This window comes from Oreochromis niloticus, linkage group LG12 (assembly GCF_001858045.2).
Source record: "Oreochromis niloticus isolate F11D_XX linkage group LG12, O_niloticus_UMD_NMBU, whole genome shotgun sequence".
Taxonomy (NCBI): domain Eukaryota; kingdom Metazoa; phylum Chordata; class Actinopteri; order Cichliformes; family Cichlidae; genus Oreochromis; species Oreochromis niloticus.
In genome coordinates this window covers 30,511,329-30,655,507 of record NC_031977.2, presented here as the reverse complement: position 1 = coordinate 30,655,507, position 144,179 = coordinate 30,511,329, and the positions used below count along the sequence as shown (strand labels likewise).

At 41.7% G+C, this 144,179-nt stretch overlaps 4 protein-coding genes across 6 annotated transcripts in view; 3 read left to right on the top strand and 1 right to left on the bottom strand.

Annotated features, from left to right (window-relative positions):
* The window catches only part of kremen1 (kringle containing transmembrane protein 1), a 79,495-nt gene extending 31,431 nt beyond the window's left edge, over positions 1-48,064 (top strand). For 2 of the 3 annotated variants that reach the window (XM_025912039.1, XM_005473626.4), the window contains exons 4-11: positions 8,952-9,114; positions 17,666-17,757; positions 36,260-36,384; positions 37,884-38,037; positions 38,858-39,190; positions 43,558-43,839; positions 44,400-44,484; positions 45,132-48,064. In XM_025912039.1, the coding sequence (XP_025767824.1) occupies positions 8,952-9,114; positions 17,666-17,757; positions 36,260-36,384; positions 37,884-38,037; positions 38,858-39,190; positions 43,558-43,839; positions 44,400-44,484; positions 45,132-45,291 (1,394 nt within the window). In that variant the 3' untranslated portion in view covers positions 45,292-48,064. The remainder of the gene's footprint in view (positions 1-8,951; positions 9,115-17,665; positions 17,758-36,259; positions 36,385-37,883; positions 38,038-38,857; positions 39,191-43,557; positions 43,840-44,399; positions 44,485-45,131) is intronic. The other variant, XM_005473627.4, reaches the window with a different exon arrangement.
* Positions 48,065-51,863: 3,799 nt separating this feature from the next.
* coq5 (coenzyme Q5, methyltransferase) lies at positions 51,864-57,811 on the top strand. Its single transcript, XM_003454183.4, has 7 exons — positions 51,864-52,082; positions 53,371-53,520; positions 53,610-53,834; positions 55,590-55,696; positions 55,857-55,945; positions 56,899-57,010; positions 57,438-57,811. Exons 1-7 carry the CDS (start codon positions 51,902-51,904, stop codon positions 57,537-57,539), a joined length of 966 nt encoding a protein of 321 aa, XP_003454231.1. The 5' UTR covers positions 51,864-51,901; the 3' UTR covers positions 57,540-57,811.
* Positions 57,812-57,969: 158 nt separating this feature from the next.
* Positions 57,970-125,071, bottom strand: znrf3 (zinc and ring finger 3). The gene is given in 9 exon segments (XM_003454145.5): positions 57,970-60,673; positions 60,676-61,530; positions 61,643-61,745; positions 64,236-64,403; positions 65,741-65,851; positions 66,783-66,914; positions 69,590-69,664; positions 89,157-89,279; positions 124,548-125,071. Coding segments are annotated over 9 exon segments (2,685 nt in total). The 5' UTR covers positions 124,779-125,071; the 3' UTR covers positions 57,970-59,786.
* A 15,519-nt stretch (positions 125,072-140,590) lies between these two features.
* xbp1 (X-box binding protein 1) lies at positions 140,591-143,249 on the top strand. Its single transcript, XM_013276886.2, is given in 6 exon segments — positions 140,591-140,951; positions 141,458-141,554; positions 141,736-141,852; positions 141,952-142,032; positions 142,035-142,118; positions 142,214-143,249. Coding segments are annotated over 6 exon segments (1,179 nt in total). The 5' UTR covers positions 140,591-140,727; the 3' UTR covers positions 142,790-143,249.
* Positions 143,250-144,179: the final 930 nt, after the last annotated feature.

Below are 144,179 nucleotides of genomic sequence, written 5' to 3'. Positions count from 1 at the left end.
TATTCAGTATAGATTATGTCCATTTTGTCCACGCTGGCATCCTCGAGTAAGCTCCTTGTTGTCCGCAGTTTCCAAAGCACGAACGAAATCCAGTTTTTGTCTGTTTTAGCTACATATAATGACAACATGTGGTCCTAAGCTTCACTCAAACACTAGATTAACTTAAGCCCAATTTCCAGTAACCATGTTGTTCCAGTTCTGGAGGCCACACTTACTGAATATCTACACTAAGTGGCAGACAACATATTTTGTTTTCTACTTTTCAGAGCAATAAAAAGAAGCATTTTGACAGCTCATTATCCATTTGGGTGAGCTTTAAAACAAAAACATTGTGTCTATAATTGCAGCTTCTTCAATATGAGAACTATTTTCTTTTCAGGAGGTTTTTTTTGTTTCATATCAAAGCAGGACTTGGAGTTAGCGAATGTTTCTTGGAATTTAGAGATTTTTCTGACTAATCTGTTACTTTAAGAATAATTATATAGAAAATAAATGAAAGAAACAAAGCACAATAAACATTGAATAAATGACCCAGTTATTCAGATGTGACAAATGTCCTTAGCTTATAAAGTCTTTTATTGGCAAGAAGAAAAGGCTTGTTTCAGATATTATGTAATAATACTATATAATAATATCAAACTACTGGAAAAAAAAATAGAGACAATAACCACCTGTTTAACTACTCTGGTCTCTCAGCTTTATCTGAAACAGATATGAAATATCCCTCCCCGCTTACTGGCATCGATTTCTACAGTCCCCAAATTAAATTTTTGTGTCATGTATGACTGCTGGCAACAAAAATGTTCCACAACAGGAAATGACCAATCAAAACAGTAGAGCAGAAATCTGTAAACTCTCTTCAAAGCAGAAACAAGTAAGTGTTCTGCCAGAAGAAAGCTGGATACTGTCCTAAAAAAGTTCTTCAAAACATAAGGGGATCCAGCTTCCTCTTGCTTTATGTCCCGATTCACTCAACGAGAGATCAGTAAACATTCTGTTTTAATAATGATGTCTGTTAAGGATAAACAGGAAAATGGGCTGTGTTTTTGATCTGGATTCGCAGTTGTTTTTTTTCCATTTGGTGTTTTTGGGTTTTTGCATTAGCCAGGCCCTGTCACATTGATCCCTCTCCCTGAACCTGAGACATTTATTTATCCGAGTCAGACCTCGTCTTCTCTGGACCCTGTAATCACACAGGACCTCTGAGAGTGTGTGTGTTGGGGGATCACTAATGGCTGCACACAAATCCCTGCAACAGCTCTGACAGAACCTCAGCTCAAACAAAAACCACATATAATTTACATTCCTCGGATGCCAGGTAACCTGAGCACAAACAGGACGATCGAAAACAGGTGTGTTTAGAGGCAACCCTCCCCATATTCCTTCAAGGTTCACCTTTCTTTCAGGTGTAGTCATCTGGCTTTCATGTTACCTTAAGGTGGCATACCTTACAGTGCAAAAGGTATCCCCAAATCATACTTATATATTTTCTGACTCTTTGCGCTCTTTATTAAACTAGATTGTTTTGGTGTTTTAAAGTTATAATTATATGTTATATATATGTAGAGGTCTCTGCTTTCTGTTGAATAAAATATAAAAACAGATGGTACTTGCTTTTTGGAGCTAAAAAAAATACCTATGAAAAATTCAGCAGCAGTATCTCTTTGCACAAATCATGCCCCAGTTATTTAAAGAAATCCACAAACCTTGTTTTGAGAAAATTTCTACAGGAACTGTTTTCTTTCTCTTGTCTATATTATCCAGATAAAATAAGCCTGGAATCAGCTAACAATACATCTCAACCAAGGGGGATGCCTTAGTCTGCCATGGATAGGTGAACGATACCTCAGATTAGATCAGATTAGCAGCTCAGTTTAATTAGTTTAAATACAAATTTAGTGCCAAAACAATCACAACAACAACAACAATAAGCTTTTTCAAAATATGAATTTTTAGGCCTAATCTAAAAAGTAGAGAGGGTTTCTGTCTCCAGAATCCCAACTGGAAACTGGTTCTGTGCAGAAGAGGGACCTGAAAGTTGACGAGTCTGCCTCCCATTCTACTTTTATGTTCCCTAAGAACCACAAGCACTCTGCAGTCTGATAGCAAAGGGCTCTGTTGGGTTGATATGGCACTATGAATCCATTAATATAAGATAGGGCCTAATTATTCAGGATGTATATAAGGATTTCATGGTTTGTGGCTTTTGTGCAACTGCGTCATAATTTCTGGAAAGAGATTATGCTCATTTTTTCTTTTTTTTAAGCACAACTAATCACGTGCCATAGCAGTCGATGGTCAGCACTAAGGCCAGAGGACTTGAATTCGAGGTAAACTGGCTCTTTAATGAGCTGAAGCCGCACTGGCCGCAAAGCTTACACAGTGTTACTGCAAACCGATTACTGCCTTTGAAAGATTGGCCTATTGTGAGCAGAGGCGTTAGGGAATTGACAGACGTGCACTCAAACATGCAAACATGTTAGCTCACACACACACACATGCACACCCTCAGTGGGCGATATCTACAGTACAGCGATGAGTGGGTGAGAATGGCATCGCCACAATGACACTGGCCCTACCACTGAAGGAACAAAGGAGCCTGTGTGCATGTGTGTGTGCAAGTGTGTGTTCGTCCTTCCTTCCCTCCACATCGGATCCATCTTAAAATACTGCGGCTGCTCGACTGATGAAAATTGCTCCCTTTCATTCTTACTGTAAGTGCATGTGGGGGGAAAGTAGGGGTATGGGGGGGGGAGCGGGAGAGAAGAAGGACTGGAATGATGTGGGTAGGAGCTCAGATTAATGCATGTTTTGTCACTGCATATGTTTATCTGAGCATCTGACAGTACAAGTTGACTGGGAGATCATTTTACCATCCATTTACAGGCAAAACAAAAAGAAGAGAGGGAGCTTAAAATACCCCCATGTGAGTCAAACATGGCCATTAGCAACAGTGAGCCATCATGACTTGAATCACGAGCCGTAGATCCTCTGGTTATCAAAGGCTGCCTGCAACGAGGAACCCATATGGGTCGTGTGTTTTTCTTCATCGAAGGCACGCATTAGAGGGACATATTTTCTCTCCCTTAAGCCCTGCATCAGTTGTTTGTTTGCTGGTAAAGGGCCCCAGCACGCAGCTGCACCACAGAGCTGTTCTGGAATGAGATTTGTACCTTGAAACTCAGACCCCTGGCACTGGGGTGTGTGTTTGCTGTTAATTTTACAAGCCTGGGCTTTGTCAGCCCTGTCTATAACACGGGGAAATGCGAAATAAACCAAGTGTTCACTTCACTGGTGCAGTGGAGAAGAAGAAGAAAATTAGAGCCTGGGTTAACTATCTGTGGTATCATAAAAGCAGTCTTTGTCCCACCCTGATTTACTCTGTGTTTGCCTGTCTGTTTTTCTCTCTTCTTTCTTTTCTGCTTAATTTTGCTTCCCTTGCCATCGCTCTGTCTTTCACAATCCTTCCTGCTGTCTCAGTGCTCTGCTCTAATTTGCAGTTTCGTTTAATTTAAGATGGATCGATCCCAGACGGCCTAATTGTGCACCTTGGAAAGCTCAGCTTCTCTATCTCTGCTTCCTCTATGTCCTCACTTAAAGTGCTTGCTTTCTTCTGACTGCAGAAGTCATGTTTACTGTGATGTCTGGAGCTGGTTTAGAGCAGGTTCAGTGGCATGTGTTGAGTATGCAGGAGATTTCCCCTTCTGTTTGTTTAACCCTGTAACCCCTGTCTTCTCATTGTATGGAAAGGGAACCAAACTATAGACAAAGTATTGAAGAATAGGCAGTGTTAGAGTAAGTACGTTTTTAATGTTTAGAAATATTGACTCTTTTTTTTTCTTTTGGCACATGTTGACTGTGATTAGAGGAAACGGTAAGGAAGTCCCTGGGGGAGGTAATTGAATAAAACACCCTATCCACCCTCATGTCAGCCTAGTTGACAGGCTTCTGATCTCACTATTTTGCTAGCAACTTCCCCCAAGGGTTTCAGCGAGACTCCAAATGTCCTTTACGTCACTGACAGAGTTTGTAGCCCATCCGTCACTCCCTGAACGTCTGCCAAGTGAAACTCAAAATCGTCCCACATAGTTCCATCCTTGTTCATTTCCAGAGCCAAAGCTAACCTCGTCAGTCTGTGCTGTATTTTATCAGATATTATTTTGGCCTCTACAGGAAACCCTGAAAAGACGGATGCTTTATCTTCTTCACTAAGTTTGTTGATTGATTTTTTTCAAAATTACTTTAGACATAACACTAAGTTAGGGGGCCACTGAGTAGATTGTGGTAAAAAAAAAAAAATACTTGTATGCTTTCCTTTTTTTTGCCTCAAGCAACTTCAAACAAAGGGGATTTTGGCAGAACACCCAACCCACCAGCAGATTACACTCTTTCCATTACAGAACTAAATAATAGGGGCTGTACAAAAATGAGATGGGGCCGCGTTTTATAGGTGCTACCCAGAAACTTTGGCAGGGAGTCCTGTGGGGCTGTGGCTACTGTGGTAGTGAACACGGGGGGTGGTGCATTGGCGGGTTTTTTGCAAGAAAAGTGGTGGTGGAGGCTATTTTAGGAGTGAACGAGCTTTTGGTTTATGACCTGGTTATCTGAGGCTACAACCTATGAGAAAAGCAAGGAACGAAAAGGGGGACTGTAAATACCATTTAGAAGTCATTGTCTGCAGATTTACCTGCTTAGAGGCATCTGTTCTCATCGCTTTGCTTTTTTTCTTTGCACTTGCATTGACCCTTGCATGAGGGTGCTTTTAAAAGAAAACCCTCTGAAGCAAGGAGGTGAGGTGTGGTCCATTAACCGCTGAGCTGCCTCCTCTTAGAAGTCAATGACTTCTCCGAAGCATCTTCCAACTTCATTAAAGCAGCTGTACTTAACGTGCGACTGTCTGTGAAACCTGCAGAGTCAATTTGCCTTTCTGTGATCTTCTGAAATTTACATGTGGATTGCGGATGCTGTTGTACAAAAGGGGAACCACACTTGTGTTAGCACCAGCTGTCCCCTCTGAAAAGAACTCTGTAACCCCATACATCTGGCCCAGTTTGGCCAACATTAATGGCCACCAGTGCAATGCACTGTATTAATCATGTGTCATTTCTGTCATCTTTGTTTGCAGACTTTGAAACAAAACTTTGAAACATTGCACACATTCTGCGGGCTGCCTCCAGTTTTTGAGTCTTTGTTAGTGCCTGAACAAATTGGTTTTAGTCCGTAATACTGTACATGCTTACTTCTATCATAAACTCATTTTGTGTAATGTTGTTATAGGGGAAATGTTGCTCACGCAGTAAGCCTGTTTTGCTGTCCCCTGAGTCCAAAGCATGTAATAAAGATGGAAGGAAGCTCTTTATGTCAGCCCTCTGTGAGGAAGCAGTTGTCTGTAATTATCGCTGCTTTTCATCCCTCCTAGCAAACACAACAAATAAGTGCTCTCGTGTGACCGGGCAACATGTTTCAGAGAAACTATTTGTTTGTTTGTGTTCTTGAGATCACATGACCACAGCCCCATACTGTTTTTGTTGCTTTTCTCACCCATCTTTTTGGAGCATCAAGTGGATTTCGAGTTGCAATGTGGAAAGCATTAGCCTCAGATCCCAGCAAATATAATAACAGGGTGATTAGTTCTCTCTCTCAGTGATTTTCTCCAGTTTGTGTCTTTTTTTTTTGCCTCTCGTTGCTGGGGTGGTGCTGTATTTTGTGAGCACAGGGCTTGGTCAAGGGCGAGTCCTCCTCTTCCCTTTCCCGGACTTTTTCTATTTGTAGATCTGCATGTATTTTATTGGAGTTTTTTCCCCCCATTTTCTCTCGCTTTTATGCGGTGGTGGTTCTGTTTCCCATCACAGTCTATGATGAAACCACAAGAAAGCCCGGGGCCTTGTGACGAGAGCGCAACAGTTGCTTGGTGACAAGTAAGAGGGTGTGAGGAAAGGGCTGGGTGTGTTTGGAGGGGAGTGGGCCTGAAGTGGCGATGAGCCAATCAGTGGATGAGCTCTTCCTTTTCTGGAGGACAAGGATAAAGGGTCCATACCTACGCCGTTCCAATGCAAAATTGGCCTTTTCTCTTTAGTGTGATAGATGTGTGGGCATCCGCAGGGCTTTTAAATGGGCCATTCATCTTTACGATGGCCTCACTTATCTCAGAGTCCTTGCAGATCTGTTACTTCCCATTCCCACCACAAGCAAATGATGCCTCGAAACCACATGGATCAACCCCCTACCCTCCCACCCCCATCTCTGTAACAGTGGCAAAACGCTGCCATATTTACCCTCTCATCCTGGAAAGCTAACTTGGCCACAGTGGTGCGGGATGTTTGCCAGCGGCAACCCATTCCAAGCGGACCATGTGCAGACAAGCAATGCTTCATCCTGAAACTCAAGAGGAAAGTTTCCTGAAGGAGGAGAAGAGAGAGAGAGATGGAAGACATTTGCAAAGTCATTTGGCTCTTTCTTTTTGATACAGTGCATTGAGCAGCTCTGCATGCAGCCAAGTTCGGTCAGTTTAATGCCCACTCTGTTTGAGGAGAAGATATTTGAAGGACGTGAGCTCATTTGGGATGCAGTCGGTTGCCCTGTCCCTCCTGATGTTATCCTCTTTGACTTGTGGAGTAACAGCCATGATTGCTTTTGGGGAGCAGTGACTCATAATTGCACTCGTCCTGCTGCCAAAGTCTCAGAAGCAGTGTTTCCCTGTCTTTTTGTTGCTATGACTGCCAACATCCAAAAAATTGTAAATACAACATAAAATCATCATATGAGTCCCATTTTACCAAATGAGGATACGTTACATTAAGAATAATTATCATGATAAGTGTTGAAGCAGAGCAGCCAGCATTAATCCTGATAAAAAGACCAAAGTCCCTATAAACTCTGCATCTGTTTGCAGGTGCATCTTTTGAGACCTGAGAAGTGAGTATTATTTAATATGCCTCGTCTGTCCTCTGGATGTCAGCCTGATGATAACTTGTTTCCTCCACTCATCTCATAGCTCCCCTATGTAAGGTTGGCAAGTGCATGACCCCCACTGAAACACCATTAAGCTGTTTTTCCAATTTTATGGAGTCGTGTTCTGCCTCGGCCGCTCTCAGGTGGATTTACGATCTGCTGGTTGATATCCTTGCATGCCAAGACAGTATTAATTTGCTAAGAGAGAGGGGAGCCATTTACAGACAATAGAGTGGCATCATAATTGCAGGAACCTGACACCCTGCAGCTCCTTGCTGCTGTTGAACTGCTGTCAGCCAGACGATGAATAGCTGATAAGCTTGACTGAACAACACAGCCGAAACAACTTTAATTAAAATCAACTTTGGCTGACGCACTGAGAGCAGTCGGGGCCGCTGATTTACTCTAAATTAAGTGTTAGCACTACTTTGTGGTGGATGCAAGAAGCTGGAATTCATGTTTGCGTGCAAACTAACTGCTGTAAATATCGCACAGCATGCTGCAGAGTATGGGAAGCTAATTATAAAAGATATGAAACTTTAACAACACTTAGTTTGAGTTTAAGAAACTTAATCGTACATTTATTTACCGCTTCACGTGTACCAATAACACGCAGAGGGTTAACTTGGGAGTTCATTGATCTACCACAGAAAATAACTTTTTATCAGTGCTGCCCAGCTCTCCTTATCTGTGCAACTAGCTCAGAGAACCAGCAAAGAGCGAACCTGGCAACTGACCACAGAAGTCACGTTTAAAGTCTGTGAGGGTAAAGCATCCCCAAAGAAATGCTTATCTGTGTGAGTTGAAAGAGAATGACAGAAAAGCAGTGAAGAAGCGAGTAGACGATAGCGAGAGAGCAGAACAGATGACAGCACACCAGAGAGGAAGTTGGGGAAACTTTGGATTGAAAAGAGAATATGAAAGAGCCTTGGAGCACAGCTGGCTCACCAAGGGGTATAATGACTGTCATATTGCAGTGCATTAGGTCATACTCAGCCCAGACAGCTTAGTTTGATAAAAGGGGCCGGTCATTGGCGAACCACATACATAGCAACAAGACCCCATGGAGACGAGCCAAACAACAAAGTATTGTTTGCTCCTCATTAATGTTTGACTGACAGGCAAGAAGTGAAACTGTTGTGATATTTATGTGATATTCTTCTTTGTGGAAATGTCAACTTGTTGCTCTTGCAGCATCTTTTGCACCTACTGTTTGCACAAAAATGAATGCCATACCTGTACACTGAAAAGCCTGCTTTGATCCCCACTTATTAAAGAGAACGGGTTTCCTGATCTATCAGCCGTTCAAGTAATGAGCATTTACGTCATCTGTAATCAAAACAGTCACATAATAAATTAATATTTTCCATTGTAATGCAATCAAAAGAGGAATTCAGTTGTAGCTGTTAAAGCTCCTTTGACAGGATCCCCCCCGAGGCTCACTGTGATGAGCGGTGATAGCTCATCATCGTTCCATCAGCCGTTGTTTATTTGAATTCCCTTTTCAGGGAAGAAAAGCTCTCTACCAGCCATTGTTTGCCTTGGGAACCCGGCTTTCTCTTTTTTTCTCACTCTCAGCCAGATGGTTGTTATACACTTCCTGAAAATTCAATCCATATTTGCTTTTGCTACATATCTGCAGGGTCTTTTCTTTATGCTCGTCTGTTTGCATTAATTGAAACAATGTTGTCATTGATCTCGCTTTAAGATTTTTTTGGCCAGAGTTTAAAATGTATGGAGCCTGGGCAAAGAATATAATTATTCCAAACTTTTCGTCTATAATCATTCCAAAGACATTAAAAAAATTTAATAGCACAAGTAAATTTCACAGTCCAGATTCTCAATAAAGCAGGACACATGTGTGGCTGAGTTTTACGCGCCTGTTTAAAAGCTTTCTCCAAGTGTTTGATTTTCATCTTAATACATGGCTAATTCCTTACTGCAAACATTAGAGGCTGCTTTATGATCATAGTTCACGTTCTCTCTCTCTCTTTTTACAGAGTGTTACACGGCCAACGGAGAAGACTACAGGGGCTTCCAGAACCAGACCAGCCTGCATGGGGGTAAACCTTGCCTTTTCTGGAATGAGACCTTCCAGCACCCTTACAACACCCTCAAATACCCGAATGGAGAAGGAGGTCTGGGCAGCCATAACTACTGCAGGTGAATATTTTACTTTCCACAGAACCATGGAGCCATAACTTTAATTTCAGTGGTCACTGGGACATAAAAACTGCAGATTCACCAACAAGACCCAATGAAAAATCCCTCAAAAGTTGGTCGATTTTACCTCAAATTTGAAGTTTATATAGCTTTTACAGTAAGTTGGTCATCTGCTGTACATGTGCACAGTTTCACAACATAAAAGCTTCGTTCGTGACGCAATCCAGAACAGTATCTGTGTTCAACTCAACAGAGCACTGAGCAAATGTTGTGCTAATTCACATTGTGGGTAACAAGAAAAAGTTAAAAAGTAAATTTTTACAAGATTAATGACATGTTTGCCACCATCCACACAGCTGAAACGGTCATAAACCGCAACTGTGTGTAATAGTTGATTGAGTCTTTGAAGTCATGGGTGGGATAAACACAACGTTTATCATTTCAAAATTCTCCTATATATCTATATTTATGATGGTGTCTGTGATTTTATGATTATTTGTGACCATTTAAAGCATTTTTACACTACAAGCCACCTTCACCCATTCACTCACACATTCATAAATGGATTTATTTCAAGTGCCTTTGCAACACAGTCACATGCTGATAGACCTCAGATTGGGAAAACATTGTGGCATGAGGGCTGGAGATGCAGGGTGTCGGAACACTGCTGGGATGATGCTGTTCTCATGAGAACAATCAGACTGGTTTATTTTATTTATTTATTCTGTACGAGGGAGCAAAGACATTCAAAATTTAGTTCATTTAGTGTCCGATCTAACTGTGTCTCCATTCTCATGTGCAACTCTTTAGTGTAACGTCTGAAAAATAAAACACTGCGATATGTTGATGCATAGAAGTAAGAACTTAAACTTCAATATATCACAAGATACAAATGTGAGTAAAAAGCCTGAAGGAAAGGGATGTGCACAGTCGAATTTGTCTTCTTTCTTATCTCTTTGCTCACAAGCTCTCAGATTTCACATTTTCAATAGTATTTAGTTAGAAGAGAGTGGCATTGTTGTTTTCATCACAGAATATGAAGCTGCCGCCAGCAGCTGTCAGCTTGCTAACTGGGCTTAACACAAAGACTGGTAACAGGTGGAAACAAGTGGCCTGCCTCTGAGCAAAGGTAGCAAAAACCACTAATGAACACGTTGTATTCTGTTTGTTTCATCCTTACAAAACCGAAGCTCATGACCAGTAATTTCCTAGCCGGGAACCACTGCTCCAAAACTGTTTCTGTTCAACCTTTTTTCTTTTTGTACCTTTGTTACTCTAAATCCAGGATGGAATCACTTCCCTCAGAGGTCACACTCACCTCAAAGTGACCTGTGCATCCATAAATTCATATAAGTGATTAATAAATAAGGTCTGATTTCACAAATGCAGTTTCTGATCTTTTGTTGACAAGGATTTCAGCGTCTAGATGTAGAGCTAAGGGCAAATGTTCATTTAGGCATTTCTCTGCAAGCTTCACTCGTTTCCACACACAGCCTTTTGAGCAAGCTTTACTGGCGGTTGCCTGGAAGAATAACAAATTTTTCCCTCATGCTGTTTGTTGTAAAGCAATCTTCTTTTGTGTTGCAGATCCATCAGATTTACCACAAAGTCCTAAGCTGTGGCTCACAGTTTAGGCCTGCCAATTATATAAGCACTTATCTTGTTTTTGTTTATGATGATGATGATCATTTGTTATTGATTAGTAGCGCCTTAGAAAGTTTCTTTTCAATACTGCTGTTTGAGGGAGCTTTGAACTTCGTGGACAAAGCACTTGACTTTGTGAATAATTTAGAGTCATGTTGTTGTTGTCTTGCAAAGGGTTTAAACACCAGGGACCAGCTAAGACATTTGCCTCTGAATATTTTATATGTAGTACCAGAGGAGAACGTTTAGCCCTGTCATCACAAGGACGCAAATACGCCCGAAGAGTTTGTGTAAGCAAATCTCTATTCCTCATCCCTGGAATGTGAAGGGACACGGTGGCTTTGGGTGTCTAGCAAGCCCTTTCTCTCCGTCAGTCACACTCCAAGTACAACTGTCAGTATTGCATGCACAACTGTCAAACTTGTGTATTTTCAGGGAGCCACACTCATTCGTGAGTCAGTTCGAATTCGCAGAGACGTCCAGAACAGTGGCTTGGCCCGGATCGCCCGGCCATAAGAAACAGAACACCCCTTCCTCCTCCTCCTCCTGGGCCCAAAGCCTCTGAAACATTTCTCTATGTCATGGTTGTAAACTCATAACGGAACAATGCTTTCAAGTGGCACTGGACAGATTTGTTTTTACTTCAGCTGGATGGGAATTCGGAAGATTTATGAGCAGGATACATGCAGAGGATGGAGAAAAGCTTTCCTCCGTATTAGAAGCGCATTATGTCCAACACACCATTCAAAATGGACATCTTCATTTTTTGGATTTGGCTGTTTTCTTGGCCCTGAAGCAGTAAGCAGATTTTCTAACTCACTGATAGCACGTAGCTTTGCTTCACTCACGACAGAGGGATTTCTGTCACTTAGGGCTGTAGCAACAACCGTTTCCAGACTTTTTCAGAGACCCTCCTTGTAAGGAGTCACCCATCAGCATTGCTATGGGATGCAAAGTGGCCTGTTCATTGTGGAAAGATGAGGGATGGCATTTTTGTCTGTACAAGGTCAAGCATTTGTGAATGTCTGTGCATGTTGTTGACTGCAAATGTTATGAACATACCCGCAGAAGAGGGAGTTATCCCACTGCATAAAAATGTGTAATGCTTGATTTGTTTGATCACAGAAAGCTGGCTCATGAGATGGATTTTTCCAGCCATGTGGGAAAGTGTCTTGGACATTGTTGCCCAATTTGAATTGTAAATCTCCTTATTTGCATGTGGTGCATCTTGCAATTCAAATTGTTTCCAGTGTTTCTTTAACCCCCTTTAACCTTCAGATGCTTTCTCATCTCCCTGCCCTACCCATGTTTGTCTCTCCTCTAAGGTTTAGATTTTTGTCGATGGTTCTGGCTTGAAAACAAAGAGGTGGTAATCCTTGGACAAAAGGAGAAGTACCAGCAGGAAAATGGAGTAAAATGAGGAGAGCCAGGGAAATGTTGGCATGTCTGACTGTTAGGCCAATTGTAGTGTTAAGAGGTGAGAATTGAAGCCAGGGCCCAGGTGGAAAGTGTGAATCCAGGAATCATCACACATCTTAATTTTAACACACAGCTCCAAGCAAATATCAAGTGTTGTGAAGCAGAGAAGTAGAGGATTACAAACTGACTTTTAGTCCCATCATTGGCGTTTTTTCTGGTAGTGATTTATTGGAGAGGGCACCAGAGTGGTGCTGAAGAAAGAACCCTAACAGCCCCCACATTTCATTTTTATAGCCCGCTATAAAATATCCGAGCGAAAACAGGGGGAAACTGGGCAGAGGGGAAATGTCACATTATTCCCCTGCAAAGAAAGGAGCACAAAGCCTCAGGAAAAGGACAAGAGCTCTCATTTCTACGCTGAGACTTAGCAAGGCTCATTTTGGAAGTGAATATCACATCGCTAATTATCAGCCTGGTTGGATTTTGAGCTGATTTCTTGTTATGAAATAGATGTTAATTCTAACTCTTGGTGTTGAGCTCGGATGTTGCGTCCTAATAATTATGCAGTTTTACGCTTAAAAAAAGACACTTTTTTTCAGACCTGAAGCACTTCTTTGACATTTTGGTAATACTTTGTGACATTCATAAGAAGAGCATCACACAAATGGAAATCCTGATTTATATTTCATTTCTTCCTTCTAATCCACTGTTCCTAAAGGGCTGCTATTGGACTGCATTAGTATGAGGGTGTGAATTGCTTGAAGGTTCAGTGGGTGGTAGAATAGCTTTGCCATCCATTTGATGGCTATATATATGCAGGTGTGTGTGTACTGTAGGATTTATGAGTGTTCGGTATGGCTTCTAATGCTTTTCCCTTACATAGATGAGATAATGGAAATGCCAGAGTGAAAAGTGTTCCCCAAGTTGATTGTAATTGAATCTCCACGATGTCAGGTGCAAATTTGAGGTCAGACAAACTGCAGCCAAGTTGTCCACTGGTGGTATTACTTTATTATGATCCCAAGGTGCTGCTTTGTTAAATTGAGGAAGTTAATAGAAGTGTCCTGCAAGAAGATGTACAGTGTTGCAGTAAAGCATCTCCCATCAACATTATAGTAATATCAGAAGTATAGAAGGAACAAACTTCCTGTACTAAAACTTACTGCTTATTTAAGCAGGTTTTTGTGTTTGGTTTACAGATGGTTTGGTTTCTTTCGTCTTCGTTTTGAGATGTTAAGAGATTTCTGTCTCCATTCAGTGATGCACACCACTGCTGGATATGTTTGGGGAACGATAATGATCTCCTGATTGTATAGTATTATATTATAATGCACATTTTATCATTTTATCTGTGTCTCCAAGACGTAATTTGTTCTGTTCAGACCACTTTGGCTTGTGGTCCTACGTCCGGGTTAAATAATATTTAATCATGTTGTGATACTTTGTTTTCTTAAACCATAATCTCTAGTGTTTTGCTGCATTGCAGATCGCAGCACGTTGTTGTCCTTGAAGCAATTAACTTCTGCCTTATACAGACTGATATTGACTGACTGATCTTTGCTGATGCCGGTGTTCATCTTTTGCAATGCTTTTGGAGTTTGAGTGAATACAAATAGTAGATTGGTCAATCTGAGTTATTTTGAAAAATCACTTTTGGAGCTAGGCGGTTTTAAAGTATTTCCTGCAACTTGGTTTGTGGTGTACAAAAAAGTTAACAGTGTGATCAGCAGCAGTGTCCTGTTTCCTCAAGCCTCACTGTCAACAGCTTTCATTCGGGTATGTTTTGTGCTGAAGAAATTGTTTAAACAAAAACTGATCTGCTGATTACCCAAAGCAGTGAGGACTGTTTATCTCAAAGCATACACCAGTCAGCCACAACATTAAAACCAATGACAGATGAAGTGAATAACACTGATCATGTGGTCGCAATGCAAATTATCTGCTGGGAAACCTCAGGTCCAGGCAGTCATGTGGATGCTACTTTCACACGTACCCCACCCCCTCCTGCCACGCACTGGGACAATGCTCCCAGCCACACTGCGAAAAATGCTCCGGAATGGCTCGAGAAACATGGCCCGGCCTCCAGAATCCCCGGATCACACTCCGATTGAGCATCCGCAGGATGTGCCATAACAGGCCAGAGCCACAGTGGCCCCACCCTGCAACCCACAGCACCCAAAGGATCGCGTGCCAACATCCTGTTGCCAGACACCCAAAGGCGATCCTGTGTCCATGATCCAATCAGACCGAGCTGTTTTTGTGGGCTCACATCACCTACGCATTATAGGCAGGAGGTTTCAATGTTGTGGCTGATCAGTATATAGTTTCTGTTGCTGCTGTGAAATCATTTTATTTCCCTTAAACATATCCTGGTGGAGGCTCAAATCTCAGAAACTGATATTTTCCAGGCACGTTTAAACCAAGATTATTGACATATAAGATATCAATAAAAGTAAGGTAAAAAGTATGAGGCTTGTTTGCCAGCAAGGCAGGACACAGGAAGATCACAACTTCACATTTAGCACAAGTAGACCATGAGAGAGCAACAATAGACAGTAGACTATACATATCAGCCTACAACTAACAAGCCCTCTTCTTCAATACATGCATTCATGGAGCACAGCAGCGGGCAGCAGTTTGCATGCTAAATCATCCAAGTCAATTAAAGAGTCTTCTCTCAGGCAGTAAATTGCCAGACTCTGATCTGCTGTTGACCTCAAATCCCTATCCAGACAAGCCTCTCGCCACCACTTTGCAATCAGCATTTCTCCACTCTCCAATTCGGCAAAATGATGAATGTGACTCTTTCAAGTTTTTTTTTTCCATATCTTCAATTGTTTAAACAAAAGTCAGTGTAGAATCTCGAGTTAAGTTTATCTCATGAAAAAAAGTTAGGACATTCCACAACATAGTCTGAAGTGAAGGATGTTTTTTCAGTAGTTACGTGCAGTTTCCGTGCCAGGCATCATACATTTTGGGCTTAACGTAAAGGAAACCTTTTGAACAGCAGCCAGCTAACAACAGCTGTTTTTCTCAGTCTTCGTCTGTAAGCCCCTCTTTCCTTCAAATGCGGAGCTTCGGAGCCTTTGAGGCAAAATGCAATGTGGCTATAATTGGCTCAGTACCAAAGTGTGTGGCTCACTCTGAGCAAAATGAGTCAATCAGCGTAATTGTGCCAATTAAATGTCCAAACATCTTCTGTGATCTACCTCTGGGTATGGGAGTGTTTCAACAAGCTCATCTACTCAGAGCCAAGCAGGCAATCTGTGACGCACACAGAGGTGAATGCAACCTCAGACACACACACATATACACACACACAGACAGACACACTTTATGCAGTATATATACATAAAATGGATTTCCGCATTAAGGTTTCTGCCGATCTGCCCTATGCTACCTCAGCTGTCTGCTTTCCACCTTCCATTTTGACCCTCACACACACTCTGTATGTGTGAAAGCTGGCAGCTCGAGGCAGGATTGATTATATTTCCCAGTTATTTGGGCTTGCCTGTTCATTTAGCCCCGTGGATGATGTTCTAATGCTTTTACTGAAAGGGTGTGTGCAGGTGTGTGTGTGGGTTAGAAAAAGGATAAAATGCTATCTGGGCTCCAGGCTTTTGGTGAAAGCTCAGAGAGGGGGAGCACACTACATCATGTACTGTTCAAAGATGTCAGTAGGTCAGATTTGGGTTGGGTGGTCTGCTGGATGGATGTTTTTTTAATGCTAATGGCTGTAATTCATGCCTGACTTTTGGAGCGATGATTAAGAAAGTGCACTAAATTACATAAGTGGCAGCACTATCTTAGGTTTGTTCTTGGAGTCTTATTTCAAATAGGACTATTATGTGTTGACAGGCGCAGAAAGGAAAGAAGAGGAAGAAGAAATGGAGAAAGGGTGTATACATCAGTGGTTTTATGCTTGGACCCAGTTTTTTTGCTCTTTTCCGCCATTTTAACAGTAGCCTCGGGGTAAACAAACAGGTGTCTGCCTCCAATTTGGGTGGAGCGACAGACAGATCTGGACTCATGATATCAAGTCCAAATTTACTGGCAACTAAGGCTGGTTTCCTGTGAACATGGGAAAATTTTAGGTTGAGAGAGATGATCGTGACTAGATGAGCCTTTTCTTTAAGACTCCCATGGCTAACAGGATGCAATAAAGAAAGCCATGTTTGCTAGGAATTCAGAGTAAAAGCTTTAAGGAGCTTAAACTTCAGTTCAACTCTGAAAAGTCTTCTTTGTCAGTACCTCATTCTCAGTGTGAAAAGAGAGGAGGAAACTCAGGATAGTGTGTTAGATAGCAGAATAAAAGACATGGAAACGCCCTTCACAACTGTGCGCACAAAAGGTGAAACAGGATAGTGCAGCGCTGCAGGGCTTTGTCAAGATGCTACAATGAGGTGTGTCAAAAGAGATGAAGAAAAGGTTTTTGGCAATTACCGTCAGCGCTAAAAAATAGCGATGTCATCTTAGAAGGCTTCTTTAGTCAGCACAGAGTGTATTTTTCCAGTTTGGAATAATCTTGAAATGGAGCTTAAAGAGATGAAGCAGACCAAGTTGCGCTTCCGCTGCACACTTGCTGCTTTGACTTTATTTATTGACAAATTAGAAGTTACTGTAAAGGTCATGATTTACAAAGCTGGATGATTACCCTGGAGATATGGAGCCTGCACAAGGCTTTTAGGTATTTCTATCTACAATCCCACATCTCATCGCTTTTGTAAGTGAAACTGAAAAGGAAAGGCACTGAGGGGCCCATCAGCCTTATTCTCATGGGTTTAAAAGGCCTTGATGAGGATCAAAAGAGGCCATAGCCTCAGACAAAAGCTTGGCCCCATCAGCCATCCTTTTTTTTTAGGTCTGTGTCTGGCCCAGAACAAAGAGGCTTTCCCCCCAACCTCTAACTAGACCAATTGGACTGGCTCTTGACTGGCATGCAGGGTCGAGCCTCCAGAGTACAGAGGAAGGGGTGAAACCAGCAAGCACCACTGGGTGCTACTAAGGATGACTGACACAGCTGAGATAATCTCCTTCTGAAACATAGTTGAGTATTCAGTCGATAGCCGGTCTTTGTGTTGTTATGTTTTTGATCTGATGTCCCACTATCAACTCTTCTTCCCATTCACTTTCCGTCTTTTTCTTTTCAGCTCTCCTCAATCTTTACTCCGAGAAACACCAATCTAATGCATTCACCCATCATTTTTTAATAATAGATATCTCAGTATGTGCAAAATTTCCTCATTTCCACTTTTCTTTAAACAAAAAATGTGCACAACAACAAACATCTGGCAAAGAGCAGGGCAAACACCAACCAGTTTTTAAATGAAGCTGGTTGTTAAACAGGGAAACATGGCAAATTATGTGCTGCTGTACTGCCAGATTATAATTTTATAATCACAAGAGGAGCTTCAACTATTCTTCCCACTATTTGTTTCTTGTTTAAAATTATCCAATGCAGGCAAATGATTGTTATAATTTTCTGCAGGAATCCTGATGGGGATGTTCAGCCATGGTGCTACATTGCAGATCATGAGGACGGGATCTACTGGAGATACTGTGACATCCCTACATGCCAGAGTAAGAGACTGCCACTCCTTTATCTCGCTCTCTGTCTTCATCCCTTCCATGCCCTCAGGGGCAAATCTTGGGCATACGGACCAACCACTTTCATTGCTATGCTCATCTTCTCGCCTGCTATGAATAGCTTTTATAGACTGCGGTGGCTTGTACACAGCTATTATCATCTAAAAAATGTCTCTAATTGCCTTCCGTCACTCCTCCTCCTGCCATGCCTGGGCCTGTCTTTACTTTAATGCAAGCTGTCACTGCCTACTTGTGTGTGTGTGAATGTGTGTGTGTGCATTTTTGTATATATCTATCTTCATAAGTTTCCCCCTTTGGTTTTGCAGCTTGTTTTGACATGCTTTTATGATGTGAGCAACTATGTGCATCTACCAGTTTGTGGATGCTTTTGTGTGTTTTGTTCGCATGTGGGTGTGAGAGTTTCCCTGTCCAGTAATTCCGGGATTAATATGTGTGATGGACTGTTTACACAGGGAGATTTAGTGCTTCTGTGTGTCTTCTCTGCTAGTTTGGCACATATCTAGAAAGAGCTGCCTGTCTTTAATCCCGGTGCTTTTGTTCCCTCCACCTTTTTAATCGCTCCTGTTGAAAACAGACTCTGATGGATCAGCCTAACACTGTTTTTGATGCCAAATATCTGAATACCCGCAGAGGAGATTCAGATCTAGTGATTTACGGCAAGTAACTGGTGCACATGCTGATGTTATTAAATGCAAACAATGTGTTGTTATAAAAGTGCCAATAAAGTTGGGAAACAAATATTATTTTAATAACTAAATGAATCTGATAAGTGAACACAATAGGAGAGATAAAGGCAAAAAAAAAATTTACCAAGCAGAGCTTGACTGATTTGTTTAACTTACAGAAATATTCCATTTTCCTCTTCAGTCATGAATAACATTCCATTTAATCTAATCAAACCCTACTTTATCACTGTGTGCCTGAGATTCCTTCTCTATCTTTATGTATTTTTCTATTATTATTTTTCCAAATCCTTATCTATTGCACTTCTCCTGTGGCTGCCTGAGATTTTCATTCCTTAATATTTAATGTGTGTAGTGTTTCGTTATATCTGCAGTGGTTACCACTGTCACCCCATAGCATTAAGGGTCTAACCTGTTGTGCAGCTGGGATCTTTCTGTGTGGAGTTTGCACGATCTCTTTGTCCCACCACGGGGTTTCTCTGTGGTTCTCTATAGTGTGAAAACTTGTCTTTTTTAAAGTGTCAGCCCCATGTTTGCCCCCGTCTCCTTACTACCAGCTGAGCCTCTGGTCTTTCCATGTCTTTAAAAAACATAAGCAGGTATAGCTGATAGATGGATGGGTTAGTGGGTTTTAGCTTTGATGCTCTAGTCTGGAAATCCTAATTAAACAAAAAAGAGGTAAAAAAGAAGAAGAAAATGCAGCCTGTCTTGGAACTTGAGGTAAAACAGTAGAAATAGTGCAGGTGCAAAGCTGCAAAGCTTGCAGTAGGTACTACTAGGCACTACTAGGCCTCAAGAACCTCCCAGCCCCTCTAGCTATCCCACCATTATCCTGTCTGAGTAGCATGCCTGACTAAAGCCTGCTGTTTGAATGGCCCGGAACCCATTAACCCGTCTAATAATGCCTGTTGGCTGCACGGCCTGTGTGTATAGCCATAGTTATCCTCAGTATATTATGCATATAGGAGCTTGTCTGTATCCCATTAGAGTTTTGACTGACCTATTTCAGACAACTGTCCATTTAGCACAGTGTGTTTTTCCTCCCAAACCACAAAGGTTTGCAAGAGCAGTGTGTACATTGAGAGCTTGTCACTGTCTTCGGTAAAATTAGGCCAGCTTTTATTCCGTATGGGTATACCATGTGCTGGTTGAGCCTTGTTTTTGTTTGGGATCCTAGTACTGCGTATGTAACCCATCCTTGTGACATGTGGCCAATTTTCAGCTGCCCAGAGCTTTGCCCATATCAAGTGCTGCCTTACATGATCGTTCCCTTTTTTGTTTGGCTGTTGAAAGTTAGATAGAGCAATGAAACATAAGAAAAGGAGATGGGGTGTGCTGCGAGCCAGGCATTCAGTGTCATGAAAACATGCTTGTTTGGTGGAGACGGTTTCTCCCTGCAGGGGTACGAGGCAGCTTTCAGACACGAATGCTCTGTCTCATCTATTGTAAAACCACAATCGCCACGTGGTGCCTCACCTTCTGGCGCTGCGTGTTCTCAATCTTCTGCGTTTGAAAGCTTCGGCTGCCAAGTGAGAGAATGCTGATGTTCTTTCGGTGTCAGTGTTCTCAGTCTGCGGCTGGCTACAATAGCCTCAAAAACACTGTGGTGTGCCAGAGGAAGGGCAACAGTGGTCTGTGTTTTCATTTTGTCTCACTTTTGTTTTGTCTGTGCTTTCGTTTTGTCTGCTTTTTTGCTTACGTTTGATGTCGTGTGGTTGGTAGTGGGTCGCCACTCGCTGAGCCACCTGCCGCAGCCTTGCTAGTGGTTCGTCTGTGATCCAGCTGGGTTTCCTGTCATCTAGGGTCATGCCACCCCTGTTGAGGGTGACACACCCTGATGGAGCATCCACAGACAGGCAGGTCACACAAGGCCAGGAACACATCATCTGACAGTGTGGATTACAGCGTAGGTCAGTACATTTGTTGATCTTAGTAATCCCTCATGGCAGCGTCATGTGGTGGAATTGTCTAAACATTTCAAAAAGGCACGCTGTCAGTGCACGTCTGTACACAATGACAGCTGCGCAGCAAGTTATGTCTTAAAGGTAGAGCCCCTTCTCGTTGCCAGATCGGTAAATGCTCGCTGTCATTATATATTGAAGTCCAGATCTTGCTTCCAACATCAGCCTTGCTCTTCTGACAGCAGTTCTAAACACTTACACATAACTAAAATCTCAATTCCCCTAAAATTATCTCATTATTAAACTTCACTGAATGTTAAGAGTTCTTTTGAGTAATGTGACTCTTTCATTCATTGTGAAATAATTTTCTCAGCGTTGTAGGTGAGTTGAATGCTGATGCATTTTAACCAGGCTTTTAGTGTGCCGAGAGGACTGTATGTTTTAGCAATGAGCTGTATAAAGCAACAAGTCCACTCAAGTCCTCCGACTAAGTGATCATATCTGTCGTGTCTTCCTAAACCCATACAAGTATTCCTGAAACAACATACACAACGTGATAACATGCACGTCAGAAGACCTCAACACACCCATTTTTTGACCCAGAGACTGGAGGTTAAAGCTTGTCTGTGATGGGTTTGGGTTGATATGCACACTTTTGATAAAGTTAAACTCAACGCGAAAAGCTCCCTTTTGCAGGGTGCCAAGTTAAAGGTGACGGCACTCATTTTTTACATGCAATTTTTCACGCGTTCCACAGAGGCCATACTGTAGATCATAACAGCTTGTAAAGTCATTTTCTGAGGAAGGATATATAAAGGATGGACATGGCAACACTGATGTCACAAGTAAAGTTGTAAATTCCTGTTGTGACACCTCAAGCTGAGCATTTTGATCATGGCTGTCTTGTTGTCTTGACCGTGGGGTGAATGTGTCAGAGCAACCGTCCTGCCTGCTCGTGTTCTAGTGACTCGACAATGACAAGACGAGTCTGCCCTAAATAATAATATCAGTAGAGACCAGAAGTTCATGAGGAAAGTGTTTGCTGAAGAGACTTTTTTTAACCAAAAGAGTCACTGCTGGGTATTAGAAAGAATGCATTTTAAGGAACTTCAGAACTGGTTTTACATTTCAGACTTAAAAGCTACATCCATCCTTTACATACAGTCTGTTGGGAGGATGGAATTTTCTAATGAGGTGGAAGGAAAACCTGCGACCAAACCAGCAGGTTTATTAAATTTAAAACAAAGCCAACTGCTAAATCCATTAATTCAAAGTGAGACAGTAAGTGGGAGGTAAAAGAAAAATGAGTTTGCGGTTACTTGCATTGACAGCAGATTCATCAAACATTAGCTCAGTTTGAAAATATGCTTCACTCACTTGTTAAAACATGCAATCATATTAGTGATTGATAAGATGACAAAAAAAACACACACAAAAAATCTGGTTAAAATTATAAACCTAACTTTTTACAAAGGATTCTGTTGCTGTACGTCTCTGTTGTGATGTTCTGAAATGCTTGTTTACATGACCACTGACAGTGTGATGGTTCCTTCCCTAAAGCATTCCATACTGCAGAGACATTTTCTTTTGGTGTGGCTCCTTGAAGCTGACATGCATTTGCTTGATGCTATGCGCTGACTGGATTTGACTGACAGAGTGAAACTGTCAGGGTGAAGTCCTCAAGCGTTTGCCAAGATAAAGTCGCTTTGATGTGCACATTGGAAGCTCATCTTTCAACAGCATATAACCAAGAAAAACTTGTTACGCCACTGTGTTCCTGTAGTATGGAGATGTGGAGCATTTGAGTTTTCCCCTTGGTTTACTTCACTAGAATAGTTTGAAAATACATTTTTCCATGACCAATCCTAGGAATAATACGAGTTGATAAACCCCCGCTAAGCTTGCCCATGTTGCCGATTTATTTCAAGTTATATAGACTATGTGAGTGTGGTGTACAGTCTCTGACAATACCTGCTGGGTGGTGTTAGGATGAGAGACGTTATCTTTATGCCAATATTCCCTTAAGCTCTGTGATACTTTAAGATATCATTTTGTTACAGAGCTGTCAATGTGTTTGCACCTCACTTACAGTAAGTTATTCTTTTATCTGTTTAAACAATTGAGTGAATGTCTGACTAACGCTGCCGGTCAACATGCAACAATAGTCTCAGTATGAGCGGCACAACACTCGTCTGGCAATGCTAAGCAGTCACACCTTAAAAAGCATTAAAACAAAGCAGTAATGTGTTTGGTTCAGGTTTTATTGCTGAACGTTGAGGTAAATATGAAGTGTTGAGATAAGTGCCTTCATTTACGGTGATTTATGATGACGCTAAATGCCACTTTGAAGTTGCGGATCACCTTAGTAAACCCTGACGTACTCTTGAGTGAATGCGATCAGGTGTGCTTGTCCTTATTGTTCTTGCTCAGTGTTTTGTGAGGAAACTGAACACTGTGGATGTCAGAGGTTTATAATGTCTGACACAAGTGTTTCTTGGACTTAACTTACTTTTGAAGTTGCCATAAATGTCCATCGTCACTGCTTAAGTACAAGCTGTAAACTTTAATGAAACCCTTTCCTTGTAGTGTAGATTATTTTTTTTCCCACTATATAGAAAGATGCAGTAAACCACATCCTTCCACCCAGTTAATAATTTGGATTCAGTTAATAACAAAATGTAGAACCACTGGGTTTGTAAGGCTGTGATTAATAAAAAAAAAAACTAAAGGGCATCAACCAGGTTTTTTGACAGTTTATATAAATCTACTAAATACAGGACAGTTCAGGGTTCACAGGTGTTTTTGATTTTATATATTTATAATCAAACTATTTTTATATGGAGCTCTAATATATTTGTATATATATATATATATTAGAGCAATTTTTTATGTTTTGTAACTTTTTAATGTATTGTATTATTTAAATCAGTTTATCAGTTACTGTTCTTACTGCCCTGGAGCAACTGAAACCACATAGGGATTTCAGGGATTAATAAAGTTTTCCAATTCTGATTCTGATGGTTTTTAAAAAAGGTTTTACAGTGCGGATCCTTTTTCATCATTCCCTGATGTCCACTACTGTCCACTTTTTAGGAATAAAATGTTCTGTAAATGAGGCTCTGCTTGGTTTATGAACACAATTCTATAAAGACCTTCAGATTTTTATATAAAATTGACTTTAAACCTTTATATTGTAAATCTGTGTGTTTTATAGGAATCTACAGTGAATAGGTAAAAAGTCAAAGTAGCAGATATTGTATTAAAACGTCCGTACAGTAAAAAATGTGTTTTAAATTAAGGATTCATTTTTGAATTTTTCATTTTGCTCATTAAATATGCACTGATTTGCATAAAAGCCCAACACCTAAACTGTGTTTTGCTTTTAATGTCTTGCATTTGTTTTCTTCATGTTTTCCAAATTAACAACAGGTCATGTAGGGGTGTAGGTGAGACTCATCTAGAGGTGTCTAATGCAGGCTTGTCTTTATGTTTTCATTTTTATGTCAGAGTTACTCCTAATGTGACACCATCCAGCGCTGAGTGATTACACATGGGTGGTGTTCCTTAAGTTTAAGCTCTGGGAAAAAGGGAACGGGTTGAAGAAAGTTTTTATTTAGTATGCTATGATTGACAGGAAAACTCAAGTAAATGGCTGAATGAGTGTCTGAGACGAGGACAAGTGCGAATCAAAATAAGCAAGAGGTCAAGACAAGTTGGACATGTGGTTTGGAAGCCCAGACTGAAGCACCACAGCCCTGCCTCGTGGCTGCTGTGGTTGCCTAAACCAGGGATGCCTTCAGGTTTTGCTACTGCAGTATTTTTCTCACTCTGTCATTGTTTTTAGAGGCAGAATATTTCCCTTAGGTGGTCTTTTACCAGCTCTCACCACAGCCAGCTTTACGGCCATAATACTGACACAGGTTCAGGCAACATTGTGTGCGTGTGTGTGCACGTGTGTATGCACGTGTGTGTGCACGTGCGTGTCCCTGCACTGTTACCAGTGCAAAACCCAGTGAGATATTTAGAGTCTCAGAGAGAACATTTAATGAAGTGAGCTAATTTTGGCCTTTCCTTATTTCTTTAATAAGCTCCAGTATGTAAAAAATTATAAGTACTGAAGTTGAGGTAAGGTCGGTCATGCTGTACTTATGAGTTTTAGCTGGAGATTCTTCCCCCCACACAAACACATTTTATAATGGAAAACTGAAAATATGAGTCATTCTGTGTTGTTAAAACACAAAGAAAGAACATAACAGATGATCCGAGAGAGCCTTATAATGTGGTTTCCCTTAAAATCATTATATTCACAAAAGGATGCTCATTTTGTTAAATGGAGGCTTCTATTAAGGATGAAATAGTGTAAGTGCGTGCATGTGTTTGTGTGTGCGCGTACCCAAATGCAACTAATGCCTGAATTTAGATTTTTGACTTAAGTGCCCAGAGAGTATAAATTAAAAAAAAGTTACCTGCCAAGATTATTGTCTCCCAGCCAAATTAATTGCACATTTTTCACAGAAACTTGCCAAACTCCTTCTTTTTAAGGCAGTTTTATGTATAGTGTTCTCGCAGGTGCTCCGTGACTAGAATTAGATGTTTACTGCTTTGCAATAATGCCTCGGGAATAAAACTTTGTGCCATATATTTGGTTAACTATTCACAAACTGCAAGAAGTGAAGTGACTTTTTAAATGTTTTTAGCACTAAGCTTCACTTCTTTATGGTGTTGACATGCCCCTTTCACTTTCATTAGGCCTGTCCTTACCTGAAGAAGTGGGCGGAGGAGTTTTGAACTCACTACTATTAGCTTATTGTGACCTCTGACCTCCTTAAAGCTCACCTCCACCCACACCTGCCCTCAGGGAGAATGCCTGTATGCAGTGTTACGAGGAAACTTTTAAATGGAATCTAGAAAGTAGAGACACAAAAACAAACCAGAGGAAAATCGGATAAATATGGTCTCTCAGCCCCCGTCTCTGGCTCCTTCCCTTTCTCAACATGTCTGGGGTTAAATCAGTCAGGACCATTAGGGAATTAGATGTATTGATCACGAGGTGAGTTGGCTGTGTAGAATGTTTGCTAATGAGTAGATGGCCATTGTTTAGTGTTTCTCTTGGGAACGAGGAGGAGATGAATAGCAGGTCAGCTACTTTAGGGCTCACGAATGAGGGCTCGCTGCCAAATGTAGATCAGCTCTGCACAGGTATAATATATTTAATTTTATTTAGTGTCTGTTGTATGGCAAATGGCATTCGATCGCCTAGTGTATTTACCTGTTTTGTGTGTGTAAGTGTGTGTGTTTTGCAGGTTTGCCCATTTTGTGCTAAATTTGATCAAAATGCTTTATCATAGTCAGTCTAAGTTTTAATATTGGAAAGTAGTGACAGTGACAAAATGAGTCTGCAGTGTGTGCAGACAGTGTGTCTCACTTAATTTGGTGTTTTTAAAAGAGTCATTCTGGGAATATACTAAAAGAGTACATTTAAACCTAATTTATCAAGTACTCTGTACAGTTTTTACTTTATTACTCAAACTATAGGATATGTAAGTGTCCTGCACCCTTTGGTAGTACGACACACCCATCCCATATTTCATTTTCAAGGCAATTGCTTTTTATGCTTTTTTTAAAGGTAGGGTTAACTGACTAGAACTCACATTACAGCAGTTCTGTGAGTCCGTATAAAGACGCCCTGTAAGCCAAGTAAAAGTAATCTCCACTAATATTCTGATGTTAAACTGCTCTAATATTTGGGTTGTGCAATATTTCATTTGGCAAATGCAAATATTTGCCAATTCTCTCTGAAGCCAATGGGCCTGATCTAAATGAAGTGGGGATAAAGTTATTGTAATTCATCCCAAGCGGAGTGGGGGTGGCTGGGGGGGATTTCATGGCAGTACATCCATTAGTTGCTGAGATATTGCACTTGAAATTACAAATAATAACCTAATTAGTAGAGTTTCTTCTGGGGCACGATATATTTGGCTGTTTTTGTCTATTCGTGATCAACTTTTCTCTAATTGTAGTTCGGGCCTTCTCAAACGATCAACGAAAAATGCAAACATTTTTGGCTAAATTCCATGAAGCACAATGAATTAAATGTATTTATGGTCCATGATAATATGTGTTTTTGGTAACCACCTGATGAGTGCAGGCATGCAGACCTCATTCTCCTGCGGCACATTTATGCCTCCCAGAGGATTCATTTCAGTTTTTCTTTCAGTTTTTCGTTCATCATTGTTCTGTGTTACCCTTAAACTAAAATATCAGCTGCGTGGTCAAAATGCAGTATTTAATTATCTAATGGACAAATATCCCATGAATTTTATGGATCACATTTAAACTCCCTCTTTAATAAGGCTCTTTGATTAATGACTGCATGTTTTTTTCTCTTGCTTCATCCTCAGAAAAAAAAAAGTTGTGTGTTTAAAGGGACCATTACTGGTGCTTGTAGCTGCTAGTCTTTTATTACCTACTCTCATAAGGTTTCAAAGGATGTCTGGAAAAATGCTTTTTCCATCTATCTTTCCATTGTTGTGTTTTAGTGTCCTCTGCGGTTACACAACTTCAGCAAAACTGTTGCTGATGCCAATTGGACCAAATAAGTGATGCAAGAATGATGCACTTACTGTTTTTGCCTGATGCTGATAGAAATACTGCCAATGAGTGAAAGTGTCACAAGTTTGAAGTTCTGCTCGTGTGTCGTTTTTATTGAAATTGATAAATAAAGGAGCCTATTTAACATCTGAGGTGGTCACAGAGCGTCTGCTTCTCTCTTCATCTCCCAGCTGCTCTGATATCAAGTCTCATAAAACTCCTCAGGACACAGGCTGTTTGGTTTTGTGAGGGGAGGCAGTGATGTGGTATGGTGGTCATTTTTCATCTCTTCCCTGCATTGTTCTTCTCGGACTCTGAGAGCACTAATTATTCATTTAAAGCTTTGGCTCCTGCTTGTTCCCTCTAATTAGATGGTTAGTCAGTATCCCAGGCCCCTGGGATGAGACATTGATCTCCTCCATCACAATCACATTGTGACACAGTCGCCACTACACTACAGAAATGTTTAAATGGGATAAGAAACAGACATCATATACAGTAAACATGCGCAATATGCAGTGCATTTGTCTCTCTCTCTGTCGCTCTTTCACACACACACACACACACACACACACACACACACACACACACACACACACACGCAAAGTAACGTGCTTTGAATGTCCAACTTGCAAAGTCACTCTGCTGGATACAAATGCTTCTCTCATTCTGTCCAATAATAAGTCCTTTATTGTATAACTGTAAACTGTTCCCATTTACAGGCTGGAGAATTTATGATCTCCATACAAAAACAAAGCATAAACGCAGCAGAAACACATAATGGCAACACCCACCTCCTTACAAACAATACTGAGTTTCCAGAAATGATTCTCCTGGGGGAGTTTGTGGCATATTTCTCGATTTCTCTTGTGTTCTCGTGGGCTGTGGTGCAGTCGACAAGACTAATCAAAGGCTTGATGAAATGCAGCAGCTGTATTTGTTTATGTATTGAGCATACTGTACTACAAAAGGGGTAATAAATGGGGCCGAGACACAATGAAAGGGAGACAGAGCGAGGAATGAAGGCAGAGAGACAGAACGGGATGGAAAGGAGAAAAAAACAGCACATAAACACCAACTGTGATAAGTGTTGTTTTCTTGCTTTGTTGCAGTTAGCATTCCTCAGAAGGCAGTGCATGTTTCAAGCGGTGTGTGTGTGCACCTCCGATTTGAGTGGTTAACCTGCTGGTGGTGGATTAATGGGCTGCCGGGAGAGTTTCCAAGGCGTCGACATACCTGTGTTTTAAATTACTTCAATTGAGCCTATTAGCACTTGAGGAATGTGCCTTTAAAATCCTGCTTCTGCTTTGTGACCACACATCTATAACGTCCCGTTAATCTGAATGCACTAATTCGCTTTTTGTTATGGTGTGATTGGATGATAATGAAGCATTGGTGCTGCTTAAAGAATCATTTCAAGGTTTATGTTTTTTGAGTAAATGTCATTTACATGCTGTAAGCAGTGATACTTACCAGCGATTTTCTCTTATCTAGAGTGTTATCGAAACTAAATCTCTCGAGATGTCAGATTTGATGTGAATATAATAAATTAAGCTGTCAAGGAAACAGGTGTCTATAAAAATGTTTGAGGGCAATGATTCATAAAAGGAAAACCTGATGACTCTTTCTCTGTTCACAAAACATTCAGAAGAGGAGGAAATCCTATAGGTTTTGCAATTGACATCATGCGCACATTGCTCAAGAGCTGTCCGCCATATTGGACGTGACATCCGGTAGTGATCACGTCCAATAAGTCATGCATTGTTTACATAGAAATTATCACTGGCTGTTGAGTGTCGCAATCATCAAGGACACAAAAGATTTTTTTTATTGCTGATTTGGAAGGTTAGAAGGTGAAAAAGACAGTTTCTTTGATAAATAGTAGGGTCAGTTATAAGTTAGTTGAATTTTAAAGTTTACCAGTATCTGTTTCAAAACATATTTGACGATTTAACACTCTTACTTTTATATATTCATTTCTCTTTATAGTTTTTTTCTTTCTCATCTTCTTCATGTGCCTCCTTCACCACTACGCTCCTCCTCGTCTCCATCTCATCCTCTTTCTCCTCAACTGAAGCCTCGCTCCTGAACTGAAGTTGGGGTTCTAACATAAGAAATCCTTATGTTAGAAAAAGTTGTCAGCAGATCAGACATGTGACCCTCATGTTTCATGTTTCTGGACAGCTAAACAACAAAATGTTACATGCTAACGTTAAGCGAGCTAAGATTAGACTCTAGGATCCCAAAACTCTCAATCACAAATGAGCTGCATTGACTTGTCGACGGTGTAAGGGATAATGCACAGAGACACATCAATATCAAAATACAATAAAAATCAGGTAAATACCTGAGCAGTGACTAGTGGCCGTGGCCCCCTTGATCCAGTCACTCAGTTCCAGGAAGAGTCCAGCGACTGAGGTTTGTTACCCATCTTCACACAAAATAATAATAAAGATCCAAACTTTTGTAGGCCTTCATATCTTGTCCAGTGTAATTTGATGGGCTGTTGATAACATAATGATATAAATCGTTTGCTGTGAAGTCAGGGAGAGTGCCAGGGTTGCACTTTAGAGCATCAGTAAACTCACTCAGAGGGAGTAAGTAAACATCCATCTTTAGCTTCCCCTTTGCTCAATTTCTCCACATAATGAGCAAGATGCTTGCCATGAAAGTGTTTGACTTCCTCTGAGAGAGTATATACACTAATACTTATAGTCTATATCATCTACATAATGTTTAGAAGGTTTTTTACTCACTTGGCGTTTCAGGATTGTTACACGTCCAAAATGGCTGACAAATTAATGTCATGTGGTGAGGGGTCACATGTCTGCAAAAGCTCTAAAGTGGGAGCTTGAATGAAAACAAAAAAAATTATATTGTTATTTATTGTTTTTATACCCCAAGTTGAGCCGGCACACAAATAAAATAACTGAAATTTGGCATTTTGATCTAAAAGTATGAATGTGTTTTACATTTTTTCTACATGTGTGTGTGTATGTCTGGTTCCCCACTTGTCATCACGACGTCTTTATCCCCATACATCAGACACGGCCCTGATTAAGTTGAGCGAGCTGGTATAGCTGTATAGCTTTGTATGTCTGTCACTTATTTTCTAAGGATGGCTTTTGAAGCATTGGTAGTCAGAGCCAGATGTTATAATAATGGATTTTTTATTCTCTCAAAAATTGATATCAGCATTGGCTGAGCCCAGCTGGGCTTTGTTCTGGGCTCTAGTCTGCATGAGGATGTGGAAAAGAGAATTTGTTTCCTACAGTGATGCTTCCTCATTCCTCACACCTTTGAACTTCTTACACGTTGCGCATTTTCCTGGTGTTGAAGGCTGTGTTTCCTGAAATCTGGTGCTTGTATTCTCAGGAAATCGGTTCTTTTTTGTAATATTTTAGAAAACTATTGGACATTATGATATATATGTATTTACTGTAGTTCAAGGTGATATTTTCTTCTGAGCCAAATGTGAAAGTTAATCAGTTGTTCAGTGTGTTTGTGCATCAATTTTGTTTGTACTGGATTAGTCTGGCGCATGAGTTTTTGGAGAAAGTGAACAAAAATTTCAACACAGTTATTTAGAGACCTCGTGCCATCACCCACAGAGTGAAGCCACAGAGCGACATCATTCACCACCTGAGTGGGCATCGTCAGCCATCTCCTTTTGACATTAAACTTGACATTTTATGTTCCCACGTCCTGAATTCTTGAGACGGTAACTCACAAACCATTCAGTGTTTTCTGACAGAAAAAGAAACTAAATAAAACAAATGTCGGGATTTGTTTTTGCCAGTTCAAATCATGAATAGAGATACTTTTATATGTCAGAGTCCATTCAGAACAGCTAAGTTAGGTATAGAGCTATGTGTCCTGTAAGGATTCTTTTTGTTACCCTGCTTTCATAGAAAGAAAAGACTTAGATGTCTCAAATTATTTTCTTCTCTTCTAGATTATAGGATTAGGTCAGACTGCAAGAATAACTTTTCTACCAAATTCTCCAGTTTTTCAGTGATTATAATACAGAAAAATCATGTTATCATATTTAACTTCAATGTCTTGCCTCATGTGGAGCATTCTGCTGGGTAGTGCAAGCGAACGGGGTCGAGTGTAAATCCAGTTTGAAATAAAAAGTCCTACCCAGAGTCCCATTAAAAGAAAACATTTCTTTAACTCTCTCTCACCCTCTGTAGCTTATTCTTATACATATCTTCAGTTCTTTACCCTCCACATGTCATAGAAATGTACAACTATAATTATGTTTGCTTAATGCCATGCTTGTCCCTCCAGCTCATCAACCTGCTTGCATGTAGTGCTTGCCAAGCGCATTTGCCAAAGCCTGCTGCACATGTTTGATGTTGTTTGTCATCATTCTGTGTTGGAGCTTTTCTCTTTCTCTCCCATGTGTTTTAGGTCAGTGGTGCTGTTGCGTCTGCTGCCTGGCAAGACCTCCTGTTAGACAGACACCCATGAACTTTCTAGCTTTGCCCAGTGCCTCCTGTCTGCAGTGCATTGTGGGAAGGCTGGCTGACTGCTCTTTAGTGAGCTGAGGCTGCCAGGTTGGGATGAGTGTGGCTGGGTTTTTTAAACATTGTAGGAGTCCCCCCCCTTTCCCCACTGTGATCTCCCAGGGTTTTCAGAGGTCTGGTGTGGGCTAACTGGAGCATTTATACACCTTGTGTTTCCTCCATTTCTCCCCTCTGGCTCGTTAAACTCTAAATTCCAGCAACAGCTTTGAAGTGTGTTGAGTGTGTTTGTGTGTGTTTTTTCTTTTACTGTACGTGAAGATATTTGCACTTGTTGCGCCTGCAAAGCAGATGTTTTTAAGCGCGACGCTGCTGCGCTCAGGAGTTTTCATATAAGAACAATTCTGTGCTTTTTGTGGATGCACACTACAGGACGGTGCACAGCAAAGCAACCATCGCTGTCTTCAGTTATGCACAAACCTCCAGTGCTCCGGTGTACGATCTGAACACCTAACGCTCCTCAGCCAGTACTTCTCAGCTAAAAGGAGAAGAGGACAAAGAATGATAAATCAACTGTAGTCTGCAATCTTCTTGTCAAAGCCACGTTGAAAAAGAGCATTTGTGCCTTTAATCTAGCTCCTGAGCACAGCAGTAGCATTTCTTCCTCTGCTTTTCAAAAACTCTATTGAAGTGGTACCTGCCTGCCTTGCTCGGAGGGAGGTTGCTGGTTCCCTACCAGGTGTTTATCTCTCTTTTCTTCTCTGCTTCCCTGTTGCACACCTCACCGCTAGTGTGTACTTAAGCAACTGATAAAAACGAAACTGCTTCTATAGCACCGTGGAAAATACGAGGGACCTCAAACATTCTAACTGTCATGTTTGCCTTTAACCTGTCAAATAATCTGGTGCTTACTTTTGCAAGTGTGCACCGTGGAGTCTTAGTAAATGATCCCCCCCCCCGACCACATTAATCTTTTCTAAAGCTCTGGCATGTTTGTTGCTGAAAAAGGAATATTGCACATGATTTATTGCTGGTCTGAGTGTGTCTGAGGACTTTGTCTTCAAGTGTTGAGTCATTTGTCAAACACAGTTCTTGGCTGCAGCCAAAATTTCGCCGGTCACTTAACGGTCATCAAATGTGAGCGAAATGCAGGGAGTGGCTGCCTCTCTGCCAGTCTGTTTCAGCACCATTTTTCTTTCTATTCGCCTTCATTTTCCAGTCTGTGGGGGACATTCTTGTGGACAACAATTTGTGAAGAATCTAAAACATGTCACACTTTTTCCCCAAAGAGTCTTTGTGCCTCAAACAGAGAGAATCTACAGATTCTGTTGGTGCTTTGTGCAAGCCAATAAGTTAACTTTGGCAGCAGCTGGCACGCCAGTGACAATGCACATGTGTGGTCTTTATTAGGGTCACTTCAGTTCATGGAGGCAGTTTTGATTGATGCTCTTCTGTAGTAATGTTATAAACATTCAAACAGAGTTGTATGCAAATCCATACCCCCTTTTTTTGTTTGCACAATACCAATATATTCCACATTTCATGACAGGCTTGTAAAAATAGATGAAGTGTTTTTCTGTTTCTTGCTGGGAACTGCTTGTGCACTGGTGGAACTTACTGTCATCAGCCGAGCTGTGTCTGCATGTTTGATGACAGGCAGAGCTCAAGAGATTCTTATTTCTAGGACAGTGTTGGTGTACAGTATCAGGGGACTTTACAGTGTCTGAGCATGTTGTCAGACTTTGGTGTATCCGCAAAGCAAGACAGTGTTGTTGTACAAATAGACAGGAATTGCTATTGTGTAATGTATCAAATGAACGTCTTGCTCTCTTCTCAATTCGTGAGGAAACTCTTGCGGGGAGTTCTCTGTGGGATTCTATTTGCATGTCGTTAGAGAAATAAATAAAAAATCAATACAAATGCTATTAAAGCCTCACAGGCCATCAGTGACCATAAATGTGCGAGTGGTGGCTCGCATTTGCTGTGAAATTGAATGCGAAAGCCCCATTCTTGCAGGCCTAGAGACCAGTTAATGACCGCCTGGTAACCACCAATCCCTAGGGAAAAGTGTATATTCTGTGACCAGTAAGCAAGCGGTTACTAGCAATTGCTAGTGTGAAATTACTCACAAAGAGAAAACCTCTATGGGATTTCTTTGGTTGCCAGCAGGTTGCCGTGGTCAACAGATTGCAAATCATTACCAAGCGATAACGAAACTGTGAACAATGTGACGCAAATCGAAAGCAAAACATTTGCTTTCAAAGTAAAAGTCGTGTCATTTGAAATGTGCGGCTCAACTTTTACTGTTCTTGGCAGTCATCTTTTTTTTTTTTTTTTTTGCAGACAACTCAGTGTTTTCCATGCAGACTGAGATCAACTGCATCAATCTGGTAGTTGAGCAAAGCAATTGCGGAGGTTTTTGGTGCAGCACCCTCTTTGCATCTGATCTCACATCACTGACCATTTGGAGAATGCCCGTTTTTTCTGGAAGTCTCCAAACTATGATTGTCCTGCATTACACAAAAATCTAACAATGATCTTTGTGTAGTGGTTTGATTTCCAGTTATAGGATTTAAGCCGTTGTGCTTTTCATGACTGTATGAAATAAGAAGCAATCAGACTTTTACTAAAGGTCATTTGAAACTGGAAATTGTAAATGCTTTAATACAGACCACAGTGTCACATGCTGTTGATTTTAGCATCCTTGTTGTATCTCACAGCAGACTTGACAGCTATTTTGGACGCAGTCTTTGCGCTTGTCTTTTCTATCTTTCCCTAATGATCTCTTTCACACCCTAAGGCCACATGACACCACTTCCAATTACACTAAAGAGACTTTTTTTAATACTTCTCGTAGAAATTACTTTCAGGGTGTGCATTTACTTATGTTTGTCAAATTCATTTTAGCTCTGAACATCAAAATAAACCACTTTAAGCCCATTTGAATTTAAATGAAAAGCAAATCACAAATAGGATATAGATTGCTGGAGGCTTTATTGGCACTTCCCAAGCTATTACATTGAATTTAAAAGCTTTGCAGTGTTTAATCACTGTACTAGATTTTGAAAGATTGCATAGTATTTGATGAATACATAGTGGATTAGGGCAGACAGTTTGATTCATCTGCACGAATGTGATCTGGAAAGGTGTCAACATGCATCTTTCATCTATCTGTCTGGTCAGAAATCCATCTGGCATTGTTGGCACATTTGTCTCACATATTGTAAAATCTAACTTGCATGCAGAGAAACACTTTGGTGCACACGAGAGGCTATAATAAAAGTATCAACAAAATAATTCAAAAGTAATGTTTTTAGTGTTGGTTCTGTTCTGTTTAGTCAAAGAGCCTAAATTCACGAGATTAAAATTGTGCTTACCTACTGTTTGATGTCAAGTGGCTGCTGTGCAAAGATCTATTGTTCAGCTTAAGCCTGTCTGAGTTTGTCTGAGTGTAAAAGCACAGAAGTATTATTTTTTTTATAACACTTCCGTCAGGACAACTCATTTATAAATGGGATTTCAGCCTCCTCATATGGGGACCTGAAAAGTGAAACCAGCATAAGAGTGATGTGATTTCTGTAATCTATAATTTTAGTAAACACTATTCTGTGGTTTTTAATCACTAGCTTTAAGTCATATTTAAAAGATAAAGGTAATTTTTTAAGGATTACCCACTTAGCAACTTGTCAATGAAATGCAGCCAGTAAGCATTTTCACAGTTTGATCAATGACAAAAACACTTAGCTTGGGTCTTCGTAAATAGACTTTATTAGCCTTCTGTGCTGTCTATGTGTAGAAGTAAAGCAGGCATCAATGGCAATGACTGGGAAAAAGTCAGACGTAGGATAAAAATGAGGAGCTGGTTTAGAGATGGGTTGCAAATTGGCTTGCAGAGGCAGGACTGACTGAAGACAATGCTGAACAACTAAAGCAACAGAAATATTGTGCACTTTACTGCAGGCTGTTGTAACCAGCTGTTGCAAGTTTATACACAACGATTGCTGGCGAAGCTTAATTTTGGAACGTGCCAAAACTAATGCTGCGCTTAATTTTTGTGTTTTTAAATATAATACTGAGTTTAATAAATCTGAGTTTAATAAAGGCCCAGGTGTTGGACTTCTTCCTGTCATGTGACAAATTCCACATGGAACCCCCCCTCCCCTTTTTTTTCTTTGTACGTGAGACTTTAAAAATGCATTTTCTCTCTCTCTCTCACACACACACACACACACACACACACACACACACACACACACACACACACTTACACAGTCACGCATTTAGAAAGTGTTATATTCCTAATCTGATGCAACAGCTCTCAAATCTGACAGGGTACATTTTCTAAATTCCAGCTCTATGTCGCTATGACTCAAACATCCCTGTCCTCTTCACCCCTTTTTCTTTTCTCTCCTCCTCTTCCTCCATTGCTGCTCCTCTTCTCGTTTTCTCAGAAGCCAAATAGTTGGCTTGCCTCTTGGCAGTTCAAGCTAGAAGTTTCAAACAGAGTTCTGAATACTTGACGAGTGTGTCATCACTGATTGTTCTTTGGGCTGGGTTTTTGAGATTAAGCGTTAATCATAAACATGATTAGAAAATTGAAACAGCATATAGACCATGTAAATAAAGCTTTGAAGCATGTTCTGTATGATATAAACCATTTCTTTCCATATCTGTCGACGTGTTTCTAACACCTGCTGTACTTTAATTCCATTATACATTTGATCTTCCCTAATCATGTGAAAACCTCGCCTTACTGTGCGATGCAGACTGCATCTAAGATGCTGCACATAACTAATCGTTTTTTTCCCAATCTCGTCTGCTCTCCCTACAGTGCCTGGAAACTTGGGGTGCTTCAGAGACAGTGGTGACCCCCCCACCCTGACTGGTGCCAGTGAGACCTCCAACAAACTCACTATCCAAAACTGTATCAGCTTCTGCAGGAAGCAGAGATACAAGGTTAGATTTGGAATTAAATTAAAAATATATCAAACAACAAGAAAACGTGAGAAATTTTATTTTAACTGCAATCAAACATGGCAAGTTCTGCAAAACTAAAAGGAAAAAAAATCCAAAATAAAAGAGGAAAAAAACCCTAATTGGTTTATGGTTTGTCCTCTGTCCTATCACTTCAAATCTCTCCACTTATTGGATGTAAAAACAGAGTAAATTGCTGTGTTTAAAACGGGTGCGCGCAGTCTTTTTGCAGTAGTCAGGCTTTTATGTAAATCATCTGCTTTTATGGGTAGTTTTCTGTCAGTTATCTAGATGATGCCCTCTTTATTCTCTCATCACACTTCCTGTTTTAAACCAACCAGCAGATGACAAATCATCACAATAATCAAGGCTGACAGCTGGAAATGAATGGTTATTAGCCCACTGGGTTCCTCCTCTTCACTGCATTTTCCCTTCTCTCTGTTTCTGGCGTGCCATTGTCCCTGCTACAAACAGTGCCAGGTGTTAATTTTCTGTCTCAGCAGATCCACTTCAGCTCAGTATGCATTGACAGATACTGACAGGCACCCCACTCCCCTCTCAGTTAGGCAGATGTTACAGGAACATGGCAACAGACTGGCATCATCTGCCTACCCTTGGACTGTCACTGTCCTCAATACACATGTGAAACATCAGTGCTCTGAAGTATGGATCCCGCGTGACTTTCTGACAGAGAGCATGCCTGATGAGTGAGACAGCAATCCATCACTTGTTTACTCTGCCAAAAGTATTTGTGTACGTGTTCTCAAATGTAACCGCATCAGATAGAATAATACAAGAAGGATAAAGCTTGATACATCTGGGTGGAAGCAGAGGCTGCGTGAATTCTTATTCCATGAGTAGGAAATTATACAGTACCTTCAGTTGCGTGTATTCATTTAGAGCCTGAAAATCGAACAACGGCGTCCTTCTGAATGAAGAACAATAGCTCTTTTGACAGCGAGTGGCCAGCAGTGGCGAGGTCAAGATGTGTGAAGGTTTTTGACGTGTCACATTCCTGCGCTGACACTTTCTGGAATGGTTTACTAACAGTTTTGATTTGAAAGACAGATAGGTGTTATTCCTGTACGGTTTCTTCTGTACACCCTGTGTGCAGCTGCGTGTTTGAAGGGAGTCTTCTAATCAGCTGAGAGGCCACGGTTATACAGACTCAGATTACAACATCTTGTAATCACGAGAGAACGAGCAATTAGGGCGCTTTAGGCCGAGTCACTTATTTCAGAGGGAAGTAGCTACATGTAGTCAACAGTTTACCCCATGTTTACACAATTCCACATAAATCGAACATGAAAAACATAATTGGTCCTTTTAAAGTGAAAAAATGTTATGTAATCAGGTCTTATTTTATGGGAAAACAACAATCTTTATAGTTTTAGAGAACTGAAAGAATGTGTGTTTGCAGTCAGCAGAATGACCCCCTCAGTGTTTTCCTCAGTTGCACAACTCCTTTTTCTGTTTTGCAGCTTGCTGGTATGGAGTCGGGATACGCCTGTTTCTGTGGCAACGATGTGGACCTACAGAAACGTGGCGAGTCACCTAGCATGGAGTGTAACCATGTTTGCTTCGGTGACCACACTCAGCCCTGCGGCGGAGACGGCTGGGTCATCATATTCAGCAGTGAGCACTGACAGCTGTCATTCTGGATCTCATTCTTTAGTCTTTTCACATCTCTGCTGTAGTTTCACAGACATTTTCAAACATTTAGTCTGGTTTTATTTTGTACAAATCTGATTTGGGGACAGGTCATTTCTTTTATCATCGTAAAGCTGTAAGAAGTCAGAACACAACACACCTACAATTTTAAAATTAGTAACCCTCTGTCTGCAGCTCCCTCCTCTTTATTCTAAACCCATACCACCACGCCATCAAAGACAGGATCTGCTCTGAAAAGACCTTTGACTGACAAAATCTGCTATCAATGATCAGGTTTTCTACAGCCTGAAATTAAAGCCCAAAGGCTCAGCAGTCTAGTTTTCTCTCAGACCACCTACATTTCAGTGTCCTGAAAAGGTTTTTTTGGTCCAGTGAAGTCAAAAACATGTTTCTTGCATAACATTTATTAATATGTTATGTCCAGTTAGGCTCATTTTCCAGAAGCTTCGTTGCTGGTTATGCGTGAATCCTATTTCTTGTTTTAATACTCGCATACTCTTCAGTTAAGCCACATTCTCCTTCAGGCTGTTTTTAGGCTGAATCTTGTAAAGATGCTTTGAATTAAATTCTGAATCTAAATCAGCTTGAGTTTAATGAATCAGATACCACAGCAATGGTGTTTTGTTGTGGTGCTAAAAATCAAAGGACATGTCTGTCCTTTGTGTCTGATCAATCACACAAAGTCATGTACAACATGCTCACAAGACCAGATGTCAACCATTTCTACAACTTTTAATCTTTAAACAAATAACACAGGCTTTTTTTTTTGCTGCTCTTATTTCAGCCCGAGTGGGGGCCTGTGGTGGGAACTACACTTCTCCATCAGGAGTGATCTACTCCCCCGACTTCCCTGACAAATACGGGGCCGGGCGTGTTTGCTACTGGACTATCCAGGTCCCTGGATCCTCGGCCATCCTCTTCAATTTCACCTTCTTTGACATCTCTGACCAGACCGACATGGTGGAGCTACTGGATGGCTACACAAATCAAGTGGTGGCCCGCTTCGACTGGCGAAGCCCTCCACGGGAGCTTGTAAACATCACGGGCGACTTTGTCATACTGTACTTCTACTCTGACCGAACCAACCAAGCCCAGGGATTTGCTCTTCTTTACCAAGGTGAGATCTCACCAGATTTTCTGAAATTTCTCACCTATTGTGATGTTTTCCTTCATTATCGCTTCTCTGCTCAGCCTGCCTTCATTCAGAACACTTTGAAAACAAAGTAAGAACCCCATTTGCGTGGCTGGCTGGCTGGCTAGCACTATGATGGAGTTTTGCATAGCATCCCTAGTTTAGTAAAGTAACACCTGTTAGTTGTGGTTAGGCAGTTGTCACAGCTTTGGCAGGCCCTTTTCTCTTTTCATTTGCTAGTCAATGTCTCACAGCCCCGGGTGATATTGCATATTTAAATGATGTTCTGTTTTTCTAGGAACTCAGTCTCTTATCAAGCTGCTGCAGACTACTTTGCTCACCCAGAGTGTGTTCTCTGCTAAATTCCACTGAAAGTTTTTATGCCACCTACATAAAAATACGACCATCATGTGCATTACGGCTTCTGATATGCTGATTTCATTGTCTAGTGGATGCATTTCTAAGAAACTACAGCTCAGAGGACTTCAAAGTAATTTTATTCATCCCAGGCTAATGTGAAGAATGTATAAGGATTCATTTGGAATAAAAAAAACTTGTTTTTCTGTGTTATGTTCTCTCATGAATAGTCTGAAAGCACCAGAAATGATGTAATAGATTAATTTCTGCAGGAATGAGCAAAGCACACCCTGATATAATTCACTGTAGGTGACATTCAAGCTCACAGTAAGAGGCAGTCCCCTCCCTCTCTCCCCCCATCTGTAATTCTGTGTCATTTTTCTTTGCCTGCTGGCATTACAGTAAAAACAATATTGGAAGGTCAAAATCCTCTGACCCTCAGACAGGCACGATCCTTTCTCATGACATGGATCTTGTTTTGCGGGAGGTATAGTCTATTCCAGAAATGCAGTCCGAGATGGGTTATGAGAAAAGGTCACCTCCTGAATTAAGTAGTTGGGTTTTTTTGTTTTTCAAACAGAACTATATAGATAAAAACACATAGTGAATGAGGTACAAATAGAAAGCAGACAGTGTCAGCACCATATACGTTTAATATCTCCTTGGTGGCAGGCTGAGCGGTTGGATCTGTAACTTGAGGATAAACGCTCTCAGATGACAGTGACAGCACATTTCAGCTGTGACTGGGTTTGAAGCATGGTATTTTGTTTGCAAATGGAAAACATGTGGGCAGTTCTGGGAACATCACAGCCAGGTTGAGCAATTACGTGAAAAAGAAAAAAAATAACCCATGCTGGTTTAACATCCGACCAGCATTCATGAAAGAGTGGAACAGTCCTGGAATAATCGATATTTGAAAGTAGTTCATGCAGCTGAGAAACTCGAAGCACGTCAGCAGTGGAAGAGGCGAGGTGATGTGCAATAAGATAAATAAGTGTGCAGAAGATTCATGAGAAGCAATATAAAAGAAATGCACAGTATATGTCATGTGTTTAATGTAAAGTTAATCATTTGTTGAACATACTGGGGGTATTTAAAAAATAACTTAGCCTTAGTTGGTTAGTTGGAAGGCCACAAAGTCAAGCTTAACTGCAGTTCCCAGCAAATAAGTTGACGTCAGTCCCAACCCACATGCCAGCAGCTGATGGCTGGTCTGATACCCTTCACATCTGAGCTGTCGTAGCCCATAGTTGCTGCATATCTGCAAGCCTCTTTGCAACCCATCTTAGGCCCAGCTTGTGTTTTATTTCTGACTTAATTAGTCTCCAGAACATATCCATGCCACCAGATATAAATTTCTGCAGTTGAACACTAGTATTCCCGAATGAAATATGCTTTTGTTTTGACCATTACTCACATACTGGAAAATTTAATCTGCACTGCCGACGGAGCAGTCAGTGGAGAGTTGTGGAAACTATCATCTCCACTGGACTGTTTCAAATTGTTAGAGATGGCTAGGTCCTTACTTAGTCGCCTGAAGTTAAATATGCTTTAAAAAAATGTTTTTTCTCAATTTATAACTTAAGTCATTTATTCTGTTTCTTCATACGTGCTCTTAATCTTTTGATGTTTTGTGACTGTGTCTAAAAGTTTTAATTCTTTAAATCTAATTTCTGATGTCTACTCCTATTCACAGACATCTGCTCTAAGCATCTAAGTAAAGCACAATATCTCATCTGTGGATGATTACAATTGCAGCATAATGACTGAAACCTTAACACGTAAGAAAAATAATAAAAGACCCAAGTGACACTCATAAATATCAGTGTGAGGCTGAAACACTGCGCAGTTTGTTTCTCAGCGGCAACATTTCACACGGAGGACGAGAACATTTCTTAAAATCACACAGTGATTTTAAATAAATCGCAACTATGTTTAGGAGACGTAAATGAAAGGCAGAGGAGATCTCATTTAGGATATTGCTTTCCTCTGGGAGCCCATAAATGAGTTGAAATAGTCCATGCTCCCTGGCACTGTTGTTTTATGAAGCAAACTCTGCCCATCTGGAGCTGTAAGCAGGTTAAAGCAAACAGAATTTATTGCAAACACTTTTTGAATCATGTCTTGAATTTAAAAAAAAAGTTCTCAGCACCACATGTTTATAGCACGCTTGGGTGTTTTTGCAAACTCCATCTGTTTCTTAACAAATGCAGTTAGTATTAAATATTCACTCGTGCCTCTGCTGTATATACTTTCAACAACATGATCAGCATGAAGTAGTATAGTATTACCTCATGCTTGCTGCAGCCCAGTTTATACAATGGAATAATTAAAGGAGTGTTAAGTGATCTATGCCCTTAACTTGTAGAAGTTACAGCGACATGGCATAACATTTCCCTCTTCTGCATTCGACGCTACATTCATCACTTCATTGTGAAGACACGGTATGTCACATTGCACAGAGCTGTAATCTAGTAAGGGCAGTAAAGCTAAAAGAAAGTTATAATAACAACCAAGGAGTAATTTTACTGCTAAAACTGAGAAATGATTTATGTATTTCCAGATGAATAAAAGATTTGCTTGAATAATGAAAGTCGTTTTCCTCTCCTATCTTATCAAAAGCTCCTTCTAGCCTTTTCTTATTGTGGCTAAAGGGTGACATTTTCACAAATGATTAAATGCAAATGATAGAGGACTTCATAAAAACTTGCTGATATAGCGAGATGTGATCTGCCTTCCGATAACGTTGTTTGTTTTGTTGCTACTGACAAATTAACTGTGTCAGATCAGATTTGTATTATATCAAAAAGAGCTCATCAGTGTGCAAAACAGCAGCAGCGTGATCAGAAATCACTGTGTCGAACAAATTCAGCAGAGTGATTTAGTTCAGACAGGCCAAAAGTCAAGCTTAGTCACAGACCTAGCAGATCAGTTGATCTCAGTGTCACTGATACCCTTATTCATTCAATATAGGACTTATTCAGTCTTCCTATAGTTGCTACACAGCTGCAAGCAGCTTTGCAACCCGCTTTCCACCCCACCGCGTCTTTTTCATTCTGTACCTAACATAATCAATGCCATATCAGTGTAATATGTCATTGATCCCTGCTGTGTTCTGTTCTGCATTTAGCTGCTCCACCCTGCTCTCCTCTGGCTTTAAATGTATGCACATGAACGGATGGGAAGGTCGCAGAATCGAGCTGGGCCATCAACTAAAAACTGGATATTGAAATCCCAGTGCTCTTCTGGCTGTAGTGGTCCTGAATGAAATGAAAGTTTTTACCATAAAGAGCATGCAATCATTATTCTCCCTGACAAAAACTGAAGACTATACTAAAAATTGGGAAAAAAGTGTCAGTTTACAGACAGGTGTGCTGCGATATTTTAAAGTTGAGACAATGTAATTTAGCCACCACAAAATTAATGTGAGAGAGGAGATAAATATTGGCCACTGAGTCCATATTAATCCTGTCTGAGTTTATATCTTCTCCCTGAGGATGTGTTAGTTCCCTTCAGGTGCTGCAGTTTCTGCCACAGTTTAAGACCTGGCGACCTGTCCTAGGTGTAATTCACCTCTTGACCAAAGTCATCTGGGTTATATTCCAGCCTCCCCATGACCCAAGGCGGATAAGCATTTAGGAAGAAGGATGGAAATAATGCTGTTGTATTGTATTCATGCATTATTTTCTTTTGGGACTGAGAACTAGTTTTATTGCTGTTAAAGTTGACGTCTCTGCTTTTACCTCAAGGATAGAACAATCATTCATGTCTGAATAGTTGGAAAGTTGCAGTTTTCTTTGGAAATGCCAGTGCTGTGAGACACATCACTTCAAAATTGAATATTCTCAGCACCACACCTGACAAAGTAATCTTTTAGTCACTGAAACAACCAAATCAACTTGGTGCTGTGGGATAGTAAGCTTTTGATTTGTTCCATGTCTCCACCTGATAGTTTAAGGAATAACATTCAGCTGTCTGTTTCTTTTCCCCCCCAGCACTCCGAAGCCAGGACACTAGAACAATAGAGTCTGAAGGAGCACTTCAAAGCCAGGACACCAGAACAATAGCGTCTGAAGGAGATGACGAGGATGAAAACGAAGACGTGTCTAGTACAGCAGGGCCCCAGCTGGCTGGCGGAGTCACAGAGAAATCTAACGGTACGACGAATGGACGTTCGTCTCAGATCCTCTACGTGATCACGTCCAGCCCCGGTAAACCGGAGCACAACATGCCAGGTCAGTGGGCTGGACGCGGCGAGACCACCGGCCACAGCGCTAGTATGTTAACACCCGTCGTACACTGCACTTACCGCGCCTGTCTCTGCCTCTGGTGGGACGATGTTGGAGGTTTCTTAGCAAGAACTCCCACTTAGCATGACCTGGTTTCTCTGAAAGTTTGAAAATTGTTCTGGTTTGTTGAGATGCTTCTAGAAGCTCTGGCCCAGAGTGACTCCCTATGATCGTAATTGAAGTAATGCTACATGACGCTTGTTTTCGCTTGTCATCGTCTCCGAACTCCCTGCTTTTCCCAATCAGCCATCTAGTCAACACTTTGCAGGGTGGACTGATGTGCTCTGCGCTTTTCTGCTTCCTCCAAATGTTATTCTTTCCAAGCCCTAATTCTTTTTCTCAAACAGCTAGCTGATAACAGATGTGCACTGATAATGTATCACCATTTCCTGACAATTAGCTGGCTGAAATTCTCACAGGTGTAAGTTTGAATTAAGCAGCGCTTGAATAGTTCTTGACTCGCTAATCTCTTCAGTCTGCTGCGGTTTGTTTTAATTACCGTGATCGGATGTCTGATGTCTTGTTAATGTGCTCTGCTCTCTGTCTAGTGTGGACCATCTACGCTTTAGCAGCCCTCCTCATACTGACTGTCATCGCCATGGTAGCAAAGCTGCTGCTGCACGTCACAGTCAAGTAAGTATGAGGATGTTCGAGGCGTGGTGGATCAACCAAGTATCACGTTTCTAAGCTTTTACCCGTACACCACGATATTCATACAATACTGGTTGAAGATGAAAGAACAAGTCCGTATGTAAAGAATTTTTATCTGGAGCCACAAAGTCTGTTTTTTCACGTTGACTAAAGCCAGAAATTTTCCGATCAAAGAATCTCGTAGCATCAACACAAGAAGAATAGAAAATTGAAAAATAAGAAAACTACGTTGTTTAAACATTTTCTTCCAGTAGAACATAGTTTCCCTTTCCCTTCAGTGAAAACACAGAAACATTTATATAAAGATTTTTCCCCTGAAAATGGATCCATTTTCCTGGAAAATGAATGCAATAAATATAATAAGTTAAAGTTTGTTCAAAGCCAGGTTTTACCAGTAATTACAATACTTTTTAAACAAGTACCCAAAAATTGTAAAAACCTACATAAGAGCTTTGATACGACAGTTTTAATGGGTCTGTGACATTAATCGAGCTTTAGGACACATTTATGACTCTCTTTGTTAATCTCTGTTCATTGTTTTCCATCTTTTCTCCTTTCCCTCTCTCTCCTTTGTGTAATTCCTTTCTGTCTTTTCTTTGTCTTTACTTCTTCTTCATTTCTACTCTCAGGTCTCCAAACATCCCAACCGTCAGTGGTTCAGACACCTGCAGCCAGAGCACAGCGTCTTCTGAGCCTTGGATCATCCTGTACCGCCCCTCTACCATCTCCCTGTTCAAGAAGAAGCTAAAGAACCACCACGGTGACCTCAGCCCCCTGGTGGGCAACTAGTGCTCCTGCTGCGTCCTGCCGTCTAACCAAACAGTACCGCCACCCGCCACTATTCTGTTCAAGGGCCGTCAGATGCCAGGCCCTCAGACAATGAAACTCTTTGAGGCGCTACGCAAACAAGCCAACAACTGAGTGGCTAATGACAACTGACTGAGTGAATGCTACTAAATGGTCCGTGTGCCAAAGTGGCCACGCCTTCCTAACCTGCTCAGCACCGAAGAGGAGCGGGAGGGCAGGCAGGACTGTAAGTGACTGCACTCTTGGAGAGGAGAATAAAAGATTGGATAGAGGAAAATCTCAAAGATGCTTTTTTCATGCAAGAAGCTGTTTCCATCACCCATGGATGACCCTACCAATCAACATACCTCCAAAAACCCGTCTGGACAGCAAGCTCACTAGTGAAAATATGACAAAGCTGGAGTGCAAAAACAGCTCAGTTCAGTTTCAGTGGCAGCCGAATCTTCATCAGCATCAACGAGAAGATGAAGAAACTGAGTCTTTAATACACATACACATATGACACATGCTGTAAAACTTCAGTTTTTTTTAATAACTTAACTGCCTCATGCGGATGAACATTTTCAGCCAAAATCCAGAATCCTCCCATCCAAAGACTTGTTTATTCATTTGTGTTTTTAATTCTGTATTCAAACTGCTAATGTTTTTTTTTTTAAAAATATATGTTTTACGTGACACCTGGCTTGCTGAGGAAAGGGAAACAGGACGCGGAAATGTCACACGGAAGGTAGATATGACAGCACTTTGGGGACGAATCAGTCACCGCAAAATGAAAAGATCAGCGAGAAAGAGAGCTTGTTCGCCCACTCGTTCACTCAGCGCTCATGGATTTGTGTGGCGAGGAGAAGTAGCTAGCTGGCTGGGGGCGTGGGGGTTGGTGCAGTTTGCTCACAAACTGCCATTTAGGGAGGCTCGGGAAGATCTGAGGGCTTTTTCTGCTCGGTTGTGGGTGGGAGTCTTTCCGGTTTGATGGTGTTCAAGTGCCTTAAGGATCTCCTCTTCCCTTGACTCAGTTCCTCACATCTGTTTCTTTCACAAAGTGGACCAGTGTCCCTCACAAAAGTCTGCACTTCTTAAAAAAATCCATGTAGATATGAAGAGTTTCATTCCAAAATAGGGTTTCCGCCACTTAAATGTCAAAAATGCCTCCCGGTCTTGTGCAGTGATTGAAAGCATTAATCTCAGACTGGATCTTTTACATCGTTTTTTTTAACACGACTTTGTTGATGTCGATTTATTTTTTTGCCACACTTAGCCTTTTGGGATAGAACTCTTCATATAATGACAGACGAGGCTTTAAAAGGCTTTTTTGTTTCTTATTTGTGTATCTTATGTGTAGTCTTGGACATTTACTGAACATATTGTTCACATTATGTTGTCTTTTGATTACAGGGGGATGAATATTGTTGTATATTATGTAATTCAGTGTGGGAATGATGATATTTATGACTGCTCTTTCATTTTGCGTCTCGGCAAAGCATTTAAGCAACTTGTCAAAGTGCTTTTGTGTTACTTTAGCTCAAAGACGGAGTGCTTTTTTAAAAAATTTCTAATCTTCGATACCAGTAAATTGTCTAAATTCTGCAGAATGCTGCAGACCTTCAAGCTTTTACTTGTCATATAGATTTCAGGCCAAAAGGTTGAGTGCGAACAATATAGTCAGACAGAAATATAACCAAAAGCACCCCAAGGTACTATCCACAAGCTGACAGAAGGTTTCCAGCTATAATGGTTTTCTGTGACATTTTAACTACTTGTGAAAGGTCAGAATCTACTAATGCACCAACGGCATAGTAATTGGCCTTTCCTGATGCGAGACTGGATGTTCAAGGTTTCTGCAGAGTGTCGCTGAGTTATTTTCTCACTGACAAGAAAAATAAAAAAGATCCTAACTTTGAAGCACTTCATTTTGGTTCAGCTTACAAGATGAAACGGTACTTAATCACTTACAATTCTGTTTTAGTGAAAAGACAAAAAAAAAAAGAAAAAAAATACGCACTTGTACAGCAACCTGAGCACTTGAAAGAAAGGTTATATTTTATGCATGACACAGCATTACAGTGACATTCAAATCAAAAGATTTATGGTTTTCGAGAACTCAGACAGAATTTAATACCCATAAAAAGATGAATAACTTTTGTTTCCCAATCAGAAGTTTTCTAAAATGTTACTCTCTGCTATGTTTTGCCTGTCCTCTCAACTGTAACTCATGTTAATTATTGCAAGACAAGAGCACATGCCCCTGGGTCTGTGATGTTCAGAGCTGACCAAGCGTAGAAAGAAGGGGAGAAACGGAGAGCAATGGGAAATTAATGCGCGTTCAAATCAAACACAAGCTAACGAAATCTGACAGTTAAAATCTAACAAGGGCATATTTGTTTGGATAGCCTGGTGAATTATGCAAACTTCCATTTTCTGTCCGGTCCTCCAGTCAGTCGGAAAATTCCACGCCGTCTTCTGAGCGGTGGAAACAGTCTTTTTCTTGTCTCCAAAACTGTTGTTGTTGATATGAATGTCCTGTAGTGCTCGATAACATGAAAACAACACCAGAAGCCCTGAGTCATCACGAGAGGCCAAAACATTGTTTTCATCAAATTGTAAATAGCAAAATAGTGAAAATTTTAATTTATACAGTAAATTATTGTTATTTTGTATGTGAATGGGATATAATCTATCTTTTGTATAAGTGAAGTATCTTTGTAGTTTTATTTAATGTGTCCTGGTTGCAAAATAAACACTGTATGCATGTTTCTTATACCTGTGTTGTGCTTACTCTACTGTTTTCTTCTGCCCCAGCAGTACAGTTTATTTCATCATCAAACTCAATTTCAGATACCCGAGTTGCTGCAAAGCATATGAGCTGCAAGTATCAGATCGAGCTAATCCCATTCTCCCCGTTTCCATTTGAAGTCTTTCTGTGCTTTGTGTGCGAAAATCAAAAGGTGCAGAGTGTGATTTTCTGAGGTCTGTTTGTCTTGATTGGATTCAGGCTCGGGACATGTGCACAGGCCTTCGCCTTTTCTTCCATGAAGCACAAAACTTATCAGATATGCGAAATGACTCCCAGATTGTTTGGAGATGCATGTGCACACACCGAGAGTGAGGATTTAGAGTGCCATGTGTGAGCCATTGGCTCCCCTGTGGGATGAGGTCAAGCATGCAACCTGCACATTTTAGAAGGAACAGCAGGAGGCCAGCTTTACAACTGGAACACTGCGAGGAAAAAAAATCGGAAAACAAAACCAAACACAGAGGGGCGTTTAATAAGCTGGAACAGTTGCGACATTTACAGCATTGATTTCTTAATTCATGAAAGGTGTTTCTGTGTTCCTTTCATCATTGCTCACTTTGAAACTGCTTAAAGCTTGGCTTTGCTGAAATCTGGATTGTATATTTGGTGGTTAGTCTCGTGCAACTCCATGGTAAAGTCATTCTCTCAGTGCTAAAGGGGAACTGTCCTGTTTTTCTGACTAATGTTTGAGAGTAAGAAAAACCTCCTCTGAGGCTTCTGAATGAAGCAAATTTTAAAGCAAAACACTTGTGCACATAAAAATAAGCAATTTTAAGCCTGTCAATGGTCTTAAATATGGAAAGCCCTCTGGAGATCAGCAAGAACATTCCAATACATCAGACAAAAAAGCAATCTGTAGACAATCCTCTTACTCCCTCTACTGGTGATAAGATATCTAAATGATCCTAGCTTTGGTATCAGCAGCATCCTTTTTGTTTGCTGGTGTGTAAAATAATCTTTCTACACCACAGATAATCTGAAATGTTGCTAAAGTTGTTGGACGAATGTATTCATTGAAAGTGTTTTTTTTCTCCCAATAGCCGTAGTGCAGATTAAGCTTTATTTTCGCTCCTCTGGGTCCCAATGAAAAGTCTCAGCCTGGTCAACAGACAAGGAAAAGAGACTTGAGTAAGCAGATCCCTCTGAACCCAAGTCAACCAGTAATTAAGACAACAATGGGACAAAAGGTGACAGTGTCTGGTTACTGTAAGAACGAGAAAGTGAGAAGAATAGGAGACAATACCTGCCACTTTCTGCACTCAGGGTACTGAAGTCAGGTTAATTTGGAAGGATGTAGTATTAGAGGATAAAGGAGCTTGTCTCACTTGATAGATCTGAAAACGATCCCTGTGAAAGAAGTTTACTGGTCATGGAGGAACCTGCCTGTTTGACCCACTTCACTCTGCAGTACTAGCTCATGAACGTCAATGAATAGGTATGCTGGCCTGTTTAATGCTTTACATATTTTTATTTTTAAAGCATTAAATCTCACAAAGTGCATTACAACAAAAATGGTTGAACATCCAAACAAACAAATTTACCCAAAAGCAAGTTAAAAATGGTTTCGTAGCTGCTTTTTGAAAGAGATCACTGATCCACAGAACTCAGGGAGTCTGGGAGGCCACTGTTGCAAAAGCTCTGTCTCCTTTAGTCCTCAGCCTTAAATGCTGCACAGCCAGCAGGACCCAATCACATGACCTGGGGATGTAAGGATGTAACATTTCATGATGTATGCTGGCGTTTGTCCATGGAGACCTCTAAAAGTCAAAACCAGAATTTTAAAGTGAACTCTGAAGTTAATGGGAAGCCAGTCCACCTGAAAGGTGTGACATGTAAGTACAAACAACCTGCAGACGTTCCAGAGAAGCTTTAAGATTTCATAGGAGACATGAACAATGAATTGCAATCATCCAGACATGAAATGAAAGCATGATTTCTGATTTCCAGCTCAAAGCGTGACACAATTGAGCTCAACAATTTTCCCTAAATGATAGAAGCAAGAGTGAAACAGAGATTTGAGTGAGTGTCTAAAATGAAAGCCGACTCAAAACATACTCTGAAGTTCCTGATGAACTATTCACCATTACTTTCTGCATAAATCTGTTGGGGGCACAAACAAGGACTTCTGTTTGCTCTTCATTAAGTTAGAGACAATTTTCATCCACTTTTAATAGAGTCTAAACACCTCTGCAAAATCTGCAGCTTAGAAATATCTGGAGACTTAAAAAAGAGATATATTACTGAATGCCATCTGCATAACAGTGATAAGAGACAAACTTAAAAATGCTCAAAATGTGCTGAAGAAGGAATGGATATAAGAGAAGCAACAGCGATCCCATAACAGAATACACTGCAGGCAAGAACAGCTTAACTTAGAAGCAACAACAGAAAAGTAAAATATTACATTTCACCCCTGATGATTTTTACAAAAAGTAATAAAAAACAATAACCAAGCAGATTTAGTAAAATCACTGACTCATCTGTTGAATGGATACTGGGAGGATTAGTTCCCTGCCAAACTGACCTTTGAGAAAGGCCTTGCTAGCCAGAACAATCTCATGAAACAAAAACAATAAAACAAGCTTTCAAATAAATTAAAATCTTGAGCTTTATAATATTTATCAACAGTCTATATATATTTTAGATTTAGACCTATGCTGCTCCTTGAAAGACAACATTAACATTGAGATATTTCACCGGGAGAAGTGAATCAAATTCATAGCAAGGAGTTCCAACCTAAATACAACTTAAATAAATCATTTTATTAAGCTTTTGTATAGTTATGATAATGTTGCAAGCTAGATAGATAAATAGATACCACATAACCCCCACAACAAATAATGGTGTGGGGGATATTTTATTGGCACACTTTGGGCCCTTTAGTGCCTCTGAGCATTGTTTAAACAACATAGCCTACCTGTGCATGGTTGGTGACCATGTCCATCCCTTTATGACCACAGTGGACTTCTGCTTCCAGCAGGATAATGTGCCATGTCATAAATCTCGGATCAACTCACACTAGTTTCTTAAACATTACAATTAGTTAATTTGTACTCAAATGCCCTCCACAGTCACCAGATATTAGCCCAGTGCTGCTCAGTGAGCACTTTTGGGATGCGGTGGAAAAGGAGATTCACATCACAGTTGCGCAACAAACAAATCTGCATCAACTTTGTGATGCTGCTGTTTCATGTTAAGACCAAAATCTCAGAGGAATGTTTGTAGCACCTTGTTGAATCTATGCCACAAATATTTAAGGACGTTCTAAAAGCAATAGGTGTGACTATGAAATGGCCGGTGAGTGTATCCTTGATTTTTACCTACCGTTATGATTCTTATTTGAGTAATAATTCCCCTTTTTAAGCAAGTAACCAAAAACATACTGTAGAGAAAAAATATCTAATATCAAATATTTAATAAACTGTACTCTAAGGACACAGTCTGATACAATATCCTTTCCATAAAAAAGGTTTAGCTGTTACAATTATACAATACAGCAAGTTACATGGAGAACCCCACAGGACAATAAAATGCAGCTAAATAGAGCATGTAGCCTCGCCAGCTACCATAAAAGTTCCAATTTATCTGTGTTACACTTTATTGAAAATTTCACAAAACCTGCATTAAACTTTATTATTGTTGTTGTTGTTGTTGTTGTTGTTATTATTATTATTATTATTATTATTATTATTATTATTATTTACTTATTTAGATTTTTCTTTGGTAATAATGCTGCTTAGAAAAAAAGACTACATTGTCGCTTACGAATGACGACATCCCGTGACATAACTGTCAGGCAACATGGCGGCGTCCGTGAGGTTGCTTGTCCGTCAAGCGATCCGACTTTCTCATAGAAACATCACCGTTACAGCCGCCGGTGTTTCTGCTCGGCCGCCCTGTCGATGTTTCAGCGAATCAGCTGAAGAAAGAAGTACGCATTTTGGTTTTGAGACCGTGCCGGAAGCAGAGAAGGCGAAAAGAGGTGAGTGACTGTGGAACCAGTCTTCATATAAAAATCTCTCCATTTAAAAGTTCGTTGCCTCTCTAGACACGTACAGACTTTTGAAGCACGCGATATGAGGTCATTTTAGAGTCGTGAGGAACTGCTAGATAATTCGGCTAACCATTTATGTATGAGGCAACATTCAGTAAACTTCTAAGCGTTTAAAGTGCGAGGCCGTCAACTTTATTTATGATTATTTTCATAGTGACACCTTTAATATTATCAGGTAGCTCAAAGGGCTCATCCTGTCACACCAGCCCATATAAATTTCCTCCTTCATAACATCCATGAAGCTTCCCTGTGGCCTTCCTCTTGTCCTCCTGCCTGGGTGCTCCATATTTAACATGAAACCATCTCAACCCTACCTCTATAACTCTCCAAAATTCCAAAAAGTCTCCATATCATTTGACCTGGGCTGACTTAGCAGAGCAATTTTATCACAGTCAACTGGAACTAAACTAAAACTAGATGTGAAAACAAACTAAGCTAAAATAAAAATGTAGAGGTAATGTCCTTAGTTTAAGTGTCTGTTAGTTTGGTAACTTAGCCTGCCAGTCATTGAAAGACATGTTTATTGAGATGTCTACAATATTATAACACACTATGAGTTAGTCTTGAGTTTTTATTGTAATATCTGCACTAATTTTCCTAAATCTTGCCTCCAATACATGCCTTCAATAAAATAATAATTAAAAAGACTCAAACTAACACTTAACAACTAAATTAAAACTAAACGTGTATTAAAAAAATAAAATAAAAACTAGACCCGAAACAAGAAAATCCACTCTGAAAAATAACTAAAACCTAAACTAAATTTAAAAACTAAAAGTTCAAATGAAGAAAAAAAAAATCTAATTAGAAAATACGAAACTAACTATAATAACTCCTCTAGCAGTCAGTAACTCCTCACTCCACACTCAGCTTGACATATTAATAAGGGTAAATATAAAAAAATACACAAAATGAACTTGAAATGAAGAAGGAGGAACTCACTCACATTGAGCTGCAGCATTAAAACGAATAACTGTGATACACATACACACTAACGCTCTGCTTTATAAACTTTTTGGAGATATTTTTTTCTTTCATTTGCACAGATTACTGATATTTCATATATGGAAGATGACTAATTGCATTGTAGCACTAAACCACTGTATCATGTCATATTTGATATCCGGGGTAGCTATGATAATATTATAGGTTACTCCATAAATCCTACCCCTATTCTATACCTCTTTCTTATTGTTTTTTTCTTTTTCTTTTTCAGTATATAAAGTGTTTGAGAATGTGGCACAGAAGTATGACATAATGAATGATGCCATGAGTTTGGGGATTCATCGACTGTGGAAGGACATGCTGCTGCACGCGATGCATCCGCAGCCTGGTGCTCGGCTCCTGGACGTGGCGGGTGGAACAGGTAAAACCGTTTTTTGCGTGCCTCTGCAAAACATCAAACTGAAACATCTAGTGGCAATACACATCTATATTCCCTGTGACGATCTTCAGGTGACATTTCTTTCCGTTTCCTGGAGTACGTTCGTTCTCAGCGGGAGCGGCAACAGAGGCGGGCGGTACGCTTCGGCCAGACATTGTCATGGCAGGACATTTCCAACAGCTACTCCACGATAGAGACGGACGGGCCCCGGGAGTCAACGGCTGTGGTCTGTGACATCAACAAAGAGATGCTCAAAGTGGGAAAGGAGAAGGCTGAGAGCTTGGGCATCATTGCTGGTAATCTTCTAAATGCAAAACTGCTTCAAGTGTCTTCAAGCTGGACACTCGGTCCCTGTGATTCTGTGCATGTACAGATCTCATCAGTAATAGGAGCCTTATGCTGTGTCACGTAGCACAAACACATTATCCAGAAGCCCCAGATCCATTATAACTGAGAAATCAAAAGCTTTTCATTGATGAAAGCTGGCTTTGGTTAGTTCTCCTTCTGTCAGACACATTCAGAATCAAAAGGTTTATGTGGAAAATACTGTTTTTTAATATAAGATGTGCAAAAGTGTCACTAATACGTCTATAACATATTGTCACCAGTCTGGAAATAACATTTGAAATGCCTACAGACTGTGAGATTTCAGAAATGGCTCTTGTGGAAATGAGTATTTTTTTTCTGCACAGTTTCCAATAGTCATACCTTCTGATTCATTGGGTCTGATGCATAGCAGCAGTTCCTCAAATATTCATTCAAATGTGGTCCTGATAATAGCTAAAGTAGTAGATCACGTATACAGATCAAGTTTTTGCTACCACAGCTCAATTAGATTTTCTCCTTTCTTGAAATCAGAAACGTCTGTTTGGGTTTGTTCTTCTCCACAGTGGTGCCAGTATCGAGTTGATCGGTGTGGTAGTTAAACAAAAGTTTTGTTGTGAATCTGTGGTGCCCAGTATAGGACAGATTCTATGTATTTCTACCAAAAAAAGATGTTTACCACTGCTGTGGCTCAAACATGAACCTGGAGTTGTTAGTGGCTTTTGGGCTAAGTCACAATAAAAAAAAACACAAAAAAAATATCAGTGATTCAAAGATTCTCTTCATCATGATTTCCTTCCCACAGAAATTCCCCTACCTTCTCCTTGTAACTCCACATAATAATCGGTTCTCAAACCTGTCAAAATATCGTCTGGTTCTCAAAAGAAACCCTGCAGAACTGGTAGAGCACCAGCAGTGACACTGCATTATGGGAAAAAGGAGTTGTTTGAGAACGCTATCCAATCATTATACGTGCTTAATTGCAAGTTCTGATGCAAGGCAGTGATTCCTGAGATATTTATCCCACCTGCGTCCTCTCTGGAGCCGTAACAGGTAAAAACCCTTGTACAGACCAAACTTCTGCATCATACTGCATTATATTGGTTGGTTTGGAGACGTGGGATATAGCATGCTCATTGTTAATTTCTACACGGTCAGAAAAATATCGCTGCCAGAACGTTGTTACAAAAGTCAACTCGCTTTTTGGAGCGTTTCTTTCACGTTGGTCGTCTTTCTTGTGGGACAGCCACAATTGCAGTGTATACCTGGCTTACGTCAGGGGAAAAAAGTTCTTTGATTGTGAAATCTTGACAACAATGTCAACCTGACACCAGAGCAGAGGAGACTATCATGCACGTAAATGTGTTTAAAGAAAAAACCTGCGTTCACTGATATCAGATGTAGTCATCCAGCTTAGTGGTGGAAACACTGCAACTTGACTGTAAACACTTGTAGATCAAATAAAACAAAATGTAAATTAAATTTGTGGCACTATTCAGCTTGAAACATTCTGCAAGTCATGGCGGTGGGAACGGCACACAGGATACAGGAGATGCAAACAGTTTAATTATAAGTGTGGGAGATTTCTGTTCAGCCATGCATGACCTGAACAGATACACTGTAATTATGGCAGAGCTATTGGCATAAACTGTCACGAGGAATTGCAAACTGCCAATAACCCACAGAATTCATGCTTGTGTGCGTTTTCCTTTGTCACTTTGTGTCAGGTCTATCATGGGTGGTTGGAGACGCAGAGGAACTGCCCTTTGATGATGACCAGTTTGATATATACACCATCGCCTTCGGCATTCGAAACGTTACTCATATAGATCAGGTAAGTTACTTTTAAAGGTCTCTTTATTTTCTGTTTCCAGTCAAACTTTATTCTTTACTAATTTATTCTCAGTTTAAATAAGAGATGAATCCAGCAGCTATGTTTTTAGAATAACATTTTTTGTGTCCTTTGACATTAAATTAATAACTGACTGTTTCAGGCACTGCAGGAGGCTCTGCGGGTCCTGAAACCTGGCGGCAGGTTTATGTGCTTAGAGTTCAGCAAAGTGACAAATCCCCTGTTGGCGAGGTGAGGAGGAGATGGTGGCTTAGAGTGCGTATGTAATATAAATCCATACTGTAAAAAAATAGTCTTCTTGAAATGTTCATTTTCTCTATAAGAGAAGCTTTGTGGTTTTATAAGTTTATATAATGTGATCAATATTGCTTTCTGACAAGTCAGTTGACTTTTTCTGAAACTGCAGATGTAACAGACTAAATGAGCTCCTGCTGCCCCCTTCTGGTTCTCTTTAATATAGTATACATGCACTTAAGTAGAAATGGAGTGTTTGGATATTTAAAAAGAAGTCAAGAATCATCAGCTGATCATTGATCAGTTTGACTTGCAGACTGTTGACTTAAAGTGCAACAGATTTCAGCACAAGGTTGAATGAGGCACTAGAACTGTGATTGCATATGTGATTTAGAGGTTTTAGTTTATTGAAAAGTGAATAACATTTAATTCACAAATGAACTCTGGAAAATAATATAAATCAAGAGTAAAGGACAAAGTTCATTAAACATCTATGAAATGAATCTGGTCAAGTAACAGCAAGTAGCAGACGGGTTTGTTAATCACCCCTGCTCATACACCTGAGTAGCTTTCATTACCCAGGCCACTTATGCATGGACTCTACTCAAACCAAGTCCTTGCACTACTTCCAATGATAGATACCCTGACTGCCATTAGGTATCAGGATTGAATGACTGGACCAGTGTCAGACCTCACACTGGTGCAGTGGTTCCTGGCTTTCCCCCTGGTGACGAAAAAGCTCAGTCTCATGTGGTGAGAGTATCGAGGCAGTTCCTGGAGGAAATGATACTATTGAGTGGCCCCATGCTTACCTGACGTGATTTGGTCCATCCAATTCGGCCAGGCTGCACCTCAGACTGTCCAGGAGCTCAGTGAAATGTGTAATTATGGGAGTTATTTGAGACTAACACTGGGTTCTAGTTCTGAGAGATTTCTGTTTCCCTTTTCAGGCTTTATGATGCGTACAGTTTCCAGATGATCCCAGTGTTGGGAGAGGTTATTGCTGGAGACTGGAAGTCCTATCAGTACTTAGTAGAGAGCATCCGCAAGTTCCCCAGCCAGGTAAGGCAGTTTTGTTCTGTATCTTACAATGACAACATTGCTGCTCTTACTGATTACAGTTCTCAATTTCAAGTTCCCTTCTTAGATCTTTCATTCACATATTTTTTTTCTGAAAGAGAGAGATTTGATTCATGATAAATGGCGCGAATTTGTTTATCTGATTACTCAGTTGTACTAGCAATTTTTGCCACAATGTTTCTAAAACCTTTTATTCTAACAGAAAATTAACAGCATTTTAATGAGGTTACAGTGTCTTTAGTACACATCAACTGATCGAATCTATATGCACAGTGACAGTATTAAACATCCACTCTGAAAAAACAACTCTTGAAGCTTGTTATGTATTCACACTGTACTGCTGTGTGCAGGTCTGTCACTTTGTGGATTCAGTGTTAGTCATTGACCCCCTGTTCTTCTTCCTCTGCAGGAGGAGTTCAAATCCATGATTGAAGATGCAGGTTTCTATTGTGTGCAATACTACAATTTCACAGGTGGAGTGGTGGCTCTTCACTCTGGTTTCAAGCTGTGAGATGCACTCCGAATGCCTTCTGTAAAATATCGAATAAGTAAAAAGTCTGGCACAGAGTTTTCAGACTTGGAGTTTCTAGCTTGAGGCTTCAGAGCGCCTTCCCTCTGCTCATTGCAGAATGACCAAAGGTCAGAGGACATTTATTAAATCCACAGGAATTATTACGAAAACTGCTGTTAATAGATCTCATTGTATGTGTACTTGTACAAATGGCAAGATGACTTTTTTTTTGGTAATGTGTTTTTGTGACGAATAAAACCTACAAAAGCTAATCGTAGTATCTGAATGGATTATTACCAAAGCTGCAAAAGGCATATTAATTACTCCTAATAATGAAGCCCTTAGAATTCAAACCACTGACTTTTTGCACAAAATACGAACACATTAATATAGAGTGCAAATGATGAAAAGCAGGACACCACAACATTAGTTACTTGAATAAAACTGTATATTTTACATATCTTTATACACTTTAATTACAAAACTGTATGGTACTAAAGTTTTAAAATCAGTTTTTTGGTCAGAGAAGATTTAATCGTCTTTTGTGCAATTACCATGTATATACAAGTCTCATGTTAGTGATTTTCCTCAAAATAAAAAGCAACCAAATAACTCAAACGTTCATACACTCTGAACATAAGACATGGCTTAAAGATAAATATATTAGTAAATAAATATTCAGAGAACATATTTCCATTTATGAAATGTGTTTGCTATACAGGTACAGAAATATACACAGATTGATTTCTAGCCTTTTTTTAAACATTTGTAATGGTAATGACAGAAAATAATTATATTCTTAAAAAATATTAATTTTTGTACACATTTTTTAATCTTAAGTGCTAGAAACAATAAAAAAAAACAAAACAAAAAAACTTAAATAGTGACTCAAGTACCCCAAAATGTTATATTTGCAGTAGGTACATATCTCTATGCAAAAGGCAAGATTAGATTCTCACTTGATTACAGCACTGGGTTAACTTATAAATAGGGTTATTTCAGGTTTTCCTCTGTGTAGAGAATGTGTATATTTCATAGAAACAGTATAAAAACAGTCTGCAGGACAAACAGAAAGGCATGAATGACAAGCAATGATATCGCAAGTATGTATTATGCACAGCACGATTCAAACGGATACACTGCGGTACTTATAACTGCATCATTCAAAAAGAAAAGTCACAGTACAAATAAGGAACCCTTTTAAAAGATGAGTCTTTCCAGCTACTTTCCTTTGGCCTTTTGATACATGCTAGAACCTTTAAAGATATTTAATAGAGCATGTTTCATTGTGGAAATCGGGTAAGTGACAAAAAAATACACTTTTAAGGGCTTCCAAACATTAAGTAGAGTGCTACACTCTACGTTTGAATCTATTGACCCCGAGACACTCGCTCTGGCCTGAAGTTTAACGAAAACCTGTGCAGTGTCTAGATATTGCTACAAATAGCTTCCCAGCCCAGCGTAAGGCTTGCCACGTTGCTCTGGCATCTCTCATACAGGTAGGCCACAACTGGACAGAAATGCAATGCATAAAACAAATTCTGTATATTGACCAGTGTCAGCCTTGCATTCACATTTCTATGCAATTTTCTGTAGTTATATATAGCTTTTTTTCTCCATGGAGAAATGAGTGGGTCACAGATACCTAGAAAGACCCACTTCCCTGCTTGAAAACAGTTTAAAATAAAACAACAATCATGTCTTTCTGTTTTGGTATTGGTAGCTAAGTCCATAAAATCTACTTGACTTGGTGGATGAAGCTTTAAAGGCAGTGGTCATGTGCACAAATATGCAAAATGTATATGTAGATGCAGATAGTGAACTTATGTAGAAAAAAATATCAGATTTCTAGAGCTGGCACCAAAAAAAAAAAACCCAAAACAAAACTGAGTTGAGATTTAAAAAAAAAACAAAAACTGGGCCCAGATTGCAAACCCTTCATGGCAGCAGGAAGTCTTCAAATAGATGCCAATACCAACCCAATTGAATTTTCAGTTAACAACCTCCATCCATGTGTGTAGTATCATTTGTGGCCACAGGAATGAACTTAATACATTGTGTGTATATATATATATATATATATATATATATATTTAGAAATGACAGGCCATTTCAGTAGAAATCCACACGATCTACGATGATAACATTCAGTGCTCAGAGAGCAAGGTTAGAACAAGGCAACTGAGGGTTTCAATGATTGACTGACACGGTACCACATACATTGTCCCATTATTTCTGGACTCAAGTTCATATGCCCAAACCTCCCTCATATGTTGAAGTACTGCTTCCCAGTGCAGTGGGGCTTGCAGAGAGCTGAGGGTGAAACAAAGCCCTGGTCTCCTCCTCTTGAGGGTATGGGTGACCTCTAAACTGTCCTGAGGTGAAGTACCTGTCCGTGGGCTCACGCTGCTCCCCTGTCCGCAACTCCATCTCCACTGTGACACTGACTGGTAATAAACTGCTCTGGGTCTCTGCCCCTGTGCCCGATTCACAATCTGTGTCCTCAGGAATAATGGGTATTCTCTGGTTGAGTTCGCAGCAGCCCTGTCCTGAGCAGGCCTCTGAGTCTGCATGTGCATACTGCACATTAACAGCGTAGTCCTCAGTATAACGCCCTGCTGTGGCCCTGTGGACCTTCATCTCTTTGTAGAAGCAGCAAGGCAGCCCTTCATAGCTCACCTGCTCAGAGGAAGGGCACAATTGCTCAGAGGCAAAGTAGTTCTTGGAGGTTGACCCCTGGAAGTCCATTTCCCTGTGACAGCGTTCGGAGGCAAGATGCCCTGCTTGGTCCAAGTCCTGCCCTTTGCACTCAACATTGGGCGGAAGCACCTCAAAACAGCAGCTACAGGCTGCGGCCCCGAGCTCCCCCGACTCCTCTTGTGCCCCTTGTCCCCTGTCACCTCCGGCAGCCTCTGAAGCCCCGGCTGAGGTAGTACTATTGTTGCTGTTCTCCCTGGGTTCCAGTGATGAGCGACTGCTATAGTTGGGCTCCAAACTGCAGTTGGAGAGATGGTCCCCTGTGTTATATCCCGAAGCTCCAGCTGGGAGCTGGAGGCAGTCATGTCCCAAGGGTGCAGGGGAAGATGAGTCCTCAGCTGAAACTGTGTTGCAAGCCGTAGCTCCCGCTTCCCCCCGGAGCCCCGACACGGGCTCTTGCTCCGGTAAACGTAAGGATCGTAGTCGCTGCTCAGTGAGCTGCGGAAAGTAGAGCAGCTACCGTAGACCCCCTGGTTGCTGACTTCAGTACAGTCCAACATGGAGTCACTGGAGGAACAATGGCACTGGCCAGAGCTGCTGCTGCTGCTATCACTGCCAGGACAGTCAGCGAGGTAGCCGCTGCACACTGAGCGGTGCCCGTGATAGCAGCTAAGGCCAGAAGTGCTGCCGTTATCAGCTATCCTTGAAGAAGAGGCAGGTGCCATGTGTACCACCGTGGGGTACAACAGCCCTTGCTGAAAAGCCCTGCTGTGGTGGCTCTTGTGGACCCCTCCTCCACCAAGCTGCCCTGGCACAGCAGATCCTTGGCCACCATCAGGAGGTTGAGGGAAAGTCAGCCCCTGAAAGTAGTAGTGCTGGTACATGGTTTCATACTGAGAAAAACAGGCTGCCCGGGAGAAGTTGCGATTATGGATTTTAGGTCTTTTAAAAGTAACATGATGAGGCTGTGAAGGGTAAGCAGGGGGTCCACGGTGCTCTAATCCGCAGTGGTGAGGGTTGATTGAATGCTCCAGGAGAGTGGGGTGGTAGCTCCGGAGAAAGGCAGACGTCGATTGGGGTGGGTACAGACCTTGGGGATCTGGGTGCTGGTCCACAGTGAGCACAGTGATGGGGTTGCCATGCGGGTCCATGCTGGTTCTAGTGGGGTAAGCTGTCACCTGACCAGCACGGTGCACCCTTCCCGGGTAATGAACTGGGAGGACCACTCGTTGCCTGCCATGGACTGGGTTGCCGGGGTCCATGCATGCCGGTCCTGGATTTCCCTTCTTTTGCTCTGTGATGACAAATAAAACAACATTAAGAACCTGAAAAATAACTCAAAACATTTAGAAACATTTCTAAAAGGGACCCTCAGCAAAATAGCCAGAGGTTGAACATCAACTCACCGATTATGTTGTGTCTGCAGTGGGGACAGGTGTGATGTTGGAGCAGCCAGGGGTCGACACATTTCTTATGAAATCTGTGGGCACAAGGGATAACCCGCAGCTCCTGCAGGAGAAAAAAAAAGATTCAACCGTTAATCTTCATGCACTGTCAAAGCACAAACAGCAGCAAATACAGCAATGAAATATATCAAACACATGCTCTTATTTTTAATTACACTGACATACTTTTTTTTTTAAAATCTCATAATACTGTCCGACAAATAATTCATTCTGGAAATTAAAAAACAAAACATTCAATATATCTCCTTTATGTCAGTGGTTAAAAAAAATCAAATGATTAATGTAAAAAATAAATAAATTAAATTAAAAAACTCAAACACCCAAACAAGTCATTTAGTTTTTTGTTTTTTTTTTAAAACCCAGCTAAGACATTTTCAACATTTTCAAGCCACTTAATTTCTTACCAATAAGTCATTCATATGCATATTGCATTAAAGGAGTCCCAATATCTTGATGCATGCTCATGTTCGTAGTACTTTACACAGAGAAATGTTTTCAGTCTCCACCAAAGAAAGAAAGTCACATGGATCAGTGACAAAACGTTTCTCCGACAGAAAACACACAGAAAACATCCTGATGAGCAGAATCAACTTTCAGGGCTTTCAAGCTCCATATGTCCATGCTTGGTTACTAAAAGAGTGACTGCAGTTCAAAGGAATCCTCATTTTATCTTATACTCGGCTTTGATGCAGGAAACAAGCCATTTAGTTCCATTTACCCACCCTTTAAGCCAGCTTTCCTCTGATTCCTTTAATACAGCTATCATCTAATTGGCTGCCCCTTGCAAACAAAAGATTTGAATGGCAGGCGGGTGGGGCTGTTGTATTCATAGCTCTGTCCCTAAGATGACCATATTAGCGATAAACCCATCCTCTCTGTCATTATACAGAGCCTAGAGACAACTTGCACATACTCTGATAACGTTATTTAAAAATTCCCATGTATCCAACAGGTCTCCTTTAAAAACTTCTTTTATATGTACAATTTCATAGTTGTAGTTGTATTATGTATGCAGAAAAGTTTAAGAAAGGGTGAATTAATGTGAACTTAAGAGAAGTGTCCAGAAGGTGGCAGCAAAGCTACACTGAACTGTTATTGGTTGATTGTGAGTCTAATTGACTTTTTAACACCAACTTGACATCATGGGACAAACACAATACTTAACTAGACTCACACCATAGTAAAATGCAACTTTAATGCTCAATGAAGCCAAGTTTTCAAACAAAGCAGGCTTTTACTCATACACCCTTAAAAATGATAATTTTCCATTCAAAGAATTCCAAAGCGTTAAACCAGGAGCACTGGTTTTCCAGCGACAACTCTTTCACTGCCACAAATACTTTACTGTGTGGCTTAATATGACTCATCTTTAGGCTCTTTTCCACCAAAGCTTTTGTTGCTTGGTTCACTGCTCAAAAACAGCTTTGATGCCATTCAGTCTTTTATATCGCCACTTCCTCTGTGCAATCCTGGCGCCACGCTTTGTTCTGTTTTCTTCTCCTCCTTACCGAAGACACACATAACCACAAACTCGCGCGCACACACACACACACCACTACGTCCCCTCTGGGCACTGGGGTTTGTCCCCCCCATCGTCCTTGAACGAGGATGAGCAATGCTCTTACCGTAAATCTACAAAGATTAGGATACATAATTTGACAATGACTCCTTCAAGGATTAAAGAAGGCCACAATGCGAAAACAGGAAGCCTAATCACAATCCAGTGCACTCTGGGTACCCTTATCTCTCCAGGTGCTCTGAAAGACTGAGCTAAACATCTAAAAAGGTAGCGGAAAGTGTGTCACTAAAGATCGCAGGACTGCGGTCCCCGAGCACATCAGGGGGACTTCCATTCCATTGTCCATAAAAACTGCATTATGTTTCATGTCAACAGAATATGCAATGAAAAGAAAACAAGCGAGGCGGGTGGATGACCACTTTAGCACGACCAGAGTTAAGCATTCTGACTCCCATATGGTTCACTTATGCCTGCGTGAACCTTGAAACGTTTAAAAGCATCCATCTAAATGCAGATGTTTTACGTTAGTCCTGCGTTTGTGTTGAACTTTTCAGTGTTACGCAAAGCGTCACTCAAACTGTTAGTCTGGACTGCATTATTATGCATTTTGCTTTAATAGTTTAAAATATTCTCATAAAAAAAAATCTGATTAAAAGAAACAAAACGTGTCGGCAGTTATTAAATAAAAGTGCTTTGCTGTGTTACGAGCAGACAACATTCAGCACATAGTCATTCCTAATCCAGCTTTGCCTTATTTTCTTCCCTTTCATCCATGGTCATCTTTTTATTTGTGCAGATTTATAACATTTTGCTCGGTTTTATTACCAATTTCTCCATTTTAAAAGACATTAAACTGCCTGAACGGTGCTATACGCAAACAAAGTTTGATTGATTGATAATATGGTCTGTCACGAAGGCAGCCAAAAAAAAACCTATGTGAAGCTTCAGAGAAGTGAAATATCTCCTTCATTCCTTCCAGATTTCAGGGTACCCCGGGTAAAAAACTCTTCTTACCTCACCATCGATGTACTTCTCCAGACAAATGGCGCAGTCAGAGGTGGAGCTGCTGCTCAGCGAATCAGAGGCTCCGCAGCTGCTCTCGCGCTGTCCCTTGCCTTTGGCCTTGAACTTTCTTGTCTCCATCTTTTCTAGAGCCTGGATGGCCATTCTGTTCATCGAGCTCTGTGGAGGGGAGGAGGGTGTGGCAAAGTGTCAGAGGGGGATAGCAGCACATTTGAGACCAACATCTGACTTTTGCGTGACCTTTCGAAGCAAAGTTGACATAAAAGCTGAGATGAGCGATTTCAAAAGAAATTCCAGTAAAGTGTCTACACATTACTGTTGGCAAGTGTGCGTTTTGGGGGGCTGACATCATGATTTAAGACTTCTCCCTCTGACACAGTGCATCATTTTGCAATGTTTCACTGATGCACGAGCAGCTCTTTCTGGTTTTAATTCCCTGTCCTCGTTTCATCTTTTAATTTGCTTTGCGTCGCCTTAAAATTGTTACTTATTAGGAAATGTTGACTGATAAGTCGGCACGTACAGAACTGCCTACTAGGATTAAACTAAATGATTCGTGTGTAGCAGACATTGTGATTTATAGTACTTAGTGCCTAAACTGATGGTGCATCACTTGTTTACAAGACACAGTTATTTATGCTCAGGCTTAACTAAATCACGTCTCCACAGGGTATTATCCCAGGTCACAACCCACACCCTGATTAGCAAGAGAGCAATGAATTTGGGATGAAAGGAATTCCCATCACAGGGTTAACAAACAGAAAACACGAGGACTAAAGTTCAGGATTTTCCGTCTGTTAATTAACGAGTCGCATGAGGACAATCCCTTGAGGAATCCTTCATTAAAACTAAGAAAGTAACGTAATGGATTTACGGTTACTGTTTAAGCAATATTTACACCACAAGCAGTTCATTAATTCTTCACATTTTGAGAAGGAAATGGTTGTTACGTGTGATAAATCCGCCCCCGGTGCAAGGCGAGTTCACTTAATTAACCACCAAAGAAGTCACGACCACGTCATCTGCTGCTGCGACACACACCCCCTTACACAGCCACACATACACACGCACATAAAAAAAAAAAAGTGTGCACAGCCTGCGAACGCAGACACAAATGTCTGCTGGCAGGGTTACACCTGTCTCAACGAATGCCGCTACAGGTTTTATGTGCTGTCATGACATCTCTGTACGCTTGGCTCCTGCAGCCAGCCTCGCATCAGCATTAATTGAATGCTAATCCTGATTCATGCACCCGACGTAAGCCTCCACCGAGAGCTTTTTGTCGGCACAGAAGAGGAATCAATCAGCGGCAGAGCTACTGTCGCCTGACGCAACGCCTCCAACTCCCACTAAAGTCGTGCTGACTGGAAAAACAAGGCACGGCGTTGTGTATCTGGGTGTGTTTTCAGCACGAGGCGGGCACACGTTTGGTTGTGACACAGTCAGACTGGCATATTATGAAACAGATTCTCAAGTTATTTGAGCTCCTCACTAACCTGGCTTCTTCTCTGCTTCAGTTTGATCTTGATGAGCAAAATGAGGCAAACCAACGACACCACCACGAAGAAGGCCAGAAAGATGCCCATGTCAAAATACTCTGTGGGCTGCTGTGGAAAAAGGAAAGCAACAGAAACACATGTGGCTCATTAAAAGGGTTATTTCATCGTATAAAGACTTGCATTTAAAAGAAAGAAAATTCCATTTACTGGCATTTCGACATGTTTGATTATAGTTTTGTTACTTGCTCAGCAGACCAGAACATGCACAGCTGTGACTCATTCACCACTCGTTATGCAAATAATATAAAATGTGACCTTCATGCATAATTCAGTGGCGCGTTAAAGAACAGATACACGGATGATTATACATGCTGGCCAGTTCACTTTGACATGTGCATCACTGTCTTCTCACTGTGTCAGTAATTTGCACAGGTTAGAGCTACAACTACACAGTTGAGACCATTCTGCAGACTAGAGCTTGAGCAACAAGTCAGTAGCAATAATAAGAAGTTGTTTTTTTTACTACACTGCTACTGCAATTCTAGTGTAATAAAAAATATTTGGAAATTTAATAATAATAACATCAGCATCTCTACCTTAAACTACAGAAACTCACTGAGTAAGCACAGGTTGTTTTATTCTTTGGTCCCTGAAAAGTCTCTCTCATCACCAATCCTTTCTCTTGAGGTTTCATTATGTCAAGTTATTTGACCTCAAAGTGTGCAGGTCTCTTATCAAATATTCCAAGCAAACAAACAGCTCTTTGAACGGCTGATATTAATCTCTCAAAGTGCTGCGAAAAAGTCTTTGGCCTCGGGGCAGCAAAGAGCAGAGAAGAAAGGAAAGGGGTCAGATTTCACAGCTGGAATTTTCGTTTGTCTTCACATCCAAAGCTTCTCTGCGCTGTTTTGCCGCGTGGGCCTCACAAACATGTTCACCTCATCCCCAAGTTCCTCACATGTGCCTAAGATTTGTCCCACACACATGCACTCCATCTACACTGAGCAATTCGGAGGTTTTTTTGTGAGTAAGCACTTACCCTCGGTGGTCTGTGTTGTATCCGAGCACGGGCCACTTTCTGCTTGTTGACGATGTTCATCAGTTTGACGGCGTCGTTGCCCTTCACGTAAACCACCGGCCGCTTCAAGGGATCCTCAGCAACCTGGTTGAGCTGAAGAGGAAACAGAGAAAGAAGACACGTGAGACACAGGCCTCTTGTTAACTAATTTAGACTGGTTTTGAAATTTTGGCACAAAAGCTGTCATGTTCAAAAGAGACCTGTTATGCACGGCCAAGGTTTTAAATAATGCGGTCCGTCTATGTGTAACTCCACATTTACAGTTTTTTTTGTGACCCTGTATAAGCACCGATGCCCCAGCCACCTTCTTCTTGCAACGTGCAGCCAATCAGAAGAAAGCTGGTTAAAGGGAGGGGTAAAGTAACTAATATAGCTTTTTTCCATTAATATATGAACTGAGAGGGTGGCACCAAAGCACTATGTCACACACAATGACAACTTCAATGTCCGACCCCGTGTGCACCAGAAGACAATGAGAAAAACTCACATTAGCTGAACGTTACTGTTTAAGGCTTTCTTATATCTAGGTTATTTTTAGATGATCAAAAAAATCATCTTTCTTTTTATCCATAAATCATGGACGTAGCTTTCCAGTCTTGTTCGTGGCGACAGCTATGGGTCCAATAAGAGCTCTGGTCCTAAAGAAGTGTGAGTGAACATCTTTCTGTACTGACCCTGTAAACACTTTACTGTTGAGCTTATGCGCTCAGTCACTAGTTTTCAGTCTGTTTTGTAAATCTTGGTTATTCTGTTTCATAATGGAGGATTATCTGTGGTATCTGTCAATCACAAGTTAACCAATAAGTTTGCGCTTTCACAGTCAGAACTACCCTTCCTCCTTAATTAGTGGAAATAGCGGATCCCTCGTCACCAGGGGACGCCACAGCGGGTCGCTCCGCATGTTTTGATTCAGGCAAAGTTTTAAGCCAGATCCCCTTCCTGTCGCAAACCCCAGGGGAGATGTGTGTGTTTGTCTGGAATCAAAGCAGACCAGTGCAATATGGAGGTACGGACAGGTTGAACCTTTGTTTTTTAGCTCCATTATAGTTTTAATTTCAAGCTGTTTTTATATATGTACAAACAGTTAATGGAAAGGGTTGCTTGAGCTGAAGTTTGGTGGCGAAAACTCTATGGATATTAAACCTTGAGCTCAAATGCATTTGTGTCAAATATGCAAAAATGAGGCCTTTTTAATTATGCCCAGGACTGATTGTTCTTCTTTGTATTCAAATGCAACAATTTTAAACCACTCTCCGGTGGATTGTTCTAGACCAATTAACGTATGCAGTGTGAGACAACGAGGATATGAGGCAAAGAGAAACCGGTGACCTTTGTGAATGTGAAAAGTTTTAAACTTTTCCCAGCTGGGAAAAATGACCTATAGGCCCGAGACATGGAAACTGCGGCCACATTTGCCAGAGGGAGCAGGAGGAAATAGTCAGTGAATAGTATGTTCTGGCTTTTGAGTCAGTTGGCATACTCCTTTACTCCTCCTCGCCGTCTCTGTTCTTCCCGCTCGTCTGCTGGTTGGAATCTGTAATTTGAAAAGCCCAGGGGAAATACCGAAGATATATTCACATTGCTATTTCTTCTGCTGTCGTCATGTTCCCCAGTGAATTACTGTATGTTCTGGTTTAAAAGTATAGATGCTGAAACTTTTGATCTCCCGCTTGATTCTGGTGAGCTGCTCTTACTCTGAGAAACGATTCCACTGCAACTCAAGTTTCCCCTTTAACAAGTAATGCCCCAATAAAAACTATAGCTAAAAATACAAATACAGTACACAAGCACAAAGTTAACCACAAACTTAACTTTTCCCAAAACAAAACTCCAAGTGGCACTTGGTCCTACATTACAGTATAAACAGAGGAAAAAGGAGGTCAAGTACATTAAGTTTATAAAGCTTCTCCTAATTTTGGCCCCAGGACCTTAATTCTCTTTAAGCTCCTCCTCCCTGCCCCTCGGCCTTGTGACTCCTGTCTCTGCTGATCAGGCTGCTCTGACTGGAAAAGCCTCTCGGGGGAATTTAACACAGCCGCCTAGCGCTCCCTTTCATGTGGTTTGCGCGCAATCCCTTTTATCTCTCAGCTACGCGCTTTATGATCCGGCAGCAGAGAAGAAGAGGCGAGGAGAGAGGGAAAAAAAACCCTTGCAAGTCCAGGCCTGGTGTGGCAGGGATGAATACCACAGGAGAATTCTTGCGACAAAGGCGTTCAGAGGAGCAACTCGAGTATTATACCTCTTAACAGCAGAGACACGGGAGTCAGGAAGACTGTCTCGATTTGTGTGACAAGAGATATGCTTTCTTACTTTTAGCCTGTGCGCGCTCCCCTAAACTTGCACTCAAAGAACACTCTCAGGAGGTGAGGTAATGTATGCTACCTGTGCAATTATGAGCTCAACAGAGTTTGGTCATGGTCTAGTGAAAGCTGAACCTGGATATCCATTTTCAGTCCTCACAGAGTGCAGTGCACTCCTCCAAACGCAAGTTGGGAGAGTTGAAAGGCCCGGAATGGCTGAATGAGCGAGGCTGATCCGCATGCTTTTGAACAGAACTAAAGATAGAAAGATCATTGTTTGTACACACACACACACACACACACACACACACACACACACACACTGCCAGCCAAAAGGGCAGGGCAAGCTGCTAAGCTTCATTCAGAAATGAAAAGCGGAGCGTCTTTCACGGAGAGACCGAGACAGATTAGACTGTTTCAGTGCTGTTGAGAGCGTGAATGCCGGGGTAATTCTCTGTGTGTACAAACCTGGTCGATGGCATCCGGATTCTCAGATACATCAAAGATGACGGCTGTGGCTCCCCGCTGCACTGCTCTCTTTGCCTGCCAACACAGAACAAAGTAATCATTAGATATATCGAAAAAAAAGCCGGGGAATGCATAATCATACCGATAAAGACACTCAACGCCTCCCAAGGTTGGATTTCACATTTTACTCAAGGCCACTAGAGGGAGTTCTCTGCCCAAGTGTAACTTTCACACACATTATCTGAAGTGAGAAAATGAAAAGGACAAATTAAACCGAACAGATGAGACGTAAACAAGCCGGGGACAACATTTGCTTGGATGCAGATGCGGCTTTCTCCACAGGCCGCCATGATGTCATTCCACGTATATCCGCGACATATTAAGTTAATAATACGACAGAGACTTAAACACTTCTATAAGGAACTAACGCATGCACACTCCATGTGATGCAACTCTGAGCGCAGGTTTAGAAAGGTTGAATAAAGTTATCACGGATTTCCAGCTGCTAAAAATGTGAGCTCCTTTCATCTGAGAGTGGGGAAAGTCATAACACAGAGGCCTTTTGAAGAGTTCTGCTAAAGGCAAAAGATAAAGGAAATGCTTGGATCTGCAGAACCCTGAGTATCTCCTTGCAGAATCCAAATTGGCTTCCCCTCGTCAGGGAAAAAAAAAAAATAGTTGCTTTATCTTAACTCCTGCCTTCCCCTACAACCCGTTCTCACCCCGCCTGATTCACGGTGCCCTATTTAGACAGCATTTTGATGTCTACACTACATGATCTAAAAGAGCGCGGCTGGATCATATCCTGGTATTATCAAGTGCCCTTGGGCTCTTGCCAGCGCTCTTCATAACTGGAGGGAACAGGGAGGGGGGGTGAAGATCAAAGTGACAATGTACAGTGCTGTGACTCCGCTGCTGACTGGCTGCAGAGTGTCACTGCTCCACTTTGCAGGCACGGAGGACGGACATGGAGTGGGGACAGGGAGCGGTGGTATGTGCGGGGGAGGCACAATTGCTCTTTTCCCAACACATCATGTTGATTTCTGAGGTAACAACATTCAACAATGGGATGTTGAGCAACTTTCAACATCATTTGTCAAAAGGGCAGCCATGTAGTTCAGTAGAAAGACCACCGTGGGTCTCAAAAAGGCCCTCAGCGGTCCTCAAATCAAAGGCTTGTAAAGCCCTCGGTGCGCTATTCAAGTTTTATTTGTCTAATTGGTAGCCATATGGCACATCATTTGACAAAGGCTTCAACTGACAATAATTGCTGACTAATTTATCAATTACTTGTCATGAGTGAGTCTATAGTGTGGTAGAGAATTGTAAAAATGGGCCACTAAAGGTCCTGGTGTTAAAAATGAGGAGTAAAGTAAAGTAAAAAGGCTTTTAAATTCAAAATAATCCATTATTTAATGTCATGTTTGTGACTTTACTCTAGATTAGCTTTCCTACAGGATGCTTGCATGACACTCCTAAGTTTCCCGTGTGTTTCCTGAGTCTGTAGGAAGGTGGTAATGATTAACATAGCTGTCCAAGAACAAGCAGGTGTAGTTAAAGCAAGTTTGAAATCAACTTTTTCCAACTTAACTGGCAGCCTTTAATTCCTTTACACAGTCCACCGCTACTATTTACATTCGCAGCAAATAATGAAACTGTATAGTTAGATTTTCAGTACATGGGCTTCTTTTACTGCACAGGGGAAGAAAAAAAGGAACAAAAGTCCTCTGATACAGGGGGGGCCACATACGTATGACACTATTAATTTGACTCTGAGTGAACATCAGCTTCAGGAAAATGTAAACATATCATGTCTCTGAATTTCAAGCTGTCTTAATTAGATTTCCCCTTGGCTTAATCCATAGACAAGATGTTTATGAATCTGGCTTTCATAGCTCATTAAAGACTAATTAACTGAACAAACTGAATCAATCATTCCCAGCAGTGAAGGAAAGCCCCCATGAAAAACAACAGCAACACGCTATAAATACAAGCTCTTCCAACTTTCTCTTTCGTTCTGCTTCCTTTACATAAACTAGCATTGCTCTTTTCTTTCTCTTTTTTTTTTAAACTTTTGTACTTGGAAAGTTCAAAAGCGAGCGGTGTGGAATCTCAGCTCGGCTTTTCCCTCTCACCCAGTTTTCTCTCAGCTCCACGCTGCCAGGCTCCAGCCCCCATTTAATTCAGCACAAGTCTGCTCCTTTGATGTTAGCTCTCCCAGTTAATAATTAATAGCTCTTGGTAAGACGCTTTGAGAAGAAAGAGATCTCCCTCCTGAAGAATCTCCACTCGGGCAGGCCCGCGCTGCAGTGCAGGGACTTGCCTGACGACAACAAAAATGCACCCACAGGCAAACTGGCTCGCTTAAAAAACACGACACATCTCCTTTCCATAAAAAACTACAACCTTCGGACACCTAAAGACGGATTAATATGGTTAAAAGTTTGCTCAAAAGTAAACTACGGTTTATTTCAATGAGTTAAACTGGGTTTAACGAGACATTGTGCAAGAAATCTGAGACAGTACCAAGTCGTCTGTGGTAAACCTTTCAAAAAAAGATGAATTGCACACTAGAAAAGTAGGCTTTCATTGAGATTCAACAGGGATTTCAAAGAGGTCTGGTCATTAAGCTTATCGGGAAGGAAGTCAAGATGGCGTTTTGATCTTCTCGTACTTAAAGACGAGATCAAGACCGACCGAAGCTGTCTGCTATTTCAGCAATGAATGTTGCAATAAGACAGAAAGTTGCCTGACAAGTAGCAGTTTACAATATTTGGGTTTTATAAACACTAAGACACATTAAAGGTGAATTCTTCAAGAAACAAGGAGGTAGGAATTTTGGCGGTATATTTACCACCATGTACTGGTAACATTGTCTACATATTACATTTAATAATGTAATATGTAAAATGTAGTGATGTAATTATGTAACTATTTCTGTAGTGTAGTGTAATTACATAAAATACAACAAACTGTTATTTAAGTTACTCCCAAGGACCCCGGTTTGTGATAATGAGTGAATAACAATGTCATCTATAATAAAAAATACAATAAAAACTACTAAGATCATTTTACTGCAGAAGTACTTTTACTTTTGACACCTTTTACTTTCAGTGAAGTACATTTAAACAGAGCTTCTTTCACCAGTGGAGATTCAATGATCAAGAACTTGAAACACTATAAAGTGTTCAGATAATATTCAATTACCATGATTCCCCATCTTTTGTACTTTTTTACTCAACAAACGGTAGTTTGTAAGATTTGATCTTTATCCATGAATCAAAAAGTAAACATATGAAGAAAAACACCCTGAGAGGCAAACAGAGGTGGTCAAAAACAAGGCAAACCGAAAACCGTCTCACCGTGAAATCCTGCAAAAAGTTAATATTTTTCTCAAAGCTGAGACGTGATCTCTCTCTCTCTCTCTTGATCAGTCATCCATGCTCAAAAGTCAGCTGAACTCTCAACCCGAACTGCCTGCCAAAATGGTGGGTGGGTGGCAGCGGGGGGGTCTACAGGTACTTCACAATAATGCTGGCTAAACAAACTTCCCGCTGGCTCGGAGACATTAGAATTAGGGTACAATCATCCCCGAGTGAACAAAAACCGCAGCAGAAAGCACTGAGGACTCCGTCTAGACGCAGAGGAAAATGAAAGCTATGTTTAGCATCCCTAAGTAAACCTGCCAGCTTGTAAGATCTGAGGGAGCGAAATTTTCACTCGTCTGGAAAGAGTCTCCTCTCAGTGTAGAACTCACTCCGTCATTCACACGGACCGAGGGTTGTCATATTAACTCTCTGTCACACACAGAGCCGTCCGTGTGTCTTTATAAACGCGCGTGTTTAACAGAAAACCACGGGCTCACGTGCAAACCGAACTACACCTGGATACACCTGCAACATCTGTCTCACGCTCTAGCTCTTCTATCTCACTGCTACCTCTTTCTTCTCCTCTGCTTCCCTTTTTTTTCCTTCTTCCTCCTTCTCCTCATGCTTTCCTTTCCCGCTCCCTCTCTCTCTCTCTCACTCTCTCCGCACTGCTATAATTAAGGCAATTAAGTCTTCAGAAGACTCTCCACTGCTATTATGCTGTAATTTCATGTTGCCTCCTGGCTTTACCGTTTATTAAAAGATAAAGGCATACTTTTCTCCCGTGGATTTTCTCATATGTGGTCACCCCCTCTTTTTTTCATGTCCTTTCTCACTCCCTTTCAGGGAAGGCATGTGTGCCAAGACATTATTTACATTCAGCTAAAATAAAATCAGAGTTTTCAGCGTGGCTATGCTTCATCTGATTGGACGCCTTTGCAGCTGAGAGAAAGAAAAGCATTTCTGAAACGTCTCTCCTTTGTTCTCTCTTGGATGCTGAACTTCAGCAGACAAAACCTGGCTGTATTATCGTGACATTTTCAAAACAGCAGGATTTGGAGCACTTACTCACCTTACTCATCTTTCTTCATCTCCCACCGTTTGATGTGAACACTTCACCGACAAACTGTTGCTCTGTCGTAACATGTTTTTCTGTTTACAGATACTCGACATAACTGTTTTGGCCTGTGTGTCATTTAATCAGCAGGTTTAGCGATCCAGCCGGATCTGCTTACTGTTGTGTCACGACGACTGTAATATTAGGACCGCACTATTGTGAAACCATTTACAAGGACACGATGTCACTCAGAAAACCTTGATGTGCTAAAAACACCTGACTAGTGTCGAGTCACTGTTCAGTTTCTGATTCCATCCTCACAAACTTTTGAACTCGCCCATTCCCTCCATTTTTTTTTTTAAATATTAATGCTTTCTGGCAGCTGCAGCGTGTTACAACAGTCCTAAGGGCAGTCTAAGGCACCATTTCAAATATTTACGGAGCACATAAAAATCCACTTTTGTGTCACACCGATGGGGGATGGGGGCCGAGGGCCCGCAGGCCTCTTCGAGCTCCTCTCCATTGAACCGCTTTCATATAAACTGACAGTTTACCCAAAGTAAACACACAGGGGAAAGAATCACTTAAAGCACTCAGTGAGCTCAGTGACTGCCATTAATATCCAACACGCAGATAAGAGGTGAAGAAAGGAAGTGGATGCTGACCTGGTCACCATGTGCTGAGGAGTAAGGACGCTGAATAAAAGAATGGTTTAAGCCCTAAAATTTGTTTAAGACGACAGGCATCGTTAATGATCTGCTGGCATGATGTCACTTTTACTTCATCAGGGTCTGTGCGAGTGTGGTGCTACAGCGTTATAGCACGTTTCCCACGCCCACTTCTAGATTGGGTGATCCTTCACAATAATCATGTCTTTTAATGGGATAAGCAACCCACAAAGAAGCACTGGAGACATCTTGTACCTGCCTACCTGTTAATGCGACTGCGGCGTTGAAAGTGATAAGTAAATGTTATTAGGTCTGACCTGGTGAGACTCCCCGGGAAGCTCATTCACAAATGAAAACATGTTCAGATGACGTCCGATCAATGGAGCGCAGGTCTGCCATAAATCATGGTTTAATTTGAGCTGCTGGGGTAAGGGTTCACTGTTCATAGGAACCACACTTTTATCTGATGTTTACAAGCTTGGTCTTTACTGCTTTTTTCTCCCAGCTTTGCCAATTTCTAGAAAAATATCTGGCTGTCAGGGTGGTATATATTTGCTTGACTTTGCCAGATTAATGACATGACTATTAGCCATTTGTTGGTTTAAGATAGCTCACAGGCTTGGCTATCAGAGTTTTTCTATCGTTTTGTAACAAACATGAAAGAAACCGTTTTGTCCCTCAAACAATAAGCAAGTCAGCTCTGACGACAGACTTACAACCTGCTGAGAAAGAAACATTTGAATAAACCTGCTGTGAAGCAGGATGTGTGCAAGTATGTAATTTGTGTGTTTGATTTCATTATATTGATCCTGATTTGAATTATTTCACAGTAAGGTTGCTTGAATTAGACTCAATTTAACAAGTTTTGTTTTTATGACTTGGTATTTATGAATAGTTGTGAGATTTGTCCAGGATGACAGATTGAGAGAGATGTAGAAATCTGGAGCAGATATAATGAGCTCACTATCAGACAAAGAGGAGGCAAACTTCAGGTACACTGACCCTTGACCCCATCTCTGTGCTGCACATATAATTGACCAGGATGCACGCACACACGCACACACGCACACACAGCATGAAATGACTATCTTTGTCACTGTGACACTGCAATCAGTTCCCCAAAGTCCAACCAAAGGACTTTCTTTCCACTGAAGTAAAGCCCCAGAGTTCAAAAATTGTAAAAAGTAAGGCAGAAAAAGCAGAAATTTCCAGGTTTCCTTAGGAGGCAAAAAGGTTTCACCTAGAGTCCCAACTCTGAGGTTTATGGTGGACAAAGACTACACATCAGCTGTCATTTCTGACAAAATGAGCCGTATTCATTATCTTCCTTGATATTGTTGGAGTAAAGAAAAAAAAAACAGTTTTTTTTTCAGCGGTCCATTGGCCCGCCTTTGTAGTGGCCCTTTGGGATTTGTCCCTCCATGGCTGATGTGTGGGACACCAGTGTCCCCTCTCCATTTCTGTATCTGCCTCAGCGCACAATATGGGGTGGCCATTCACCCATCATTGCATAACCAGCATTATACAAGTGAACTGTGCTATCAAAATATGTGTGTGTGTGCATGGGTGTGTGAGGGGGCACCTCTGAGGAGGCCTGCCAGTGGAACTTGGCAGGGAGCCGACCCCATTAAAGAGTTGAGACAGAGAGAAAGAGGGAGGGAGGGAAAGGGAGAAACAGACGGAGGTGTAGTTGGGAGTGCTCCCTGTCCCTCATAATAAGACTCATGCATAGTCTCGCTCACGCACACTTATCTACAATACCAAGTCCTGACTTATCTAAACTAAACTCATAAAGCTCTGACAGAATCCAAAATGAAAAGTAATGCCATAAAAAAGCTATCAGTTATCAATGCTGGCAAACAGTTGTGGGTGTTTGCTTTAGTCTCTGTTCAAAATGTGACCTTAAAAACACAAAGTACCAGCCATTAAACGTCTGATCAATTTTCTGTTCTTTATTTGTTGATTCGATTCTGCCTGGCTGAACTCACATTTTCCCCACCAGCAGACACGATTTTATTCAGAAACATTTAAAAGAGAGAAGCATGTAAGAAGTTTGCATTTTTGTCCTTCAGTAATATCAATACGAGCGCTGCTGCCATCTTGGATTGCAAAGTCAGAGTTGGTGGACTTTCCAAGTGGGAAATCCAACATGAGGGGGCATTCCAGCTGAAAATTCCAACCTGGAAGTTGAAATTTCAAACTTCCCACTTCAAATGGAATGCACCTTTACCTACTATTCCCAGCAGCTCTGCACTCTGTAAAAAGCAGCATGTAATCAAAACCCATATACTAAGTATCATGTTTGCTATGCAAATCTTTAAGCTGCATGTCACTTGATAGGAAGGAATTATAAACTTCACTTCCTAGAAGAAAAAAAATAGAGAAAATTACAACTAACCCATGTTTTTTGGTTTTGATGTCGTTTTCTCCAGTTAATTTGAGTCACTATTAGCCCCTTTCCACTAGTACCTGCACGGCTCGCCTCAGTTTTGCTTGTTTTCCATTACAATCGAGTACCACCTAACGGGGTCTGTATAGCAATGCTATAAAGTACGTGTGGCATGAACGCCACAACAATGGAGGACATCGCGGCGATAGTATACCTCCTGCTTGTCAGACTCGGACCACATTGTTGTTTTTAGTGTAGCCATTTCCCTCGTCGCCTGGTTTCAAAAATGGCGGTTTTGATTTTTGTGAAGGAGACGCTGTCATGAGTCATCGAGTGACACCACCGACAAGCCAACTGTGGCATGTGTCTGTTAACAACACATTTTTGGATCCCCACAGATTTCTTGGAATCTCGGCCGTGAAGGCCGTAACGTTTAAACATTGGCTTCAAATGTTACTATTTTTAAATGAATAAAACAGTTTTATTCAATGCAACAGTCAACTTCATTATGTTCACCTATCAGTGGCGCCATATTCTCTTTAACCCCTCTCTCGTGGCTATAATTTCCAGGAAACACCGTAAACACCAGATGAGAATGTGTGCTTGAATGTTATAACACTGCCGTTTTTAGCGCAATTGTTTTGAACACGGATAGCAGATTGAATTCACCAAAACAAAACAAAAAAAACCCTGTTTTCACAGAAAGCCTCGATCAGAATGATGTAAAAAAGACAATGAAATATCATTATCTTGTCATCATGTGGGCAAAAAGAAAGATTTCTTAGGATACACTGTGGTTTTTACAAAATGAGAGACTTTCATGAAGCATTGAGTTGAATATGGCCCTCGTTTTATCCTTGCTTTTCTTTTTAATTACATTTATTTTGGCGGGAAATTTGAGCAATGGTTCGGTTTTCTTATGTGCGTTCCGAAGGCACGATAAACAACAAATGATGGATGAAGCGCAATCACTGAAGTCGAACTTTTCGAGGAATACGTCGCATTTTTATCTCTCTCTGTATATAAAAATACACAAGCTCGTCTTCGCCTGTTTTGCACCGCAGGCAGCGTTTCCCATCTCTCCCCGTGGTTTGATGTCCTGTGGTGTCAGGCACGCACACACACACACACACACACACACACTTGCACAAACACGAACACAGATGCAAATGCACTGACTGAGACTGCCGCTAATCAAGATGCTTTTTAGTCTTCTCTCCTCCCGCTGCCCACTGCTCTGCCCTGCTGAGACCAAACATTGAGACCGGAGGAATGGACAACCGCTAATTAAATTTCCTCCACTTTTCCTCTCTGTCCCTCCCATGTTGTTTTCTTACCGGTTTTGGTTTCTTGCCCTTTGTGATTCACAGGAAAATAAACAAGCATCCGGCTAGGAACAAGAACACTACTTCTCAAAAGCTTCTTCTCCACCAAAGTGGGAGAAGTCATGACCAGAAAAGACGGACGATAATCCCACTTGTTATTCATCGGTGGGATTTTACTAGTATTACTGATTGTTAATTTGGCCTTCCGTCATTCAAAAAGCCTTTTCACCCCCCTGAATATCATCATTTTAATCAGCCTCACAGAACTTTACTGAATGCAAAAGTGATTTTATGATACAAGTTAGATTATAGCTTCTTGAAAGGGTTTAAAGAATTTTTTAAAATTCTCATATTAGACTTTTAATGAACACTCAAAGGCAGAAGAACTGACGAGAGCCTAAAGAAGACAGCAGGCCTGGGATGACACACTACATTTGTGCTTTCCTTCCTGCAAGGCTCTTGGCACATAACAGATCAATACTAGTGTTTCTCTCTGACTGCCAAGGATACTGACCTCAAACTAACAAAGTTAAATATTAAAACACAAGGTCAGGCGAGTTTAGATGATCGCTTTGAAAAAGACTTTTTAGCCTTTTTTTTTAAAAAAATGTCATTAACTGATTCTGTTTATAAATCATTTTTTCTATTGTCTTGCTGGGGGATGCCGCCACCATTGAGGTGTGCCGTTGCTCTGGGCGGGGTGTGCTTGGTCTGCAGCATTGTTCCAATGGGTGGTACATGTCAACTAACATCAATGTAAATTCAAGGTTATTCACTTCACCTGTCAGTGGTTTTAATGTTGTGGCTAATCAGAGTACAATATGAATGAATAAACTGTCAGACAGTGTGTGTAGACAGCTTTATTGATTGCAACAGCTGTAACATCAACCGCACGTGAGACGCAGCTGAAAAAGACGCCCAAAGCTCTCGCTCAGTCAACAGCCTTTTTCAGCTGAAAACAAAGAGAAAAACATCTAGTTCTACCTCCCGGGCTAGCTTCTAACCACAACACATACAGGTGTACCTGCCATACGCAGCTGACGCAGGTGTCTATAAAACATGGATGTAGCTACAGTTACACCAGTGTTTTTTACAAACCACAGATGACAACGAGACAGACGCTCACATGGTGGCATCTCGTCAGTCGCAAGGCAGCCACCATAAATGCCTTGAAGCATGTCAGCCTTTATTGTCTATTTTATGCAAAATGCAACCCTAATTTACAAAATGAACATCATGATGGACTGAAAAAGATTTAAAAAATAGTGACTGAAATCATAAACTTACCGGTCAAGTGTTTAACAGGGTTGTACATGAAGTAAAGAAGTATGGCTGTTTTTCAATAGACAGCTTTAAAGTCAGCAAAGCAGAGGAGTCGCCCCCCTGCTGGCATTAGAAAGAATGGACATTTACGGCACCTCTGAATTAGTTTTATTTGTCTGGACTGCAGGCAATGCCTAGTTTACTGTGATTGAATCAATTTGTTGTGCCGAAATTTCGTTGTTGTTTTTTTCCTCCTACAAAACAAAACAGCAACAGCACGATATTTGCCGTCCCCAGTGTCCGCACTGCTATATTGTGAACTTGCACAACGTTTAAAATGCAACTATTTCAGTCAAGTTGAGGCGTTTCACTAAACTGCTACTTCTCCCCTTCCTGTAATTCGTCTCCAGTTATACGGTTTTTCTCTAATCTCTGACTCGACGCTGCTTTAGGAGACCATGCCCCTGCATGCTTGAAAGAGACACCGCCGCTGTTGCTTCTCTTTCTTGTAATATGCTATCCTCCTGCTGGTTTGGGGTGTTGCCATTGCCTGCTCTCTTCTTTCCCTGGGCAAACAGCAGAGCGGGTCAGGACTTGGCCCTATTCCCCTTATTTTTACTGTACCTTTCTTCTCCCACTATAAAGCCTAACAGTGGGTCAGCAGAGGAGGATGACTGTGGTTGCTTATTCCATGTAGAATAAAGAAGAATACAATTCTTCTTAAAATTGTCTATTTGGATACAATGTGACCAATGTGTTGTGAGCACACAGACTTGTCCGATTAGCTGCGGCACTGCAAAGGCATCAACTGCATGCATCCTCCAATTGGAGTAGAGAAGAGATAATTATGATAAGGACAAGTCTTGATACAACTATTTTTACATATGCAGTTTCACTCCAAGACACATTTTGATATGTAAAAGTTTCCTTTTAAGTAATCTGGGACACAGCTTACAAACCTCAAGACAAAAATCTGAGGACTCGTGAGATGTTTGATGGCACAGGAAAGAATACAAAAAAAGCATTTTTATTTCTTCTTCCAGTCTTTTCTGCCTCTCATGACTAGATTTTACTTTTTGTGGGCTTCTAAAAAATATTTATATGAAGACACTGGACTTGAAACTAGAACACAGGACCCACCTTTTCCTTTTTTTTTGCTGCAAATAGGATTTGACCAACCTTTATATTGCATGACCTTAATGCCTCCATATAAAGGTGCGTTTATTCAGCTATTACTGCAATAAAACATCTCACACTGTCATTTCTCAGCAAGTCATCTCTTGGTTACAATATCTTTTGTTATCAAAACATTTGGTCAACAAATCCATTTCTGGATCAAACACACCTTGTTTTTGAGGTACCTCTATTTTGTAAATTTTCTTTTTTACAGATAAATTTGTATTCCTGATATTGATCCGATAAATTTTTCACTGACTTTCTACTTCAAGTTCTTCCTGCAGCATGTAATCACTTATCCAGATGTTACATCTTTATTGTTATACTGGCCTCCAGTAAACAATACTAATGTGCTACCCAGAATCTGCTAGGTGCATTCCCATTCAATATCCCCTCCCTATCTACATGTTTCTCTTTCTCTTCTTCCATTACCTCACTGTCTGAGGGCACAACCAGCTCCGATGACACTCTCATACATCAACCCACACACACACACAGACACACTCTCGCTTAGGCACACATCACTTCTTCTCCATCTCCTTGTGCTGGACCTAACCATGCCTCCCTGGCAGAGCATGAAAGAAAGTTTGAACCACAAGAACAGGATGCCATTTTCACCCCCGCTAACCCTTCAGTTGAGGAGTCATGTATAGCAGGGAGAGGCATCAGATTAGCTGTGTGGGACCTCGGGGCTTCAGTTTCCAGCTTTTGTGCCAGGCCGTGGGCTCGAGCCGTACAGACAACGCGGCCCTGACATACACAGCGAGGCGCGGGACACGAGGATTCTCACGCACACAAGCACAGCAACAGGCTTAGACAGAGATGAAGGGAGAAAAGACAGGGCTTTGCTTGACGTGGGTGGATGTCTGGTCCTATCTTTTCTAAGATTTAGTTTTTCCATGGCTCATCTTTTGATCCTGCGCTGCACTGTCTTTTTGCTTGCTGTTTGACAGACAAGAGAGCTTACGCTCAGGCTGTTGTTAGACTTTTAAGTAACAATTGTGATAAAGATCAAAAATCAGTGTAAAGGTGGAGAAAATAAAAAGAAACATCCATAGCAGAGCTAAATGCACTTTCTTCTCCCCTCCTCTCTTCCTCCCCCCTTATTTCTCTGCCCCCCTGCCTCATCTTTTCTTTTTCTCTCCCTCCATCTCTCTCTCATCTTAAGTCCCCAGGGCTCCTTTCTTCTCTCTTTAAATAGAGGCCTTAGCTGTGAAGTCTAATAATGGTCATTTGGCCTCCCATTGAAAGCTGGGTAATTCGGTCCAGGGACGGCTCACTTTGAGCCACATGACACAAGGAGCTTCCCAGTGACCATGGAAACGAGCGCAGTGGGACCCCGGGTCCCTCCAAGTGCCGTGAAACACGGCGAAGCAGTGATTTAGGGGAGAGACTTGCTTGGGAAGGGGTGATGGGGGTAAACTGAAGTAGGAAGATGGGTGAGTATTCCAGCACACCCCAAGAGAGAAGAAGCCTGCAGAAGCTTTTTTTATAGCTCCAGTGAAGGTTGAAGACAGTACCCCCTGTTTTTCCTGTGGCCTGCATAAAATGGGAGCCAGGGTGATTTTAGGAGCTTTATTTATAGGGTCTTTTATTATGAGTTATAAGCTAAATTGGAAGTACTTCCTCAATATAGGAGAAACTTTGAGTGGTGCAACACTGGTAAAAGATTAGCCTTGTAAACAGCAGCTCTTAATGTTAGCCTCAGAAAAAGGAGCAAAACATACAGAACAGAACTGATAGTGAAGTCAAGGCTCCACTGAGTCTATATGTAAAATTCAATCACTGGAGTGAAATACATTAGAAAAAAAACTCTCCGAGTTCACTTCACCTTGCTCCAAGGCATTCACACACAGTGAGGAACTGTAGGTAGGAAATAAGGAGGTTGGAACAAGACTGCAAGAAAATAAAAGACTGCAATAAAAAGGTGATGCTGCATTACTATTTACTGTCCACTGGAAATTGCACCATTATTAGTAGCTTGAATGCAAACAGAAAGAAAAAGGCTTGGAAAGTATACAGTCTACAGAATGTCACATGACATAGGCCCTTTTTAGAGAAGAGACTTAAAGCTCAGCTTGCTTCATCGGTCCACTAAAGTGCCTGCTTGCTGTCGATCACATTTCTAACTTGTCATTTTTATTTTACAGCTTTAATCAACTTTCCAACACGAGGGAGCAAAATTTTACGTGCATGTTTTTTGGCATGTGTGCAATGGACACATTTCACTCTTCTGTAGGGTCACCGCAGTTTTGAATGCTTTCAAAACTTCATTCTTTGCACCGTTATTACCAAGAGCAGGTTCTTCCTGTCTGTGCTGCCTCTGCAACTCGTACAAAGGCTGCGAAGGGGATTGTTCTTCTTGCACTTCCAGGTATGAAGCCAATTACCCTGAATTGGCAACGGTTCGTGTTTTGGGACAGATATGAGACTAAGGACTTCCTGTTTCATCTAAAGGTCAATGTTTACTAATGCAGGTCACTTTTAAAAGCTAATTAAAAGCTAGGTTATTTTTAAGGAAGATTGCTTGATGACACAACCAAATATATGACTACAGGTAAACTACAACTGGAAATCAAACAGCTTTCAGTACCAAAAATCCCATGATGACAGATTCTGAATGTTCATATGCATATGCTAAAAAAGTTTGCTCAGGCCGTGTAAGACTGCGGTCATGACTTTTCCAGAAAAGTGACTCAGGCGCTCATTCAGATATAAATCCACCATGTTCAGAGGACGTCAGGTTGATAGAAAAGAGCCTGAAAAGAGGCTAAAAACAGATAACAGGGAGAAAGAGAGAGAGAGGCTCCTGCCTGGTCACAGTGGAAACCTCTCCTGACACCCCACCCGGAAGAGCGGCCAAGATAATATCAGCAAGTTGAGGCGCACACAAACATGAAAGAAGCACCCAAGAGGCAGGCCCCTGAGTGCTCCATGCTTCACAAGATTTCTTTTTTCCTCCCCCTTTCTTCTCTCCCTGCTGCTCCTCCTCTCTTTTTCAGTTTCTCTTTCCATCCCTCCCTCCGCGCTGCCGCGTTTGAAAGTGTTTGTGCAGAGTGCTTAGGGCGAGGACCAGGTGGAGAGAAAGCTAAAGAGTTAGTGTGTGCATTTCACCCCATCAGGGTAACAAGAAGTTCATCAAGTATTTCGTTTCAGATCTAGAACCTTTCTTTCGCCGACTTCTTGATTTGTTTCTAAGAGCTAAAAAGGCTGCACAGAACACCAAATCCTGAGTGATCACCTGGCTATTATTCTAATCATTTGAAGTCTCAGATAGAATTGTATTTGCATTCAAATGTGTGGGAACTGTTTCAAATTACAAGCCGCCGAATTCGACAAAAACATGTTTCAGTGACAAAAAAAAGCAAATTCCTAAAGTTAGGTGAAAACTCAACAAGTTTAAGAAGTTTGTGAATATTAGCCCTCAATTCTTTTCCATACCTGGGTCGTCAGAGCTAACGGCTTTGATTTAAACAAAAAGATTGGCTTTCGGTTTGCGGTATTCAACTGAACGGAAATAAGCCCCGTAATTTTTAGCACAATCTCAGGGGAAAATTGTCTCATCGACATCATGCATCTTTATAGATCTTCTGAGAAAAGAGTTCTTTTAAAAACTTTGAACAAAAAGACAAGCTTCGTCATTATCGAACAGTCTCTGTGCAAGTTGCAGATCAATTGCAATTTAACAAAACACTCGGGAGAACGCGGAGCGTAGAACTGCAGCAATTTTCCTTCCTTCTGTTCACGAAGTTCTTTTCTATGACAGAAGGAGTGAAATGAAGAAGGCAAAAAAAATGGCGTGAGAAGAGAATCATTAGAGAAAGTGAGTCATTCAGCCATCTTCATCAAAACACAAGCTGATCTGCCAGCCCATTAGGTCTCCATGTCCATACTGATAAACAGCGGATGAGCCACAGCATGCACACATTCACAAATACACCCACTGATCAGACAGTATTCGTATGAAAAAGTCTGAAAACAAAACCACATAGAGCCAGTTCAATCCAGCATGTAAGCTTCTTTACAACACGGCCTGTGGCATGACACCCTACTGGCATTGCCGTGGCCTCGGGATGACCTCTAACAGTAAAGTGTGTAAAACTATAGCGTCTAGGATGGCCAACGTGGCCACAGGCTATGAGCCAGTCGCCGGCAATATCGCACTCATCTGTCTGTAGCCATGTCTTTCTTTTTAATGCCCATCTCTCCCCTTTTCTTCAGATGCACATCATTCTTGAAGCCCTCGTGCACTTTCCATATCCCGATCATTCCTTGCCGTCTCTCTCACACACACACACTACACCCTCTCTGCAGCTCTGGCTGAGATGCCAGACACAGTTAGAGTCCAAGAGCCACTTAGCACTAAGACTCAGCAGCTGTTTGCTCTGGCCTGCTGTCCCACAGTGCCAACTTCAGGACCACAGTAGAAAAGGACACACTCCTCTGCCCGCTCACATTGTTCCAGAGAAACTGCTGTTTTAAGATGAAGCTTGTGTGTGTGTCAAAGACAGAGCTGCCCACACAGGATACACTTTTTATGGTGGTATGCCTCTGGCAGAAACTTTAAAGTAGCTGGCTTTATTTCGGGGAGGATATGTCAGTAAAGGTCTCGAAACTTTTCTTGTTGCTCTAGTTATTTTTAAGTGCTTTGTAGCGGCCGATCTCAGGGCCAGTCGCGCTCCGCTGCGATGAACTGTTGTTTTTGGCTGGCGTTTAAGGTGGAACTGATCATGGTTCAGAGACAAGCTGGTTAAGGCCAGCACCAGGCCACACACAACAGGCACATACCAGGGAGATTTACATGCTATGCCAGCCAAAAGTCTTGCTTTTCACAAGCAGCAGGGCCGTGTGGGAGGACAGGTTCCATTTTGCTACTTATGTGCATATATGAAAAAATATATATATACCATACTAAATGCAAACCCCAACCACCCACTTACCAAACAGACACATTCACCCAGGTCATCTCTTTGAGACACCAAGTCTCCGAACTCTTTACCTTCATTTTCTGCCCACACACTCTTCTGCCCTCCCTCTCCTTGCTTCCAGGGATGGGGACTTATGTCATGAACACTCAGGCGGGATGAAACGAGGAAAGCCGGCATGCTAACACCCCGAGTGCGAGTCCAGTGCCCACTGGACTCGCGCTGCAGCACTGGAAGAAGAGCTCTCTTACTGGCACTGCAACAAAGACACCGACGGGTCTGCGCCCCCAATAAAGGCCAGTGGCATGATTTCATGTTCCAGAGGAGCTGCCAAAAATCGCAGTGAATGCGTGTGAACAGACAGCGTAGCGAAGACGGGAGTGAGGTCAATTCTGAGAAAGTCGAGCAGCGAGGAGGAAATGACAACCAAGAATATGTAACTGACTGCAATAAATAGTTCAACATGAAAGAGGATACATGTGTGCAGAGCTGTAAGCATGATTTACAACATTTACAAACACCCCAGAGAAAGCTAAGGGTTGATAAGCTGGATTTACAGAGACGGCGCTGTGAAAGCAACAGGGCAGGCCTTCGGACAGAGGACACTATAAACGAGACAAATGGACTTTTTAGCCAAATCTGATAAGAACACATCAAACACTACAGTGAGAGCTGATTTGCTCTCGGTTCTCCTGCTGTTATGGGGAGGGGCTCTAGTGCTGTGGCACACTGAGGTCAGAGGTTTTATAGTCCTGGAGCTCTCACAGGAACCAGACAGGAAGTGCAGGAAAAAACTGTGTACATATATATGACACGCCAGCACTTTAGTGAAGTTTGCACATGGACTTCAGAGGCTGGAATGACCGACCCCTTTTCCTGTGTCTTCCTCTAGTGCGATTATTTTATTTGTTCGAGTAGTTCTCTACAATAATGAGCTCAACCCGACATCCCTGTGCCACTTAGCTGAACAACCGAGCACAAAATCACAAAAGCACAGAGGAGCAATGTCCTGTGTAGCTCCAACTGAAGACAATCAAAACCAAGAAAGAGACTATACAGTGCTAAACATTTAGCATAGCACTAGAACATCAGTCTGCTTATCAACTCTGAAATGATTATTAGTTAAAATAAATTCTGTTGGATTCATCAGGTCTCAACAGAAATGTTTTCTTGATCAAATGTTGCTTTTAAAACTGTCAGAATAATCATAAGGACCCGACGAGGCAAGCCCCTTCCTCAAATTCAGCCAACCCTAAACAGAGGAGGGAATGCCCATCAGTAAGTGTTGATCAGCTCCGAAGCACAGCTGGGGGCCCAGTGTTCCCAGACACTTTACATTTAGATGTGGATTAGAGTAAACACTATTTTTTTTCCGTCTTGCAACTCTGTTTTGTGTTTTTCGCTAGGTTTCTGTAATTGAATGGAATCTAAATTGACCAGACAAGACCCTGACACTGTTGGTGGCAAAGTGGCAGTAAAGCACACTTGGGTTCAGTCAGGGGCCAGTCTGGTAGGGCAGGAGGAGGGTGGGGGCTGCCGAGCACGAGGCCAGGCCAGGCGGGGTGAGCGTGCGGGAGTGGGCATCGTATCCGGAATGGGGCTGGGCGCATAGCGGCCCGGCGGTCTGGCTGGCTGGTCGGGCAAAGGGAGCAGACTGGTAGGGGGGTAAACACTGGACTGTCTGGCCTGGCAAAAGCGTTTGTGCCAACGCAAAGCACCCAGCTGTGTTCAGGCCCCAGGCGAGGGTTTGTCAAGATGCAACAATGGGCTTTCCCTCCTCTAATTATAGTCCTGGCTGAGTACACACAGAGGAAACAAGAGTGACCTAGAAGTTGGGGAGGCTGGCTAGAGGCCAAAAGGTCACAGGCCAAAGTTCTTGCCATCACCGCTACAGTGTCCCTTAGCAAAAGATCAGATCTAGAATGTATAAAAATGCCCAGCTCATTAGCGCTCAGCTCTGACCTGGTCTACTGAGCGGAAGGTGTGGCTTTCTCTAACTTGGGGTGTCCCCGTGGCTCAGTTGGCTAAGACACATCCCGCGTAACCACAACATTGTGCATCTGAATCTGACACCGGTGCATACTGTATCCTCCATTCATTCCGTCTCTCCTGTGTTTTTATTTTTTGTTTTAAACATGGTATAAAGGAATAAGCTGACGGGAACGACTGAACAAAAACGATCAACCTTGTTCCGAATCGCTCTCTTCCTTCTTAAAATGCACCTGCTCGTATTAAATTGCTGATCTAATGATACGGAGATGATTCGTAAGCTTACAGAAAAGACTAACACACATTCAGTTTGCATTTGTAGAAAACTGAATCAAAAACCAGGAGGGGAAATGACTGATGTTGGTGACCTTGTCAGGTTTTTGCTTGTACTTCTAGTACTACAGCCTACTACCTACCATTAAAAATCTGATAGACTGAAGACATGTCTGTTTTACCATCTGTATAAATGTATTATTCACGTGCCATTTCTTCCACTTGTGCTGCTGAAACTCGAGTGTGGGCATGTCGCCACGATAAAGACTGTTTAGCTAATGAATCCAGCTAATGAGTTCTGAGCATAACATTAGTTTTCAGGTCTCAGTGTATGTCAGCTAGAAACCATCATCAAACAAAGTGCACCATTAGGATGTTTATATGGCACGCAGGCTTCTGAAATTATGAATGGCTGCTCTCTTTCTGTCACCAGGAATGTACAGGCTAAATGAGACTATGGACAACCCCCCCTTACTTCATCCTCTGGGGAATGTTGGTACATTCCATTAAGAGGAACACTTAATTAAAGCATGATAAAATACCACTCGGAGACTCTGGAGGGGTCTGGGCACTGGAGGAAGGGAGGGCGGGAGGATGGGGACTGGGGAGGGATCACTGCACCCTTGTTCTGACCACAATGGGAAGTAAGAAGCAAAATAAAACTAAACCATCCTTCCATGAATTGTCTCAGTGACTGCACTATATCAAAGCTATACCCTTAAAGGGATTTTCATCAAATGCAAGGAAAATAACTTTCCTTTATTTGCGGGTTGACAGGTGACTATCTATTGTAATTTTAGGCAAATAGTAATCAAATTATTAGATATTTGTGCCCCAAGATGGCAAAAGTCAGGGTAGTTTTTGGGCTCTGAATATCACAGAGTATTGCTAGCTTCCAATTTACAGTGAATTACGGTGTCAAAGTGACTCAACTGCATTGTTAAATGCTGATTTTCATTTTATTGCATGGTTCAACAAACCTGCAGTAGCACAGTAAAGAGCAAGGTGCTGTAATATATTAACTTTCTGAAACGATAATCATTGGATGTACATTAACGGGAAACAAAAGGCAAATTCAGAAACTAATACGGTGGCGCAACGGAAACTTGAAAACATAAAAAAGCAGTTCTTTACCTTTCCAAGCACCGTGAGACAACTGGGGTCCAGCTCCGGCTGCTCCAGCTTCACCACGCCAACCCAGCCATACTCGTATAGGTCCTCTTCATCATTATTATTACATAGTCCCAAAGGATGCATCTGGAAAGACAATAAGATGGAGAAATAAATATTTGTCTCTATGCTACGGAGCTAGTATCACATTAGAAAAGTGAGAGTGGACCTTCAAGAATAAAAAATAAAATGTGGATCCGACATACATGATGTATCAAGTTTCAGGCTCTTGGAATCCCGACGCTCTGAATTTGACTCACAAAGAGATAAATTACAAGCTTAAAGCTGCGCAAATATCTCTTGGATGCATTCCTCATATTTATAGGGAATAGAATGTTCTTTTAACCTATAATGAAATTTAAAAGCATTAGGCATCTGAGCCATTCTCTGTGTGCTTATCTTATCCAGAATCTAAACATACAGAGGACCTTTTAAAGAACAGCAGCAACATAAGCAAAATCAGGATTTATGTGCTTTCATGGATCTGCTGATCAGGCACATTTTTACTGAATTTCTACTTAGGGAAAGGTGCATTAAGTCTACTACCATTGTTACTGCTGGAAATGATTAATGCTGCTGCCGTTTCTATTGTGCTTGTGCATACATGCACAGTGACTGGTTACATTTTATCTTCTCTTCTTAAATTGAAAAGTGAATGTTGACATTTTCTTCGAGGAGCACCAAACATTGTCTATCAGGTAACTTCAGGTGTCACCGCATACACAAGGTCAGTAATATGCACCAGTTCTCTGCTTTGCAGAGCAAGCACATACACATTGTTTACATATAAAGGAGGGCATAAATCGCTAATTGATGAAGAAGGTTGAAAAAATGCAAAGCGGAAGATTTTCAAAGAATAAGAACAAAACAAAACAACTAATTTTGAACTACAGTTTGACATCAGGAGACCACCAATCTTGTGGATGTGCTAGACTGCACTCCCAAAAGATGTGTGTCATGAGGAAAATTAAAAGATAACAATAAACAAAAAACAAATTCACTCTAAGCGTGTAATTACAGGTTATTATATTTCTATTACATTTTATGTGTTATTAAGTGTCATTTTTTTGCCTCACATACCCACAAAAATATAAAAGCTCTCCAGCACAAACCAAACAGAAACCAAAAAGGAATGGCTAGAGGACCGCCACGACTGTCAGGCTGTAATTATCAGGAAAAAGAAAAAAAAGAAAGAAAAAAAATCGGATTAAAAACTGTAACTAAGTGGAGTCACCAAAATCCTGGATCAATTCCCCACCTTGGCAACACAGCAAAGACAAGCTCGCGTATTAGCATTACAACTGGGCCAAATGACCTGCAGGCCGCTTTCATATTAACCCGGTGACCACGGCACCCCAATCGGTGAGCGCTGTGGCGCCGAGCCTTAGGCTACTCTGGACCTGGGGCTACTGCTGATGACCCAAGATACCCTTCTTCCACTGGTGAACCCTGACCTTTGAACCCCACTTCATCACAGAGGGAGCAGGTTGGTTGTGCAGCAGGCCAATTGAAGAGAAATTCAGAAAGTGCCCAGTCACTTCAGTTCCACAACCCTGAGAGGTCAAGCCCCTGACCTGAAGGGGTTTTGGGGGAGGACTTAGCTAATAGTAATGGGGTCAAATGCAAATCAAGTGGACTAAGTTCGAGTCACAGGAAAGGAATGTGGACAACGTGCGTCATGCTACAGCTCCACAAGGTAGCATCTTCTCTTTCTGCCTTTAGGGAGGAAATCTGAATAAGAGGCATCGGCTTTAATAGCACGAAAGCAGACAGCAGAAATCATTTGCTTCTTGAGGTATAAAGGTTAGAATTACATTTAGAAAAACCTAATATGCTAAATTTATGCTCCATATTTGTATTCCTAGATTGTACTAAAGTAACTTTTGATGATTAACTTCAGGGATGGTTGATATGGCCCAAACAGAACATCATGATATTTCAGAGTATTCTCACGATAACGATAAATTTCGCGATATGACAAAATACAAAATTACAAAACTTCAACTTCACAACTTTATTAACCTCATTCTGCATGACCCATGTGAGCATAATCCACTGCCTAATGGGGTGACATGTGTACACCATGAAATTAGCATATCATGATCGAATTTTTTCCCGGGCAAGAAAAACATTATTGGACTTTGGTGCAGCTATTCAGTTCAGTCTTTGTCTAAAATGAGGCATTTTAGCTCCATTCCTACTACCTTTTAGCCAAAGTTTTTCTAACTGGGTATTGAGGATAACCCCCTCTCTGTGATATAATTCAAAGCCAAGAGTAGAAAAACTTCCCCTGGGACTTTAGAGCAATCTGAAGCCTGATTTAAGCTTCTAATCATTACTTGTACATCCGGTGTACTCATTTGAAACTTTGGCCATGTTTAACATAAGCATCCACCATTGTTAACATATTTGACAGAAAGTAACAAAAAGTGTAAGTCTCCTTTCATACTACATACACTTACTCTTCCACATGTTTTCTCTCTTATAGCCTGAATTACACCTTTACAGGAAAAAAAAAATCCTCATCCTTGAATCCTCCTCCTCCTCCTCAGACCTCCCACACACAGACAAAAGTACGTGTGCTCAAACATGAAAGCTTAAGCTCCAACATTCAATCACAACCCTTTGAAACAAGTGGATCGTTCTTGCAACAGCGCGCAAACACATAAAAAGACATCACCGAGCGAGGCTTTCCTGACTCAAAACACCTTTTCACACATCCACAGGATGCAGTCACCTTGTCTTTCTGATTTCACATAAAACTGATTTTCAAAGCTGCCCTTTCTCTCATTGTAGAGCAAAGCTTGCTCAGGTTGACCATTTGCCTTAGGCTGACAGGAGCAGGCAGGCAGAGCAGGTATACATTACATACACATTTGGTATGATAATTTTAAAGCACATTTTCCCTCTCAGCTTTTGCAGGACGGCAAAATTGAAGGGAAAGACAAAGATTAAAGTGCTTAACTTGGTAAGTTTTCCATTAAACCTGCATCTCCCGACCTGCCCCCCTCCACATGTCATCACTGTACAAATCATACCATCTCATCTGCTCTGTGCATACCGCGCACTGCAGTCAACTAAGGTAACATTTTGGATGTTATGTTAGATAAGGTGCAAGCGTGCAGATGGGAAAGACGCAGAGATAGATAGATCTACATGAGGACCGGGAAACGAAGCCCTGCTTGCACTGTGATTATGACCTCTCTCTCTGGCTTGTCTAACAGCTTGGATGGCGGTGGGGAGCCCCGCCTGCGCCCCTGGTCCCTAAACACTAGGCCATTGTGCGGGGGCACTTGCACTCCAAATGGGACAGTGTTGTTGTTGTGCACCATGTTGTTATTTTAGAGGCTGGCCATCGCACCATTATCTCCACCACAGGGACATTTTTTTTTTTTCAGATGTTGACGTATATGCGTTGATGGATGTGGGGATGGGGAGCAAAAGGAAAAAGAGCTCGGACTTGGATGAGAGATGAGAGGTGATCTTGTGAAGTGGGTCACAGCTACTGGCGGAGCAGACAAAAGATTAACGAGCACATATGCAAACGTGCGTTCACGCACACACACGCGCACTTCCACAAACACACAATAAGACAGACTGTTCGCTCTTGTGTTCCAACTGCTAGCTTTCCCTGCAAGGCCCCAAAAATCAAACCAGCTCAGCCTGCTGGAAGCACCGAAGTGCTCCACTTTGCTCCGTTGCTTCGTACCCCAGGTTTGGAGGAAAGGCATAAGGCACTCCCCAAGTACCACAAGGGGGCGTCTCTTGTTCTACCCCATCTGTCCTGCCCCTTGGGGAGGCAGCCTTTCACATGAATATTTTGTTACACAAGCCACACTCGCAATAAAGTCCTGGCGGGTATTTGAACTCGGCTTGTCACTCAAGCTACTCACACTCCCCCACTGACCAATCTTACACCTCTGTCTGGAGAACCACCTGTAGACAAGGTTAATATTCAGCGCTTTGGTATAAAATAAAAATTGATGCAAACTTTGTTGTAGCAGTGCACCAGTTCACTCTGGTTGTTATAGCAGCACTGGATGAATACATTTCATATTTTCATCTAAATATTTTCAAACACTTTCACACATTATGACTCATAAGAACATCGCAAAATCATCTTTCACTCAGAGATCCTTAATGGTCAAACAAGTGACCTGATAACTGTTGGTAATGGGATCAAAACAGAGCCGTGCTCCTGAAAACTCCCACCATCACCGCTCGCACCCCCCCAAGCTCTCAAAGGAAATCAAAATGCAAGTCACACCACTCAATGCTATTCTTCCCACTCTGTCTGTGACACAATTCGCTCAGCCTTTGATCGTACAACAACCACTTCTGCTGCTTCCCCCATCCCGTTTCCCTCCCCTCCCCTTTGCCACACCCCTTTTTCCTCTCTCCTTCTAAATTATTGGTAGCCCTGGTTACAGCCCCCCATTACCCCTTTTCCCTCTTACACGTCCAAGACAGTCGCCCTACCCTGCCCTCGCCACACTATATCTGTGAAAGTGGTAGTTACATTTTTTTCCCCCTCTGCTGTGTATTAATGTGCTTTTTACAAATTCCATTCCCTCTGGTATCCTAACAAGATGAAAAATAGGAATGCTCAACATAAAAAGTAATAATCAGCACTTTACTCAACTTAAAAAAAAAGAAGAAGTCCTGTTTATAACTCTTTGCAATCTATTTTTGACACGAAAAAATAAAAGGCTTCTTATTTTTTGTGACAAAGCACAAACTTCAAAAAGACTATTCTCCAATCGTGCTTTTAGCACCACCAGCAAGGAAAGCCTTGTGAACTGGAGGGGAGCTGATGCTCACAGGGTACCAGAATCTAAAATTCCAAAAGAAGCTGCTGAATTGCATGTCTATTTAAAGTGATGCACTTGCTTGAAAATGGTGCATAGCATGCTGTGCATTACAACAAGCCATCCATACTACAACACAGCAGAAGCTAAAAACATCAAAAGCAAGTAGGAGAGGATGATCCCTGAGCTAAACCCATCTATACATGTTTATAGACTTGCATGTACTGTCTGTTCTTGACACCAATATTTTACTCAAACTGGATTCCAACACTTTAATGAGCTACAGGCCGCAGACAATAAGCCTCGGTTACAACAAAGTGGAAGTGCATGACAGTTTGTATTTGAAGTTCGTGAAGCTGGCTAAATGATTAACCACGCAAATCTCTCGTTCACCGATTCCTCCTATAAATTTTTGGAAGAGGAGCTGGCACCAATTTCACAAGCACACAAAATCCAGAGGAAGAAAAACCTGGGCAGGAAGCCAGTCCTCGCACCCACCTGCTTCCCCGGTGCCGTGCATGTGTTTACGTATCTCACTGTTTGAGAACAGGCGTAGGGGTTTGTTTGTAGCGTGAAACATATCGGGGTGACCGAGGGGTGACTTATTCACTCCAGTGGAAAAGCATCTCACTCACAGCCCCCGAGCCTTTGACTCAGCCAGGCCCTTCATCCTCCTCACCGCCATCGCTACCAAAATACTGTCAACTTCCTGGAATAACACACCGGTCTCTTGTGTTGAGGGTTGCGGGGACGGGATGGCAAGGTGGGTATGTCTAATCACGGCTCACAGACTCTCCCCTGGGAACTGTGGTGTCTTTGAGAGTCTCAAAACACAGTCATGAAAATGGCTAAGTCAGACTGGAATGCAACAGGATGTCCAGAGCCAGACAGGCACAGCGCACACAAAGCTCCACACACAGTTAAACAACCTTGAGCCTCAGTACATCTGCACACATTCACAGTATCTAGCAGTGAAAAACACCACATGAATCATATCATAAGGTTTTACTCAATAACAGTTAACAGCCTTTTATTGAGTATTTAAATTAGAAACTGTTACCTTTAAAGACAACACTGCATAATATGAGGGAATAACATGAATATAGCAATAAAGTAAGAATCTCATGTATTCATAATAGAATTTATAGCTCACTCTTACTGCAAGAAGGTGGCTGATTCTGCAACTAAATTAAAATAATTTTAATTTATAGCTTACAGACTACTAAAAACTACCCATTCAAATCTTCCAGGTCTTTCCAGGAAAACAACAGTCATAACCACCGAAGATTTTACCAAGTAAACCAAATTAGCAAGTTGAAATTTTTCAGTAACAACTTCAAAAGTCTTCATGCAAACCAGCACATAACATGGATGCTCAATTGTGTAACATCCAGCTAACAAGCCGGGCCAAATCACACAAACCACCACAATGTCAACATAGCACCAGCTCCACCACCAGCCACTTCAAACTGTGGTGTGGTCAGGATGCAGTCAACTTCACCCCCAAACGCCCCTGCAAGCCAGACATGGAAGGAGGCTTCAACCAATTAGAAACACGCTGGTGCTTTAACCCCCCCAGATGTCTTCTGCAAGTGTGTGTACACACAAGCACACCAGCTCTTAATCATAAGGCCGCAAATGAACTCTCTGTCCCAGTAAATGCAGGTCAGACTTCCAGTAAACGTATTAAAAGTGGAAGTATATGAGCTGCAGTTCCTGTGAGCCAAAGTGGCTCAAATAAATGGGAAACGCAAATACTCATGGAAGCCAACTCACGCTTGAAAAGTTAGCATTTACAGAAACACAAAAAACTAACAAGCTGAGAACACTAACGACATTTGAAAGGCACAGTTTTCATTCATATGACCTATAGTAGGCACCTGCAAGAAAACCATAGAAGTAACATCTGACTGAGATTCAAATGTCAAAAGGTCAAGCTGTCATCTGTTTACTTGAGATGGCTCTTCTGCCTCTTTTTTTCTTTTTTGCTTCACATCACCTCTATTTAATTATCACGCATTCCCCACTGACTCAGAGAAATTGAATGAACCCTGAGGAGCTCAGACATCACGTTAGACACACAGAGGAAGCCAATCAGTCTGACACTGAGCCTCAATCCAAAAGATGACCCCAAACCCCCCGAGTGAAGCAAGCACACAAGGAGTATCCCTCTTTACGCAAGTCGCTTCAGTTCAGGCTTTATGAAGTTAAGCTTCTAGTGCGGGTTGAAACGTGCGTGTTTAACAGACACTCGGAGACCTTACCAGGAGGATTTACACTAAGCGTCCTCAGCTGCAGACAGGTTACGTTAACCATGAGTCTTAGATGGGGACAAATCTGGCTACGCACGAAAAATTAGAGCAAGTTAACCCTGATCTTGAGAATCCAATTAGCTGATTAATTGGGGCGACTGGAGCTGAAGAAGTAGAGTGGGTTGTCTGCTAATCGGTAGGTCAGTGGTTCGATCCCTTGCTCATACAGTCCAAGTGTCAAAGTGTTCTGGGGCAAAATAATGACCCCTACCCACTCAATGCATCCATCAAAGTTTGTGTGTGGTAGCTATGGTTTATTTTGAACTTAATTTGCTCCACAGTACATCAAACTGTGGCTAAACAAAACTATACATCAGAGAGTCTTCTGATCCCGCTACACAAGTTCAATGTCAGATCACACTGGGGGGGTGAGCACAAGAAAGGAGAAAGAGTTTTGAATTGCAGCCTTCTATGTATAGCATGCACAAATAGACTTACAAACTCAAATGCATCCAGTAAAACGCTACACACACCTCCCCTTTTACAGTCACTCTTTGCCCCTCTCAATCCCTCTCTGCCCCTCTTTCCCAGCACTAGAAATAACTTCAAAGAGGGCTGGTAGCCTTGAGGAGAGAGGGAGTGGGATCCAGTTACAGTGGAGCATCTGGGAGGGCCATACAGGTGGGGCTGACACTCCTCCTCCTGTAACATTATCGCTGTAAAGGGATCCTTCTGCTTCTCCTCTGAAATAATGAAGACTTCCTCCCTTTTGTCTTCTCCACTGGGACCAAAAGAACAATTAGCCAAGCTAGCCATCATTTATGTTGGTGGTATAAACCAGCCAACAAAGGCAGGGCAATAAACAAAATAATGTTGACAGAAAAAGGATCCAACAATAATAATTACATGTTGGACTTTGATCACTTAGACTTAAGAAAGCTGTTATGTCAGGGCCATGCGCAAAGCGAGCCAGCTTTGTGATGCGAGCCTCAGAGCCGTCATCAACTGTCCGTTTGCCCCCCTTTGCTCCAAGTCCGCCTCTTAACCTCCCCTGAAAAATCACCTCTACACCATCTTCATAGCAACGGGCAAAGCAAACAAGTGTCATGGTTTCAGTGTGAGCAGGGGACACTGGCAGAGGACACCCAATATCATGTAAATGTCCTGATATGTAGCACAAGGCACTGGGGTTGACAGCTTTAACACTGAGCAGGACACCGAGCTTGTGACTCTATTAACTCTCGGCGAGTGCATCCCGAAACCATCAATGGCGTGTGTGTGTGTGTGTGTGTGTGTGTGTACGCACACTCAAAAGTCTCTCTGGTGTCACTTTCAGCTCTTCAGTCTTTAAAACCTAGAGTGACATGAACAAAGGACAGGCTGACAAAGTTCAGGGGTCAACACTGGGTTGGATGGCACCATTTTTTGGGGGGGGGGGAGTGGAAACAATTGAGATCATGGTGATCAAAGAAAGGAACAACAGCAAGCAAACATATTGTCTCCGTGTGCAAGATGCTGCTGTCCTTATGAGGACAATTATGAAAGTAGGTGAACACATGCATAAATTATTTGTCGGCATCAAGGTGCCACTGCGAATTAATTAGCATGACTAACAGTGTAACAAGCAAAGGGAAATGGGGCTCATTAATAATTCTATACAGCACGCAACTGCACAGCTGTAGTACAAAACTCCAACATAATCTTTTTTCCACATTTGTCCTGACAAAGGTCACAAAGTTGTAGATGATGTCGCCAAAATAATTATTCGATCAAATCAACGTGAAAAATTCCAAAGTGACACAATTCTCAGTTATTATGTGAAACAAAGAAAAGCATCTGATTTTGCCATATTTGAGAAGCTGAAATAAATTAAACGGTGGCACGGTGGTTAGCACTGTTGCCGCACAGCAAGAAGGTCCTGAGTTCAATTCCACCATCAGGCCGGGGTCTTTCTGTGTGGAGTTTGCATGTTCTCCCCGTGTTTGCGTGGGTTCCCTCCGGGTACTCCGGCTTCCTCCCGCCGTCCAAAGACATGCAGTTTGAGGGGATAGGTTAATTGGATAATTCAAATTGTCACTAGGTGTGAATGTGAGCGTGAATGGTTGTCTGTCCCTGTGTGTTGGCCCTGCGACAGACTGGCGACCTGTCCAGGGTGTACCCCGCCTCTTGCCCTATGACAGCTGGGATAGGCTCCAGCGCCCCCCGCGACCCTGGAAAGGATAAGCGGAAGCGAATGGATGGATGAAATAAATTTTCATTTTTCTTGTTAAATAATTTACAGGATATATGTACTATATGCATTGCCCTCAAAACATCAGCTATTGATGGCACTCGCAACAATAAAGTGAACTGTGATCAGCATTTCAGAAATTAAGCTGAATACACTGGAGAGTTACCTAGGCAACCAGAGACTGGAAATGTCCACTAGCAATCAGCTGTCAGCAACAAAGTGATGCGCTACAAGAAAATGTTTTCCTGTGTAGATGCCTCAGTGCCACAATAAAGCAATCACGGCCACAACAACACAGCACTAAATACATGCCAAGTATTTAAGTTATAGCTACATGGCTGACCGCCTCCATCCTGCATCACTCATGGCTAGTAAAGAAAGCTATTATTAGTTTATTAGTCAGCAACCATTAGATTCCTTGGCTTTATAACTGACTGCAATCAAGACAGAACGGATGACTGCACCTCCCTCATCCTGGTTCTGCTGGAGTTTTCTTCCTGTCGAAAAGGAGTTTTTCCTTCCCACTGTCGCCAAGAGCTTGCTCACAGGAGGTCATCTTATTGTTGAGGTTTCTTTCATGCTGGGTCTTACCCAACATACCCTATAATATAAAGCACCTTAAGGTGACAACTACTATGAATTGTTTTTATATAAATAAATTGGAATTGCAATGATGGATCTAATCAGGACAGTGTTTTGCTATAAGAGAAAGCTTGCAATTCAGCTGAGTTAGGAAAACTATCCAGGAGAAAGCTGGCTCCATTTTGATCCTCAAACTAAACAACGGTTTCTGAATTAATGATGCAGAACATAATTTCGCTCCATCAAGTTCCCACTTGACCAGATGGGCTTCACTCCAAATGATCCCATTCATCTGGCTAACGTCAGCTTACCTACTAAATCCAACAATTGCTTTTGCTTGCAACCCAAAGTAGCATCTAGCTGAACAGGCTAAGCTGGTTTTTATTATTTGAATTCAGAGCCCCCCCCTCCTTATGTTGTTTTTGTATTATTGCTGGTCATTTTTTGCTGTTTATTACTAGCGGGCTCGATTTCTACACTAACACTAGCTAGTACTGCTCACTTTGAACACTGCAGGGGATAAAAGACAAATGGAACTCCGGAGTAAGGACAAAAGTCACATCCTTCAGATTTTTGTGGCAAATGTAACCACAAAAATCAGTTGCCTTTTAATAGTTCACACACTATTAAAAGGCAACTGAGAATACTGAGGAAGGTTGCATTAAAAAAAAAAGCTTTTAATACATAAAAAAAGAAGAATAATTACTTAAGTTTTTTTGATTGTGTTCGACATTACCAGCATTAAGTGCTCATGGATTTTTATTATGTTTACCACCAGCACCACCCCAAATATTAGTGGTATCCCCCGCTGCAGCCAGCCCGGCTCGTCCTCCGTTAACTCGCTCCATAAAACAAAAGTCAATGTCACTACTTACTGAGCAGTGATTAATAATGCTGCAGAATGGCCGCTGAGCCTGGGAAGGAAGGAGGGTGAGCATGCCTGGCGCAGCCTGCCTGCTTTATGTGTGCGTGTGTTGGAGGGCTGAGGGGTTGAGGCTGCTAAAAGTGGACTGAGGGGAGGATTGCAGTCATCAACACCTTGGCTATGAGTGGCCTTTGATGTTGTGCGGCATCTTTGATGGGCCCGGCCATGGAGGAATGTTACTCCCCCCACCCTAAAAAGCTTGCAGAGCTGTGGAATGCGATGCAAGCTGCTGCCGCTTGGCCTGCTGGAATGGGATTAGCGTATAGGCCCATGCTACCCTTCCCCTCCTTTACCCCTCCCCTCACCCTGCCCTCAAATGTCCAGCATGGCAGCAACTTCATCCAGACCCCAAAGTTTAAGCATTCATTAACCCTTTTGTATTTAATTAGTCAGAAAACACAGTAAACCTCACAAACATTCTTCTAATGACTTAAGTACGAGCATTTTCATAATCTGTATATCATTTATGATGTAAAGAATGAGAATACAGGGGAACGGGTAAACAAAGCTTTGTTCAGGACTGTGAATTCAACTTTATGATCGTCACATCAGACTTTGATCAATAGATAAAACTGCAGAAAACTGCCAAATTTTGGACATGCAGTATGTGAAAGGAGAAGCAGAGACAGCATATGGAGCTCATGCTTGTCTGTAGCAATGAAGCATCAGAAAGATGCTTTCAGATATTCAATTTAGGCGATGGAACCACTTCAGATGACCAAAGTCACTTGTGAAATTTGTATAGCAACCTTGGCATATCAAAGCAGAGAGCCAAACGTTAAACCAGCGAGAGACGATGGCCTCCACACAGCGTTGGGGTGTGTGCGTATGTGTGACAGTTACAGTGTGAGATGAGTATTATAATCCAGCTGCTCTCAAAGGAGGGATACAAGGCTTTCTCCAAAGGTCAGGTTCATTTTGTCCTCACACACACTTAATGTAGCGAATGACCTTCTGCACGACAACTGCACAAACAAGCCGTTTTGGCCTTGCATGCCGGTGTCTGTCAGGGCTTGGCTAGACGAGGCCAACCTGAATATTGGCTCACACCACACAGTGTGTTTGCAGAGGATTGCAGCTCCCTGCCAGTCAGAGCTGAGAGGAATGTGAACTGGACTTACAGTACATGCGCATGTTCACACACTTAAATGAATGTGTACAAAGTGGGTTTCATACAGTAAGAGCTACTCACCCCCCTTCCCTTCCACCTTACCTCTGCTTCCCCCTGTGGCCACAGGGTTTCTGGAGAGAGCGAACCAAGGTGGAGAGGCAGCCAGCATTAGCGTGGTTTCAGATTTCAGCTGCCTCCAACTTGTTTTCTTTAGGAAACACTTACTGGGGTTCCAAATACACCAGAGGAAATGCTCAGCTACATCACTTCCGGGTCAGATGGCTAAGGTCACGCAGCACTTAGAGCGAAGAAGATGAAGAGCGGGGGCACCATTAAACCGCATGTGGAATGTGTTATGTGTCACCTGCAATTAGCCTCGTGATTCTGTTTGAAATGTAGAGACACTTAAACAAAACAGGGAGGAATATGCATCGGAAGAGATTAGTTCTCCTTGTGAAAACTGATGAACACAGAATCAGCCTCTGACGATTTCCCCAAGTCTGCTTTTTTCTTGGCTCCCTTGGCTTTTTCCTGAACCTCTCTGTCTTTTGATTGTTCTCTAGTTTCTGTGAATGGCTGCACGATCACCTTTCATGACAAACCAGAGGGAGAGGAGGAAAGCACAACCCAGAAGCTCATGCCCTCCAACTAGCTAATGATATTCCACAGGAAATGACAATAAATAAACAAAGACAGAGCCATTTTAATGAATAATGGGAAACATAGATTCAAGGGTTCTTAGGTGGAGGGAGGGCCGTTATCAGCATGCGGTGTTCTACATACATTCCTTAAGGGAAGATCCTGATGGAAAGAACAAGGGCAAAGGAAGCTATTTGGATGCTTTCCAAGCTGCCAATTATGTTCTCGTTGTTGTAGCTTCTAGGAAAAGCCGGGGTCACATGGACACAATGCGTATACAATATGTGCCTCCATAGCTTTGCATGGAATATTTGCTGATAAGTAAAAAGCCTCCACCTCGGTAAATATTTTAGTCGCACTTTTTTTCAACAACTACATTTAATTTATCCCCATTTTTCCCCCTTTTATGCAAAATGCAGATGTTAAATATTCACACTGACCTCGACTGTGCACCAGCTGAAAGCTATTTTATATTTGTATATAAAATATGAGGACTCCTGTGACACATGGGTTTATGTCATCACCGAGTGTCCTTGCAACCCTTTCCATGAACTAGAAAGTATGGAAGCCAGTTTCCGCCACTAAAAAAGAAAAGTATCCATAACTCGAAATTTCGACTTATTAACTTGAAATTTTGAGAAAAGTAACTTGAAATTTCGAGTTAGCTCTGCCAATCAGTAATCTACGTGGAATGCGCGCTCAAAACCGGATCACAACAAATTGGCACTTTCGAGAGTACGTTTGCTGACAGTAACGCCATGTGATTCAGCTAATAACACAAGGATTTCATCATTTGTGAAGCCATGCTTAAAATAATCATTTGTGCATTCATCACTGGCTGTAATACTGGTAGCTTAGCTGTAGCATTTGTAGCTGAGGGCTTCAGCTTCCGGGTAACAAGGAAACGACATAATTCACATAGATTACTGATTGGCAGCGCTAACTCGAAATTTCGAGTTATTAACTCAAAATTTTGAGAAAAATAAGTCAAAATTTCAAGCTACTTTTCTCGAAATTTCAAGTTAATAAGTCGAAATTTCGAGAAAATAACTCAAAATTTCAAGAAAGATTAGTCGCAATTTCGAGTTATAGATACTTTTTTTTTTTTGGCGGAAACAGGCTTCCATAAGGAAGTCATCATTTTTACATAACTAAAAAGCTGACGCTGCAGTCTTGACAAGTTGCTCCTGGATGTTTTTGCCTCAAGATCGCAGCAAAGCCATCGTATTTGTAAGCCTAGCTGCAGCTTTTTCTGTGGGACCATCCATGTTTTGATGAGGGGTAGCCATCGCTGCATCATAGCCTTTTAGTAACCACAGACATGGATCACATCAATGACGTCTCCAAATACTAATATAGCCATTAGTGATATATAAATTACAGGCACAGTCAAATTCTTTTTCTGCATAGTTTATTAGTTTGTTAGCAAGCTGTGGTCAGTGCCCAGGGTCAGCCATGATACGATCCCCCCCAGCCCTCAGAGCAGACAGGGTTTAGGGGCTTGCTCAGAAACTCAAGCTTTTGATCAGTAAGCCAGAGGCCTAACTGTTAAGCCACACTGCCTCAAATGAAGCCAACAGTGATTCGGAGACACAAATATGGTGGAAGCTAGATTTTCTGTCCAGCTTTGAAAATGTGTTTTCCTGTCTTCTATTATTCATTAACCTTCTCATTGTAAAGAGAATTATGAGGTGTGGGCTGTTAGTTTGGCAGACACCTTAGAGACATCACACTTATTTTCTATGAATCCATCTGAAGAAATAACAGGATAAAGTCATCACAAAGCTAACTTAAAGAAGCTTTGTGATTCCCACCATACTTCTCATCTAAAGTTTCAGTTTAAAGCGCCCTTTCAAAAGATTCTTTCAAGTGTTAGGAGGTCTGGGACAAGGGCTATGCTAGGCAGAATGGACCAGTGGTTTATCCCACCTCTAAACTTAAAAGCAGCAGTCGTCTCTGCGTGTGGTTTTTGAACCTCTCCCTGTGCTTTTTCTGACCAGTGATCAGGTTAGACAAGTCCCTCTATTCAGAGCTACACAGCAATACCGATATCCCCAAAGAGAGGGAGGAGGGTGGAGAAGAAGAAGGGAGAAAAATCCCATCTGAGAGATTAACTCACAGCACCCAACCGAGCCAGTGCTGGGTTCACTGGCTCACTCGGTGCTATCTTGCGCACTAGTCTCGTTCTTAACCAAAGCATGTCTTTGATACTCGACTAGAAGGAATCTGGAGGCGTTACAGGTTTCTTTTGTGCTCTACACTGCAGTTCGTGTGTGTGTGTGTGTGTGGTGTGTGTGCGCGCGCATGAGTGTGTGTGCCAAGGCTGGGATTTCTTTTCTTTACCCCCCCTCGTTTCCCTCCTCCTTTCTTTTTCACCCTCTTCCCTCTGCCTTCATCTCCTGCTCCCCTTCCCCCATCCCAAACACCAAATCAGTCAATCATAAACATTTCCTCTGTTTTTTGGGGAGTTTTTGCAAAAATAAAATCCTCATAAATGCTTTCCCCCTGTCTACAAACTAACTCTACTATTGAAAGTTTCAGAGCCGCTGTTCCTGCGTATCATATTTTGATGTTGACCGAAGGTGGTGACCACTTCAGAAGAGTGGATTTTAGACTGAGGTGGTGGCAGGGAAGGGGGGTTGGTTGGGGTTGTGTGGGTGAGGTTTGACTCCCCTTGGAGATTTTCTTAAACCCATTACATCAGCTTTTTTCTGCTTCATGGGCTCCAAGTCCAGGGCTTTTGTGAGGGTAGAAAATGACCTAAATTGACATTCAGAATGGTCGTGGTTGGTTAATTGTGGCCAGGCATTTTTGGCATAAATAAAACAAGATTCCAGAGGCCTTCTTCTTTAAGCCTTTTACGGATTCTGCTTTTTAGTAAGCACAGCCCCCAATAATTGTGAAGTGGTCATACCCAGCTTTCTCAAATATGCTCAAACCTTGCAGATCAAAAGAGAGGAGTGTGTGCTATCAGAGTGATTCTGAGAAGTGATAAAGAAAAGAACAGTGCAATATCAGCGAGCAATTGCTCAACGCCCACATTCTGGTTCACCTTTTGAAGAAACTTCTATGGTTTTTCACCAACTGTGCAGTTTTTGCATTTCTGCTTCCTCAGTGGCCAACATATTAAGCGTTCCCCAGCTTTGATGGCCTCTTTGTGGTGATCAAAGTGGCACATCCGCATGCCGTGGTTCTCTTTCACTTACAAGTGCATGTTTTTCCTACAGATATGATCGCAGAAGTTGACATTTTGAGAAATGCAGTCAACACAAGCTCTCCCCAACAAAAGGGAGAGCAGACTCAAGAGAAAAGTGTGAAATAAGAAATGAAACACCAGTCCTGCTAAGCTCTACCCACACATTCTAATCAAAAGGCTTAACAATGGCTGGCCTAAAAAACATAAAAGAGAGAGGAAAAATTCAAAAGAGGCCACTTGCTGGTGCCGGGCAAACTGATCAGCTGCACATAGACTGTCAAAAGCTAGTGGGAATGTCAAAAGCACCACTGATCTCTCTCTTTCTCCCCTAATGTGATCAAACAGTGGTTCGTTCCCGAGAGGAGGTCAAAGAAAGAGAAGGAGAGAAAGTGAATGGGAGCTTTGGTGCGCCATAGGAAGCCGGCCACCAGCAGCATATCCAAGCAGTGAGCACAAAACAACATGCTGTCTCTCAAGCTTCCTTTCACTTCCATGGCGAGGGGGAAAAGAAGAAGAGTGGGCTGAGGAGGAAAGAGTGGCTGGGCAAACAGTAAGGGGTAAGGGCTCAAAGGGGCCCGGTTGCCCGGGTGAGGGGAACCCACTGCACCAACAATGTCCACCATCAACCGTCCGGCTTTGGGCCAGACCCCGCAGAGGTGCGCTTGGAGGTCAGTGGCATGGACAAAAAGGACTGGAACAGCCCTGCCCCTGGCAGAGCAGCTGGGTTCAGGGTATCGAAGCCTAGGATTGAACCGGGGCGAGGTGTGTGAATCTTTTAAACACATCCAAAACCTGTGGTCAGTGAATCAGCTTTAAAGATTGCTATTAGTTTCATGGTTGGGCAATATTTAAACATTTTTCAACACCGAAAAGCCTCTAAATGAGCAACCAGGTGCGGAGAACACATGCTATTAGCTTGTGCAGCATGCCTCCAGGATAGCTCCGATATTTGTTAGATGAAAGAATGGAGACTTGGACACCAGTGCTTTGCTTTACAGTGTTAATCATCGGTCGCGCAAAGCCAGGTCTCCACATTCATTAGTAACACATGTGGAGAATGTTCACCAGTGTTGGTGCCCAGCTCTGCCACACAAAACAGAAAGACTATTCCAGAGTTGTATTTTACAAGTGAATCAGTTAATGAGTTGAAGGATTATAAACAAAACCATAAACACAACAACAGTGGAGTTAGCACATCGATATATTAGCTCAATAACTCAACCCTAAACAGTTTTTTTCTTTATTTTCCAGCGTTTTATAAATGAAAAATGCACAGAAATACATAGTTTTGCTGGACAATGTAAGGAGGCAATAGGATAATGTTGTATGTATTGCACTCTCTGTTCATTCAGTATGATATCCAGCTCTCAAAGATGCTCTACCTATAACCCTCAGGCAATGTTGCTAGGAAGAGGAAACGTGTCACAGGCATGAATTAGAGCTGTATCAAAAATTCAGAACACCTCAGTGCAGAAGCTGGGGACAAGATACAGTTCATATGTGACCTGATTTAAACTGCTGAATGTTTTATTAAAACTCTTCAAAGCACGTTTACTTATTCATAGTGCACCCTGGGAGTTGTAGTTGACTTGTTGTTGCTCATCTTTTGTGTTGCTGACAGTTTTAAAAAGACATTCAAGAGTTAATTTCCCATCAAAGCCTCGGAAGTGCGCCAAAAGCCTGTCACCTGACACCATCTATGCTTCGTCAATCTGGGATGCTCCAGCAAACGCCTCCCGCTTTGCAAGTCTAAAGCATGCGCCGAGCTCCACTTTTTGCCCCCCTCCGCTCGGTCAATATAAGTTACCATAACGATCCAGCCACACCTCCCTCCGACTGCTTGAAAAACAGTTTGCGCACACAGACCTACACACTCACTCACTGTCCCTCCGCATGCACCAATAAAAGGGGGGTGGGGCCGCAGCGGTGATCGGACAAACAACGTTCTTGGACTTCTGCCGAGCGAGGCTATTGTGCAGGCGCGCAGTAAAGAGACACAGAGAAAGGTTGTGGAGGAGTGGGGGTGGTGTCGAGGTTGCTTCAATGGCTGGCTCCATCAGTGGGTGGAGATAAAAAGCAGAAAGGTGCCAAGTTGAGGCCTGGGCAAGGAGGTGAAAAATGCAGTGGCAGGTGATAGCAGGTGAGGTGGATTTAGAGAAAACATTTGTTTGTCTTCTGAGTAAGTTTAAGTTCAGATAATATTATTTGTTAATAATTAGTTAATAAAGTACCTGGATTTGTATAAATCAAAGTCTGATCAAACATTCTGCTAGTCATTAAACTAAACACAATATTTGTAAGATTTACTGCATTCAACTTCACTATTAGCCCGACTGACTCATGGCCCATATTTACCAATATATTCACTATCTTTCATGACCCTAAAGCCGAAGGGTTAAAAAGAGCAAAACTTTAAATCATCAGAGCTGCTTTATATTAAAGAACAAACTCCGAAGGGGAGAAATAGGTTGGGTTTGTTGATTTGGTTGAATAAACCCTCTAATAGTGAGTTTCTCTTCCATAAAAAACAAAAAACACAAAAACGGGAACATAACATGCTCTTGCGTATGTGTATCATTTCCTCATCACCTCATGGCCAGGTCACCTGACCATTTAATGTTAAGCCACACCACCACTTGAGAACGGTGTCTATGTATTTTAAATGTTCCACAATGGGTGGGGATATGTGTTTTTTTCATTTAAACTTTCAGGACTTGAGCGTATGCAAGTAAAAGATAACCCAAGTTTAAGAACTGTCATTAAAAAGTAATTATTTATGATTGGAGTTCTGTATTTCAAGTGATCAGCTTCGCCACAAGCAGCCGCAGCTTGAGAAGATGCCTTAAACACGATTGCAAAAACTGCAAACCTCCCCGGAAATTTATGTATGTGCCCTGGGCAATAGAACGTTTCCCTTTTTGCAGCAGGGTCAAAATAAATAGTGTACACAAGGCCAAGAGAGAGCCAAAGTACATTTTAATTGATGTGGAAATAATTCCATTACCATATAGCTCCCTATAAAGGGTGATTTGTTCTTTTGATCACTTCAGAGAGTGTTTATGAAGTCACTGTGGGATCAGCTTGGGCCCAGGGGCAAGGCCAGCCACTAGAATTCCTCCGAACATTTGTTTAGCAGCAGGCCAAGTGCAGAGCAGTGCACAAATGCCGTATTGTTCCTCTCCTTCTCCCTAGCTGCGCTGCCAGAGGTACAAGCTGACGGAGGCAGTGGGAGAAGAGGAATAAGCGCTCTGGAATAAGCAAGACCCAGAGGATAACCATCGTTTAAGAGTTAAACATCAAACCTACTTTACACAAATGTATTTCCTGTCAGCAGCGTTAGCGGGCTCTTTGAAAAGCTAATGGCCAGCATCTAAAGATAAGGTCATTTCACAGTTCAGAGAACTGTTCAGCTGCCCAGTGGTCAGCTCTTTGGCATGTTGTGGCTTTAATAGTCAGAATCCACTGTGTGTAGTGCACAGAGGTAATATTATGAAATAGCTATAAATCTAAAGACTCATGAACCTGACAGTAAATTATACAATCGCAGCCAAAAAGTTCCTCCCACATTCAAATATTTGCATGGGGACGTTTGAAGAGGTTTATCTGCCCTGGAGTCCAGAGACTGTAGCGCTATAAACCCCTAGGGAGCCATGTTATTTGATTTGTTTTTTATTAGATGCAAGGAACCACTTAGCTGACTGTGACCTACGGGGCATTTGGCTCCACATCTAAGAGGACTGCAGGTTGCAAGTCCTTTTCTGGAAAAAGAGGAGCTATGGCAAATAGTGTCCCTGGAGACAAAAAAAGGCTTGAAAAACTGTCTGAAGTTAGAGTCATTTAGAGAGGATGTCAAAACAAACAATCTTGAGTCTTCTCAGGAGGCAAAACTCTTAAAGTTTTTGAAAACCTCTTAGGTGGCTTGGACCCATTTCAAACTAAATCTTGCAGAAGCAATTAGTTCAGAACTCGTGTTTGTTCTGAACATTGAGGTATTGGCTGTTTAAAATAACAGACAATTGATGCGATAAAACACTGTAGAGGAAAGGGGCAAACTAAGGCTCTTTGAGGGTATTCCAGCACTTCACCATGACGTGATAAAGCTGACTATCCAATTCAGAAGATCTAAGTGTGATGAATGGTAAAAGCACACGGCTGGACATTCAAATGCCCTGGCAAGTTTGGCCTATTTCTGTATATGAAATTCCACTGCAGCTATGGGTCAGGACCTCTTGGTCCTTAGGAAAGAATGTGTGACTTGGAAAAGGGCTGTTTGCATCCTCTGGCCTCCCAGCTGGGAGGAAAGAATAAGGATCAAAGAGGCTCTGCGAATCTCTAAGAGGGGCATTTGGCATAGACCCGAAGGGGCATGTGAAGGGTCTGGGAGAACTTTCACTCTTTATGCATCAAGCCTGGAAGCTCCAAACAGCTTCTCCTTTCTTTGTTAATAATTTGAAATAAAAAAACATGAAAAGACTGCAACGAGCCTCAGCTGTTAGTGCCCCCAACTAGCATGTAAACATATGAGATGTACAGTACAGTGAGCAGTGTGTTTACCTCACTGGCCATCTAAGCAAAGGTGGATGATGACAATGATGAAACCTCTTGTAAGGCCATTGCAGCGCCTTCTTTGTGAAAATACTCTTCTGTGCTTATCTGCCAACTTCATATCAGCTTTAAACCAGCTGAATGGCCTACAGTCAAAGGAATCACAGCTTTCAGTTTTTATTAATATCTTACATCTGTTCCATGAACTGCATGAGATAAATTTCATCAACATGATGTCCCCTTTTTAAGCCTCCTGACTTAGGCATTTTGCCCCATCTTGTTTTTTGAAACCAGATGTCACCAGTAAGGTGGTAGGACCTGATGGAGAAATTACGCTGTCCACTTGTATAGTAGAGCCTTGTCAATCACAAAGAAGAAGCTGCTACTTTCAGCTGTTCCCTTGTTCACAAAGGGCTCCCGCAGTGGGTAGCGCTGCATGTTTGATTTGACAGAGTTTTAATGCCGGATGCCCTTCCTGATGTAACCCCAAAGAGATTCATGTATCCCCCTGGGATTAGACCAGGGACCTTGTGCTTGTTTTGAGAACGTGCAAACCACAAAGCCAAAGTCTTAAAAAAACAAAAACATACCCCGCTTTTTATCGTTTTTAATACAAAAAGAAGCTACATTAACAAAAACAGCATTTCGTATTACATGACCTGAAACTAGTTATTTAGACCATAAACTTGGTTACTTAGTTAAGTGTCTACCGAGTCAGGCAATACACATGATCATTTTCTCATAGACTTCTATACAAACTGACTTATTTTTGCACCCAGAAGAGTCGGTCTCTGCAGCCCCTTGCAAAATCAACAACACCAACATAACTAAGTATATCCCCACACAGGTGGCTATTATAGTTGGTGCTCTGGGTGTGTCGTCTCAGCTAAACTCATGTGTATGAATGTAACAGGCATGTCACAATAACAAGGGCAGGTCGTAGGCTGAGAACAGAGCGTCTTTTGTGGGGCGAACCTGGACGATCAGCATCCTTTGTCAGGCTTCTGCCCCTACAAGAGAGCTGAAGCCTCCAGACCTTCAGCACCTAGTCTGCCAGCCAACCAGGGCCCAGCCTGGAGAAGCCTGTCATCACTACCACAGAGGCCTCTATTCATGCCCGCAAAGACAAAGCCAAAAGTGTACAGCAGCCATCCAAGGCATCCCAAGCATCCAGATATCCACCAGCGATATCATTTTAGGCTTTTGTGAGCCTGTGCTTTGGTTTACCCGCCGGTCTATCCCTACCATCCCAGCTCTCCTTTCCCTCCATGTCAAGGATTTATCTTCTTTGTGATGCACAGACCTGACATACGCTGCTACTTTGCATTGAAACCGGATGCCAATTAGAACTTCATGTAAGGTTTTAAATATACTTTACATCTGTTTTAAGTTACATTCTCTCATTGGCCACATGTGAAATGACACTTTTTACAATCGCTGCAGCAGTTTTGTTTTCACAAAAGACTATTTACACTTGTACTCTTTGTTGGCTGAGCAGGTGAAAGAACAAAAGGCAAAAGAGCTTCAACCTTGTCGACGTATGCATTACTGCCCATTTGCCAAATGCTTACACTCTCTCCAAGTGTCATGCAGAAAGCTTACTTGTGTAACTAAAAAGGCAGGTGTTTAGATGACAGTGAGGCTGCACTGTAAAGAATTTACATTGCTGGCTCCCATGTCAGAGCCTTTCCGGCATGGCCCTCCTCTGGCCACACTGGGCCCCCGAACTCTTGTGGTGAAATCTCCACCTGCTGATAACATCAGCCCCCCAAACCTCCCCCTCCCCTTTTTCTCGGGCATGTGTGGCGGCCACTGATAAAAGAACGGCAGATAAGAGGAAACACAAGCTGTGATGAGGAACACATTGCGAGCCAGGAGTACAGAAAAGAACATCAGCCCAGTGGAATGGAAAGACAAGGAGAGAGATAGAAGAAGGAGGGGGTGGAAAAAAGGAGGAAAACAAGCCTTGAAGGAGTAAGAGAAGAGAATGGCAAGGAGGCAAAGTGAGAATCTGAGACTGATTAGAGGAGAACACCGGGTGGAAGAGAACAAAATGAAAGCTGTTGTGTATCCCCAGGCTAAAAGCGGAGATAAGATTACGCTCTGTCACACAAAACTGAAAAATAGTAAATATGAATAGTTGCAAGACTTAAAAACACACGTTAGTCCTGCAGGGAAACTGCATTAAGTCTTTACAGTGTATTTTTGAACCAAACCCGCTGCTTCTGAGATTCAGGATGCATGTGGTTTGTGGAAAAAAACAAACAAAAATTGAACTGCAATCAAGCTCACAGACAAGTACCTATAAATATCGAAACACTAGAAGTAGCATAAACACATAGTACTGCATCCACACAAGAAGATCGCTGTGTACAACACTGTTGTTGTATTTCGCAAACACGAGAGAAAGGGTGCAGTGTTCGGAGTGAAGAGTTTATGAATACATTCATAAACTCCATCAACTGACAAACCTCCAGATCTTCTGCAGATTCCAGATCTGGAAAAGGGAAAACTGTGAATGTAAATAAATCTGAGCTGTTGACACAGGCAAAGAGTGGAGTAGACAGGTGCCACAATGACACCAGTAACCTCCAGGGGATGTATGCATCCCATAGCGGTGTCCCCTTTCAAGATGGACACCAGAGGGGACAAACCAGTTGGTCCATCTCCGGGGTGTGAGCACAGCAGCGGGTCACTCTGTTACAGTCAGAAACATCCACAGCACAGGCAACGCTTCACAATCATTAGCTCGGATCTTTCGGCACAAAATCTGATTTCCGTCCGCACTAAAAACACTTTGTGTCCTTAAGTACAACACAAATGTTCATTTGTCTCATTTTAATTATATGCTGAGAAAAAAAAAAACTTTCTATTTTACTTTGTGTTAAATTATGCAGGACACAAGCAGCTCTGGTATGCTTAAAATCTAATCCATCATATATGCTGCAAAGCAGTCTATTAGCCTGCATTTAACCCAGTACCTCCTACCCCTGGCCAGGCTGCCTCCTATTGGCTCAGATTCAACGCAAAGTGTCCCGCTAATCCAACAGTTGTCTGGCTACGCTGAAAGTCACCTCTGAGTCCAGCTCTAGCACTCGCGTCAGGAATCCACAGGCTCTTTGCATACCGAGCGGCCGGATATCCTCTAGTTAAAGAGGGTCCTCTAAGCCAGGGACATGTGTTGGAAGACTGGGGAGGGTGACAAGGGGTAGGGTTGTTTTTCTGGGCCTGGTGGCAGGGACGTACAGGCAGTGCTTAAAAGGCCTTTGGAGTGACATCAGCATCACTTTGAGCTGGCACAAATAGTGAAATGAGAGCAGTTCCATAGAAACCAATCCATTTTCCTGCTGATCCTCCGAGCTCTGCAACACGCCGGCTAAAAGTGCAGTTGCTTCTGCTCTGAGCCTGCGGATCTGCGCATCTGTGAAAGGCTTTTGTGTTGCTGTCGGGGCAGAACAAAGTGAGTTCAGGTTACTGCACTCCTCCCGTTATTGGCCCACATTGTCTCTAATTATTCCAGCAAACATTGACACAGCATGTGTGGTCCCACTTTTATACACCCTCCCCCTTCCCCTCCCGTGCGGAACAGAGACACAAGACGGAGCAAAAAGACACTGAGAAAGAACCAAGAGAAGGAACGAGCAAAAGAAACGCACTTGCATTCACAGCTGTTAATTTTTTATGACACAATTGTATGTGTAACTGGCTTACGATGCTTTCATGTGAAGAGGACTGTTGCGTTATCCTCACCTTTCTTCCATGCTGCCTCAACTCACAAGGATAGAAGCGCCATGCCAACTCAAGCTTTTAATACATAAGCAACCAAGACCAATCAGCAGGGGGGGGGGGGCAGACTGCAAAAATGATGGAGACTTCCTGGATGCAGTAACCAAAAAGCTGAAAAAAGCCCTTCTCCACAACTTAAAAGCTCAATCCCACACTCTAATTTGAATTCTGAAGCTTTCCCGTTGCCTGGGCGATTCAAACTCCAGCTTTTGCAAAACAGTAATTATGACAAATGTATGCATCAGTACCTTCCCAAATCCTCGGTCCATGAGCTTAGCTTGAGGCAGTGCTGCAGGAAAGCTGACCGAAATGCATAATGTGCGGTTGCCAACAGGAAACGGCTCAAAATCGGGCACAAGGATAAACTCGTGTTAAATCAAAACATAAAATTTAGGAAATATCGTAACAGGCGCCTTAATTTGTTATCACCTGTTATCATTTGGTGGCAACACTACTGAAAAACCTCAGTGGAGTGTAAAGCCATTATGGAGAATTCACATAAAAGCCTTTCTGAGAAATTCCCATCCAGATTTTTACTGGAAGCCCAACTGACAAAGTGACTGACTCAGCTGTCAGGAAGCACGGCATTTTAAGTTTTGCAGATGGGTTCTGATTAATGTTAATGGATTCATATTTTCTGAATTTAACAACCCTCACCGCCTTTGAGACCGGATGCTTTGGTTTGAAGCTAATTAAGATTAGGACAGACAAGTGTGGCACTTGCAAGCACAAAAGCCCTGAGTGCTCGATAGCGAGTCGAGACCACATAACTGCACATCTAATGTCACAAAAAGGGTTATTACTGAAGCACACATGTACCCACTCGCTACCCCTCAAAAGCACCATAAGCTTGCAGCTCCTATATATATATTTTTTTTTTTTGTTCAGATTGCTGGTCATACAACATCCACCCAATGTAGTATCTTGGACACCCGACCTTGTCAATATTTTACGCTGTGAGCTCTGGTGTGGAAGTCTCTGAGCTAATAAACCCAGTCTGGCCTCATGTTGCTGTTTTTTCCTGCCAACACATTACTGACTGTGCACTATGACCATTCATTAGCATGTTATAGAATAGCCTTTAGATGATTGCTTTACTAAGAGCCCTCAGCTTGCCAGCTTAGTTAGGTTTAAAACAAAAACAATGCCAAATGGGTCTCACCTAATCTTACTCCAGCCATCACAGACTGCGACATTTCCATAATAATGTTCACATTTATGCATCTTTTATTAGGCTACAGGGCATGTTTCATAATAAAAACAAAGTGAAAAACAGTAAGTCTGAAAGTTTTATTCAGTTTACAACTGCTGTGAAAAACTGAAACTATTGCATCAAATTCCCAGCACCTAAAAAAAGTGCATTAAAAACAAATTTGGTCTCATTTGTCTTGTGGTTTGTTTGTTTGTTTTGTATAAAACCTATAAGTATAAAAATGACAGTCTGAGGTTTTGTTGATCCTCTCATCCATTCCCAAAGTGTGAAACTACTCCTGCCATGATGCTCAGATCCCAAGTATCATTACTTTTAGATCATAAAAGTATCAGAGCTTTTTCTTATGCATAAATAATACGACCTTCAGATCTTCCTGCATTCATTATATGAGAGCGAAAAAGATGCTTCCAATATGGTGAGGCCACTATCCAAATCTTTGAGCCACATTCCCTGAGATGTGTTTACTTCGAAATGCCTGCGGGATGCATGTCACCCTGGGGGTGACAATTTGACTATGTCACATGCCTGTGGGATGCAGACAGAATAGCAAAGGGCTGTATTGGCCTGTCTTTTTCTGTCATTCCCATCCTCTCCCACTCCATCTCTCCTTTCTCTTAAAACAGAATTCTGAGAATCTAGATTTCCTTGACATGTCCAAGGACACGCTGTCATTAGTGAGCCAAGTGTGTTTGAACAAAGTGCCCATACAGTGTCAGGGGAGAAGGGGAAAAAAAAGCATATCTCCTTGGCCTTTTATGAAATTGCTAAAAATGGGAAGAGCAGCTTTTACAATGATGCATGACACAAGGATGAATCTAGATAAATACAAGAGAAGTTGTGAAACAGAGAAAGCATACTGACAAAAATAATGATGTCCTCCATTTTATTTTGCTTATTTAGCGAGCTGTAAGCTGTGGCATATGCTAAAAAAACAGAGGGATAAAGTCTTGACATTTTTCCTGACAGTAATATGCAAGAACAATGAAAGGTGAACAGATGGATTGCAAGGAGAAAGATATGGACACAGCTGGCCAGGAGTAATTATCCTAACCTTTTCATAAACACTCGGGTTCATGCTGAGCCAGGAGGGTACAGGTGGTGGGGAAGGGTGGGGTCTGGAGTAATGCAGAAAAAATGTGCATGGCATAAAAAGTCGCATCTATTAGCCAAACTGATCATGACGATGTTTTAATGTATTTAATTACCGATCAGGCGTCTCGTTCATCAAAATATACCTCTCGTGCAATGTTGTTGAAATAAAAACTCATTTTAAAATAATATCTACACTGATATTAGTGGAAAAAAAAAATCATGCCTGATAGTACTGCATTATACAGCTTTCCTCTACGGAGTCCCATGACATTTTGTATAATATTGGCTTGGACAGAATATCTAACATGTAGTATTGGATATACCATGTAAGCCTTCCAATACTGGCTGAAAGACTTAGACAGCACTTCTTCCCCAGCGTGAGGTTCAATTGCAGTATCCACCTAACAGCAGCACTTTAGAGGCAATGGCACCTGCAAACTGACACTGAAACGGGGCCAACGCAATCTATAACTCACAGTGGTTCGCCACGCTTTCTGCCCTCCGCCCTCCCAGCAGCACAAAAGTCTCAGTGTGGATACAATTATGTGAAACTGCTGGCTATTTTGCTAATGAGGCTTTCACTGATGATGTGCTGACCACATAAGGAACATTTCCAGTGTAACTGAGCATTTTAACTGCTGGAACACCAGTAAAACAACAGGTTAGAATGAAAAGCAGAACACCATATGTCTTTGGGATAGAGAATATTTTAATAATCAGTTTCTGGGAGGAAAAAAAAAAAATCAGAAATGAACTGCCATTTGTAGCAATAAAGGAAAGCTTTGATACAAAATCAGTTTTTTCCGCCCTCCATGTAAGTATATTAGCAATTTGCTGCAATAGCCTTGAGCTGCAGCATTACAGCCTTCATTGCTGAAAATGCTGAAGCCTCTTTTTTTCTAACCAGCAACAAAGGCTTTGTGCTGCCGTCCTGACTTGTGAAACCGACCCCAGGATGGAGGAATTAAAAGGCTGGACTTCAAATGAAATAAAGTGCAGCTGTTTAGTACTAATTTAACTTCAAAGGGAACATGCACTCGCAAAACAAGGACGAGGAAAAGATAACTTCAATCGGAGGCATGCAAATAACCTCTGGCATACTGAATCAACAACAGCAAATTACTGTTGTGCGCTGTCAACAACGGAGATACTCTCCAGCAGCGTGTGCTCGGCAACTGTCATGAGAGCTGTCAATGAGTTATCAGCCTGATTATCATGGGGGCATTTTGAAGGGATCTGTAGTCGTGCACATTAGAAGGGAAGTACACGCTATCTCACACATGTAAACACAAGACCTGTATAAACTTTACAAAGAACAAAGTCAACTCTGTTTCACCTGTTGTATACTTTAGAAACGCCCCGTGCATGTACCCATCCACTGAAATCAGACCAAATCCATTTCCTGTTCCTTTTTCCCCCCACTGGGATTCATCCAGCAGCAGTGTCAGGGGGTGACCCAACACCTTCACCTGCAAGGTGCTCAGGCTTCAGCCAAACACTCAAAGTATTTTTCTCACCGTGCTTGTGCAAGGGAACACCTCCATCTTTATTTGTATGGGAGCGGATTTAGCTCGGGGGCCTGCAATTGCATCATCACTCGGTTTTGTGGCGACGCATATCAGGCCCGGCATTAGTCAGAGAGGCCTTTGAAGAGTTTGGCCCAGCCCTCGCTCGCTCTCTTCCTCTCTCCGCCTCCCCTCCACCCCCACCTCCGCACTGCCTTTGATGTGAGCACGCGGTGCTGCGCTGAGCATCGTGGCCTCCCAGGCCTCCCTGCCTCGCCTGATCCTATCTGCTCAGGCGGCACATTCATGTGGTTTACACCCGCAGCATGACTCCCGGCAGCTATTCACCCCAGCCCCGCAGGCCCCTCCCTGATCAGCCCTGTTCAGGGTCCAGGGGCTGGACAGAGCTGCTGCATGGCCTGAGCTGCCGGCAGGGATCGAAGAGAAGAAGCAGAAGAACAGGAGGAATTGTAGAGGCTTTATGGAGGCCCTAGGCTGTACTAGGGAGCTTTTATTGGCATAGTTTGTCAGTGAAGATTCTACATTTGCAGATTCATAAAATGGAAAAATTTCACCTGACCCTTTGGGATTTCGGGAGATAAATCTGTTTTGCGTTGGCAAAGAATTTACTCTTACAACTACAGAAAAAGTGATTCATCTTAAATGAAAATGAGTTTTCCTGGGGATAGTCCTTCAGCAAACATTACAGGCAACAGAAAGTAGAAAACCCTGTGTCCCCAATACCTTCAGAATCCCCATGAAACAGGGACAATATAAAAATAGAGTCAATTTTTCACTTCAGAATCCAAGGCGCATGTTTAGCAATAGGAAAAGGAGGAGGTGGGAAGATGCAGTGATATATCTTCATTGCAGAGCCAAGAGACATGCAGCGCTGTGCCAGAAAAAAAAATTACACAGATAACCCAGCTTGTTCACATCTGACCAAGCGAGACCAATCCATCATACCTCTGACCTCATTGTGTTACAGCCTGCATCGTCCTCATTACTGGAACAACTACCTGCAGACACAAAAGGAGCCTCACAGTGGTCTACGATGGGAGGGTATAGATGAACATAATGGGGTCAGAGCTTCCACCTGAAACGGATTTATCCCCATCTGGCACCCCTGTACATGACCTTTGCCACTGCTGTGTAGGAATCCATTAAAGGGGGGGGGGGGGTTTCCTCATATACAGGCTGTCAAGGGGAACATTCACAACATTAATATGGTGCATAAGACCGAGGTTGATCTGACATGCAAAACCTGTATCTGCTTCACTGAACCGTAAAGAAAATAAAATTGAGCAGAGTTAGTTCAGCTAGACCACAAAGTCGAGCTTAACTGCAACTCTCACAGAGCAGCTAATCTCAGTGTCAGCTTGTACAAGCTGAAGAGTCAGCTGATATCCTTCTATACATCCGGTTGGTAAATGTCACATAAGGTGCACCTATTTGCTTCATTCTCTCTGTTTGTTTTGCTTTGCATCTGCAAGCTACATTGCAACCCACATGCACCCCAGCACCTTCTTTTAATGCCTTAACCAGGTTCGTATCTGACGCCTTTGACATCTGCTCTGCCACCTTATGCTTTCCCTGTATGCTCGGTCCTCCCATAATGGAGCCATGTTGCTAAATATAAATGTCTGCAAATTGAAATAACAATCTCCTTTTGACTATAGAGGTCCTGACAGAACTATGGATGACAAAAGGGCAGGATCTTCACATATTAATAGCACCATTGTGTGCAAGTGTTTTTGTTCTTACACATGAGGCTCGTCATTATATAATGATGTACACAAAAGAAAGAACTTTGAACCTGGTGTTCTTGAACTTGGATGAGTCGGAAAGATCTGAGATAAGACTTCTCCTTTCATGAAAGACAAACAAGACGAGTGAGGGCACAACGACAGTAAATATACTTAGGAAGGATGAAAAGAAGACAGAGTGCAGGGCTAAGAGGGAAACAGACTCTTTGCACAGCTACCTTCACTGGCAAAAAAAAAAAAAAAAAAGTACAACAAAAGGGGCGACTGGCATTGTGGCCTTCCACAGTTAGTCAGCACATTCCTTGCCGACAACAAAGCATGCCTCTGCCTGGATGAGCTACTGTGAGCATTGTCATTTCATAACCCTCGACCCTTTAGCCTTTGTTTTGGAGACCCTCTGTGTCAGTAGATAAAAATGTGGGCAGAGAGGATGAACTGGGCCTTTCAGCACCATTTCATCAAATGCAGGCAAACACACCAGGGGTTATTCAGAAAGTGAAAACCCCACTCAGGACTTCTCTTCATCTTTAACTTGTCACAAATGTGGAAAAAAAACCCCACTTAAGACAGGCAGCATCAAAGAAAAATCATAACCTTGGGGGAAATATGAATAAACATTTCCTCATTACTCAAGTGCAATACAGAGGACATATGCAAGAATTTCATACAAGTGAGCTCAGACATGCAATCTATCGATTGCATGTCTGAGCTCATGTCAGGAGAGGACTGACGCGGGTGAACAGAGTTACTCTGGAAGAGGCCTGGATGCTGGAGAGGAGGCAGCCGCGAGCATCACGCTGACTGCTAATCTCTCTTGGAGTTGAACATCAAAGATAAGCTCAGCCATTCAGCCCAGTGGAAACTAACATAGCTACTGGGGCCACCAGTACCAACATGCACTTGTTCCAGGTGGAGCTGTGCATTCAGTGGGAATGTGAGGCTCAGAGAGGCAAGCGCAGGAAGATAAGACGGAGCAACAGAGCCAGCGGCAGGTGAGCAAAACAACATTTCAGGGTTGGAGAAGCAGCATTTCTGAGTTGAAAGAAGTTTGGACAAGTACTAAGCGATCAAAACAGGAAGTCAGGCATTTCAAGATTGACAGACATCTCAATATTGACTAAAGGTAATCATTACCATTTGGCACACACTTCTTTGAAATTACTATCATTGGAACTGACAGAAATGTTTTGTCATATCAAGCAATTTGGGAAGTAAAAATGTCAGATTTTAGCAGGTTGGTGTCCTCAGAAGCGCAACTTGTTTAATATCACTGGAAAAAACGTGGAAATCTATCATTTGAGCTGTTTTCCAGCCAAATTTAAAGACATCAGACGATAAAGGAATTTTTAGTTACGTTTTGACTTTAGGAAAGTAAATGCAACCCTGAGATTTGTTTCAAGAATGAACTGACTTTCTGTATCCTAATTATCAGGCTGTCACTGGAGCAAGGATAAGTGGGACACAGAGGTGGGGAACGGTCTGAAACTAAGATCCAGGGGCAGCGCAATTCAATATCAGCCCAGTTCACCTGAGCTTCAACTCGAAGTCAGCGGATGCATGAAAAAGACCAGAGCAAAGGTGTGGGATGAGTTTGTGCATATAAGAGGTGGGTGTTAAGCAAGAGAAAGAGAAAAACAGTTTAGTCTGTTCTATTCCAAAAAGGGGAGAAACACAGCCTCAAATTACTTTGGCTGGGACATGAAAGTGAAACAGGGTGGCGGTTAAGAGACGATAGCACTTAAAATACAGCTGCGACCGCCAAGCCAATAAATGGAAAAAAGTAGGGAGCAGCACTTTTAACCTTTTAAACCAGCATTTGTGTACTGCTACTGTTGCTTTGGCGCTGGGAGTGGCCCGGTCCCTGGCACCTACCGTCTGGGACCGGCCCATTATGGCCTCTTGGGGTTTCCAGGCTGTGGCGAGAAAGCGCGCTGGATTCCTTAAACCACTAAAGCTCTCATTATAGTCTAAATGCAGCGCGACACAACTCCTGCCAGCTCCAAGGTAGGAGCTCCAGTATTTAGGCTCATCGTTGTCTTCGCTGAAACCACCACTTTACCCCTGCACAAGAAAAAAAAAAACAAAACTGCCACCTTGAAAGGAGTCGCAAAGCTATATAGCTGCTGACAGTTCATATGCATGGAGACGAAGCTTAAAGGCGAATGGGGTTCTGGGTGCTTCTGGACGTGGGATTCAGGGGATGCTCTGTGTCCCCTCTGAGAGGAAGTACGCAAGGGCACGTTATTCCCTCTGGTTCTGGCCGGCGACACTATGAGTTCCATCTGGTCCCCTGCGTGCCCCTGCCACGTCCCTGCCTCAGCTCTTCACTCACATGCTGACAGCACGGGCCCGCTGGAAATCAGAGGCAGATGTGAACTCATGCAGTGCATCGAAGCTCATTTCGCTACAGGAAAGATGATTTGGCGTTTGAGAGACAATAAAGAGTGATGAGCAGCAGATGGCGTTTCCCTTCATATTAAATCCATTCTAATCAGAAACGCCGCGCGAGTGCTGTCAACGGCGATCAGAATGAAAACAGCACAGCGATGGGAAGCCTAACCGAGTGTTTTGTTGAAATCAAATTATCGGTAAATGCAGAAGCAGGATCTGCTGCCAGTGTGAGAAACGCACCTGCTTGAGTCAACCAGGGAATGATTTGGTTGTGCCATCAATGCCCTGCATTCAAGGGTTAACCGAAGTCCGAGCTACCGCTAACCCGTGGAAAAGTACAGCAAGACTGCAAAACAAGAAATCGAATGTTCAGTAGTTCAGTCGCAGGTGATCCAAATTAGGCTTTCCCCCATTTAATTAATTGCTCATTTTCCTTCATTATAGTAGCCTATAAGGCAGGGGTGGGCACCGAGGGCCGGTGTCCCTGCAGGTTTTACATGTGTCCTTGAACCAACACAGCTGATTTAAATGGCTAAATTATCTCCTCAACATGTCCTGATGTTCTCCAGAGGCCTGGTAACGAACTAATCATGTGATTCAGGTGTGTTGACCCAAGGTGAGATCTAAAACCTGCAGGGACACCGGCCCTCGGGGCCTGGAATTGCCCACCCCTGCTATAAGGCAAGTATTTTTTTTTTTATCTGAGACAATAGGTGAAAACCATTAACTACCTGTACTCTGGTTGCCTAGAACCCAAGTTGAGTTGATGCTGTAAATACACTCTTAAAGTTGTCACGCCTGTTGATACACACACACATACACACTGTCTCACGTCTTGACAGAGTGATTTAAGGAGACATTGATTACTTTGCTATTATGGAGCTGAACTGTAGCAATCAGGGAACTGCCTTGGGAAGCCTGGGGTTTGGCACTGTGGCCAGATATGCGTCATCATGCTTCCCCCCTTTTAGACGAGCTCAAGAAGCAAATTAACTTAATTTATTATTTTTGGCCCCGGCAGCGTGTGCCACTTTTTTCTGCACTCTTCAGTCAGATCAGTGGGGGTGTTAGCTTTGGGGAATTAGCAAAAGGAGAGTCCGGAGCATACGAGTGGTGATCGCGGTTGGGTCTTTGCTGAAGAGTGTTGCCAAGGCCCCACACTTTTCCCCGGAATCTGAACCCATACCTGCTGAGGTCTGACCGCTATTATACACACACATAAGGTAGCGCAAACCCCTCAGGGCTCTGATCAAACAGAGGACCAGAGGGCTCCACAAACCTCAGGAAGACTTAAGCGAGCTGCTTATTCGCTGAACTCGAAAGCCTTGAAAGTGGACAAGTGCAACCGCTGCAGAGATCACCGGAGACAAGAACCTAAATATTTGAGTTTAACCCAATTCCAGTGTAAAACAACACCACAGAAATTTCCCAACGCGTTCCTGCAATGTTATTTTACAAGTATAGAATTCAAAAGTAGGAAATTGGATACCAGTTTTAAATTATACTCCTCACGTTGTATGATTGTCATTCATTGTCAGTTTCAACTTACATAAATCTTTGGTAAAATAGGAAATTCAAGACAGTGCTCGGGCCCGGACAAACTGCCCCTCCTTATAGCCTGACAAAATATAAGCTGTCTCTAAGTGGTCAGAGGCCATGTTAGCAAAGAAAGCAAACCTAAATAGATGTGGTTTTCAATGTAAAGCTGAGGTCCGACAATTCTGTGTGGTTACCGAGTGGCGCCAAATGGCCATCACTGTGTATAAACAGGGCCCATTTTTGTGCTGAGTATCCCTGCCTTTGATCTCCACATATCATGTTTATTTCAAAATAAGAGCCTATGTTTTTTTGTTTTTTTAAGGGGGGAAGCAAAAATGTGCACTCAAAAGATGCTGCAGAGCAGCTGACTACACTGTTGCAGAGAAGTGAGGGATGGCTGAAGGGTGCTACTAGCTGTCTCGACTAAGTGCATATGCTGGCTGACTGGAGAGCGTAACGGCAATGCAACAACACAACTGAGGCTGAACCTGATTAAGCCTCAGATCCACCACCACCCTGCAAAAACAAATGGTCAGGAATGATTATGGCTGTGGCTTCCGGGGTACTGATGAGCTCACTGACACCCATACTGAAATGATGCCTCCGATCACACTGCAACTGTTGACAAACTTCATGCACATAGCCTTCATATGGATGATTTCGCTGCACTCTGGCTTTTACAAACAGCTCCCAGTTACTGCATAAAGCTTCAAAGAGAGGACACTGGCCATTCAAAAACTGCTTTACATTCAAGTGGCTTTGAATCGCCCACAAAGAGCTGTGCACCCCCTGATCCAGGACATGTTAGAGGTCAGGAAATATAACATTAAACATCAAAGCTTTTGCACATAACTAGAACCCAAACTCTTAAAAACAGTGTCCAAGCACATTAGGCAAGAATAATAAAACATCAAATACACCCTTCTGGCACTTAAGAGAAGCTTCATATTTTAGTGACTCCCACACAGAGTTGGTCCAAGCATAGCCAGCTCCAGCCAAGTGCACTTGTCATGTCTGAGGCCAGGAAATAAAAGATGGAACCGGGATGCTTCTTCCACGACTACTACGCACTCTATTCTTATTTATTTGTGTTTCCGCCGCCTTGAAATAGTTACAAGTGAGTCTTATCCAAAAACGTGCCACTACAAATGTAGTGGTGACGGCTGCACACCAACAGGGTGCAGGCGGCGGGACGTGGGGTTATTTTACATGTTGGTCCGGTCAATAAAAGCAGTGCTATTCCACTACTAAAACTTGCTTTGGGTGGTTTTAAAGCTGGTATAAAAACGCGGCTCAGCTCTGACACGGACAAAGTGCTAAATACGCACAAATAGTAGCTTCGTAGTGTTTTAATAGTGGCCCTTGCGAAATGCGTAACGCCTGCTCGCTACGAGTTTACAAACTTTTTGGAGGCGGTGGTAGGGTTGTAGCTATTTAACAAAACGGCTCCAAAATGCGTGTGTTTCAGACTGAGGGCGACTGAATGTAAGGCGCGTTCAAGTGAGCTCCAGACATCAACAAAATAACTTGCAAGAGCATGTTTTCCCTGTGAATGAATTCCACAAGATAGGAGCCATCTTGTGACCGCATATGCTTGCAAGCGTCGTTACCATCCTCACACACACACACACACACACCATGTACAACTCTTGTCAGTCCCAGCGGAAAAAGTTTCTAGGAGGGCAGCTTGGTTAAATTACAGCCCGGGTCCCGGTAGCGTTGCTCGGGACCGCCGCTTGTCATCCCCCGTAAGAAAAAGGACACTTTGCACGTACTTGAACGATCTCCCCCTCCGCGCTGATAGTGGCTCCTGCTTTGGAGAACCGTCCCTGCAAGCCAGTCGTGTAAGTAGTATAATCTCCATTGGGACTGGACTCGAACAGAACCACTTCCACAAAGGCTGTATCCTTGGCGAAGACGGTACCAAGAGAAGCGGCGACCACCAAGATCACCAAGACCACCGAGTCGGGCACACGATCTGAGCCTCTCCTTGGTAAAATCATCATCTTGCCGGCTGGATCTGCGCCGATCGGGACATAATTTCACACGGATGAATTAATCGGGTGAAAATAATCGAAATCAGGTCTGTGCGCTGTGCGGGCGATGCGTCAAGAGTCAGAATTGTGCAATAAAAAAACTGAGCCTTGGCTGAAGCGTGTTTATTTCACCACCGCGAACCCTGTCAATTACATTGCCTGCAAACGCTGCCTCTTTCCCTTGCTCTCTCGCTCCCTCCCTCTCTCTCCCTCTTTTTTCTCACCCTCCTCCTCCTCCTCTACAAAGCGGATCTCCTTTGATCTCTAAACACGTGATTTTTTTTTTTTTTTAGTTTTTTCTTTCTCTCTCCCAAAAGGGCTCTATCCCCACCCACCACTCTTTCTGACCCTCTCCTTTGCACTCCCCTTTCCGAAGTGCCAGCACTTTGTTAAGGAGGCACCATTGACTTCACTGCGCACTGAAAGAGGCACTTGTTGTTTGAGATATCGTGAAGTTTCACGTTAAATTTGAAAGTTATTTGAGTCTCTCGAGTCAAATATGAATTGCAGTCCGTATATTTATTCCCTTCAGCAATCCGTGGCTGCCCGGCGGCGTTTTTCTTAGTTCGGAGTCCTCGGTTAAATCTGTTTTCAGCCGTCGTGCCACCTTAAAACAAACACTACCCTCTTCAGGACGCTTCGTGATTTAACCGGGCTAATTTTCCAATTATGTTCAAATGCGCTTACCTTACAGGTAACAATGTTCGTTAATAAGAAGTAGTTTCTCAGTATGACGCCCAAAGTAAGTATGCCATCACTTTTTAGCTTTAGTTCAATCTAATATAAGGAAATTTGAATAAAAATATACATAGTATTTTATAAAGTACCGTGTATGGAAGCTAGCTTGATATAGCTGTCTATCCAAACCTTTCATGAACAGCTCATCTCATTGCAGCTCACTTGAACACATTTAACTATGCACCAGTCTTAAAAGGAGGTGGTGTCTGTAATTTCACATTTGTAAAAAAGCTACAGTACTGATTCAGCCTTTATGATACATTGTGCATTTATTAAGAAAGGTCGGTTTCACAACCTAATCTTTAAAATGTGCCCACTGCACTTCTCTTTTATACAAACTGTTGCTGTTATTTACTGCAGAAGAATTATTACTCAGTCACTCTCTGGAATAAAGGGTCTATTGTGAAATTTCCCTGCAGACCAGCTCCTGGGGAACATCTTCAGCCTGCTGCCTTTTATTTCACCGCCTGTGAGGCTTCATTATGTGTCTCAGAATAAGAATCTTTTTATTCCTAGAAGGGGGAAAAAAAACATAATTTGAATCTTTGTGCAATTGAACAATTCATGAAAAGCGCTCATGGTACCATGCAAGTGATGATGGTACTGTGTGAGCATTGTTCTGTCTTTAATGTAGGCTGCGAGAAAAAATATAGTCTAGTAATGCGCTCTCATATTTTAAGCAGAAAGCTGGCCCTTTTTTCCCCCTCTCAAAATATTAAAGAACAATAATGAAAAAAGACTGATTCTGCTCTGGAGAGACTAGTCTGCAGTATTTTCACCACACTGGCCTCTTGCAGAAAATGTAAGAGCTCTGCACAGTGATTAATATCCAAAAAAGCGTAGAAAACAAGGTTTCATCTTGCTGTCAGCTGTGTGGCAGTGTGATTATGAAAACCAACTGTGAGGACTTTTCAGGTCAAGAATGCAGTCGCCTGTGGAAGAAAGAAAGCGTGATGGTCAACATGTGTTTGGACTCAAAAAAAAAGGAGAGGAGAGGAGGGGAGGGTGTGGGGGTGGCAATTCAAAGCCAAGACTTAAGAAGTTCTTCAGCGCCTTCAGCATGACAATAATTTACAGATCAGATTGGACACCCCTCAGTTTTATGAATCCTGATCCACACCACATGTGCTGTATCTGCCTTGTGACACTCTTCTTTTTCTCTCACTCTTAGATAGAAATGAAACTCGGGCACATTTGACCGAATAAATACATAACTGATGGGACTTTGAAAGCACTGCCTGCAGGCATAATGATCAAAATTAAATTAGATTTACCTTATCAGCTTACTAAAGGACCACAAAATGCATTAGGAGAAGAGTTACAGTGATCCAATTACTCACTAAAGGGCTTATTCCTCTTTTATTACAAGTCTGCCCTCTGCTGGATGCTGTAAGATTTCAATCCACAGCAACTTTTTAATGCTTAAAATCCATTTTTAGTTTCTTGTCATTTAGATTTTATCTTCCAGAATATTTAAAGGATATACGGTTGGTAGTCTGAATTTTTAAATTGATTATGGCTTCAGCAGTATGCGGAAAAATTGTCACATTTCGGAGATTCGGCAGCAGCTGCGGATCCTCTCCTGGCGCTCCAGTCTCTCTGCACCAGTGTCTAAACTCGGGCCACCCTGAGAAGAATCAGCTGTCTGCTTGTTTAGGCTGAGTGAGTGCTGAGGATGAGAACGGCTCTGAGTGGTGATGGCTGGCTCAGCTCTGTGCATTACTGTCCCATCTCTCCCTGTGAGCTGTTCAGTTGGGGGATTTCTGTGGGATTCATCGGCTGATTTAAGATGTTTCATGTGAAATTACAAAGCCGCACAGCACTTTCCTCTCTTGTCTTTTCAAACACTCTTTATCTTCTCCTCTTCTGACTCTGTGGTGTAAACAAAACTGAAGCTGAAGAAAGTGTTTTGACTGTAATTAACATTTTAAGGATTTGATGCTTTGGGGGTTGGTGATTTTTGAACTGTAAGTCCACCTCATTTTGGGGTTTTGGAAATGCTTGTGGCATTGTCAGACTAAATATTTACTCTGTTGATCATAAATATAAATAAATAATGATTCATTTTCTCCATTTATTTTGCATTCTTTTGATGCTGCCCAATTTTACACAACGCAGATGTGCATTTTTTGGGATAAATGTCAGTGTCATACACATAATGTAATTCGTGAAGACTGTATTTTTTATATCAACACTGATGCAGAAGAACAACTGTTGTTTATTTTGTACAGCTTACTTTTCCCATCCACTTCCCTCCCGCCTGCAAGCATGCCATTGTTGATAAGAATTTGGCTTTAATTGACTTGGCTGGATAAATAAATAAATATGAAATACACAAGAGCACGGGTTACTAATAATACCCAAAGGGAACATTTGTGCACATGCACCACGCTTACAGCCTCTGTGAATCGTCCCTTTGTTGGTACAGTGCTGACGTTATGTTTTAATGAAGAAAGGAGATGATGAGGAGGGGGAGCATTTACATTCATGGATCCCAGAAGAGTGCATCGCTGCAGTGTATTATTACACAAAGCAATTAGGGGGCCCCACAGCCCCCCAGATTATGATTTCCCCAGTACGAGGATGACTACTGACTCCAGCAGGCTCGCAGTATGCTGCATGTTTGCAATGATGTCACTGAACAAACCACAGTGGGAAACTCTCATGAAACGATCTGCAACGAATTATAAGTTGAGGGGACAGTTGGGGAAAAATACCAGCACCGAGGGTGGGATGATGGAGACTCCTTTGAGTCCTTTGAAAACATTATTTATGGACTGCTTGCCAAAACAAATGAGGTTTCATGATGAAGTTAAAGTGGCAATGTGGAAATAATGCTACAATGCCAAGAGGTCCTTCATTGGGGATTATGACACATATGCTCAGGCCCCTCACTAATACAATTTAAACATAGACTGTACATAAAAGACAGACAATCGCCAGCTGCCATCTTGGTGTTTTGAGTGAGGGTTAGGTCTGAGTAGCCCCAACATAAGAAAATGCTGCTTTTCTTCATCTTCTTTTTTTTGGTTACTCCAATAAGGACTACATTTCACAAAATAAACATCATTCTGTGTTGAAACACATTTTAAATTGAGCAACTGAGACCATAAAGAAAATACTGATTTCATACAACCAGTAACACATAAGGTCATTTTCTTGTAGACTTACAGTCTGACTTTTATTGTGAAACCAGAGGATAAAAGGTAATAAGAGCTATGTGGAAAGGTGGCTCACCTTCTGTAGGCTAATCTCTGTCTTTGGTGATATATGGGCAGCCTAATTCTCAAAATGCCACGGAGACACTGAGGATTCACTGGAGATTTGCACCAATTTATTTCACGAGGCAGAGGCTTTTGTGTTCTCTTTCCAGAGGTAGTGTAGGTGCCAGAACAGCTAACAAAAAAGGACAAGAAAGGACTGTAATTTGTTGAAAATAGTCTCTTAGATTACAACAATTATTATGTACTCACTGGGGTCAATTTCTTCTCATGCATTAACATGTTTTACATGGTTACTAGTTGGGTGTTGAGTGCAATCTCTGGGTACTCCTGCCTGAGGTTTGTCTATGTTAATATTTTAAGTAACACACCGAACACAAATTAGAGACTATGCCTGAAATTATTTCCTATTTACAATATAGTGAGAAAAACTTGAGTCGCCTTGAAGCAACTGTTGTTGTGATTTGGTGCTATATAAATAAAATTGAAATTGAATTGAATTGAAATTAAACTCATCCTCTACCAATTTATCCAGTTACAAGACTACACATTCACTGGTCATTTTATTAGGTCCACCTTGCTAGTACCAGGTTGGACCCACCTTTGCTTCCAGAACTGGCTCAATTATTCATAGATTTAACCAGTTTGCCCAGAAATTTTAATGCACATCGGTATGGTAGAATCAGGAAATGGGCCAAATCTCAGCCCATACCTCACTCAAGGGAACACAGATCACCTGCCTTCCACCTTCTGATGCTCAGTTTGAGGTTGTCTTGACCGTGTCTAAACAAAGAGTTGCTGCTGAAGTTGAGCAGGTGTATCCTAAAAACTTTATCCACTATACAGTGCCCTTATAATGAAGCGAAAAAGTAAGGGCTACTATGCCATAATGTAACAATAAATGCAGAAACAAACATTCAGACTGTCCTAAATTTCAATTAACTGCTTATTATTAAGTAAACTACTGAGTTACTATTACTACCATTACTGTATTACATGTGTGTGCTTAAAGAGGTTAAGTGTTTACAATTCAAAGGATAACTTAATCTAACTAAAGTTGTGAGTAGTTTTGGTCAGACAGTTACAATTACAGTAACAGTCAGCTTGTGGACAAACGGCAGCATCAATCACATATTTTTTTAAAGGTGTTCTCCAGTTTTCAAACAGGTCATAACTAAATACTACAGACTTTGAAGTCCTAATTATTCAGAGGAACGGACTCATTCCTGACCGGGCCGCCTCCTTGGATTTGGCTGCAGGGTGAAAGTCGACTTTGAAGTGCAGACTAGACCAGAGGAGGTATTTCAATAGGCCACTAGTTCAATGGAGGGGTAAAGTTGCAGCCGTAAGGGTGGGGGGAGAAAATGAGAGAGGAAAAGGGGAGAGGGAGAAAAAGAGAGGAGGGCTGTAGTCTTTTGAAATGAGGCACCTGTACATTTGAGGCTTGCAAGAACAGGTATGTTCCCAGGGGTTAGGGGCTTTGGAGAATTCAAAGTAATTTCAGTCAGCTTCAATGCTCATAATCTGTTCTGAGACATGGGGGGATAGAGAGGATATGATGTTAATACACTCACACAGGCGGGAACATGTTCTTAAAGGACTGCTGGGTGGATGGAAGGAATCTCTCTCATATGTATACACACACATGCAAATGCCCACACACAGCAGCAAGCAGAGTGCTTATTCAGCCATGGAAATGTCTATTCTACTGATTGGAGTGTGAGCAATGTTGGAAAAAACAACAACGTATAGGCATGCCTTTATCTGAAGAAAAATGGAAGCACAATACATCAGAGAGGGGTGGGACAAAATGAAAAAGTGACTGATCTCATCAATGAGCACAAAGTAAAAGAGTGAGGGGTTTGGCTGATGGCGACGTGGCAGGAAAGTGGAAGAGGAAGCAAGACTTAGAAACAGGAGACAGATGAGAAGCCCACAGGAGAGTGGCGTGCATGTGCGTGGACACAAATATCATTCTTAGGTAACTTCTACTTTAGAAAACTACAGTGGGCAAGAGTTTTCTTTGATGTAAACATCAGGGTTTGTTTGTTTTTTCTTTTTAGTATGATTATAAATTTAAAAAGGGCTGTTTTTATTGTCTCTATCAGAAAACATTGATGTGGCAGAAGTTTAACTTTAGGAGGTACTGAAGTGTTGCATTTGCAACCATCTCATATTGGTTCTTTAAATGCCCACTGAAAAGATGTAGTCCAGCACAATAAAAACAGGTTTTCTTGAATAGATATTAAACAAAGGCAATGTAAAGTGTTAGTTATGATAGTTATGCCTTTCTTATGATGGCGTTATGAACCTATAAATGTGGGTTTTGGCAGATTTAGACAAGTCATTCTCCCTATCGCCCTTAGCTTAAAATAAAGTCAGTAAACTAAGATAATTGAAATTATTGTAATCTTATTTTACAGTTAATGCCAATAATTAATACAATGAGGCAATTTGTAAAAACCTTGATAAAGACCAGTTTTAGTTTTGTTTTTGTTTTGTTTCAGTAGACTATCCAATACCACATCTGCCTGCAGTGACTGGCTTTCTGTGTTTGTATAAGTAGCTGGGAGCCCGCTGGTAGGAAGGGATTTTTTTTGTTTAATACAGAAACCTCCCACAGTGACTTGGATCACAGAGCATCAAATGAACTGTTTGCAATGACAACATTCCCAAAGTGTTAAAGTGATAATAAATCTTAAAAAAAATCAACTATTGCTTCCAAACTGAGAAACATTTGTGGACCTACACAAATCTTTCTGTATTATCCTTATCTATAATTAACTGCTTTATTTGTTCTTAGATATTTTAAATGTATTTATTGGCAGGGCAGTGTCATTAACTGACATCCCACTGAGCACTAAACCCGAAAAGATTCAGTTTGAAGCTGCCAAACTGCAGATACCAAATGACCAACTTTGAGTCACTCTGTCTCATCTTCATTCATCTCCCCTATCCCCATCTCCTCACTCTTCTTCCTTATTAAGGCCCTTTCACTCCCTCAGATGGTTCAACAAATCCCCCAAAACTCCCATTTCATTGCTCTCTTGTTGCTTCTGACTACAGGCATCGCCAAATCCCAAACATCTAAATCCCCAAATGAAAAGCTGTTCTGCACATCACTCATTCTGGTTTGAAAGGAGGGATCTTGCGTGAGAGGACATGCTGACATAGTACAACACTTTGCCGCATGTGCCACCCAGTGGTTGGGTGGCAGTAGAGATGTAAGGATCGTGGTTGGAGTGAGGGATGACTGGAGAACTGGTCGGGGAGAGAAATGTGGTTTACCATGACTCAAAACAGATCATCTTCCCTCCTGGGTCTCTTTGATGTCTGTGAGACTTATTTTGTTTTCTGCTGATTTTGTGGTAATGGGTACTCACGCACATATGCTCATAGACTCACACACATACAGGATCCAGTTAAAGGAGACATCAAAGGGACTTCAGCTCAGACTAGTAGCTGGTAAAACACAAATTCAATTTTGCTTGGAAATCAGAGCTTTGTGTGAAGCAGAAGGAAATTTAGTTATTATCTCACGCTGTTGAAATCATTACAACTTAAATGGATTTCAGCTCACATGTAGGTCAAACCTCTGAAGTCTATTTTATCTTTAAATGCGTTTCAACTGCAAAGGTTATATTTAAAAGTTGACCTTTGACCTCGGAATCAGCACTTGACAAAATAATGGCAACACATGCAACAGCTGTGTAGCTTTCAATCGCATTACATGCTCTTCCAATCCCGTTTGACTAGCAGGGAGTGCAGAGTGCTGACATTATCTAGCTACCAGGAATAATTATGATACTGAGTCATTAAGTGCAAGCAGAAGTTCGTTTTTATAAACAAAGGACCTAAAAATACTATAACCAGCAAAATCATTTAAAATCTACCACATGACCACAGGAATCTTTTGCTTTAGAAGCATTTGAGAGGCTCTTCTTACTGGTAAATGTAAGGCAGCCCTGCACAGTAGTACAGTGGTTAGCACTGTCACCTCAAACCAAGAATGTTCCTGGTTTCCTTTCTGTGGTGCATTTGTATGTTCTCCCTGTGCCTGTGTGGATTTTGTGATTATAAATTGGGCATGGATGTGAGGTAGATATGGTGTGCTGAATAAAACCCTGTAAGAATGTACAGTTAAATGTGGCTTTCAGTCTAAAATGTTTTGAGCGATCAGTGTGGCTATAAATGTCAGCCCATTTCCATTACTCTGCACCAGTGAGGATTTAGCAGCTGTGGCGACCCCTAAAGGGGGAACCACCAAGAAGGAGAATGAGGATTTTTTTTTAATACAAAGATCATTTCCCAGCATTTCTGAGCTTTCACCTCATGTCCTAACTCCAGAATTGTTTGATTTGCATACATAAACAAACATGTTGCATTTTGCATTATATATGTATTATATGTGTATGCAATATATATGTATATCTATTGTTTTGCATTGTTTAAGCATGCATTTTGGCATAGCCTTGTCAGCTGTGCCCTTTGTTTCAAGCCACCACATGTTTCGGTGAATTTACAGCTTGAGATGTGGTGGATTTGAATCTTTTCCTGATAAATAAACAACTGAATCATCTCAAGCTCATAAAAGGGGATTAATTGCCTTGCCTTGGGAGTATAATAATCTCCTATGTGGATTGTGTCAGTAAAGAAACACTAAGTGGCATTCAGGTCAGTTTTCCTTATGTAAGTAAAGTAATACTGTGTTAGAGACAAATGCAAGAATTCCCTATTACAAAGTGATGGTACAGTGCTGCAACAGAACCAGGTTTGGGTAGGGGCAGCCATCTGTAGTGACAGGTTTTGGATGTGAAGAGAATAGACAGATGACAAATAACAACACAGAGAGAGTTGTTTAGATTACTTACAGTAGTGGCATATGAACGCACGGGGAGTGAAAAAGAGAAGAGGTCATTGCATCATGGGAGCTTCCCCAGTAGCCTGGACCTGTAGCAGGGATGGTTCAAGATCACCTGATCCAAATCAATTAATAATCGTTTTCAAAAAGAAAAGTCTGAACCCTAATCTTAAATGTAAAGAGGCTGTCTCGCCCCTGAATTCATGCTTGGAGCTGATTTCACAGGAAAGGAGCCTTGTGGCTGAAGATTCTAGTTCCCATTGTATTTCTGGAAACTCCAGCAAATTGCTCAGTTGGTATAATATACCATGTGATCTCTAATATGATGGGGGTGGGGATAATAAAGACAAGGTATTCAGGCAGAGTCTCGAGTTTGTTAGTACTCTATCTGCAACATTTTGGATCAACTGAAGATTTTTGAGGGAGCTTTCAGAAAATAAAAATAAGGAATTACCATGGCCCATCCTAGAAGTAACAAATGCACCAGAAAATTGTAGTAATACACGCAGAACTGGGGTAAGAACGGCTTAACTGTTTCACATGGAGATTAGACACAGGTATTTTTTAAAAATATCTTATGAGAAATTGAATTGAACTGGTTTGTCTCTTCCCTCTAGCTGAATGAAACACCAGAGACAAAAAAGAGATGGGATTATAAATAAAGATGTAGCTACTTTCAAACGTTTTTTTCCGCCTTCCATTGAAAATAGCTTAACTCAAAGAGGGTTGCAATGTACTGTTGCAAACACCAGGGGGCAGTAGCACACATGACTTCTCCATGAGCAGCCGGGACATTAGTGTGACATGTTATATAAAAATGAATATTACGCCTTAAAAACAGTGCCACTGTAGGATGTGTGCAACACACATATCCGACTAGGCAGAGAGGAAGTGACAGTCATGACCAATGGCGTAGGTTATGATTAATGCAAGATTAAGACAGATTTCATCATGTTGAGGGCAGACGTCTTCCTTCTTGCTTCTGTGTTGCATCATAGTGGAGCCAATCCATCAAATCTGTCCAAGTACAGACCGACTCATGCATGTTAGTGCTGAATGTATACATATAAGGAATTTGTAATAGTTTTTCCTTCTAATTATAATCTACTTTACATGGCACTCTAATTTTGTTCACTCTTCTTTATGTGTCTTTGATGAAGTAAGTTAGCACATTGTTGTCAGTTTAATTGTCTTCAGGGGACTTCAGATACTTCACTTGACACATAAATGGTCAGGAAGTTGATTTTAACCACAAGTGCAAAACCATTTAATCTTGTTCTTAAACATAATAACAGCTGAGGTGGCTGCACAGCAACAAAGCACTATAACTACATATATTAACGCCTCCAAAAGGGGTGTTTTCAGGTTATCATGAGGTTCCTGCAAGATCGTTTTCTTCTGTATCTGAACATTACTGTGTGGTTACTGGCAAAAAGTGTTGTTGTTGTCGTCTGTCTGGCAGTACAATGAGAGCAGAGTAAATGTGGCCCATCAAACAAAAAGAGCGCTATGTCAGCCTCTGTACTAACAAAGCATGGCTTATCTGGGTGAACAAAGTGCTCCCAGAGACTCTAAGACAATTATAGAGCAACAAGGTTACATGCTGGATTTAGGAAAAATGATGCATTCAGTTTTACTGTGTCCTGTGATATCTCCTAATTCTTCACTGCAAAAAACCCCCCAACTTGTGATGCATCAAAGAGAAACATGGTTTCTTTGAACCAAAGGTGAGGCCATGTGTGTATGGCTCAAAACTGGCAGTGTCCCTCTAGTCTTAACTGTCACATATGCAAAGTCTTATAAGCCTTATCTGTAGACAGGCCAGCAAATAGGTACGTGAACTCAGATGCACAACCACCTGCTAGTAACTTTACTGTTTCAAAGGGCTGAATGAGCTGCTGGATGATGTGTTAGCGCAGCATTAGTGCAGAAGCGGAATAACCCTGCAGTGAGTCAACAGTTCTGCATTAGCAGAGTTGCAAAAGCTTTCTCGCCAACACAGACCTATGTGTTGTGAAAAGATGAAGTTAAAATAACACCTCGATGTAAAAAGATATGAACAAAAAATGCATGCTGAATAAATATTTAGCATCCTATTTATTTAAGAAGAGAAACGGACAGAAGAAAAAACACAGAGAAAGAGAAGATGAGAGCAAGAGGTGGAGGGTGTGGGAAACCTCCAGGCCAGACAAACACCCTGGTGGGTGTGGACAGGGAGCGAGATGTGCAGTGGGAAGGAGGTATTTGCAGACACATCGACCCACCTCCCTCTGCAGCTGGCTGTGGTCCCAGGGTGTAACCCCACTCACCCCTATTGTTCACATCGGCTTTGCCCCATATCACCATCATTTACAAGAGCGGCCGCCCTGATGAGCACACACGGGTGTTGCTGTTTACTCTGCATGCTTAGCCGTCACTGTACAGACCAGGCCTTTCCTGGAAAAGAAAAACAACTGATGCTAAGCTGATAACAGCCTCTACTTAAACACATACTAGTATTTTGTTCTTAATTGAATCATGAGTGCTGACACATGCTTTAATCTAGTAATATTGTTTTTAATTAAGATTGTAATGAAGAAAAAACGCTGTGGAGTGCAGGGTAGGATAGAACTGTTGCAGCTGACAGCAAACGAAGCCACGAGCAGTAGTTATTTAAAGCTGGCATTCACATTTCTTCATTTTGCCTGTCTTCAGAGCCAACAATACAGATTGCTGGACTAGCCATCAAATCTAAATTATAAAGTTATTTCAATAGTGATCAATCCCAGTTATTTTGGGGAGCATGGTGGCCCACCTTGGTGCTAAATTCACATTCATGGAAGCACACAAAATATTTAACTGCACACGTAGATGAAATAAAGGTGGCAGAAAATTTAATTACTTTAATTACCTCTTTACAAGCATAAGAGTTACATAACCAGTATCAAATCCATGGGTAGGTTATAAAAGGAAGAACATATTTGCTTCACTTTAAACATATTATTTCAGTAGTTTTTCAAATCAAGCTTATTCGTTTTCATTTTCTTTCTTCTTTCTCGGAAGAGATTTGGCCAAGTGAAGAGCATAGAGGCAAGTTGCGGGTGGTTGACATACCACAGTGTACTCAAACAGAATAGTAAGTATGTCCTCCTTTGGCACAACAGTGTGGCTACAGCAGGCTGCAGCTTTAATCTAAAAGGCCTGATTATATCTTGCATCACAGTTACAGTATGTCTCCATCTGGAAGAAATAGATGTGATTCATACACCCCGAGAGGCTTTTTGATGCTTTTGGGATTCTTTCATTTTAAACTGTGGTTTTGTGGATCCACCCACCTTAATCACAGACTCCAACACTGAACTCCAGGGAGGATCCCCACTTCTGAGTTTGTGAGTCTATCACTGTTTGCATTTGTGTGTGTGTGTTTAAGTACTGGCTGAGCCGAGTCTAGCGACAAGGCGGACTATACATAGGTTTAACTCTGCACACGGTCCCTCTCCGGGCCTCCAAGGAAGATTATCTGAAGCCTGGTTGTGTAACCAATGATTTAAAGCAGCCAATAATGTCAGTCAGTTAGAGTTGTGCTAACACTTAGAATATAGTTTCTCAACACTTTAAGCCCAAACGTCTGTCAGCAGATTCAAACAATTCTTCTTTCCAATGAAGATTAATTTCTTTCAGAGAAATGAAGTAGGTCAGGGCTAAAATACAACTTTAATACTCAGTCCTACAATAAAAGGTTTTTTTTTTCACAGTACAGAAACTAACATTAAATATGTTGTTAAGATCATTTTAAAATATCAGATGACTTATTTCCACCATCTGTGAACAATCACAAGAATAAAAAAATCTGAAAATGCTACCAGTTCTAAGCATTGACAAGTTTGGCATCAGCACTTGAAGGGTTAATAGTAAATCACAACCAAAGCAACTGCAGCACACATATAGTGGGGTCATTTGTGTCCAATAAAGCATTATTTATGCAAAGCTTGTTTAGTGAGCGATACAACAGACATAAGACAGTTACGGAAGCAAAACTCGTGGATGAACTGCACTGAGGGAGGGTGTCTTTTATTGCTTAGGATATTTACTTCTTATTTGTAAGAGGACGAATGTGTTTGGTCAAATGTTATAGCCTTGCTGATAGCGGTGCTGCCTTCTTATGCTAATACAATGTAAATGCAGACTCCATGTGATGGTGTGCTGATGTATAGAGCCTGCTATTGTTACTCTAACAGTGAAATCTCAGGTGGCGACGCATTAAAGCCAGGTGCAAACAATCACACTTTTATTCATATCAGAGACGGCTTTTGTTTGGCTCATAACTCCTACTTGAAACTTTACAGATCTCAGAAATACTTCCACAAGCTCTGTGATGTAATTTGAACCCTGAAATACTAACATCTTGGAAAAATTTGGATTTAGGAAATTATAATACTTTACAAATATGTCCAGACTTCAAAATTCTGAACTATATATTAAATCAATAGACAAACCCTGCCTACTTTTCCCATTTTAAACAATGTACAGAGCTATTCCAGTGGCCTAATAACAAAAGAAAATGAAACAAAACAGGGTGATTTTACTGTTTTTTGGTGATTGGTTTATCACTGATTTGAAGCAGTTGTTTTTTAATGCCTGAGAGGTTACATAAGAATTCAGGATGCTCTTCAAGACCCCTTTTCCTGCATTCCTGAAGTACACTTTACATTCTTTTTATCCACTTGGTCAGCAGCGACCTTCACAATTTAAGACTTTTTAATCTCCTCGTCTCAAATTGTGTTTTTTGAGTGTTATTGTTTGTGCTTGCATTGTGTTGTTACACCCATGTAAGCAAATCATGCATTAAGAGGATTTTCATTAGGTACTTACCACACTCTGTTGTATAGTCTAAATCTGTGGTGGGATTCACTGGGACATTCTGCTGTGAAGTGCAGGGAAATACTGCAGACTGAAGGCATCATTTGCATTTAAAATGCTCAGCAGAACAATTTCAAGTGGCATTTGAATGTTAACTGACACGCTGGACATTTTCTTACACTTACTGATGACAGATATCCACCGAGAACAGAATGTAGTGAGAGTAAAGTACGACACAGTAAGGAAACTCCCTTAGCAGAGTTATTAAACCTCTCTTCCCCTCCAGCATTAACTTGACAGCTACATGCTGCAAATATAGAAGGTCGTTTCACTGATGGCAAATGCGACACTTGTATATAACTGTGATGGGACATCCCCAAGTCAGAAATAACAGTTTCATTCTAGAGCTAAAGGCTAGTGTATAATATGAACTGCTGTATTACTGCCTACTTTCTTGACATAAAGAAACTTACAATTTGGGAACTTAGAGGAACGCTCACACATTTTTTCGTGTTTGCTTTGACCTATTGTGTTTATATCTGGAAATACAGCACATCCTGTTTTTAAATCCTGTTTCCTTTCTTCAATTAATCATAAACTGAGGCTCTCACTTTCTCACATGCTGATTCTGTAGCGCCTGTAAAGCTTCGCAAACAGGCCACTGTTTGCTCTAGCTGTTGCAGTTACTCCTGCTGAGGTGACAAACTGTAGGGGCAAAGGGCTACAAGCTGTAAACAATAATGGTGGCCAGTTACTGCAAAAATGTGAATTCCTGTTTGAGGACAAATTGAAGTTTGAGGAAGAGTGCGTACTTGTGAAGTCGATTGATGTCTTTTCTCTTTCTGACTGTGGCCTGTTTACTTTTGGGTGGCAGCTTCATTTGAAACCGTGCATGAGTATTTGTTGGCAGTAAGCCATCTCAGAAATTTTACTGTGGTTGAACGCAGTGCTACACAAAGTCTAACAGGTTATAAGCTACGCCTGGTCCTATAAATTATTATCTTTCACTGCTGCCTCACCCTTTAACACCTCTTGTTTTGTTCTGTATGAACAACAGTGTTGAGATGAGTTATTGCTTGTTAGGTGTTAAAATTACCTCTTTGTGTTATTATTAGTCCAAATAATGGATAAAGCGAGCATGCTATTAACATTATCTGAGCTAAAAAGAAAAAAATCCCTAAATTCTAAATGTATAAAAATGAAAGGAATGTCAATTTTACTTTTTTAATGATCACAATCTGGTATTCAAGGCTCGTGTAAGAAATCAGAATTTGTATTTTGGATCATATATTGCTTTGCTAAAGTTAAAAAGAGTTTTCAAAAAGCACTGGCTTTTTGGCACTGGAACAAGATTTATGTTGCCTGACTAATTCAGTTTTAAATTCTGACAGTCATCACATGCAGGTAATAAAATATGGCTAAAAAATACTATTTAAATGAATTTCTAAAAGACATACAAATGTCTGTTGACAGGAACTATTTCACAGACAAAATAATAAGCTAATCAGTGCACCTGTCCAGGAAAAAGGAAATGTACATTTCAGGGAAGGCCTTGTAAAGCTGGTTGCTTCATTAGAATCCTTTAGAAAAGAAAAGAATGAGGAAACTGTTCTATCCAGCACAACTTACCCAAATAGCTGGAAATAAATGTTTAATAAAAAAAGAAAAAGAAAAAAAAGGAAACAAATTAAGGTAAAAAGGTGAAGTTAGCATAAAGACCCTTTGCCTTTCAGACTAATATAGTAGCTTGGAACTTTTACTTTGCTGAATAGAAAGCTTGTAAATGCTGCACACACTATGGAAATAAGGCTGGGTCCATCTATGCCAAAATAAGCCTTGGAGATCCACGAGTGAGACTACTATATGTTTAAAATATATTAATGTGGACTTGATAAAAAGTCCCATGCAAGCAGGCAAAAATAAGGGACTGAAAACTCAGACACTATGTGACACCAAGGCTTGACTGGAAATTACAGAGAACTCGATTTTACTTTGCAAACAGAGTGAAACACTTTATGTGCAAAATTACATCAGCATTGCGACCAATCACAAGCTTCAGGCTGATTGCGTCAGAGCAGCTGAAAGCCTATCAGGTTTCACCACGATGGTAGAAAAGATCGCAGACACAGCCCATTTTCTTTAGGCATTTGAGAATTGTCGGGGATCGGGTCAATAGGGAAACCTAAAGGTTTCTACTGACTTTAATAGGGACACCCGGTAATTTCTGATTTCAGACAACAACACAACAGGATACATCAACATGGTGGTTGTAGCAGCTGGGGCTGGAGGAGCCCACAAAGTCCTTCTCATATCAGGGAAGCAATCCGGCTCACAGACGGCCCTCAGCCGGCCCATCTCTGTCGTTTTACCGTCAACGGCCAGCCAAGTGTCGTCGGATTCAGACTCCAACTCTTCTGCAGGGCCGCCGGTGCGAAAAAGACAGAGACTCACACATTTGAGTCCCGAAGAGAAAGCGCTTCGCAGGTTTGTTCAAAAATAAACCCTTATCTATAATCATATCTGTGTGTAATTACTTATTTCTAAAACGTAAATGGGGCCATTATTCCAAGAATTAAGACACACCCAAAGATGACGATCCCCTAGCAAGACAATAGGTGCTATGTTTACGGTTTAGTTAAAATGCCAAGAAAATATAAATACAAGCTCAAATGCTGTGTGGACTAGCGGTGTAAATAGGTTATCTAAGCACTATAAAAACTGTCATGTGAAGCTGTTAAATATCATAAACGTTATCGTATGTGCGCTGTTCTTTAAGCTAGCTCGTCAAAACTATGTGAGGGATTTAAATGTTGGTGGACCCGCCCGGCTCTGCTGTTACAGAGCAGGACATTGATATCCTGCTTTGCCTGCGTGGCAGGAACATGGCCGGTGATTGCGCAGTACTGTGAACTCAAAGTCATGTCAGAGGGCTTAGTCAGCATCGTGGAAACTCATTTTTCCCCCACTCCTTCCTTTTTTTTTTTCCCCAGGAAACTCAAGAACAGAGTGGCAGCTCAGACAGCCAGAGACAGAAAAAAAGCAAAAATGGGGGAGCTGGAGCAACAAGTCCTAGAGTTGGAGCTGGAGGTATACACTGTTATACATTATAGCCATAGCATTAATTTGTAATTGCATCAAATGTATGCCTTAGTATGAAGAAATGCAAAGCAATTTTTTCCCCCGTTTGTGCCATTTCATGTGATACTTCACGCTTTAGTTCCTGAAACTGTTGCAAGTTTCATTGACAGACATCTGTTTCCTCCTGCAGAATCAGAAACTTCACATTGAAAACAGGCTACTTCGGGAAAAAACAAATGGCCTGCTCACAGAAAATGAGGAACTGAGACAAAGACTTGGATTGGACACTCTTGACTCAAAAGAGAAGGTAAAAAAAATGGAGAGCTGAGAGGGGAAGTGGTGTGGGCTGGATTGCAGGGATTTGAAAATTGTAGTAATTCTTTTGAAATCTGTTTTTTTCTCGAAGGTTCAGGTTATGTTGTCCACTGGGAACGATGCAGATTTGGGAATCGGGTCTTCTGAGTCCGCAGCACTCAGGCTACGTGTGCCTCCGCAGCAGGTGCAGGCCCAGCAGTCCCTAAATCTGAAGACTTCCCAATGGATACAGATAGTCCTGACTCTTCAGACAATGAGGTGAGTTCCTGCTAAAGTGTGGGTCTTAAGATTTCCACCAAAGCTCCACAACAATCCCAGAACGAATACTTATACCCCTTTCTTTCTCTCCCTAGTCTGATTTGCTACTGGGCATTCTGGACATCCTTGACCCAGAGTTATTTCTCAAGTCTTGTGAACCAGACTGCCAGGAGCCGCAGGTCCTGTTGCTCGGAGGGAGTGAGCCAGTACCTGCCACCCCATCTCCAACTATGGGGTCCACATCAGTTAAGCTGGAGACCCTTAATGAACTGATTCATTTTGACCACATCTATACAAAGCCCGTGGAGGAGGTGAGCAGTGGGCAGCACACCGACTTGGAGAGCGGCACAAGTGAGAAGAATGACGAGGTGGCCTTTCCTGTTACGGAGGTCGTGGTGGAGGAGGAGACCATCTGCGTCAAAGATGAACCACAGGAAGTGGTCATCCCTGCATGTAATAGTCAGAGTCAGGCAGTTGAGCTTTTCTCTGGACCTTCCTCTCCTGCCCTCAACAGCCTGGAGAAAGAAGCCTGCCTGGCGGACACCTACAGCGACTCCGGATATGAAGGTTCCCCTTCCCCTTTCAGCGACATGTCGTCCCCCCTGTGTGCAGAGAGCGCCTGGGATGACATGTTTGCTAATGAACTATTCCCCCAGCTTATCAGTGTCTGAATCAACCCCTCTACCCAATAATACAGATGTATTTCCATAATGTATATACACATGTAAGAGTTAATGTGTAGCCTAATAAATTACAGAAGCGCCCTATTTCTCATTAACAGAGCATCTGAACAGGCTAATATTCAGTCTCCTTTTATTACAGCCGGTCTGTACCACCGTTTATGCAGAATTGATTTGTGATAGATGGAGTTCTAAGTAGTTTATATTAGCATGACCTAATTTTGCAGATGATTTAATAGTTCATAAAATCGTTCACCGGTAGGTGAATCCATTATTTCTGTAAAAAAAGTAAAATTTTTAAGGGGGAAATGGAACCGATCATTTAAATATAAATTATTTATCTGTTCTGCTTTGGAGTCGTATGTATGCTTGTTTAAAAAACGTCTTCTTCTTATTTTTGACTGCTCTCCTTGTAGTGTAATTGCCGCATTAAAAAACTTTTTGCATCGCATCTTGTCTCTGTATTGTGCTATTTTATGAAATTTATATTTTTTGTAGGATGCTAATACTCACATTTGGTCTTATTTTCCACCCCCTGTACAGGGGACCAAATTAAACTTTCAGCCTTTCATCAAATTATCTATATACTATTTTAATAGACATTTTGCAAATAAGGCATGAGTCATATTTGAAGAGCTGATGGCAGTCAACATGAGAAATCTAACTCCTCCATAACTAGCTTTTATGGTTTCTACATGAAATTTTACACAGGTCTTCCTCGATTAGGTTTACACATAATCAAGAGGAAAAAAAGGCAAGATGTAAGATTGCTGGTAACTACATAAAAAAAAAAAAGAAGAAAATAATCAAGCATAAACTTGTGGTGGTGTTTTTTTTTTTTTTTTTTTTGGCCTTTTTTCAGCTTCATTAGATGCAGTGAAGACTGTCGGGAAAGAGAGAGGGAGACATGCAGCAGAGGGCTGCAGGTCGGACTCGAACCCGGGCCATATGCTGCATGGCTGAGAGCGGCCGGTCACCCTCTGAAATTTAACAAATAGTTGAGGCAATTTATGGCACCTTCTTGGCTTTATATCATGTCTGTAATATCTTGGATTGTTTAAAACTTAAACTCAGACTACAAATCTGAACAAATCAATGAAAAATGTTTACCTTTCACAGGGTAGTTTTTGTGACCGGTGTATTTTCTTGCTTTGGAAATTACTTTCTGATGATGTTACTCTACCTGAAGATGAAAAAGAAAAGCTGAAATGGATCAGACTAAGACCTGTAATCAGCACTGAAAATAACTGTTATAGACACAAAGTTCAGAATTTTATAGACAATTACTAAGACCCAGGTCATTTTTAGAAAACGTGTCATCTTTTGAATCATTTTATCATCTTACTTCAAGTCATCAGCCTGTTTTTCTCTTCTGGTTTTT

Coding starts and splice junctions, on each gene's coding strand:
- coq5 (XM_003454183.4), top strand. CDS start 51,902: ATGGCGGCGTCCGTGAGGTTGCTTGTCCGTCAAGCGATCCGACTTTCT. Junction 52,083..53,370: donor AGCAGAGAAGGCGAAAAGAG/GTGAGTGACTGT, acceptor TTTCTTTTTCAG/TATATAAAGTGTTTGAGAAT. Junction 57,011..57,437: donor TCCGCAAGTTCCCCAGCCAG/GTAAGGCAGTTT, acceptor CTTCCTCTGCAG/GAGGAGTTCAAATCCATGAT.